This window comes from Trematomus bernacchii, unplaced genomic scaffold (genome assembly GCF_902827165.1).
Source record: "Trematomus bernacchii unplaced genomic scaffold, fTreBer1.1, whole genome shotgun sequence".
Lineage (NCBI taxonomy): Eukaryota > Metazoa > Chordata > Actinopteri > Perciformes > Nototheniidae > Trematomus > Trematomus bernacchii.
The window spans coordinates 12,816,645-12,926,033 of record NW_022987564.1 but is presented as its reverse complement, the minus strand read 5'-3'; the positions used below and the strand labels follow the sequence as shown (position 1 = coordinate 12,926,033).

At 42.5% G+C, this 109,389-nt stretch overlaps 1 protein-coding gene across 1 annotated transcript; it reads left to right on the top strand.

Annotated features, from left to right (window-relative positions):
• The first annotated feature begins 50,584 nt into the window (after window positions 1-50,584).
• Window positions 50,585-109,051, top strand: efna3a (ephrin-A3a). The gene is made up of 5 exons (XM_034124392.1): window positions 50,585-51,091; window positions 98,780-99,081; window positions 99,337-99,402; window positions 100,905-100,982; window positions 107,086-109,051. Exons 1-5 carry the CDS (start codon window positions 50,982-50,984, stop codon window positions 107,202-107,204), a joined length of 675 nt encoding a protein of 224 aa, XP_033980283.1. The 5' UTR covers window positions 50,585-50,981; the 3' UTR covers window positions 107,205-109,051.
• Window positions 109,052-109,389: the final 338 nt, after the last annotated feature.

Below are 109,389 nucleotides of genomic sequence, written 5' to 3'. Positions count from 1 at the left end.
ACAAAAACACAGTGAGACTATCAATTTTAAACAGAATTCAACTCTTTTTAATTAAAGTGTTGGGTGTTATATAACTGATAGAGTTGCAACCAGCATTTCCCCCCCAGTATTACTTATTGTGCTGCTTATTTCCTCTATCAATCAATTGATCTATAAAAAGGATGAAGTTAAAGGGGCCCTATTCTGCTCATTTTCAGGTTTTATAATTGTATGTTGTGCCTCTACTGTGACATGTTTACATGCTTTAATGTTCAAAAAAGTATGTATTGTTCTCATACTGCCTGTGCTGCAGCACCTCTTTTCACCCTCTGTCTGAAACCAGAGCCCAGTCTGCTCTGATTGGTTAGCTGGACGGCTCTGTTGTGAATGATCAACCGCTGGTAGATGGCCCAGCCCTTAGCAAATCACGTATGTGAGTGTTACATAGTGATGTCATTGTGTTAAGCAAGTAAACAAAGGAGGCGTTTCAGACAAGGGGGGAGTGTGTGGCAGAGAAACTCCCTCTGGAGGGAACTTAGGGATTGTAGCCTTTGCAGACCCTTCATGCACAAAAACCTAGAACACACTACAGGAAAAGGAAAACCCCAACAAGAATAGGGCCCTAAATAGAGATAACAATCTCTCAAACAAAACCCACTATTTTCAGTTTACTAGCAATACAAACAACATAGCAAAGATTTACAATTGAGAAGAAAAAATTAGAAAGCACCCATGGATTCTTTGACACATCTTTTGAAAATGTCCATCCCAGTTTCTCAAAGTCCAAGATGATGTCTTTAAATATCTTGTTTTGTTAGTCCAAAACTCAAAGATAATCAGTTTAATATGATATGCTATGATGAATTGGAAATGGGGGACCCTGATGTAAACAAGACAAAAGTCTTTCTCTGGTCTGCATCCCCTTAACAATTGTATGTTTTGAGCTGTACTGTACTGTACCCAATATACAAGCTGTTAATAAACTTTTCAATCAATCAATGATACAAATCAGAGAAAAATAGGACTGAAAATGGCATTTTTTGAAATGCCATTAAATCAATTATCAGAATAGTTTGCAATTTGTAATTCAATCGACTAATAGATGCACTTCTAACATGCACTCACAACAGCTAATCTGGGGTGTTTGAGAATGTTTAAAAAGTATGATTATCGTCATGTATTAAATGCATTACTGTAATACTCTTGTTCCTTGTGGTAATTTCAAAGGAAAAATACCCAGTTGGAATATATCGGGGTACAAACAGGTAGTCCTACAATGTATTGGGAAGTAAACAACCGTTAGAATATGATGCTCCTCATCTTCCAAGCAGTATCAAAGTCAAGTAGTGTTATACATCTGAACACTTCATGGTACACGAGGGGAGAGCAATTTAAATGTGTTTCTAATAAGGCAGTCCAAACCTTAAGGGGTGTGGTTGCTAAAGGGTTACTGTCTTATTCAATGATTTGTCTTTGAAAATGGTTTGCGTTTGTGGAGAGAGGATGTGGTTATCAAAGAAAACATATGACTTGTTATCCAGTATGTCCGATTGCCTTAGGCTGAATGCTTCTCGAGACTACAAATCAAAGCAAGACCAAATATAATAACGATCAAAGAAAACAGAAAATTCCCCATTTAAATACAGAAGGATATCCAAAACAGCACATGAAAATGCCTCTTCTGTGTGATTCCACTTTTCAAGTTTTACATTTTAGGCTTTAGAGGGCAGTATAACACAACCGTGTAAAAGGAGAGGACAATCTACATTCATTTAATTGGCTTTTTGTGTCTGTGCTGCATGGAACACAAATATGTATATGATCCAGGGTTACATCAATACTTTCTATTTGTCTACATTGCATTTGCCAAACCATTTCTATAATGTGAAACTGCTGTGATCTAACAAAAACAAATAATTATGTCTGTGTGTCCCAGATGCTCACAGCCCAACGGTGGGTGCAAACCGTGCCCATGGCGACAATCACACACCGTGGGTAGTAACTACACAACTTTGGAAGTCAGGGGTAATGGAGGAAGGAAAATGTTTTGTGAATCACAGTTTTCTGACAATTTCTGGAAGAATGTTGCCAAGGTAATGGACTGTGATGGTCAGCAATCTGAGCCTCCTGCTGAGATCCAGAGATGTGTGGTGGGCAGAATAAGATGTTTGACACCTTTGGGTGGAAAAAAGATTTAGCAACTGCAACATGAATCATGCTGAAAATGGTTTCCTGCTGGAATCTTAAAGGTAAAGGATAACCTACATCTGTAACTGTATTTGCAGAATAGCCTATAATAATGACCCAGTTTATCAAGTTGGTGACCTTTAATGAAAATCTATCAGTTATAGTATAATACGATTCACTTATAATGTTATTATTATGATTACTAATTGTTTGGGAAAAACACATGTTGATATTAGGGCTAACTAACCATTATTTCCTTATCGGTTAAGCATCAGATTCGTTTTTTGAACAAATAATTAATTGTTTGGCAATTTCACAATTTTCGGACATTTTAGAGACCATTTTCCCTCTTGTGTTTTGTCCACTCAAATAAAATAAATAAAACCAGCAAATGATTGCCTCTGAGGAAGCTGGAACTATTGGATATTTGGCATTTTTGCTTGATTAATTACTTAAATGAATGAAACATAAATTGAATTAACTAAATAAAAATGGTACACAGCATTTCAAAAGCCAATCCTAATCATGTAAAATGTCTCCTTTATTGTTTTCTTTCTTAACCAGATTCCGTTGTGCAAATGAGAAATGCAAAGTAGATTTTGTTTAATGTTTTACCAAACAAAGAACCCACATTTTCAGAGGGATATCTTTCTCTGGTGGGTGGTTGTTGCAACATTTGCTAAATGACGTGTCATTTTTCTTCCCTGTCAGAAATCTGTCCTCGATGTACCTTGGCCTACTTGTTGTTCTGTTTTCTGAATAAACAACTGGAATTTCGCCATTGAAGCATCGGAGCACTCTGGTTATATCTCACACAGGCTCCGCCCTCTACTGGACTCTATGGGTACTACCTCTCAACCATACTATGCAAGCATTCACCTACTGAGATATCTATAAACGTAGCCGCCCCGGGGCGGGCCTACCTGAATGTGCGTGCAAGCACACCATATATAAATAAAGGCGGCCTCGCCTCCTGACTGTCATCCTTTTTTCTTCAGCGAGCAAGCAACAACTGAAGCAGAGAAAGTGAAACGTTTGAAAGAAGATCATGGTCGCCACTTCTAGAGACCCGGGCCTGTCCTTCGTGCCCTGGCTTAAATAGCTGGCGCCGATCCCCACCACCTCTGCTTCGAGTGTTTGGCGGACCAGGATATGGCCGAGGCGGTGCCATTCACGTTCGCCATTCCAGCGGGACGGATGGCTCCGTTTGCCGTTGTCGGGCACTTCCGGGTCCGGCGTCCATGGAAGTCCACCGCCCAGGGTGGACTTCCCCCTCCTGGGAGCCCCCGTGTTACGGAAGGGCTCTTTGGATCGATTTCCTTGGTCACGTGGGTTAGGAGTGGTCGCAGCTTGGGGTATGCTGCTTCTTGCTCATCCTCACCCCTCGATTCCACCGGGTCCGTCTGCGTCGCGGCCCGTCCACACGGTGGCGTGCGTTGAAGCTTCAACGCTTCTGCCCATTCACTTTGAATGGGGTGACGTCACGTTTCGCCGAACTGCATTGTGGGAGCAAAGCGTAGATTTGCTCGCGTTGCTCGCGACGAAAGTTGAGCAATGTTCAACTTTTGAAGCTTCGGCGGAAGCGTCAGCCAATCGAATCATATGCCAGTACAAGCTCTAGCCAATCAAACCGCGTGCTTGTGTGTCCGGGGCGGGAGATTCATGTGATTGGTTGTTGGTCAAGTTTCAGCCCCCCCCCCCCGCCGGCAAGCGACAACGCACGCCGCCGTGTGGCGTCATACCCTACCGGGCGCGTTTCAGAAGCATTTCAGAAGCGGAGCGTCTTGCCTGCCTTGTTTTTGTTGATTTGGGCATATTTCCTGGACAGGCTACTTTGTACAGACAAAGTTAATAATAATTGTAATATTCCAGTTATAAACGACATGAATCAAAGATGTGTTGCTGTATTTTAGTGGTAAAAAAAATGCATTCATCATCATAATTATTCTATATATATAATTTACACAGTGCCTGTAAACCGGAGGAGAACGCTGGCATTTCTCCTCCTACTTGAAAGACTACGGAGGGATAGGGTCTGCAAAATTAGTTTATTTTGGGGATGGGCCGGATGCTCTGACCGGTCCACTTCCTGCCCGGCGTCTCTGCAACGCCTCGCGTGGTGTCGAAAAATAGACTTGAATCCTATTTTGAGCGGAGCCCAGCGCCGAGACGCTTCTGGGACGCTTCTGAGCCGTAACACGGCGCGTCTGGTGGAATAGCACCCATTGACTAGAGTGGCCGCGATCTTTGCGAACGCCGCAGCACAGCAGTAACACGGCCGTAACGCGACGCAGACGGACCCGGTGGAATCTAGGGGTCGCGGCCCATCCACACGGCGGCGTGCGTTGAAGCTTCAACGCTTCTGCCCATTCACTTTGAATGGGGTGACTCACGCTTTGCCGAACTGCATTGTGGGAGCGTTGCTTCGCTTTGCTCTTGCTTCAAAAGTTGAGCAATGCTCAACTTTTGAAGCTTCGACGGAAGCGTCAGCCAATCAAATCATATGCCAGTACAAGCTCTAGCCAATCAACCGCCGTGTGGACGCTGCGTCAGAGGAAAGAACACTGTCCCACACTCCCAGCCCCCGCTGTAAACTCCAGTAAGCCAGCAGGTGGGTGCGTGCACGTGAGAGGAATAAACCGCAGAAAGTGCAGTCAAAACACTGTGTGGGTTCAAGAGACGCTATTGCCGGCGGGCTGTTGTCAGAAGACACACCTTGCCTGGTATAATAGCTCCGATTAATGCGTTTTCACCGTTGAATGTGAAACACAGCCTTAATACGAGGGCGCGCGGCCCCCGCGTTCAGGGACCTCCGCAGAAGAACGGTGGGTTACGTATTGTAACACTAGTTCTAGAGTGATGTGTGTGTGGAAAATGCATTCAGTAACCCTAAAACGATTGCATGTATCCCAGGGTAAGAGTCATCTCTCTCCACAATTCCACATGTCCGTTTCAAGGAGACGGCATTATGACAGCCGCGGCCCCAAAAGAGCGTGCCGCGGTGCGTTCAAGGACCTCAGTAGAAAATCGGCCCTTTCTGTGTCAGCCCCCATGGACCAAACTTCCTTTTATGGAAAGTTTGGCAGCGGAGTAGGCCATCAGAGAGTACTACAGCTTCTTAGCTGTGGCTCTACAGCTGCTTGCATGTCCCCTGAACACAGTTTGGTGGGGAATGGAAGCCCAGCTGTGTACTGACAGAGTAGAGGGGCAGGACACTGAGACTGGGTTACTCACTCCAGCTTTGCAGCGTCCCTCCTCCATTCAGGGGCAGGAGAGAGGCAAATCTATCATCCTGGGAGGAGATAGGTTTCCTTTCAACAGAAATTCAGGCCCTGTTGCAAGAACGGTGGGTTACGTATTGTAACCCTAGTTCTAGAGTGATGTGTGTGTGAAAAATGCATTCGGTAAAAACGATTGCATTTATCCCAGAGTAAGAGTCATCTCTCTCCACAATTCCACATTTCCCCATAATGTCTCGTTGAAATCGGCAAGATCCGTTTCATACGATGTTAATTGGGCACCCATTATGAGACATAATCCCCCACTCGCCGCCCCAGTTGTAACTCCAGGAAAGGAGGCAGCCAGTGGGCGCGCGCATGTGAGTGTGGTTAACCGCAGGAAGTGCTGTCAAAGCGCTGTGCGGGTGCAGGGACATTATGGCCGGCGTGTTGCAGAAAACACACCTCGCCTAGTGTAATAGCTCCGATTGATGCATTTTCACCGTCCGTGTGAAGACAGCGTTATGACGTGGCGCGTGCCTGCCTATGGGCGGGCGGGCAGAGCCTTCCTCACTATTTTCCATGCACACTCTTCACGAGGTAAGCGTATCTGAGTGTGCTCTACCAGCCAAGTAAACTGCGGCCCCGTCTTCTCCACGGTCACAACTGGAGGAGAAGGAGTTGTGGTGCAGTGGCTGTTAACCAAAAGCCGGTCAGGGGCAGTGTGATGGGCCGATGTTGTTGGACAACAGCGCGTTTATGCATCAGGGCTCCGCCCACTGTACCCATAGAGTCCAGTAGAGGGCGGAGCCTGTGTGAGATATAACGAGGGGTTACGAATTGTAACCCTAGTTATTTAAGCACAGGCGGAGCCCTCTACTTGGGGCACTGTCTGTCTTATACCGTTCGCTGAAGAGGGTGTAGGATGACAGTCAGGAGGCGAGGCCGCCTTTTATACGGTGTGCTTGCGCACGCATTCAGGTAGGCCCGCCCCGGGGGCCGGCTACGTTTATAGATATCTCAGTAGGTGAATGCTTGCATAGTATGGTTGAGAGGTAGTACCCATAGAGTCCAGTAGAGGGCTCCGCCTGTGCTTATATAACTAGGGTTACAATACGTAACCCCTCGTTATGCTCATGAATCTGATTATTTTCATTAGAAAACGACCAACATCGTCTGGTCATGTTGGTTTGTCAGGGGCCGCAGAGGGACGGAGCTCCATGTCAATGCATGTTGAAGATGTGGGCGTAGGTTCATTAGCCAATTGTGTGGGTGGGCGTGGTTGCATTATAAGAACAAAGTTTGTATCTACCTTAACGATTTTAATATGCACTACCTAGCCGGCACATTATAGGACTCAAATCCAACACACCTGCGATATTTCGTGACAACAGGTGTAAGGCCAGTCATGCTAACATGCTAATCGCTAACATGCTAAATGTGGGCCTTCCAGCAGCATGACTTCTTGATTTGTTTGGAAGCTTTTACCAGCAGTAACATGTGGGAGGGATTGTTGGCTGTTTGGCTCAGTTATACCTGTTATTTGGACATGAAAGGCTAATTAATTAGTTTGGGAATGACCATGGAGTGTTCTTGCAGAGAAGTTGAAGCTGGAGCACATTGGAGGACGTCGCGTGCACTAAAGGTTCAGACAGGTGAGTTGGCAACAATAGCACACTTATTAATATAGATTGTCTGATAACATAGCATGTGTTGTAGGCCGCTACATTGTGTAACTGTTCAAGTCCTTTTTGCTTTACATGTGTGTTTGTGGCTGCACCTGTGGAGTTATTGTTTATTTACCTCTGTGTGGTCTGCCTTTGTGATGCCTTTGTGATGTTTCATTCTGTTGTTGACACTAAAGCTATTTTGTTTATTTGGCTTCATAATGCATGTTGCACCCTCATTGGTGTCCATAGACTTTTCATTTCTAGTTGGCCCTTTTTGTGCACTTGTCTTCGTTTTGTCCTCTTTTCTTGTTTAATTTGTGTGATGTTTGATGAAGTTGATTGTACATTTATAATTCATTCAGAGGGATGATTCAGTTGTATGCAGAGGTCTCAAAGTGCCCTCTGAGGACATTTAATTTATTCTTGGAATGAACATAAGGGCTCAGTGGCCTGATGTTGGGCCATTACTGGAGTTAACATTAAATGGACATTTATTTAAGCTTGACTACTTTTTTAAATTTTATTTGAGTACATTTATAAGAACATACAACTATAACAGGTTAAACAATATGTGGGTAAAGTACACGTAATAGTGTGTAGGTGCTACAAAACAGTACATTTTTTCATTTGTGTGTGTGCTGACCTCCAGCTTTTCACCATGCTGCAGTGAAATAGAAATGTACTGCATGGCTCTTTGACATCATTGGTGGTTCCAACCAAGCAAACCTCTGACCGTACCCAACAATGTTGCTGGGAATGGCTAGAGGTGAAATGTACTATTCAATGAAAGTGAAGTTAACAGTTGTTCACTTTTTAGATTTATATTCACTTAAACTTGTTTTAGTATAGGCTTGTAAATAGTTCTGGGTTCAGATCCCAGGAGTTACATTTTGGAAATGTTTACTGACAAAGATTCTTGGTTTGGTGCTGTGTCGCTGTTAACTTTTAGTATTGGGAATTAACATTGTACCGCAATTCAATAAATAAAACCCTGAAAGACCTCTGAAGTGTTATCTAGTTGAGCCAGGTATATGAATAATTTAAAGTCAAATGAAAAGCGTTGATAGGAAAGTGTGATTGAGGATAACGGGGTGTGAAGAAGGGCACAGTTAAGGAGCAGATAGAAACGACAGAGGGACATTTCACACTGAAACAAGGATGTGAGACATAACGAGACGGAGACAAACCAGGCAAAAGGTAACACTTAACAGGAGCAGGAGAGGGATGTGAATAGAAAATAAATACAAAAACGGGGAGTCTGAGAGGGTAAGATTGGGGGAGAGAGAGGAGAGAAAGAAGGTCAGACGAGGAGATGGAAAGTGCTCTGGCGAGAAGGGGTATTTATGTCTGGGTAGTCGGCGCAGCGGGACACCTTCTAAAAGGAAGCCAAGTTTAATACAAAGTGCGAGAGCAGAGAAAGCTGCTGTTTGAAAGACGGCTGATGGAACAAAGAGCCCAAAATTGCTCCATTAGACTGTCCAGAGAATCGGCTTCTAAAAATGAATTTTGGAACGGCATGAAATTATTCATAAGACTAATCTATCAAAGTATACAAAAAAATGGAAATTCATTCTAAGGTTAATATTCTGTGAAACAACAAACTGTCTATGATAAATTAATCTTTGAATAATACATTTCACAAATGTATAATTTAGTTAATGTAATTTACAGATTTGCCTCAGACTGATAGTGTCAGGCAAAATGGAAAATATGAAATGATCTCCCACAGCCTAACACAAAAGGCATGAGACCTTGAGGCCAGAAGGGCAATTCTGGTGAAAATGTCATATATTACATTTAAGCTCCTGGTGGGATCTGTCCAGAGGCAAAGCCACCCTGCTGAGTACATTATAGAAGACAAAACATAAATGGAAAGTAACTCCAAGTCTTAATACTATGTTATATGGAAAATGCCTGCTGGGATTTTCTTACATGGTATGCTTTAAAAAAGAAGAAAAGACTATCTATCTTTGATACACTAATGTTGTAAGGCACAAACTGATTATAATGTCCTTGCACTGTATTAGAAAACCCCTGTCCAAATGTCACATGATAAAACGAGTTTCAATAAATCCAATGACAAAGTATTGTTTCTTACTATCTAACATGAACGCTATAAATCAATGTAAGTCTTGGAATCTATTGAATCTAATTCAACTAGATATTGCTAAAATGTCAACCTTACTCATTGGCTAAAAAGCCATTTAAGATAAATAAATAACTCTGAAAAAATACAGTCTTAACGTTCCAATTTGACAGATAATTAGTGCTTTAAAACTAAATGAGGACATACTTTAAATTAAACTGTCAAAGAGCAGTTATTAATACCACCATAATGTTGTTGAACCATGGCAATATAAAAAAAAGAAGAGTGAAAATAATAAGGGACAAAAATACCCTTTGAGCCAACTCAATGGCATTTAGTACATTATAACACATTCTACACTTTTCCTGAATTCTTAATTAGTTCTACTTTTATCTGAAGCTACTGTATATTGACTCCTACTATCGCAGCATTTACTTCACAGTTTGCAGGAATTTTCTTTTACCAATTTCACAGCCAGATATGTCATACTTATTGTCTTTAAAATGTAAAGGTTCATGCCAAATATGTGGTTCCCATTGAATTGAATGTGATTAAGAATGGGTTGTTCAATTAGCCAAAAGACCAGTGTTGGCCTGAAGTATTAACACCTATCAAGGTGATTTAGTATTGTGTCCACCACAAATTGAGAGAAAGGAAAGTTACTGTAATTGTCCAAAATGTGGAGAGCCAGATCGTTGGTTTTTCACACAATCGAGCAAAGTGACTTCCCTCAATTGCTTTTCAACAACAGTTTCCGGTTGGTTTAATGTAGCTTAACGTAAGATGGCTTTGTAGTCAGTCAACACGCAGGAGTTTCACCAAGATCTCAAACGGAGTTCATCCACTTAAGTTCAATTGGAACCTTCTGCGAGAGGTTAAAGTCTGAGTCAGCGCCTGCACCAGCTCTAACTCACCCACCTCCACCAATCACTCCTGTTGATAAAAAGGTCCTCTAATGGAGTCGGCCGGTCAGGCATTGATCTGTTCTGAGGAGCAACTCTGGCACCTCTGGTGATACCGATTTTTAAGATGTTTAGTCCGGGGCATGTTGCCGGTTAGCTGTATTGAGCTAACCTTGTAGAGTCATTGGACTTTTCGGCGTGTTTGTGTAAGAGCTGTTATATGAGTTGGCTCTATTGAAAAGGATATTAAGATTGGCAGTGAGAGTTCTTTTATGAGCTGGCCTTAGGATTTCTGCGGCCCACCGAGTCATACAGCAGAAAAATCGGTAATGTATGTCGATATGAGCAGCAGGGGTCAAGCTGCCTCTCCTTACAGTATTATGCTGCACTATAAACACACGGCACAGCATTTCAGGGTCTCTTAGATCCCTCTCCATCATTCCCCTGTAGGTAGCTTTGCACCTGACAGAAATATCCAACCATATTTTTGGATTACATCCTGACACTCTATTCAAATGGAGTGAGGCTCAAAATTAAATCAACCTTAAATGCTGTGGCAGCCGCTCATGTATTTTCCAGAGCTCTTTGTGGGAAGCAGGTTATAAATCAATTTTAGGATCGACCGAGCGCTTTATCTTGATTTTCAACCTTGGCACATGCTTTAGGGGTCTTTTAAACATTAGTATATTTCTTGCACTGGCACTGGCGGTCCAACGTCTGACTGCTCTCTTTATGTAAAACAACAACTCAATCTGGGCCGATTCAACCACTCACCATAAACGAGGCATATTAAACTGCACCTGTTGATTGGATGTTGTGAGCAAATGGATTGTGTGTGATTGTGCGTATGCATGGCGTATTGATCCAGCCAGAGAAGAGGACTTCCACATGGCCCTTGATGTGTGAGATGCCGTCTGGACCTGGAGACTGAACTATTGATCATGTCGAGTCTTAAGTATAGCCTTCCATTCAGGCCCCTTTGACGGCAACACCCTTTCAAAATGACAGTAATGAATGGAAATGGTTAAATGACCCCACACAACTCAAACATTATGAATAGCCTGGGCAACATGGATTTATCTTTGTGGATTATGGAGCACTGTCTGGCATATTGACCACTCGTGAGGCTACTTATCCTCCCTCAGGATAGGCACTGTGTCAAACTGGAGCTTTGTGTTTATGAACTATACTCCCAGTGAGTCAGTGAATGTTTACTTCCCTTCTCTTTGTGCTCCTCTTCCCATGATAGATAGGCAATATATGAGCCATTTCCCCCCTTTCACTCCTTACTGCTTGTGATCCAAACACATTTGAGTGTGATGGTTGTCAAATGGTAGCGGGTAATCAGACACAGACAAAAATGAATAATGCATCGCAATATGTCTGGCTATCATTGCGTTGATTATTGTCTGAACGAGCCAGAGGACTGTTTTCAAAATGAAAAGATATTCAGCCCAGCTCTATCTCTTCATTCAGCACCATATTATGTATAACCATATAAACATTGTTATTATATTATTTTTGTGTCAGAGTATACTGCAGCACAATACCAGAAGGTTATTCTAAGCCAAAACTGCAATTGTCAGTTCCTTCACCATATATTGTTTCCTCAAGAGACGTTGGCTAGTCATCCATCACTTCACTTTGAACCAGTAGTGTAGACACATTGACAAACAGTATAAAGCAGACAATTGAGATTGATACAACGGTAGAGACACACTGAAATCTCTGGACAAAATAAAGCAGACCACCGCAGCAACACTGTCTCCTCACAAGACCTCACACACCATCTTTATGGACAACTGGGCTCAAGTGATCAATAAGCAGTGCAAACACCAGAATATGCAGGCTGAAAAAGTGAAAAGTGGATCTGGAGGTGCAAATGATTATGATGATCATTGGACACAGCCGTAATGGCAGATGGGTATTAAAGAATTTGCACATTTTCAATAATTCCTCCTTTTTTGATTTATACAGCGTATCATCGTGAAAGCGCCGTTGTGATTTGTGAGGATCATTAGTGCGAAAGGACAGTGTTTTAGGAGGAGGGCTTCTCACATCAGCGATAGTGGCAAAGACAGAGAGTGAAAGGAGCGAAAGTGTGAGAAACTAATTGTAAAAATGACAGCAGCATTTAGCCACTGTTTAACAGCCAAACTAAAAGGTGTCATGCAGCAGAAAGGGTGCTTTATTGAGTTGTTAGCCATTGGGGAGCAAAGAAAGTTCATCCTTTGTCCAATGCTGTACTATTAGAGGCATATCTTGGAGTTCAAGCGAATTGAACTCCAGGAGTAAGAGCTGCGGTGTCATTAAATCAAAAAAGAAGAATGGACATGTATGATGAAGCGGCATCCATTTCCACTGCACGCATATAAAACTATAATCTTTTATGACAAGAGTCTGGGATTTCGGTGGTGCTATTGCAATTTTTCCGAGCGGTACATGATGACAAGCCCTCTCAATTCTTTTTATCTAAGCCTTAATGCTTTTAGCCCGACTTTCTGAATGAACTGTCAGCCACTATGGTCGCCTTCTCAATGCGTCTTTGGAGCTCAAAGGACTGAATTATGCCCTACCTTTAAAGATAATTGCTTAATTGGGTCTTTTCATATGCTGTCGGTAGCTGAGGACCTGAGAAAGGCTCTGATAACTCTGTAATTATGCAGCTACGGCAGATACACGCATTTGAGCTGTGAAGAATGAGCTGACAGCCTTATGTTCTCTCTGCGTCCACTCTCCTTCCATGGACTTTGAGATACTGTGAAAATTGCAGGGCCTCTTTCGACACAATACTTAAGTGTGTGTGTGGCAGCCTGACCGTGTGTCTGAGTGTTAGTCTGTATTGTCAGGACTCATGACTGTATCTCGGTACACGAATGAGACGTCAGAGAAAGTCTGAATCAGGCGAGGCTGCAGGTATGAAATCTTTGCCTCTGCTTTTATTCCCGCCGCACTGCCACTGTCTTCTTTTTGAAAGGTGGAAGAACGCTATTACACGGTACATCTTCTTCCTTCTAGTACAGCTCTTGGATACAAAGTGTCAGATGAAGTCTATTTGTGTAAGATGTTTTCAGGAGGAACATCACATACATGGCGGCTGCTTTCATCGGAGCCTTTTCTTCCGAAGGCTTTGCTGTCAATATAACTCTGTCCGTAGAGAGTAGGAGAGATGTACCGAGGGGGGGGGGAGAGAGGTAAATACAGTTATGGTCTGAGGTGAATAACAGGAGGGTGTCAGATGAAGAAGTGGGAGCCAGAGCGGTATGAAGGGAGGGAAGAAAAGTGGCGACGAGGAGGGGGGCAAGGAGGGCTCGAGCCACCGCGGGGAAGAGAGGGGAGGGGGGAAGATTAGTTTTGCTCTGGTAACGACAGATCATAAAAACACGGAGGGGAGGAAAGAGGAGAAGAAAAAGAGAGAAGGGGGGAGGATTAGTGCCACTTCAGGAATGACAGAACATGGGGGAGTGAGAGAACGGGGAGTGGGACGGGAGATGGGAGGAATCCTGGGAGTTTAGTTAGGATTAGTTTGGCTTCAGGGACTGGGGATTGAATGAGGGAGAGGAAGTCGGGTGATCTGGGTGGCGTCAGGAAAACAAAACCTCTTATCAATCAATTGTTGACAATTTGAGCCCCCGAACAATCTCTCTCTCTGCCTCTCACCCTGCACCCCCAGCCCTCTGGGATGTGTTTATTTACTGGACGTCACTGGCAGCACACTTTTATAACTAATGCAGTGCTAAAGAATAGTGTTGAACTGCAGTCTGCCACCATATAAGATCATATCTCTAAGAAATAGTACTTGCGGTTTCTTAAATATGATGTTTTAATGTGTCCTATATCAATAGTACCTAATATTTTAGCCATGCAAGTATTATACTGACATTAGCATCTACTTTAAAGACATACCTTCCTGAGTGCAGTCTCACATGGCTGTAGTCCAAAAAAAGATGATATCTTTCTTTACCTAATCAATTTTTCTTGACCTCGTTTTCAAAACATAATGAGTAAAAAGGTTGTAGAGGATAATTTATAAACTCTTAGGAAAATACAACCGTCATGCTAAATAATCTGATTACACTATAAAATGGCAGATCCTATTGGTTTGCATTTTTTTTTAACTTTGTAACCCAGAAGAGTATAACATATCTTAAACTCAATACTTTACAATTCATGTTTTCCTGTCCAAAATGTATCACATCTCCTCAGAAAGAAAGTCCTCAATTAATCCATATAAAAAATGAAACGGCAACAGCAGATTATTGATGGCCAAATGGTGCATTGCTTAAGCCATTTATCTTCTGTCCTTTGGTAAAGGATGGTCCAGTGTACCTATTGCTAGAGGAGATAAGAAATAAAGCAATCAAACACCTTTCCTTAGCATTTAGAGAATTCTAACTGCTCTTATCATGATTGCCATTTAAATACTTTGGGTTCATTTCACTTACCTTCCTTAGCAAAAAAATACTTTCAATCAAAGCCTGGGTTTTGGTGGCTTGTAAACCTTAAAAACAAAGCAACTGTAACTTGCAACCATTTCTCAAATGTCACCTATTTGTAAGAGCTATGAGAAAAAAATGTATTTTCGGATTGTTATTTTACACAAGTAAACTTGCCAAACTATCCAGTATTTCATAAAAAAAATAGCAAAACATCTTTTATAACATCCCCACTTTTTATTCAGCAGATAAATCCTAATTTCTTTCACCGCTGGTGTACAATAATCTAGTTTCTGCTAAACGGTGTGAATGACCAGAAATGGAACACGTCACCTCATCAGCGTAATCAAATATCTCCTGTTTTCTGGAGGTAGTCCATCCATGAAAATCACGACTAATTACCTCCATCAGTCCAAAACAAGAAACTAGTTTGCCTCACATGAATCAGCATGAGCATCTGCAGCTGTTCCCCTTTCTGCTGGCAGGAATCTCTTGTTGCTCCTATTTTGCTTTGGAAATGAAAGATTTTCTTGCGAGATATGTTTTCCTTTTATTGAGTCCATCGAGGGAACATTCAACACAGAAATAGTGCTCAACAGGGTGTTCTTTCCTGTGATAGAGGGTATGAAAATGATGCAATAACAACCCATTTGTGGCGTCTGAAGTTTTCTTCAAAGTTGAATGGATACAAGAGGGGAAAACTGAGATGACAAGAAAGATTGTTAACTACCTCCCTGGTTTTAGAGACTTTGCATAGCAGCCATTAAAAGAACAAATAGCCATGCTGGAAATAAACACTGCGGCTGGATCACATCTTTGACTAATCAAGGTTCTTTGATAAACCCCATTATATGAAAATAACAGATGTCTCCTGTTTTTCTATGCCCAAACGTACGTGAGAACTGACTAAGCTGTTGCCAAGCCAGGTGAGCGTGTCTATGAAGCTGCACACTGTATATTTTCTTCATGCTGTGCCCTGACAGGAAGCGATGGGGGAGAAAAGACAAAGAGAGAAAGCGGTACAGCAGTAACGATGACTGGCCCATTAACAGGACTGGTTGTCAGTGTTGGGGGGCTCAGCTGCGGACAGTGGGCACCAGTAGCTGCGGAGGAACGTTGTTAAAAAGGAGCAGCACTGTCAGATCTGGACATCCTCCTAAAGTGTACATGGCTGAGGTCACAGGGCGCATGGTTAACACTCGCAGAAGAGAATAACAAGTCCGGTGCTTTGTACAGATTGACTCTGAAGACTGTCCCCAATGTGAATATCAAACCTCCACCATGACAAATAGGCAAAGAGGGCGAGGGATGAGGAGCCTGGCGAGAGTTGTGAGAAAGGAGGGAGCACGAGTGGAATGATGGAAAGAGGTTGCTGGGAGGAAGGGAGGGTGAGAGAGTGAGAGCAAGAGGAAGTGAGGCAAATGGAGAGAGGTGACAGTGCAGGGAGAGAGAGGGGGAGAAAGAGACAGAAAGGGGGAAGGTTTGTGTTTAATTAGCGGCCCTAGAGAGTGTCTTGGTTGAGCCAAGAAGGAACATGGGATGTTCTCTAATTGGCCCTGCTCTGTGGAGAGGGAGGGAGGGAGGGAGGGAGAGAGAGGGAAGACATACACAAGAAGGAGGAGAGGAGGAGGAATGACTGGACTTGTGTCTGCTTGGCTGCACATGTACATGAGCAGGCTGTTGTGTGTTTGTCCAAAGAGATTTGAAACCTAAATTACTAAATTACATCTTTCTTTAGTACAATTTAATCTGGTAAATTATGTGTTGGATTAATTCAAGTAATAATGATTGAGTCATTTGAGTTCCTACCTGTAATAGTTGTAAAACATTGATGCCAACAGTAGCTTACATCAGCACGGGAAGTCTAAAACCTCTTTGTTGCTTGCCTGCACACAGTGCACTAGTAGAGGAAGAGACTGTGTGCTTTTGGCAGAACAGCCATTGACTAAGATTAAGCAGCATTGGGTATGAATGCCAATATAATATATTTGAGCATACTTCTTTCTTTTTCCTAGTCTCGTGTATAAGACATTAAATATGACTGCAGTCTTTAAGAAATAAAGTTGCGTACGGTATCAAAAGTCGCTCAATCTAGCAGGAAAGTTGCCAAGTTGGCTACAAGTGTGTAACGGTATGTGAGAATCATATGTGAACTCAGAGTGAAGTTGGGTGTCACTGACATACCTCATTGGCGTTGACGCTACCAATCAAAAATGTAGGGTTGCAAATGATGATTTGGACGTTAAATAGTTTATGTTTATGTTTATTAAGGATCCCCATTAGCTTTTGCTCTTGACAAAAGCTACTCTTCCTGGGGTCCGACACTTAAAACAATACAACAACATTCAAGACATAATTCCTGACATCATTAACAACATCACCAATATCATCAACAATTTCCAACATCATCAACAATCTAATCCACTTTCAATATCAATCTCAGCCAAGGATGAGTGCACAAGACACCCACCAGTACAAAGCATGAGATCAATGCTAAATTAAATTAGGGTTCACAGCTCACAAGGGTACATGGTCATTAGTAGATGGCAAATAAGTAAATAGTAATAGCAGAATGCAATGAGCAATATTCTGAAGAGCAGGAAAAGTACATCACTTAACATTTTGACGTATTTCACAATAAAGTGTGCTTTTGCTGCACAGGGTCAAGGAGAAACTTGGCTGCCGTGTCACACAACAAAGAGGAGAGCAGTGAAAGCTCAGAGGATATGAATAAGGGAGCAGGAGAGATGGATGAGGGGAGTGGGGTGAGGCAGGAGAGAGACAGAGATGGATGGAGTGAAGAGAGTGGATGTACAGGCGCACCGCTACGGAGAGAGACAATTCACAGATGCACAGAGGAGATCTGGGAGAGGCTTTGGAAAAATGACAAGTCAAGAAGTTGGGGAAGAAGGGATAATGAGCAAAGACGGAGAGGAAGGAATGTGTTTGTGTGGGAAGGGAGGGACAGAGGCCAGGAGGGAGACGTGGAGAGGAAAAAGGAGAGTTTATTGGAGAGAATTTGGAGTGGAAAGGAAGAGATGTGCCCAGAGAGATCGAAAGAGAGAGCGAAAATGAGGAGATTTAAGAAATGTTTGTGACAGAAAAGGAAAAATAAACCAACTCCAGTGGGAGAAGGGACCGTCCAAGAAACAAATCAGACTAGCTCAGCACCTTCTTCTTCATCCACCCCATTTAACATGGAGGCATTATTCTAACCGTAGCCCTAATCCATACTTGTGACAGCATATTGGTGATCAATCAAAGTGCCAGGTCCGAATTGACCATGCTCAGTCAGATGTGACATAAACAAGGCCTTAGGATCGATATGATGTAAGTGTATTCAGTCCAAGGCAAACACTGTGTATCTCAATTAAGTTCTCATTTTGCCACTATGTACTTTGATAAAAAGAGTAATTTATGCTCACCTAAATAGCAGCAGAGTGAAAGATGATGTGTCAAAGCAATCAATGGTAGTATTCTTAACATCATTAAATTATGTATATCTTAGCGCCTTTTTATTCAGACAAGGAAAAGATCCACATTAAGCTATCACTTTTAAACGCTTTTCTTGATATGTGCACAGGGGGAAAAAAACTCAAGGAAACAAGTATAATAAATAATTACAAAACATAGACACCAGAAGCATTTAAGTGAGCGTCTTACTTAAGAGACAATCATCAAAGAAACAGGAGCCGGGGAGTTTTTTTTCTTCCTCCTGCAAAGTTAATAACACAGCACACCACAGCAAAACAATCAGATAGTGAAGAGCCACAAGAGGTGCCTTAATTATAGCTAGCAGCTAATTAGCCTAGATTGAAGTAATGCTTGCCGCACCAATGTCACTATATAATGAGACGGGGCAGAGCAAGGGTCACGACTGAGATGCGAAAGGCAACGGACCACACATCTTTGTGCCGATGTCACACCAGATCCAGATTCAAAATCTTCATTAAAGCCCTGATAATTGTGCAGCCTATGGGATGTAAATGAGGCTCGAAGATCGATGCAACAACGCTCGGTTCAGGCTAATGGAGGAACGAGTGACGGTGATACATGGTTATAACCACGCTGCCTTGCATTACGGATAACCCCTGCTGACCCGGAGTACCTGCTGCACCTGCAATTAAACGATAATGCCTCTGGGAGAGAGGCAGACACAGATGCTTCTATCAAAGCTAAATGATACTTTCTCTAACCTCGGGAGTAGCTAGCCGCAGCGCATGGGGAGCTTTCGGAGCTGTAATGCACCATTATGATATCGAACGGCCGATAGCTCTCCCCCTTCTCCTACCTCCACCCCCGACAACTCCCACGCAAACCCCCCCCTGCTTCCTTACCATCGGATTTTGAGGCATCCAATGGAAGAGCGTCAGCGAGATTTCCAGCAGTTGAAAACCCTGAGGAGAAATAGCTAAATTGACCAGATTACTGAGACTAATTGGTCCAATGCTGAAAAAAACCAGCTCATTAATGTGTGTTAGGAGATAACAATGCATGCAGGAGAAATATGTGAGTCACACACATGCAAATACCATGCAATGTATACAGGTGGAGTAAACATACACACACAGTCACTGCCTGCTTTCAGATAATTGAGATCATTATTCATAGTGTGGCACAGCTGCATTAATGAGATCTTCGTAAAAAGGGTCAGTTCACCCAAATTACAAAAACATATTTTCTCACTTACCCCTCGTAGTATCCGGCCATGCAGGCAATTTTGGTTTTATTTGTCCTGGATCTGATGAGGAAATGTCTCATCAGGTTTCAGCCTCTGCCTGGATTTCTGATAATGTGTTTTCTATCAAGGCAATTGTCCTTTCCATAACCCGGCCTCCCAGAAAATATGTTTATTTACTACTAAATTGCAGTAGCAGAAATGTTTTTGTACCTGCATAATCCTGCTTTGTTCTACGACATAATTAGGTTAACTGTCCTTTTTGACAAATTGCTAAATGTTGATACACACACAATCTATACTGTGTATATATAATAGAGACAGTTTCTTCCCGCGGGCAGTGAGACTGTTAAAAAATTGAACTGTTGAAACAACTTCAAACATTCATCTGCTACTCAGTATTATGTATCTAATACCTAATATATATATATCATTCCAATAACTTGTATATAGACTCGTACTGCACTATTCCACATCATCACTTTATTTTATTTTATAACTATTATTCTTTTTGTATTGCTCTTGCTCTTATTGTTGTTATTATGTTATTATTATGTTGCATTGTTGGAGAAGCCTGTGACATAAGATTTTCAACTACATAATTACTCTGTAGCTATGTCAGATTGACAATAAAGAACCTTGAACCTTGAACCTTCACTGTGGTCCTTCAATTTTCCTTACACAATACCGACAATTGGAATAGAACATGTTCTCCTAGCAACAGAGACATAATATAGACTTGATAAGGAGACATGTATATACATATATATATATATATATATATATACATGTCTCCTTATCAAGATTCCACTCAACAACATTATATTCCAAACCCTAGCCAAAGAGCTTTTGTTGTCTAATATTGTTGTTGTAGTGCGCTTTGTATACGAACCACCTTCACCCTAGCCTACTCACTGTGCCTCTGTATGGTAAAATAATAAAATAAAGTTCCCATCGTGACATTGTGTGTCTCTCAATAGTGGTAGAAGTGGATTATAGAAGACAGGCTCACCATATGATAACTTTAATAATAAACAAACATTAGCAGCAATTCATGCATGGCAACTATTATTTTCATTATGGATAGCTGCTGATCATTTTCTAGATTAGCTGATTGATTGTTTGGTCTGTGAACTGTCAGACAATAGTGAAACATGTCCATACAAGTTTACTCAAAGTTCAAGGTAATGTCTTTTTAAATATATTTCTTTGTTTGAACCTAAAAATATTCAGTTTAATATGACACAAAAAAGAAAAAAGCAGGAAATAAATTAGCTGACTTGTCCATAGTACTAATCCATCTTTGTCATGAAGGCAGACATCTCAGGATTTGATATCTAAAAAAACATGGAGCACATAAAACCAAAGTTATCTCCATGGAAATAAAGGGGGAGTTAAGGGAGCACATGTGTGTTACTAGTTTGGTTGAACTGACCCTTTCATGTAACAGCTGATGTTCTCAAGTTGACATGCAGATGATAAACAACTAATCAGAAATGATGTTCAGGAAATAGAATAATGGGTGGAAGGGAGTGTGGATTTCCCCGTGCTGAAGGTCCCCACCGCTTCATCGCCTCCTTCACTCCACAAGCCATCCCTCCATCACAGAGTGAGAGAGGGGAACGGACAGCACCGCCCGAAGCCGACAGAGCAGCAGAGCGGGCAGCAGAGAGAAAGTGAGAGAGTGAGAAACACAAAACAAAGGCACTGGGGTAGAGAAAGGCAGAGCCAGGTGTGAAGGTGAGGGGAGAAAGACAGAAAGGCAGAGCAGGAGAGCATGAGAGACACAAATGCTACCCTGAGAAGTTGTCCTCTCCTCTGGTTATCCTCCATCACCCTGCCTGTGTTTTCTCCATCCCTGTGACTCTCTTCATGCCCCTTTGGCTTTGTGACCCCTGTGTCGGCTGCCATTTTTCAGCCCTGCCCTGTCACTCTCCTCCCGGCCCACATGCAGCACACACCGGAGGGTCGAGTGTCGTCAGCGGAGCTTGAACCTCACACCATTGTTGTACGAGAGCAGATCCTGTGACCGACTAAATGTGACAGTTGAGCTGCCGACCTTTGATCCCGGGGAAGACAGACAGGAACCGGCAACTGGAGCAGCAACGCCCCTGCACACATGGGTACTCCATACAAACAAAACAAAACCAAAGAAACGCACACACTCACAGATGTAGCTTTGTCTATACACCTTTAATTAAAATGTGGCAGTACGTTGTTCTTTTGTAAAACATGGGTTTGGCCTAGATACAACAATAGTTCAACAAAATGGTGTGTTTTGAACGCATTGTGTACTTAAAAAGCATTTTGAATTAAGATGACGATAAATGTTGTGATTCTAACTAGTGTTTTATGCACGCATATCTTTCTCTAACTGAGTTTTACTTGTGCCGTGTTTCAACGCAAAAAAGACAAGTCCCTCATTAATAGATGTGAGAATAATAACAATGAAGTTCTGCACAAGAAAATCAATTTGAACAAAACAAGTGACAACAAAAGTCAGTACTTTTCTTTATTCCATCATTGTTGTTCCACTATTATCTTTTTTATTACTTTTTTGTTTAATGAGCTTTACTGAGCATTAAAGTTAATAGTTTGGTTATTCAAAAAAAAGTCCATCTAGTCTTAATTGTTTCTATATGAGCAGTATAGACAAGAGAGAAACCAATGACCTATGCACTGAAAGCTATATAGCATAAAGGGACTCCCAACATTAAAAAGAGGTGTACCAGAACTGCTGCATGTAGAAATCCCCACTTTAAGTACAGTCCTCTGTTAAACTACCATTTGTTTTGGTAAATGTCAATTGGTTTTAATAGGTTGTGTAATCCCTGTAGAGTCCTGACTCTGGCTCCTAGCAGACCGTGGCTAAATTGAAGATGGAATTTACCGGGATTGGAGGTAAAAGGTTTTCCTGTCACACCGGCGTGATGTGAGTTAGGGATGAAGCCCTCAGGCATTCATTGTTTGTATTTCCATTCTCTTCTACACTTAATATTCCCCTCTTTGTCTTACCACCTTCTATACCAGCCACATTTTTAAAGCTCTTAGTTCTAGTTTACGGTCTGGTTCATAATCAGACTTTTTTTTGGTGACAAACACCATCCAACTGTATCTCCGTCTGCTATGTTCTTCTTCTATCTTTTTAAAAATATCCTGCTTCCACTTTCTTCCCTTTCTTTTCTTGTTTTGCTTTGTTTCTCCCTCACAGGGGCCCGATCGCTCACTTTCTCCCCTCCCTTCCCCCCCCCTGCTCTCTAGCAGTGTTTATTTAAGCACTTTCACAGTCACTGCACCCTGCTCTGACTGTGTCCAACGACCAGCCCTCCCTCTCCCCTCCATCTCTCATGGACACACTTTGTTTTGGTATCTCTGTACTCTTCCCTCAATCCCTTTTTATTCTTCTAGCCTCCTCTTTCCTTTCCTTCTTCCTCCTGGTGCTCCTGCTTCTTTAGACAATCTCAGTTGCTTTACAGACTTCACAGTCTGTTGTTGGAGCCTTTAAGATCTGAGAGGAGCAGACAGCTGAAATCTGGGCCAGACCGAACCAGGCATCGGGCAGGAGAAAATATATCTTTGCACTTAGACTATCTCGGTGACATGTAATTGTGAAATAAAAGGAATATCTTTCCAGGCAGCTCGTAATTATCAGAAGAGATTGATGCCCTCAATGGGCAATTTAATAACCTGGAGAGGGCAGGGACTGTCGGATCTAGCTAATGTTTGAAAAGAGCAGCGTTAAGACACTAATCCCATTCATCTCAAGTTCTATATTCATTTTTCTTGTGTTAATAATAGCTCCACAAGGACATGCGAGCACTTCAGTATTACCGTCTCTTTCATCTTTTCCGTTTTAAAATGAGTTTGTAATGAAATTATATATATCATATCTCAAATACCTGCAGAGAATAATACTGATAAACCCAGCTCTTTCATCAGTAGGGTGACATGAAACTGGCAGTTTAACAATATACTGTAGAAACCCTGCACCTCCAATTAATCTACTCCCATACTGTATTACCACTAATGTTTCACTCATAGTGTCGGCTTAAAGGGGAACGCAACCCATTTTAAGGACAATTCTTACTTTCCGTGTCCACAAGGGTTGTTTATTGTTCTTGTGACACAAATTATGTTATTTACCTTTTGTATAACAAGGGTACTGACTCTACATGCTCCTGTTTTGTTTCACACTAAAGTCTATTTGGTAGTGTGTGGAGCTTTAGCTTGTTTGCCAAAAAGAAAAAGAAAAATGTACGAACTGAATGGTTGTTTGGAAGACAAGTTGTTTGAGAAATATTGCCAGTAATAAATAAGTATATTCTACTTTAATTAATTTTAATGACAGCCACATTGCGTTTATCTCTTGGCATATATAACGGTTGACAATAATGTGGGTTGGCAAATGCGGATGCGTAGAACGCCAGACACATTTAGGACCATCACATTATCTGTTTACAGGTCTTGAGTAGGACTCTGTAAAAAGCGGTTTATCACATATTTTGTGGCTCGATGATAAATTACCCCAATTGATATCACTTACGCATTAGTTTGGGATAAACACTATGTTTTGAAAAGGAACAAAAAACTGGGGTTGTGTAGTGGGAAACCTCCAAACTTATCAGATCTCTGTAGCACTTTCCTAATCTCTGCTTGCAGCTAGCAGTACGATTAGCCGCTAATAGCATTACACATACAAATCTCCAACTGACTGCTATAGGTGGATGCAGTTTTTAATTACTTAGAAAACACCTTTTGCTTAACACATACACATTTCTTAGTTGATTTATATTTTGTAGTAATAATTTGAATCTGAAAAGTAACTAAAGCTGTCAGACACTATTCACCAGATGTAGTGCAGTACTGCAAACCTAGCTACAGTATTGAGTAAGAACTAGAAACAGAGGGAAACAGATAGCTTGGCTCAGTGAAAGGGTAACACATTATGCCTACAAGGACCTTAAATGCCCACTAATTAAATTCCAATCTTAAAATGTCCAACTATTGCTTTAAACTTTAGAAAAGCACCACTGGAGCTTTGAACAGATTATAATGTGTGCTCAAGGACCTGTTCTTCAGGACTGAGGTTCCTAAGTTCAACTCCTCTGTCTCTACGTCACCCTGTAGCTCGATTTGGAATCAGTATTTCTGGACATGCATTCATGCTTTAGCAATGAGGCAGACACTCTGAAATGGAAGCTATTCAAATATTCAACCATTTATTCATAAGTGCGATCACATTTATTATTGTTATTCATTACCAGGATTGTACAACTGCATCACCACCCACACACACACATATGCATACACCTCCAAAGCCCATCCCCTACATCATTCATGGGCCCATTGACAGCCAGAACACTTTGTAGTTGCGTAGAATCGGTTGTGTTTGCGCTCCCCTCGCTCTCAAGACTACTTTCTAGGCCTGTGAGTGTGAGGAGCTGTGCCGTGGATGACAGTAATGTATTCTGGCCCTCCCTGCAGGCCTCCATGGACCTGGCTCCCTTCCTCTTCTTCTCCTCCTGGGACTTCCTTGATGTTGTGGGAGCTGAGGCCTGTTGAATGCCTCCCCACCCATCCTTTTATAATGTGTTGATTCCCGTCTTCCTGCCTTTTATTATGGGTTAATGCCTTCTCTCCTAGACCCAGCAAACTGGGGTCGGATAAACTGTAAGAGAGAAACCACCAGGCAGAGAGAGAAAGAGGATATAGAGCAATTCAGTCTCATCAAACTGAAATGCGGTTTACAGTATGTGCCGTGTACCCGAATAATGCCAAGATTACATTTCTATGCCAAAAATGTGATTATGTGACAATAGCATGATTTGGATTATAAAAAAGTGGCACAAATTGGATGAGCCTTTCATCAATTTTGCTCCATATAAAGCTGTACAAATGTTTAGGAAAAAAAAACATTGATCAAGGTCAGTGATTAGTTTAGTTATCTAAAACATGGTTAGGCATAGAAAACTATAGTTAGAGTTCTGCTATTTTCTACCACAGTCTGCTGTGGCAAATGATGGCATGTAAGAGCAGAGTAAAGTTTGTATAAGATTCATGATATGAAAATGTACATTGAGGCAAACCAAAGTCAACAGGTGATATTTATTCATTCTTTGTGCTAAATTCACAATAAATCGCACCTTGGAAATAGTGCCACTTTATTATAACTTCAGGCAGTTACTTACAGATATGAGTGGACACTTGGTTGTTATTTACAATGCTTATTATATAAGTAATAGACAGCTAGAAGTTTCACAGTGCTGGTGAAAGAAATGTGACTTTCTCACATTTTATGAAAATCCACTGTCCTGTTGTGTGGGCTCTCAAGTGGAAATGATGAATTCATTGTAAGACAAAGCAAACAACTGTGTTTTTTGTTGTCAGGTTGTCACATAACAACCACCTAAGTGGCCACACAGGTGAGGCGTCAGTACTCTCTCAGGCTGCCTGAAGTCACCATCTTTTGTCTGTAACAAAGGTTGCTATGGTTACAGACTTTAATCACAGCTAAGGCTTTATTTATTGGGAGATAAGTGCATAACCTGTCCACACGCGCAGTGCTCATTTCATTCCGCTCCGCTGTGCACCACAAATTGAAATTCCTTCTCATTAGAGGGTAGCTTGTCAATCTCAGAACACCGACGGTCTGAATGTAGCCACAGATGCACAGCAGGGTGAGCCTGGGAGGAAAAACAAAACCGACAACAAACATTGTTGCATGGTAGCGACTCTGAAGCAAATCCATTTCATCTTTTTGTCAGCCAGCCATCATGTGAAGCATGTATGCTGCGACATGATGGGCTGCCACTGCCAACAATTTGTAATACTAGCGTGCACAAAGACAGACCAGTGGTGTTTCTAGCTGCGCAAGCACCCAGATGGCCAGTTTGTGTCTATGGTAAACAAAGAACAAATGTTAGCAGAGAAGAAGAGGTACCACGAGAGTAATGGTGGTGTCTTTTCCTCTGCTTTTTATTTTCCTCATATCTCTGCTTGTGTTCTCTTGCTGTCTGCCGTGCCCCTGTGTTTGTCCTCTAAATTGAATGATCACATCGACGCACAAATAACTGTATATACTCACACACAGCACAGACACACTCATACTGTAATGACATGCAAGGAAGAATATACACACACACACACACACACACACACACACACACACACACACACACACACACACACACACACACACACACACACACACACAACGTCACACACCCGTCACACACACATATATCACACACACACCTTCAGTGAAACTTTACTCCTCTCTGGGTATCTTGGGTAAATCTGTCTGGCAGAAGTTGAAATTTGGCAGAGCAGTTCCTCCACAGCGAATAACACTGAAACTAATGAGTTCATCTCTTCCACTCCTCTTTTCTCCCGACTACTTCTTGCTCCACATTTACACTCTTGTTCTCTCTCTCTACCCCTCCTTAGGCTTGCCCTCTGTCTCGATCTGCCTCTCTCGTACACACTCTCCCTCTTCTCCTCTCTGCTAGTTGCATCGTTCATCTTTCTCTCCACTTCCCTATCGACCCTCTCGGACATCCTCTCTTTACCTGCACAGATGGTTGCAGCTACTCCTCTGAGTCTTAATTATTCAGTCAATTACTGTGGGAAAATGTGCAATTAAAGTGGACAGTTATTCTGCGCCGTGCGGCTCCATATTTATTAGGGTTACACCTGATTTCAGGGGCTCTGGAGTTTTTTGCGATGCTCCATGCCATCTTTTCTGTCGCCTCAAGGTGTGACGGACATCTTGTGGGAATTAGCTCATCTTATTTCCCTAATCTTTTTCTCTGTAGGGATCCCACTAATGGAGGAAATAGTATTGTGAGCATATGGACTATGACCAATTAGATGACACAGCATATCATATATCTGCCTGGATTGCTCTACAGTCTGTTTAAGTGTTGAAATAAGAAACCACATCAACATGTACACATTTGGTTCCTCGTAATGGCATTGATCTGTTTTTCTTGATGTGCCAATCTCACTTAGGCTCACTGTGCTCATTGCCGGCTTCGCAGTTACCCACAGAGTATTTCCCTGGGAATGATTTTGTCAAATCACGCACTGTGGTGCAACTGAACACTTATGTGCTGCGTTAATCCATTGGAGTACTGTTCTGCCCCAACCTTTGGGTCCCCGGCTCTCCCTCTGCTCTTCATTACGAGGCCTTAATCCTGACAGCGACACTCCACACACAGGGCAGGGCGGAGACGACCAACAACAGGAGACCTGCTTATTCGCCCCAAAGCCCAAAGCAAACACTGCAGCTGCTATGGGTGGGTGATGCTGACAGCTAGAGCGGTGTGTGTGGGGGCTAGGAGGGAACTAGGGAGAGTGATACATGTGGAGCTGTACACAAATAAGATAAGCAGTAGAGCAATCTACATTAGTATCTAGTGTAATGACACCCACAGAAAGATGGATAGAGAGGGAAAATGTGAAGGAGATGCTTGGCTGAGGAGAGCGAGGAGTGGTTTTGTGAGGAGAAAAGCCTCAATAGCTGAAAAGAACAGCAACAAAAATTTTAGAAAGTGGGAGGAAGGGGAAGAAAGAGAAGGAATACGAGTGAAAGATTAATAGGAAGAAGATGGAGATGGAGGATGGTGATGGAGTTGAATGAAGGGCCCATGGCGCCACTCTAAGTCTTCCTAACCAATGAGGACCTGGATGCTGAGAGGGCTTGTTCACAGCAGGCAGCTGCTAGCACATCATTTTGAAACCTCTCTTCCCCCCCCCCACGTCTTTCCTACTCCCCCGCTTCCTTTTGCTTAGATTGCACATCACTTATTATAAATTGTTTATTTCATTTATTTGTATTGTTGCTTTGTTAGTGGCTCAATATGAAGCTGCTGTCTTGGCTTGTATATGAGATCCTGGATCATAGTGGGAGTAACTTGGATTTATGAAAAATCTTAATTAAACTAAGAAAATGTTTTCCTCTTCCTCCTCTTCTTTTCTCTGTAGACTGGCAGTACAAAGATGTGAAATAAGCTGGAAAACACGATTCCTGAATATATTTCTCTCATTTGAAGGTTTCAAACCTTCACAAGTAAATGTTAAGGAACATTAAGCTGATAGAAAGCAATGTGCACAATGTGGCCGGCTAGCATGTATTTACCAGCTACCACACGTGTTCTCGAGTCTTTGGTGCCCAACTTCAGTCCCATCACATTGAGTGACAGATTGACAGGGGCCACATTGTGTCAGTTCACTCTGGTGTGGAACAATAAGTCCATATACTATCACTCCATTGAAGTTCAATAGTGGAGTACAGAGGGAAAATGCATCGCACACTGATAACTCACAGTGAATGGGAAGCATGAAGAACAGCGGGGGAAACTTATCAGCCGTGTGATGTAATGTTTACGGGCTTTTTAATTAATTATGAAAATTAGCCGAAGTGGTAGGCACGCTGAGAAGTGAAATCAGATCTTTACGCTTATCACTGCCTCGCAGCACTCACACTGCGCTATTTGAATGACATCTCGCACAGAACACACACACACAGCCCCTCACAAGCCCACACACACGCACATTCAAAGGCATCTGCCACATACTCACACTTGTACGTGGAAGCTTATCAAGTTCAGCTTGACATTAATGTAAGAAAAAACACACAATCCAACATGGAAACAAAATATTATTGATTGGAATTTCAGTTTTTCAAGGATTGAATACAATTACATTTCGCCCTTTGGATCCTTGAATGATGACGGAGTATTCCTCGTTATATTCATCTGTCAAAATGGACTGCAAATATGAGCTCGCCAGATCTATATTTGTAAGCATTGATCTTGGAGGAAGAAAAAAAAAGTGAACCAAATATGCAAAGAGAAACACAAAGAATTACTCCAGTAGCTGGCATGATATTTCTGTGGTGGTTTATTCAGAAAAGGGTTAGATGAGGTATTTTCCTTTGTTTCAGTAATCAGTTGCCTGAGCGTTTGGTTTGACTTTATTTTAGCTGAGGATAAAAAACGTCCAAGGCTGTTAGTAATATGTGGGCTGTGTGGGAAAGTAAAGTATTATCACTAGCGTAGTGTCATTGATTCAGTTTGTAGAGTTTATCCTTGACTCTGTTGTGCAGAAGCAGAGCATCTCCTCTCTGTTAGGTCTTCATTACTCATCACACAAAGTTGGTCCCCGTAGGAGGGGAATGGGAAACAGGCTGAATCCAATATTCCACCTTTGGAGGAAAACCTGCATTTTCCTGCATCTTCGGGAGCCAAGAGACACGAGGTGTCAGCGGGGGGGGGGGGGGGGGGAGGCGGGATTAGCTGGATTAGCTGAGACGCACCAGTGATAGGACCGGGCCCTCCTTGCAGTCCCTGGCAGCCGGGCCTGTTTGCAGGGGCCAGATGAACGGGAGCCCATCATTGTCTCAGTGAACCATTGCTCAGAACTGGGTTCAAGACAGAGAAGCCTGTATCTGTTACCTCCTGTGTTCCTTTATCCGTGATGAAATGGACAAGCTTTTGCTGTCGGGTTCAATTCATTCGGTCCATGAGTACGTCTTTCACCTCCTGTAGACACTTCCCTGTTTTTCAGCTTCACTGCTTTGCACCAAAAAAGTCTTTTGAATTTGCATTGAATAATCTGATTCTCAACTGGCGGTCCAGATATTGAGAAGAAGCACTGCTATTAATCACAGAATCTTTAGAAATGAAGGCAAGGATAAATGTGTATATACAAACTATGTAGCATAAACATAAACCAGTAATTCATTTGTTTGATCGGCCTTGAGACGGCATTAATGATACAACACACTCCTATAATGTAATACAATGTTTCCCTCTTATGACAGAAGGTTTATTTTGTCCCTTCTGTGTACATTATGTATATTTGTTACACTGGCATGTACAGTGCAGATGCTTTGTTGCAGGCATAATCCCCATAAGTCCTCCATGGCAGGCAGCACATGCTGCACACTGCTCAACATAAGTACTGTATATGTACATGCATCTTGTGTAATATGGTCCGGGCATTCATTTCTCTGCATGTAGCCTCAAGGGCTCTCCACAGAATAGATTTCCTGTATCTGTAACAGAAATCACAGAATAGAGAGAAAAAGAAGAGCAGAAAAGAGGAAGCGAGAGGGAAAGAGAAGCGAGCGGTGAAAAGATGGGAGGGGAGCAATTAAATGAGTGCGGGAGAGAGAGAGAAAAAGTGATAAAAAGAAGAAGAGAGAAGTGGAACTGTGAAGAAGGAGGAGAATTGCATGTTATTAGCGATGCTGGTGTCACATTACAGCACAGCAGAGTTTGTAAAGTGGCGAGATAACTCTCACCTGAGGCCGTGCGCTGCTGCCATCACTCAGAAGGACAATCATGCGGCAAGACTAATGCTCCTGCGCCTGCTGTCTCCACTGTGCATGCATGTGTGTGTGTAGCTGTGCACCAGTTTGTATTCATGTGCGCATCCATCTCTGTCTGTATGTAGATAAATGTAGTGCATGTTGAGAACCAGAACTACAAACATCTCCTGTAAGCAGGCCTCAGCTGCTCTGCAGGACCTCGAGGAGCTTCTGGCCCCCCCCCCCCCCCACCATGATTAATTCTCCAGTCCACACGCATGGCACCCAAGGAGTCAAGCGTGCACTGTTATTCATCTGCTCCCTGGTTGGACCCTGGGAGGCCTCCCCCCCCCCCCCCCCCCCCCGCCCTGGTCTCTCTGGACACAGTGGGCTCCATGAGGCAGTCGTATTGTTGTTCACCGCCGTCTTATCTGCAGTCTTGTCGGGAAAGACAGAGGGAGCATGGGAAGAGGGGGGAGGATGGAGGGAGGGAGGGAGGCAAGGGGCAGCGAGGGGCAGAGCTTTACATGGATTTTCTTTACTCCAACTTTGTAGGGAAAATTGTAAGTTAATGCATACTACCCGATCCCTGGGCTCAAAAACTCGCCGTTCATGGAAGCTGTCGTAAATCCGAGTGTAGATTACATTCGTAGTGTCTTGGATGACAACGAGACAGAACAGCACATCAGACACTCCAGATGTAACACCCTGCTGTATGCATGTCAGGGGTGGCATATGTAGATTTCATACGGGCGTATTATTGAGATTTAATAGTGGAAGTGGGTGTGAAGGCTCATCTTGCATACAACCCCACCCGTGCCTTCATGGTGTATAATGCGATATGTGTCTCGTGTGCGGTATTTGTTCGTGTCTGTGTGTGTGTTTGTGTGTGTGTGATTGAAGGAGACAAAGACAGAGCCACAGGGGAGGAGAAAAGAGACTTACAGTAATAGAGAATGGCTGTTTGTTACAGTACATTATGGCTTGGGTAGCAGAGCCTCAATGACGGAAGAACAACAATGGCAAAAGACACGCACACTTGCCAATTTGCACACACACACACACACACACACACACACACACACACACACACACACACACACCTAGTAATCACTATGTGCAATCACACAGCTAAAGGGTAATCGCACATTGTAGGGAAGTGCTGCAGCCCTGTGCAGTATGTGCAGCACGTACTGATACAGGGAAAATGACCTCTACGTTCCATGTTCACTCTCACCTTTTTTGTCTTTTACTCTGCCGACATTATCACCTACCTACTGTAGTAAAGGTGGGCTGTAACTGCTGGTGATTTTACACAGCAAGGCTCAGAGCGCCCTGAAAGCTGCTCACAGTTAAAAGCAAAAGGATGGAATCACTCCCCCAGCAGGTAGCACTACAGACCAATCACAGACTTATAGAGCCCAAGGGAGCACGACCTGTTTTCTGCTTGTGTTTAAAGGAAAAGCGACGAGTGTGAGCATCCTTTGCTTTGCTTTTTTGCCCCCCCTCTTTCTTATTTTCTTTCTCTTTTATTCCAAACAACCTTTGTGTCTTTTTAAAAAAAAAATGTTTTAATCTCCAATGCCCAGCCTTTCCCAGTGTTCTCCCTTCTTGGTCTCTCTCTACTGTAACAACCTGACTCTATTGATGCTGGTAAATGGTGGCCCAGTTTGTCCCCCCTCCTCCTCCCGCTTGTGAAATTACCAGTTGGTTACTATAGAGACGTGTTTATAAATGCAGTTTATGACTCCCTTTGTGCCCTCGCTGTGTGCACCTCCTCATTTTCCAAACCTATCTCCCATTCCCCTCTAAAATGGCATCTTACTATTTGATTTCTTCCCTTTTCCTGTCTTACTGTCTTTCTGTCTTCCTGTCCGTCTCACTGCTTGCTCCTTCGTGTGTCCCCTCCATCGGGTTCCTTTTGCCCTTTTCTCTCCTTTTTCATTGTCGAAACCTCATTATTTTGTTAATTTCGTCTCCAGCCGCCGTCAACGTGACTTGCTATGTGAGTCTCATTCCAGAGAAATAATACCTCATTTACCTCGATATACGCAAATGGGCTCCAGTCCAGCAGATTCCCAATCTCGGTGTTTACGATACCTAAGCTCCTCTCCTCCCATGATGAGTAAATGTAGAACTCTTCTTTATGATAATGCATTTGTGTAGGGGGTATGTGCCATACATCCTTGTCTGCAAAGCACCCTACTACCTTTGTGACCAGAGAGGTAATGTAAAGGAAATAAAAGCTGTGGGTTGTCTTTCTGCTCCCTCATGAAAGTCTAATGGAGAGCTGATTCATGCTCCTATCTACCCAAGAAGACAATGGATGTATAGGCGTATTTAGACCACTCAAAGCAAAGTGCTGCTGAGGCTACAGTTTTACTCCCACCGGGTTCAGGTGTGGAGGGAAGCTAATGCACAACAAAGGGTTACGCTTATACAATTATGTAATAACCAACCTACCTCCACTGGCTCCAAGCGCAACACTTAGCTCCGGTTTGATTTTTTTTCTTCTAAGTGCTTGTTCAATTGACTAGTCTTATAGTGATGCATCCTTCACTATAATGTGTGTGATTGACAGACACTCTTCAGTGATAATGATGGGCTATGCTTTGGTCATTTCAGTAAAATGTCACTCTTCTCTGCAGCTTTTTGAGTTTGCAACAGATTATATTTGTTGCTTCCTTCTGATGCCTGTCTGTTCAGCTGTTACTTTTATTCTGGAGATACAGTGAATTCATCTGGGTTTATTGTTTGTGGATGGTAAAGCAAAGTATTATATCATCAAAAGGGAAACAATGTGTGAAATTAGTTTCAAGAAAAAAAAAGCATCCATTAAAATGTATTTTTTACGGCAATGTAGGCTTTGATTTGTATTATATTTCATGAATTGTTTTTTGATAAAACACGGTAAATGACCTTTCCTGCTATATATTCCAAGCCTGTTTCAGTGCTGCTCTCCTAAAAAGGAGAACATATTTGCTTTCCTACGAGCCTCTCTTCATTCCTTATTATAGATTGGATTTTTCTGTTTCTCAGTGAACTTGCTACACATTCACCTTTAATCTTCTCCTCATTTGTTTTTGTTTTAGAGGAACAGTTTGGTTGCGGAAACAGGTAAATGTAAATTTGCCCTCTGTGGGACGAATAAAGGTATTCTGATTCTGAAACATAATTACTGGAAAAATGGGAATTCTTTCTCTTTGTCTAGATCAAACACAAGATATATTGTTTGCCTTCTGTTCTATTCGTTGAAAAAGTGTAGTGAAGCTGTTCTACATTGTATCAAGCATCAAAAGGGTGAATGTGTAAAAAAGAAAAGAAAACCGGCTGTCATTAAACTTAATGAGTTTTGCCAAGTGTAAACATTAAAACATAGCAAACACTATTGTAGCAGCACTGCAAACAATCTTAATCTGATTTTAAACCAATTATGATTGGCCATTGTCATTATGTCCCCGTTTTTTTTACGTCTTGTCATTTAAACTCCATTCCTGCTCCACCCATCCAAGAAGCCATGGCAGAAAAAGCTTGTCTCAACACCCCGGCTGGTTGTATTATACCGTACAAGACAGCGGGACGCGCTGCCATGACATCGATGACACGACACGTGTCACCCCTCCGCTGTCTCTCTGCCATTTAGCGGTGTGGCTCTCTGTGTGGGGCCCTCACTGTATGTCTTGCCTTCTCTCCTTCTGGGGATTTGATGAGGTGCCGTAATATATAAGAAATGACTTGGTGGCAACTCATCTAATATGATTTGTGTAGGAGCTCATAAAACCCCGCCAAGCGTAACTTTAAAAGAATGAAATGGAAGGACTGTGTTGATTCGGCTCCCTCTGTCGCATTGCAGGGATCATAAATGCGTTTAGAATCGGGCTGTGGGACCAGCATTTTCTGTGGATTTCTATCCGTGCTAATGACAACCACATTATTTTGTCATAAAGTGTGTGAGTCCATGTGTGTCATCTAGCAGCCACTTTGATTACAAAGACCCCTACCTGGGTGACTCTCCTTCAGTGTGTGTCATCCTGTAAGGAAGCAGCGAGGCGTCTGATTCCTCCTGCCTGCCTCCTTGCAACGACTCTGGAAATAAATAATAAACACATTTAATTAAAATGAAAATGCGCTGCATTTCTACGTTAATCCTAATTTATTCGCCTTAATTGAGCTTCCATTTGCTTTGCCAGTGGTTGGCAGGAGTGTTAATAAATAAGCCATTGTCTAGGTGCCATGAAGCATTTAGCCGAGCAAATCCTAATATACTGTAGCACTTCACCTGCACCTAATCAGCAGGAGGAAAACTCCTCAATGTCATCAACGTCTACATGCACGCACATACACATGCACACACACATGTCTAAGCTACACGCATGCAAACACACACACCCTGGCAATTTTTCTGCAATAATTACATCCTTTTCATATTGGAGACCCTCCCCAAAATTAATTATAAAAGTATAATGCAATCAGAGCAAGCTGTGTGTTGTATAATATGCTGTGATAACACTTCCTCACTCGTTTATCTCTCTTCTCTTCCAACACTTGGTCTGTGGTCTGAAAATCGATCTATCTGTCCCTGTGTTCCTCAGCTCTCCGTTGCTTATTAGTGTCATTTGGTAAGAGGATATCTCTCTGATGGCTGCCGTACCTCCCCACACATCATGTCCCCCACGTCGTCTCCACACTTTCCTCTAAATGATGAAAAGCTAGCTTTCTTTCTCTCAGGGCTAGAATAATAATTTTTCCAAAGAGGGGATTTAATTGCATGTTAAATGTCCTCTTCGGAGTCTTTCACTGTTCTTGAACTATGCTCCTTTGTCACTAAACCGGAACAGAAGTAAACTCTCCTCTCTGTCGCTTCTTCGATGTCTCTCTTTCTCATTAGCAAAGTTTTTCCTTCATTACCCTAATGTCACAATTTTGTCTCTTTCTTCTTTTACAGAAATGTAATTGGGCTTTTGCGTGTTGTTGAGTCACTCTGTGTCTGCGGCATGGAAAATCACCCAGACAGAAATGTAACCTAGGGCGTATTTTCACCGTCTCTTAACCTCCCTCTTGGCTGACTTGGACTCCTGTAGGGAGGCGATGAATAATTTTTAGGAGAGTGGTACATTCGGAGGGCATGAAAGAAAAGGCTGAATATTTGCAAATATATCACTCTGTTTCTCTGCCCAGTTCATGGCCCCTCCAAATAATTCTCGATCTAAAACAGGCGGGCAGACAACATATTACACCTCATGCATTCAAAGCATTGTTTATTCGGAGGATCTGATGAAAGTCCTTGTGTTTTCCTAGGAGCGTCGCAGATATCTGGTGTGTATATATATCAAGTTGCATGGTCCTCTTCCATGTGGCTCCAGGCGAAGCATCTGCACACATCTGCAGAGTGCACAGAATCCCCCTTTGCCTCGTTATCTCCTCCAGAGCTGCTTAGTGATTTATTTACCCGCTCACAACATGTCGCTCAGGTAGAAAGGACGAGGGGAATAAAGGGGAGAAAATGGAGAGGACGAGGAAGGGAGAGGGACTGGTCGAGGACAGGTGATGAGAGACAGAGGAGAAGGGAGAGAAAGGGGGCAATGAGCGAGAAAGAGTGTTCAGGCGATGATAACATGCTGCTGATGAGGGGAGCAGGTGGAGAGACACATTCAGATGTCGTTTACAGACCCATAGAGCCAATGAAGGGCCGGGTGAGAGGAGGGAGGGAAAAAAGAAAAAACAAGAAGACTGAGATTCAGACTCTTAATTCTGATCAGGAGATTTGGGTTTGAAAGAGAGTCCATGCTAACCCCAAGGGTGTCACTTCACATTAGAGTAGAGCCTGTCATCCACAGGAAGACATCACCAGCCTCTGAGACCCCAGGTGGTGGGAGACAAAAGGTATTAGTCAATGAAAAGTGACTGGTTTATTTCAAGACGCAAAATAAATGTCTTCGAAATGTAATTATGTGTGCATTACGTCGGCGTAAGTTTACATAACCAAACAGAGACACTTTTCAGTGTGAATGGATATTTAGAAATCTGCTATCCAAATGTAAACATCAGCCCAAGAGAGATCCAAAGCTCTGTCAGTTTGATTGACAGGTATTTTAATACAGGCCACAACAATATAACATATGAGTATTTCTGTTAAAGGTCCCTCTTTTGTTTGTGCAAAGTTGTCCTATATTTTCGTGAAGAACCGTTGACATACACACTGAGTGTAGTTTTTATCATTTAGATAGAAACCTCCTTAGTTATTGTCTAAATGTATCTCAAATGCTCATAATAAAAATATAATTTGGGCATTTATTCTTTGGTTGCTGTACATATATAGTTGGTACTGAGAATCCTTGAAAACTTGGAATCAAATCTGCTGAATAACGCCATGGCAGGAAATATTCTCGGCTTGATAATCAGAAACAAATCTTTCATATTTATGAAAAATTAAACGGCAAATCTGCAAGATCAAGACTGTGGTAATAGGTGTATCAGATGTGTTTACAACTACAAAGAAAGTCACCAACTATCATCAGTTTCAGTTTCAAATGTTGCTGAATTGTCATTGGTGGACATCATCCTTTTTTAACAGAGCCCTATCAACTTCAAAGCAGTGACAAAAACCAGACACAATGTGAATTTGTTATATATCACATTCTTTTGTTGTTGGTTATATTTTACACTGTACATACTATACAGTACAGTATCATATTTATATACATTCATGTTGTACTCTCTGTTGGTTTATTGTTGAAAGTTGAATCTAATTTAATCAAATCTAATATAAAGTCGCTCTGAGCTTGCACACAGTAGGCTACATTTGTTTAGAGAATGGAGAAATGGGTGGATGCAAATGTCAAAATATCAGCATATATATTATATTTTCTAGTTTCCCTGTATGCTCTGAAAACATATGTGTCAGTTTAGTGCATGCAATAATAATAACTGGTGTTAAGGTAACTTCTCACTGCCTTTACCATTACGTCTCTATAGAAGGCAGATGGGTTGGCAGTGAGTGCGGGCTGCCAAGGTCAACCCCAGGGTGCGCGGAGATATCGGCGGCACTTTCATCCACAGCCAAGACTCACGCTGCTCCCTGGAGCTCTGCCTCTCTTCCCCATGCCGCCCGCCCCCCCCCCGTCCCCCCCCGTCCCCCCCCGTCCCCCCCCGTCCCCTCTGGATCTGCAGGCTTAGCGAACTCAACCGTGTAAGCACATCTCCCCCACCGCTGGAACCAGCCTCCGTAGGGTCCCTTGCTTGCTTTGCCACACAGCACGCACCAGGCACGCACCGCCAGGTTCACTGGAAGCCAGAAAGAAGTTCATGGAGAATTCCCACACATCCACCACTCCTCCGTTGCTCTTAGCCCTTTTCCTACCCAGCATGCCGCTTTATCCCCAGAGGTTCAGTGCCAGTCATGTCACAGCCAGGCCCCGAAACGTCCGGGGGTCTGAGGTCTTTTGCTACCACCTTACTGTCTGCAACAGTTTTTTTTGGGGGAAAGGCCTTGTTCTTCCCAATCATGATTTTCAGAGCCGGAGTGCTAAATGACCCTCTTAATGTCACCAGGGAGAAAAGTGGGCAATCTCTCAATTTGGCATGAGCCGGTCCATGGCAGCAAGGCAAGAACTTGATAGAGTGTGGAGGTTTTAAGCGGCAGGAAACCTGGTGACCTTTCGATGTTTTCTGACACTCTGACTCGATTGCCCTTTTGAAAATGCTAATACCGAATGGTTCTCTACAAAACGGGTCCTCCGAGAAGGCCCTCGGCGTGTCGAATAAAAGGGTGGGAGACGACCACAAGCAGTGTGTGTACGGAGGGCACTGTGTCAGGTTCTGGGGTTAAAGCTCTGTGTAATATGAAACTGCATCCATTTATTATAGTCTGTTTTTTTTATGGCTGAAAAAACTTCTAGGCAGCATCTTAATAACTTAAAACACTCAATTAAGTTCCTGAACCAAACAAAACAGTAATGGTCTTTTAAAATTGAACCCCTGAAAGGTTTTAAACTTTAACGGAACTCTTATTAAATGTCAATAGCCTGCAGTTTATGATAGTCAGTCATATTTCTCCTTTTAGAAAAATATGTTTCTCTCCTTGCAGCACCTGTGAACCTTGCACATGGCACGGAGCGGCTTAGTTTGTTGAGCTCTGCAAAAAAAAACACATAAAGAGCATCTTAATTATTTGCGATTTTATTCATTCCGCGGGCCATGGAGGTGTGCAAAAGACGATTGAAAGCATAATTATCTTAATGGAAGACTGAGATGCATGCCCTTTGTAACACAAGCACCTCTTAACAGCCAAATCAATAGCACACAGCGGCTGTGCCCTCAGCCCAGGAGTGGAACACCTCCATCTCCACTATCGAGCACTGATGATCATAATAAGCAGCTTCGATGCGATTCACATCATCACAAATAATGAGGCACCCTCAAATCGAGAGAGCACTATTACCTTTTCCATCTTTCTTTCTCTCATTAAGCACATTTCAACATTAAGGTAACTAAACGGGTTTCTTTTTCGAACCTCTGGGTTTTTAAATCCTTCTAATTTACTTCCTCTCTTTATCTTTCTTTTTTTTTGCAGCTTAAGTGCAAGTTTTTCAGAAGTTTAATTAACATTTGGAAAGCCATCATGCCGTTATGAAAAACTCGACCTGGCAGCGTGTCAGCGACGAAAATAGAACACCTGAAGTTGATGAACAAGTATTGCTTTAAAAAAAAAATACTGGCTCATAAGAGAGCACAGAAAAAGAAACAAGGATGAATAAGTCCACCGATATGGCCATCAGTATTTCAGAGTATCTTAAACACAGATGGAGCTCCACACAAAGTCCCTGGTCAGGCTTGTGTAACTTTCACTGAGCTATGAGTGAGTAACACTGATTGCTTGGTTCATTACCTCCTCCTCACAGGACTACTGACTAACTATACTCCTCTAAAGGCATTGAACTTGGCCTTTGTACAAGTGCTTACAGCAGAGCGGACTGTGTGGCTTGCTCAAATAGCTCTCTGAGCATCAGCTGATCCCCCTGTGGCTCATAGTGACGTTCACTATCAACAAGGCAGGAGCATCCTGTTGCAGTTGCTCCTGCTAGACTAACCTAATTTCCCCCTGGGATTAATAATTGATTGATTGATCGATTGGTCGATGCTGTTTTAGTTTCCAAGCACTGCTAAACTTCTAAATTGGTAATGATAAAGGCCCAGACACACCAGGCCGATATCGGCCGTCTTCGGTTGTCTGGCGACAAAGCGTGCCCTGTCGCCCAAAGTCAATTTGGTGTGTCCCGAACCCTCGGCCGTGACACACCTTATTTGGTCTTTCACGGTCGACACACGGCCGATTCAACATGTTGAATCGGCCGTGTGTCGGACACAAGCTATCGGGCCAAGAAACCACTCTGATCAGCTGTTCAGCTAGCAAATGAGAAGCGAAACGGAAGTGAGGGACGTAAACAAACGATTTAAGAAGGCACAGGACAGCAGCTAAACCCCAGCAGGTGATACTTAAAGACATCAAACATAGCCCTTAAATGTCCTCTCTTACCTCCCACACATAGCAGGGACATCTCTGTTATCGGCGGGAGCGTCGGCTGTCCTCTGCTGAGAGCTCCGTGATTTGTTTGGTCAAGTCCGGTTTTTCATCTCATCGGTTTATTTGTCAGTATAAAGTTGCAGGATTAGTCTCAAATACCTCAACATTGTCCTTAAGTACAGTGTCTAAGTAAATGAGATACTGTCTACTGCTGTTCATTTACCTATTGTGAGTCGCCTCGGATAAAAGCATCACATGGAAATGTAAATTTAGCAAGAAGTGGCCATTATTACATTACATACATTACTACATTGCTGACTCAATAAACTACACACCTGCCAGAACACTGCGATCATCAGATGCAGGTCTATTAACTGTGATTTTATAGTATGTCTGCACTTTATGTGCACATTTCATCATTCAAGTATTTTTATATTCTAAAACATGTTTTCGATGGACGAGAGTGAAAATGGAACGCACACGCTATTTGTTTGTTTATATCAGTCTGTTATTCTTCTCTGTCTTCCGGTTGTTGCCTATTTTGAATGACGAATACACACTACCGCCGCCTGCTGGTGAGGAGAGTTATTGCCACTCACGCATGCGCAGTTCGTACGTGCTCGGCTGAAGTCTTTGCGGTGTGTTCCAGTGCGACACATGGCCAAGACGCAGGAGAACTCGCCGATGCAACTGTCGGTGTCGGCAGGTTCTCTGGTGACGGCCTGGTGTGTCTGGGCCTTAAAGGCCGCTACACACCCACCTGAGACCAAAGAACGCGTACCGAAGGCGTCCCGACTTTTACGTCAGCTTCGTCGCCTGCGTCGGCTATGCCGCCCGCCTACGAACACACCGCAAATACTTCAGTCGACGAGTGGCAATAACTGTCCTTACCAGCAGGCAGCGGTAGTGTGAACAGCCAATCAGAGTGATTGCTTGGGCCGATTTTCTCTGACCTCCCGCGGCCGATTCAACATGTTGAATCGGCCGCGGGAGGCATCGGGAGGTGTGAAAAGGTGCCGTAAAGAGACGACGGTGCGGGACACACCAACCTGAGTAGGGCGCCGCGAATGCCCGACTGCCTCTGACGGCCTCTGACTCCCAAAATCGGGTTGGTGTGTAGCCAGCTTGATGTGGCTATAACAGTGGTGATGTGAAAGTGTGGTGTACAACAGCTGGCTAATTAAACTTAGAAAAACTTGCTAGCTAATGATTTAAATCATTATTCAAAATGGTAATGTATGATAGTGTCAAATATAATAAAACATACCAAGCCAGGAAAAGCTGCCTTGCTGGGTGTTGGGTCAGCCCTGTGTCGGTAGTTTGCTTGATATTTAGCAGTCCCAATATGTGAGCAAAACACAAGGATTTATGGTTGGGTTATAAAAGTTTAAATAGATTTCACAAAGCAGAGACTTGTGGCTTTTACTTTCCATTTTGTTCCCCATAAAGTTGAAGTATAGTACAGCAGCTGATTGCAGCAGAAAAGAGAAAAGATGAATAGCCGTCTAATAAAACTGGGCTACATTTTGTTATAAAATGAAGAAATCCTTTACAAGCGCATGCATTGCTGTAATTAAGGCTAAGTAGGTTAAGTAAGGTATGAATTCATGGCTTGTCTACTGTTGCCTACATCCCTGATATGTCTAAGGCAATGAATGACAGCAACTATATGTTTTATTTGAGCCACAGCCATTCACTGTGTCCTCACTATCACTCAGTTTGAGTGTGTGTGTGTGTGTGTGTGTGTGTGTGTGTGTGTGTGTGTGTGTGTGTGTGTGTGTGTGTGTGTGTGTGTGTGTGTGTGTGTGTGTGTGTGTGTGTGTGTGTGTGTGTGTGTGTGTGTGTGTGTGTGTGTGTGTGTGTGTGTGTGTGTGTGTGTGTGTGTGTGTTAAAGTAGATACTACTTCAGCCACATGCCAGACAGTCCTGCAATTATTCAAACAGCTAATTAGGTCAGTTCTCTCCTTCAGCCCGGTAGGCGGAGGGTTGAGCAAGATGGTTGGGCCTGACATAGTGACCTCGTCACGGCTTTCCTGGGCATCAGTATCTGGGATTGGTCCAAAGCCAAAGGGATGACCGACCTGAGCGTGCGTTGGACTCATGATTGAAATCCTGAGCATCAAGTACAGGCCTGCTGGGCATTCTGCCACGTGTCGCTGTGATTCTGATATAAGACGACCGGGAGTAACGTCCGTTTGAACAGTTGGACAGGGTTTCATTTTTCACACAGTGGACCAACACTTGAATCATTGATTGATCTGATTTCAGGAGAGAAACACACACCATTCACAGACTTATCAGAATGATTTTTACATAGACCTGGGTTGAAATTAAATGTAATATCCTTTTGGACTCTTTGTAGTTGAGATTAATTTGTCAAAGAATATGAATGTTTTAATGTTTTTATTACTGCTTTTTTCTTCATTTCTGGGAAGGAGATCTCTATGTGCAGTTGGCTACAGAAGCCAATATATTGGGATACTTTCGGTGCTTATTGGACTCAGAGGCCAGTGTAAGATTTCCATAAAGATATAAGTTTAATAATGTTACTTTCCCAGCATTCCGTGGTTTTGCAAGAGAAGCATTTTCCGCATTTCTTAACAGATGTGACAAGTAACAAGTTGGATTTTCCCTTTAATCTTGGTATACAACTGAGATTTATGTGCAGGTTAAATTTAAAAGTAGGGCAGTGCAGTATTACAGGATGCTGTTATAATAATTGTGTGAAATAGGGCAGAGCTACTGTCACTTGTTGCATGCAGACGTTCATCACTGCTTTCTGTGCTCCACCTGACAATATATAAGAATATATAGATTAATATTGAACCAATGTGTCATCATCCTCCATAATCAGTTTGTCTTCCTTCTCATCTGTGAGCCCAGTCCCCAATATATAAATCCATAATCCAGCCACAGTGCTTTGTTCCCCACTGCAATAAGCACACGCATTGAAAGGTTGATGTCCACACCATGGCCTTGCTCCAGTAGTGATTGTGACATTTCTCCTTCTCCCTCAGGGCTTTTTCTGCCCCCCCCCCTCGTCCTGAACACCCTCTCATCCAAAATGCTCCAATTCCTTAGGAGCAATATCTTCTGCTTGCGGAGAAAAAGGTCACATGCTCCATTATTTCAAAGTGAACTTTCGACCTAACATTTACAGAGGAGGCAAAAAATAGCCGTCGATGTGAAGACGCCGCAGGTTTTGTTTGGATGTGTATTTTTGGATGAAGGATAGATGGATACATGAGGGCAGGCAGTGTGAAAGGATTAGCATTGTTTGACAACACAGAGCGAAGTTTCTAAATAGAGACAAGCGATCACAAGGCTGAGTGGTCCAACATTGATCTGAGTTCAGACGCATGTACTGTACAAGCTATTACGACATATTGCGAGTCGGTTTCATGCTAATAATAACTGTTCTCCTTGAGCAGTATAGAGTACATGCAGGCCAGCCCCTGAGGCTGTGATGGCAGTGGCTAACTCTGCCATTTGACTGTGATTCTCTCTGCCAGTCAGTTGTGTCTGCAGCTCCAGCTCCAAAGCTTCTCATTAGGGCGGTGGGAAAGCAAAGGGACGAGATGCAAAGTGATTTGTTTTTGCCATTGAGGATGAGACACAATGGGCCTCACTAAAAAACTGTATACCATACACACAAAGATGTGCTTAAACTATACAAATATTTTCTGAACTGAAGTTTTTGTAGTATAAGCACCAAATAAGAACTGTGTTAAACCATTGATACGCACAAATGATGAGGCACAACCGTCTTAGAAAATGTAAACACAGCTTTTGACCAAATGACTACCATTGAAAATGTATGAAGGTTTTATTAGACAATATTATTTAAAAGTGTAGAAATGTATTGGGAAAAGTGTTAAACTATACAATTAATTCTCTTTCATCCTCATTAATAATTGTGGTAATTTAAATATTCAACTCTGTCCATGTCCTAGCTTACAATGGGTTGTATGAGTATTTCCACTTGGAAAAGTAACGGTTTTGTTTTTACTGTTTTTATTGACTTGGCATGTTAGGATCAGCTGCTCCCAAATTATTTGGCGTTTTTGCTTCTCCTACGACAAATCTTTTTACCCGATACACATTCAGACACACCTATTTATATATATATATATATCCAGTATATAAATGGGGGTGGGGAAGCATGCTGATTCCTAACAGTTTGCACTCGCCTATCAATTTTTGTATGATTCCGATCCACTAAAAGAGAAAAGAACAACATTGTGTAATTGTGTAATGTACAGTATGTGTAATACAAATTTGTTTGCACATGTTTGTGAATCAGGCCCAGTGACAGGGAAACTCTTTACTAATGATACTCTCTTCTCAGCCAATTTGGGGTTATTAAAGGAACTCAGGGATACAACTATTACTTACCTACAGACAGGAGGATAAAGGGATTGGAAGAGAAAGAATACATCATGAATACATTCCTCAATTGCTTCCTCAATCGATGCTCGTCCTGTGGTCAGGTCTGCTGATTGGAGTCTAGTTATTGACTCATCTGTGGTTTGCTTTGTCGCACCAAACCAATCCTCTGAGCTTCAGAGGTCTTTTTATCCGATAACATATATTGTTAAGAGATATTCTCAGTGCTCTTTCATAACTTGTTGCTCTCGGCTTGTTATCAAGTTTGTCAATACTTGTACTTGCATCACCCATTTTTTTACAGATAAAGTGAACAAGACACAAACATATCTTCCATTGCTCCTATTGATCTGAAGTCAATCATTAGAAGTAGAGGGATTTTATCTTAATTTCGATCCATCAATGTATTGATCTATTACAAGCTTTCACAGCAACAATATCAGTCAGATCAATACACAGTAAGCATATTCTTTAGCCTTTAATTGATGAACCCATATTGATTAGGCAGGCTGTAGTGTATCTTGATAGAAGATGGCAGGCATATTCTCTACTACAGATCAAATAAGATTATCACTGATTTGTGTGAATGAAAAGATCAAATGTTTCATTGTCCTTTACGTTTCGGTGTCTTTCACTCAAGTCTGCAAATCTTTGTTTGCTTAATATTAATGTTAATCGTACCAGATGTTTTAATATAGTAAATAAAATCAAAACATTGCTCGGCTTGAGCTCTGTTAGTAAAGCCTTATCCCATTTTGAAAGTGTCAATGCTTCCATTGCTACTACATCTTTTATAGTAAAATATCTATTCTGAGCCTTTTTTGGATGAGTTGCATTAAAACACGAGTGCACTGTTCAGCTTCCTGAAGGTGCAGTGGAACATATGCCTCTTCCAGTCGTGCTAATAATGTTCTCCTCTTTGTGTTTGCTTATCAAACACATGCTGCTCTGCTCTTGTTTTCTCTCTACTCTCCTCAATATTTCATGCCATTCAAAGTGCATCTATTCTTGGCGTTTCTCGTGCCCTATACCACCTCCTGACTATCACAACATAATATTCAATCATTCGACAACTCTGCACCTATCTTATCCCTCTCTCTGCCTCTCATCTTTTCAGTTAAGACCATCATGCGCATTAGGGTGACCTTAAGGGTACTGCATCTGCTTTCATTGAATTTCTTTCTTTTATTGGATTTTTAGGTAACCTACAAAAATAAAATGGCTTTAATTTACTATTATTAAAGCTTTGTTTAGGTTTAGTTCAGACTTGAGGCTTGAAGTGAACTTGCAACCCAACTAACAATACATATCATGGTATATTTGCTACATGAGTGGGCCTACAACACTCGCTAAGCATAGCAAAGACAAACTGTATTATCTAGTCTTGCAAATTATATTAAATGAGATAGGATTGCACATGCTGAGCACGTAACTAAAAGCATGAGGTCTATAAAGAAAGAACCATCTAACGGTTAGTAAATTCAGCTTCTGTTTTAAAATCTGGCTTTGGCTGTACTGTCTGAGAAAAACATTTTTAATGTGCCTCCTGTTTTGATTTAGACCATGCAATGTGATTATCATTGTAAAGGATAGGATCTTCAAACACCGAATAATTAAACAGATAGGCAGGCATGGTTTTCAACCATCATGTTGATGTTTCAAAGCAGAAGCTAATGTTCTCAAAGTGTATATACACATTGCGAATCGCAGCTTATATATATTACAAAGGTTTCAGACGTGGCTTAAAGGTGGGGTAGGTAATTTCGGAGAAACCAGCTCGAGTGTGCTAGAATTTGAAAATACACAACCGGAGAAAATCTGCCACTTCCTTACAGAGCCCCTCCTCCAACACACACGAACGCGCACATGACCAATGAGGGCACGAGATAAGTCTGTGCACAGATGGAAGGCTGACAGGCAGGTAGGCCATCCAGTTATTTTAGCCGGGCCGGCTAAAATGATTGGTCGTGCTTTTTACAGTACTACGGCTTCCACAGATGAATTTTTTTATGTATTTTTTGTCAAAGCACTTAAGATATTCATTGCTATCGGGATGTTAAGAGCATTCCATGGAATATAACAAAAAGTGTATCTCGAGCCGGTTTCTCAAACTTACCTACCCCACCTTTAAGTGTGAAGTCAGTTTTTTGGGCTAGCAGCCGGCACTTATTCCACAAATGTATGTTTAAGGCAATTACTTGAATTTCTGTAACTTTCCATTACTCATATATACTGACAAATACAAGACCGCAATTGGCCAGTTGTTTGGAGGTTAGAAAGAAAGAAATTGTCTCTTAAACTTCTTCATCACTTGTATCATCCTGTATCAACAGGGTATGTGTATGATGGCAGATGTTCAATACAGCTATGTTTTGTCTCCAAAAAAAGTATTTTGATCAAGTAAAGTGAATTGTTTATACTTTATTATTATATAGTATGGCTTAGCAGGCCACACACACTGCATTGTTTTTATATTATTGGCTTGTTTTCCAAGCCCTCATATGATGACCATATTTATTTTGCTGAGAATTTGTCAATTTCCTCCTAATTCCAGTCCTTACTGTTCCTCTAAACAGATTGTCCTCAGTTTATCTCTTCGCTCTTGCCGCCTTCCGTCCTTTACGACCATTTACCAACACATCACTTGCTTCCCCAAAGGCTCAGCCCTCATCCTAGCATCCATTTCCCAGCGCTCCCTTTCCATCACAGCCCGATGCTGAGGAACATTGTTCTTGATTGCTTGGCAGATGCCATTATCCTGGGCTTATATCTTCACAATCACATTAGCCATTTGCACAGCTGGGTGCTTACTGAAGCAAGGCGGGTTAAGCATCACACTTGAGGCTGCAGAATGATGGAGACCCACCTGGAGCTCATAGGCCAGGACTCTCCTCAGCACCATGCATTACCAAAAACACTGATGGCCTTCCTTCAATTTAGCCACTGCCTCCATGCCTCCTCCCCCATCTTTCCTTCCTGCACTTCTCAGTTTCTCAGTTTATACTTCAGTCTTCTTTAACCTTCTTTACCCCTCCCTTGATTCCTGCGCTGTGATTTCTTCCTTCCTCCATCCTCCATCTATCCGTGCCCCCAGGCTCTGTCTATTTTGTCTTTTCTTTCCTCCACTTTCTAACTTTTTTGTCCCTAATGCTTTTTGTTCATTCCCTACTTAATCACCTGTATGGGCATAGTGGAGTAAAGGGACTGCAAAATGCTAAAATGATTCACACCCAATGAAAAAAGTAGAGAAAGGAGGATTAGGGAAGTTGGTTAGGTCACAGTGTCGTAACAGTATATAAAATACATTTGATATACTCTTTCTCTTTACAGTGGTGTTTATTTGTGTGTGTCTTGAAGTTATAAATGCTGTTTTTATTTTTGTCACATTTACTTTTCAGTAGATCACCTGATTAATCAAATAAATCGCTGTTTACTGACACCCTAACCGGACATTAAACTCAGTCAAGACAACCTCGTTTTAATCCATTAACATTACAGATGAGATCACACTTAAATGAAACATCAGGAAAAGGAGGAACAGATGGGTATAGGAAATTAGAGATTGCACAGATAGGGGCCAGGGGGAAGAATAAAGAAATCCCAGTGAGATAGAGACCAGCACATTTTCCCCTGGAATATTGCTCACGCCAGGAGTAAAGCCAGTTAGGAAATCAATATGAAGTCGACACGAATATATGAAAGTGTTGAGGCTGATTGATGATAACAAATTATCTAAATAATCAATAACGCTATACAGTAGCTGCTGTTCATGAATTAATCAGAGAGTCAGAGTCAAGGTAACAAGCCATGGTTACCTGTACTGCAAAATGCAAGCCGTGCTGCTGCAGAAGCTGCAGGAGGGAAATAAGCATACATAAACAGTGCATCACATGGTACAAAGTCGAAAGAACAACTGCACTCAATAACTTATGACACTGGGAAGCCTCTATTCAGGATACACACTTGTACACACAAAGCAGCTCATAAATATGCATCTGTGCCTCTGCTGCTTGAGACGGGTCCAGGAAACATATTAAATGTCACTCTCCAGATTTTCATCTCACTTTCATTGGCACTGTGTTGATGGTGAATGCAACAGGAAAAGAGAGATCATCAGTTTATGAAGAAATGGAAGAATCTGCTTCTTCTATGCAGCACTTTTCCGCTCTGAGTGCGAGGCGACAAATAGATGACAAATGTTTGAGTGGATGGAGGCGAGTGAGCCACCGGAGCTGCACAGAGAGGTGGTGGGACAGAGAGGGGGGAGAGTTGGTTGGAGAAAAAAAAAGTGATGGTACCTGCTCTTTCATCCGCCCCTTTACTCCAGTCGCCACGGCAACATGCCTGGCGGGCACTCAAGAGAGGCGTCATCACTGACAAAAACAACAGAGAGGCAGCGAGTGAGTGAGAGGAAACGAAAGCAAAATAGACAGACTGTGTGTATGAATGAGAGAAGAGAGGAGAAAGTAGGCAGCAGATCTACAACTGACTTTGAATACCTCACTCAAAGTCTGAATATGACCTTCAGGAACTCAGCTGAGAAGTGTAATGAACATTCATTCATCATTGGAGGTCAGGCAGATTAATGTTCGGACCCCTCAGCTAAAGTTTCACCAACAGCGTCTACGAACACGTTTATGGGTGTGAATATCCCTGATATCCCCTCAAAAAGGGACACTATTATGAGATATGAAATTGGCAGAGTTAATCAAACCGAGGCTAATGCTTAATATTTGGAATTAACTGAGCCATTAATACTGCAGGCTGACGTTAGGCTAGATAGAGTGGTTAAACCACCACAGGCGAAATTAAACAGGTTAATTAAAGTCTCCAAATGTTCATGCACTCTCCCTCAGTCTCTATTTCCCTGTGAAACACACACACGTACACACACATAATTACTCCCACACGTGTGTTATTACCATGCTTGTGATGGCCTTCCGCTGACTATTAATTGTCTTATATTAATCTGAATTCTAGCGCTTGCTTTAACCCTTAACTTATGCTGAATAGGGAATCTGAAATAACCAAATTTTTCAAAAATGTTTCTCTCCAGCAACATCAATAATAAATGCTCCTTAAAAAAAGAGCCAGCAGACAAAAGATACCACACTTACTTTTGTATAGCCTCATAGGGCTTTGCCCAGATAATAGCTGCTGCAAATGTACATGTTTTGTGTGTGAATGTGCAACCATATGTGAAACATAAACACTATGATGGAAAGCAAGTCCTTGACAGTAAAAGGCTGAGCAAGTTCATATTGGAGAATATTATAAAGTCCTGTTGCTGTGATTTGGCCAAGAGACAGGGTAAACTACACGATTTATCCTGACAAATTATAGCTTGCCGTTTCACAATCTCAAATTATGCCATTATTGGGTTATTGGTTCTTAGAATAAGACAGCACCATTACCACTCTGTTGTTTTTTTTCCCTTTTTAATTGTCATAGATTTGTACATAATCCTTTCAGTCCTTTTCTCTCGGTTTTTGGCAGACATTTGGGGGGGGGGGGGGTGGCATGTCTCTTCTGCCTGGGCAATTATGGGCCCCCATAGTGTCTTGCTGCGCCACTGAGCGTACCTATAGCCTACTTTTAGATAAAAAATACTTTATTAGATGTTACATGGGGGGGGGGTTGTGATTCTTAGCAGAATCTGAAGGTCAGTGCATAGTTTGATCCGAGGCCCCTTCAGTCTACATATTGAAGTGTCCTTTGGCAAGACACTGAACCTGAAATTGGTCTTGATGGCAGCTAGTGGAATGTGTGTGTGTGAATGTTGACTTGTGTTGTAAAGTTCAATGTGAGTGAATGGATAGACTGAAAAAAGCTCTATATCAAACCAGTTGATTTACAGTATTTGATCTTCTATGGTTGTAAAGGTTAGTGTAAAACTCACCTTTTATTGCGAAATCGTATACAAACAATAAAAACCTTGTATTAATGAATAAGTTTAACCTAAACCCTTACATTTAACACATGGAACCTTTAAGAAGTGTCCATGCAGTCAAAAACATATTTTCCGGATTATTTCTACTCTTACATTTTTTGAGAAAATATGTTCTGGATACGCAGATAAACACACACGGTGCATGTTTTGAGGGGGCGTGACAGCGGCAGCTCGCGGCCGTCAGAGGGCGGGGCAGCAGCGGGTTTGGAGCGGGTCTGTGGCGGTGTGTGTTGCGGTGTGTGCGCAGCGTGTGGCTGCTGCTGCTGGTGAGAGGAGCGCTTGGCACACAAAGCTTTCTCCGGAGATTCCAGCGGCTTTAAAGCTGTGCAAAGCGCAGTAAACACCGACCTCATCTCTCAGCTGTCACAATTGCCTTATCTGTAGCATGCCTGTGTTCTCCTCTAATGAAAGCAGAGCTGCCCAACCTAACAAGGAGTGACTTGAAAGTGCGCAGAGAGACAACTCCAAGTGAAGATGTGTAAATGGGTCTCGTCGCAATGGGATTCGAGTTGAAGTCACCCTGATTCACCCCGTTGTTAAGGTAACCGGGAACTTGAAAAGGCGTTTTCTGACCGCCGGGATGTTGTGAACGACACGCCGCCTGGGACAGAAGGAAGAGGGGAACCAGGGCTGGACGAGCACCGGAGGGATTATGGCTCTCGCAACGTTTTCTCTCAGCCTCTTCACGCTGGTGCTTACTAACTTGCACCTGTCGAGAGCCAACGACCGGCATGCGGTGTACTGGAACAGCTCAAACCTCCTGTAAGTGGCTTTCTGCAGCATTGTGTTAAACAGCAGATTAACTTGTATTGCTCTTTGTTGTTGCGCACATGATAACTTGTTTACAAAGAGAGTGGTCATCCTCTGCAGCCTTTCTTTTGTGTCCAGCATTAAGACCTTCAACCACTCAGACACCAACACTAAGCCAATTATTCCCCTAGGTTTAACTGTTCTGTTTTACGAGTAATTTATTAAATAAGATTGATGCATCTACAATCTTCTTTCTGTGCGCCCTGCTATAGAGGGTTTACATGAATATTTAATTGCCATCTTACATCTAGTCCCTCTTCTGCTTCACAATAATGACTCATTTAGGGAGTCATCTTTTCATTTCACCTGCTTTCAATTTGTGTTGTGTAAGTGTCACCTTACCTGCCTCACATCATTTTGCCCCTTGTATGTGAAATCTAATGGCCAATCAAAAGATTACCATTGTTTTCCTTTGGCTGTTGAATAATAAAATTCTATAGCCAGCATTCGGTTGGTAAAAGGTACCTTTTTGCATCCTGCATACCCAGCTCTAACTTCCATACATTTGCTTGAGTATGTACACTTGCTTGACACACACACACACACACACACACACACACACACACACACACACACACACACACACACACACACACACACACACACACACACACACACACACACACACACACACACACCCTCCCTCCTCCAACAGTAAGGTTGCTTACCTCAGGTAAGCTTCCCCTTGCTCTCCTGTCTCTCTCTACCTGTGAGCTATAAAGCCAACTCGCTGTGGGGCAGAGATCGATGTGGATTCTACTGCCTTTGTCTTCTCGTTAGCCAACAGTGAATCCATCTTTCTCACATTCTTTTATCTCCTTTCCTCACACAACCTCCCTCTTTGCACACCCATCCCCCCCCTCCTCTATCTGTGTTCCTCCCCTGTCCATTTGTATGCACCTCAGACACAGGTCTCTCCTATCGCCTATCTCTGTGTCTCATACTTGGTTATTTTTTCTTCCCTCTCTTATTTTTCTGCTGTGTCTCACCAGCCGGCCTGTCACGCTCAATTCCCTTTTTTCTGCATCTCATTACCGCCCCCCCATCTGCTCCTGGTCCCTTATTCACCTCCCAGGCTCTCAGTTGAGAGTATGTGTATATATACAGTAGATGATTTTAAATAAGAAATTGTATGAAAGCCATTTCAATGTATGTGGGGTAATTGAAATATTTGAAGGTTTCCTCAAGTCAAACAGTGAGGAAAAACCGCTATCAAACCTGATGGAAAAGTTCAAGGTGCTGCTGCAGCTCAGTCACTTCCTCATTAATGTTAATGTACGAAAAGCAGAGTCACATTCAGAAATATTTTAGATTTATGACTGCGGCTTATACCATAAGTGTGACATGAATAGAGAAGCGGTTTATTAACTGATGCATTTATGCTCTGTTAAAGTGCACAGGTTTTTTTGAGTGTCAAAATCTGAATTAGTCCTATATATCAATTTTAATTAGTCTTTCGCTGTCTGCTCAGTCTAAAATGATTTTCACAGCGTAGAAACGGTTGCTTAGTGTAGTCATTTATTACAATGTTAGCACATTTTGTGGGTTTAAATTGACATTCATGTGAAGAATAGGGTTTCATATTAATGAATAGTGTGTGTGTAGTGTGCATTGTGAGTGCAGTGTGCGAAAGAGAGGCAGGGAGGTCGGGAAGTGCAGGTGTGGGTCTACATGCCTGTATGTGCAAAACCTTTCCTTTCTCCACAGTGGGATACAAATCTCTAAAATAATGCAACAATTGACCCAGTTTGCAGGTAGCAGACAAATCCTCAGAGGCTATGGCAAGAATACTGATGGCCTTCAAGATTTAAAAGGCCTTAGGCTCGGGGCCACTTTTCCACCACACTATCGACATAGAGAACCAGCTGAAGGCCTCACTTCTGCAACGATGCAGCTCCCTCATCCAGCTCTGGTTATGGAGACAAATTCTGGAGGGACTGTAAGAAATGAAGGCAGCGACAGAGAGCCAGACACCAAAGGCCTTAAGGGCCACACTCTGGTTGGGCCCAGAATGTTTTACCCTTGAGCGCAGCATTCAGCACAGATGGTTATGGCACAGCTGCAAGAAATGGGATCATGGAAGCCAAGCTGTTTGTGCCAAAGCCATGGAAATGGCTTTTTATGATAATGCGCAGCGAGAAATGTCTTGCTCTGGTGTATTGAAAGTCAATAGGGGATTGTCACACAGTTGATACCCAGCAGTACCTTGTTGTTTGATTCGTTGAAGCTTTTCCTGGTAAACAACATCAGACGATGTTTTAAAAGCTTTTTTCCTTTGCCTTGGCCAATTTGAAGCAAGATGTGTCGATTAGCATAACCCAAAGAAATAGCTCAGAGTGCTTTGATTACCACCAAATCCGTCACGATCGCAGTACCCCCCATTAGAGTGTTGCTCTCAGCTTCCGCTCTCAGCAGTGCGCCTGGCCAACTCGTTACAGATGTCCCTGCTAATGGCTGACTGAGGCAGGAAAAAACACACACGCAGGCCATTGAATCATCTCGCATCTGAGGCCATCTGCCAATTAGAGGGGGGAGATGTGGAACATCTTGAGAGCATGGGGAGCAGCGGTGCACTGCGGTAGCCTCGCCTGCCCACCAGCAGCGGCCCATGCTCCCGTCACCTCCTCCCATCAGGTGTTTGGCCTCGCTGGTTAGACAGGCCACATGTCCATAATTGGGAACCACATTTCAGCATGATCAAAACATCAGTGCAGCTCTCATTTACTCTCCCACATCTTCCATAAGTCACACAGGGTGTCCACGGATGCTTACATCCTAGCAAGACACCAGAGTAAAGAGCCTTTGCACTGACGTGGGAGAAATCGCAATTTATTTATCTGTTAGGCATGAAATGATCCGCGGTGACATACACCTCTCTGTGTTTCATGCTTCACATTATGACCCTGATTTAGACGTGATATTGTGTCTGTCGTGCTCCTAGACCACATGAAGAAAAAAAAAACACAATCATCGTCACACCATATGTGGTGCTACAAAATAAATTATCACCTTGGCAAATAGACTCACTGAGAGTTCAAGCTACAGAATAATCTTGAGTCAAGGTGCCGTCTTACTCAACACGCATTACCCGCCAGGTCGCTCTGTGTGGGTGACTGCAGACCCAGAAAGAGTCGGAGCTGGTTCCCATTGGTGCAGAGGAGAACCCTGACACCCTTCAGGGAACGTTTTGTAGATATTTAGTTTAGCAGCATAGGGAATCAAACTGAAGAGAGGAGAGTGAATGATGAAGGAGGTGATGGCAAAAATAAATCAGAAAACAGTTGGAGGGAAAGAGAAGGATGCAAAGTGTGAAGAACATTACTGCAGGGAAGAGGTGGGCGTAATAGAGAGATTTGAGGAGAAAAAGCTGTAAAGGTTGAAACCAGAGCAGTCTTTCAGAGTAGGAAAGCAAGGGAAACATTGATAGAGGCAGCCTAAAGAGAGAAAGGGTGAAAAGGGGCGCGGGTTTCACCGGATATGGAAGTGAGGTTATTTGGCCGAATGCGTTGCAGCTGCTGTTTCCTGATGAGATGATACCCACAGGAGTTGATCCGTGCTAATGTGGACACAGGCCAGGTCATTCATGTGGACCGATGCTCAGAGACAATAGCTCCCCCATTCAGCCGCCCCTCTGACCCTCGCAACACGCCGCATGCCGCGCATACAGGAGAAGAACTGATCTGCTACCCGATTACATTCACGTCTGTCTGCTCGCAGCGCCGTCTCAGGGATGTCTTGGCAATTTTGCATACAAATGCGCCTTTTTCACTGCCATTCAATCTATTCTATCGCATTCCTTTTACCACATAAACAGCATTAGATAGTGTGTCGCTTTTCCCCTGGTTGCAGTTGTTTTTAATGAGAATGTGTGAATACCACTGATTGAAAATGCAAATTTACCTTTTATACGTTTTTGAATTAAACATGTCTCTCCATCTGTGATGAAGTATTTCTCTCTCGAACTATTCAAGTTGTTTGTGAGCATTTCAATTCTTTATATTCTTTATCAGGTTCAGACATCCAGAAGATTAGTTTGATGAAGAGGGCTCTTAAATGGATAGTTAACTTGACATTATCACCTGGCTTCATTATGCTGTAGATCTGCAGTGGTGTCTGGAAGCTTATTGGTCTGCTAATCGTTGTGCTGACCATTTTTAGCTGTGAGGAATCTGCTATGAGTCACATTAATGGAAGAAGAAATGCTGAAAGGATGTTTAATGGTTCGTATGGATCCAAGAGTGGGTGAGCGGATCAATACATTTATATGGTATGGCGAGGTGAATGGACCCTGGCTGCACAAAAACACTACAAGGTTGCTTTTTGAGCATCAATCAATCTGGGAGCATCAGGTGATCAATGTCCAAATGCATTTTTAATTGGATTTCATGGTGTCAGTACATTTCCATGAAGTATTCGGAGCTCAGCTCGGGAAGCTCAGATGAAGTACTGCCTTGGAACCGCATGCTAGAGAATTGATTATTACGGGGTTGTCAGTCATTGCTCCGGGGTTCATGCTCCATGGCGGCATTGACTACACTGAACAAGGTCTTGGTTAAGCAGCAGTGGCCGTTTCAGAGAAGGTTAAAAAACATAACGCTGAGGTAGGGCTGCTCAATTAATCGTATTTTAATCGCAATTACGATTTTGGCTTGCAACGATTATGAAAACAACATAATCGAAATAAAACGATTTTTTTTTTAAATTATTATTTTATTTTTTTTATTTTTTTTATTGGTTTTTCAGTTGAATTATAATTAAAGTTCAGGGTAATCAACTGTTAAAAACATACTGTTCAAATTTCTTTTTTCAATAAATGGATGTTTTCAAAGTAAATGGATAATCGTTTTTAATAATCGTGATATCAATTATTGACCCAAATAATCGAGATAATGATTTTTGCCATAATCGAGCAGCCCTACGCTGAGGATGGATTAAAGAAAAAGTTATTACTCCTCAACAACATAAAAATTAAAGGTTTACGTCATAGTATACATTTGAATTCTGCCTGCTTCACAGATTCAAAGGTTAGGTGAGAGCATCGGTATACAGTGTATATTTGAGCAAAATGTCTCAGTGCTCACCTGCTTAACACTTTAAAGCAAGCTAAGTATAAAATAAAAATAGTTCACACCACTGCTGTTGTTTATATTGAAGGTGCATTGTTAGGGATTCTCTACATTTACAGTGAAACAAAAGAAACAAGCACAAAGGAATTCATTCAAAGGGCTGTTGCATTTGATTGGAATCTAAAGCGCACACACACTAGTACAATTAAAGTACAATTAAAAAGACGGATGAGGATACAAATAAAAGCTCAGAAGGAGGCACTTAACCTGAAATGTAATAGATGTGAACCGAAGGGAAATGATAGAAAACATTGATATTTTGTCACAATAAAGTCTCCCCTCTTGGTGTTTCCAATGCGTTATCCTATCTAGTCCCTCAAGTGGTTTGGGGCACCTAAGCCTGCTAGCTTTCATTATTATGAGAAATTGGCAGGTTTGGTGGGCCATAATAGCCCGTTCATGGGCTATGATGGGAAAGTGCCATGGGACTCATCTGAGCTACCCCAGATGAGGGGTACTTTCCTAGGAGGAGTCCAAAGGAAAACATAGTTAGGCACTTCAAACGCCATCAAAAGCGATTAGCATTCCTTGTGCTCCAAGGTTATATAAAACTGCACTTAACTGGCAGTGGGAACCCACAGGAGATAGACCTGATCCCAGCCAGGTAGAACCAATTTCAGACTCAATGATTTGAATGCAAATGCTTTCTACAAAGAAGGCTTTCCAACTTCCGAATGGTGGCTCCACAGTACATTACACTGGGAGTCTGCACCGCAGTGCCCGTTACCCACTGGGAAATTACATTGCTGCTATGATGGAAATGGCTGCCATGTAGGAAAAATATCAAAGCTGTTGATAGGTGGATGGACACTGGCTGGTGTTTGATTATTTGGGAAATGGGCCTTGTTACACTACGTGGGCTGGAAAATGATTTGCAAGCCACAGCAGTGGGTCAAAACAATTTGTTTTGTTATTGAGGCAGGAGGCCTCTGAGGTGGTATTTTGCACCGACCAATACCCTCAGAGTTATCAGTGTCCCCTTCATGAAAAAGGCAGCAAGAGAGGACACAGGTTTGTGCTCTGTCATATCTTGTTCTCTGTTCATTCCCTTCAGGTCTTGAGCCACGACAGGTCTTCCCTCTAATGCTCTTGGGTGCTTAACAACAGCGGTTTTACGAGGAGTGCAAACTGTCCGCACAGCTTAGTGGATGATACGGCTCCAGTTTTCCTTTCATGCGAGGGCAATTTGGAATATGGGCAGCGTAATAATTAGGTATTCTGTTATAATTGAGATTTTTCCTTTTGAGGATGTAATTATATGAAGGCCTGAGACCCTTTGGCACGCGTTGTCTCTGTAATGAGAATATTTGAAGAAAATTGAAATCTCTCTCTAGTGCTCTGTGCATCTGGAATGACAAAAGGTAATTTGACCCTTCAGTAGCAGCCGCCACCTCCAGCGGCTTAATATATCCCTCTTATATTGTTGGAGGGAACATTTAAAATCAGTACATCTTCAAGCGAAACTGCTCTATTACAAATATGATGGCAAAGTCTTTAGAGCTTGAAAGTGTGATGTAAGTGGATCGGACGGGAAGCTACCTACTGGCAAAACATGAAAGTTATGTTCTTGTGAGGAAGCTGGAGGGCTGTGTTGCTTAAAATATTTCCAGGTATTTAAATACTCTTGCCTCGTGGGCTAGCCGGAAAAGTCATTACATAAAACATTTATTTGGAGAGAGCATGTATCTCTTGTTGTAAACTATACAGAATGACCTGTACACACAAGCCATTATGCAGTCATTGAGCCAGGATTGTCTGGAGAGGGGTCAAATGGGTCCATTAGTACTATTCCAGGGCGGCACTGTTTTGTTTAAGAGGGAAAATAAACAATACTGAGAACAGAAAGCCAAATCTGTGCTGTAAAATGATTTGGAATAGATAAGAGAATATATATGACATACTGTATATAGAAAGGGCAGGGGATTGTATTTGAACCACGTTTGGTCCAGTCTATGAACCCTAACTTGCGTAACAGATAATTGCCATCACGACACGTTCTGGAAATCACAAAGACTCAACCTGTCAAAGTCCAACTTGTATCAGTATTTAGCAATATGACAAAGTTATCAAAATAATATTGTGTTGTGCCACTACTGTCTGACAAGCTCATTGTAATTTACTGCGGAGCCTTGGCGGCATCATGATGGAGAAACATTTCAGTAAACTTGGGAAGATGCCCACGACTGCACACGTTGTTTGTTTGCTAGAAAGTCCCTGTGCTTTTTGTGGAGACAAGAGGCAAGAGTCAACCAAAGACATGGCAGAGTTACTCTCAAAGAGAACTAAAACTGCACCAAAACGGAAACATTTTGGGTTTGCTACAGAGTGCTGACCAATTCGTCCAGCTTGCCGCCATCTCCGATTGTCACTTAAAAAGATTTTCCACTGGCCCAACATTAGCACCTGCTCTAACAGATGAGCTCCCAGGGCATTCCATGTGATTTATTTAATGAAGTAGCTGATTTATTTTTAATATAAGCTAGCTGCTGCTCGACCGATGTGTGATACAACGTTTTGAGCTTTAGGTTTGTTTAACAGATAACAATCAAGAAGTTCATTGGGTAGTTTGGCTAATTCATAAAATACATTTGAATACAGCATTTTAACATCTACAAATTAGAAGCCTGGAAATTGCTTTGTTCCTTTGAGTCAACTTGGCACAGTAAAGCTGTAGCGATAGGACATTTAAAATGTTTTAAAAGGGGTCATTTTTGCTCTTGCACGCTCAAACTCTTAATATTTAATACAAAGTCAGCGGATCTGAGCACAGTTCTGTCATTGGCACCACACTCCTTTCTTTCCGTCCATGTTTCCATATCTTCAAGCTCATCATTTAATCAGGTCTCGTGTTGGTCTGCATCAAAAATCTATTTGGAATTCATTTGCCGCCTTGATGTGTAAATTCAGTTATGGTTAATACATGAGCTACGGCACATGCATAATCATGTTTCTACTCACACACGTGCTTTTTTTTTGCTTCCTGGTGTTCTCTCCCATTGATTTATATGGACAATACGTGACTCATCTCACACTACTGGCATCCTCCATCAATGGGGGGTGTTCCTTTCTCCTCCTCTCCCCTGCCTCCTCTCTCTGGATCTGTGTGTAGTGTTAGTAAGAGAAACAGCGCTACAGTGCAGTCGTTTATTTGCATGTATTACAGCTGACGGGGGTGGTTTGAGGAGGGACGAGAAAGGGTGGCACCATGCTTCTTATCATTACCTTTTCAATACATTGATAACAATTCGATTTTATTCTTGCAATTTTTACATTCATTCAATAACAACATATTTATTATAATGGACAGCATGTTTTGGTTTGCGTTTAAAAATACATTGCAAACAACATTCATCTGTGTATAAGTCGGCAGGAGTAGCGCTAGTTGATGTTAGCTGTTAGCAGCCAGTAACTGAGTTGCAATTATGGTGTGTTTAAGCATGGGCGTCGCAGCCATTATATGAGGGTGGGACAAGTCCCCCCCACTTTTTCAAATGATTAGTTTAGACCCCCCCACTTTTACTATGCGGAAAGTCTGTGAATCGGTCTATCCACTCGCCGCACTTTGTAGAGCGCTGTGTCAGTGCTTCACTATCAAATGAAATCCATTCCACTTGCTTATTGAGAGAATGCCCAAATCAATGAAACTCCGTACCATGTTTTCACTGCTACTTTGTACCAAGGCAGATTCTCACATAGCGCGCGCATGTTCAAGGAGTGTTGTCATAGTTGGACAGCTCAGATCTGTTGTATGAAGCGATGCCGGTAGCGGAGGTAAGGCACACACACCAAATGTTCAGGAAATGGTTAATACAGCGAAAATCAAAGCTGACGATCTCTTGGTTTGATATGTTTTCTCCCCCAGACAACATGGACATAAGAACATTTTTTTCAAAGAAGAGGAAAGTAAGTCATCAGCTGGTAGCAGTTAATCAGTTAACAGTGATGGCGGCGTCTCACTTCTGGAGAGGAGTTTCGTCTTTATGTCATGATAGAGAGATACAAATACTGAATAGTTTAGATGAGAAAAGGCATCGAAATGCCAGGTTACTAGTATTTATCATGTAAACAGGGAACATGAATAACCCGATCTCTCTGTGCTCATGTAAACACCATATCCCCAATATGATCATAACCTGGATAATACTCATAAACGGCTTACTGATGTCCATGTAGAGACGCAGTCAGTGTGTTTTACTGGAGCCTCAGTTCGATAAGAGATTATTTTCTGAGTTCTTTAACTTAGGTACTCTCTCTCAAAATGGTAATGTGCATTATGTTTTAATTATACTTCTTATCATTCAGAAGCTTTTTGTGTGTGTTTATGTTTTACTGAGTGCTTATAGGCTATTTCCATCCCAGTATTCAGTTAACTATTTATTTTCTGTGCACATTACATAGACTAGCTAATATGCTACCTACTGCTTGGGACTTTGAGTCTTCAAAATGTCCAATGTCACAGACTGGGACTTACTTTAGAGTCAGTTGTATTTACATTCAGTATGACTTGTTATGATTCAATGTGAAAGAGTATACTGCTCAATAAATAATTATCACTTCACCACCTCTCTTGACATCTAGGCACTTGAGAGTGAGTCAGAGGCAGAATACAGGGACAGTGGAGAGAGGTCCATTGCTGAGGTGAGTGATGAAAGGGAAACGACAGTTGAGAGTAAATTGTGATGTGGACTCTCATCCCAGGATTTTAAGGAAATCAGTGGGGATATTGAACAGGAAACATTTCAGTCAAGGGGCATCATATGACCAATATAGACAGAAGAGCAACATTTATTTGAACATTTAAGTCAATGATACCATTCCTAGGTGAACTTAACATCCGTATGGAGTCAGATCAGTCTCAATATTAATAAATGCTCACAGAAGGATTCACAAATGTATTTTGCGATTTATATATAAATGACTCTCCACAACAATTATCTCTCAATGCACTGACAAATATTTATTGTTGTATATAAATGTTCAAAAAATGGGCATTTAAACTGCTTTTTATTAATTCAAAGACAGCTCTGAATTAATAATCAAATATGTTTCCTTTCTTTACTACTGGATGAAATTACAAAATGTACCCATCATTTCCCTCATGCTAGTATAGCCACATAAAAGTATCAAACCACCTGTTAAAATGCACCAGAATACAGGAAATCTATTTTTTTTTTCGCCCCCACACCCCCCGTTAAAAATGTCCGTCCCACATTCAGGATGCTTCCTACGCCCATGTGTTTAAGGTCTATTTAGTAAAAACTAAAAAACTAAACAAACCCCCAATTAAATGTTTTTATGTCCACATGGAGGTGTCAGAAAATTGCTTGACATTTTAGGTTTTGTATGTGATGGTTGCAACCTATATAATGCTGCATGGGACTGTGTCTAGTCCAGAGTATAGTGTGTGTAAGAGGGAGACACACGGAGAGGAGTCCAGATCCTCACCATGCTGTGTGTGGGTGTATCGAATATCAATGTCCTGCTGAGCTCTCTCACTGTGTGTGTGTGTGTGTGTGTGTGTGTGTGTGTGTGTGTGTGTGTGTGTGTGTGTGTGTGTGTGTGTGTGTGTGTGTGTGTGTGTGTGTGTGTGTGTGTGTGTGTGTGTGTGTGTGTGTGTGTGTGTGTGTGTGTGTGTGTGTGTGTGTGTGTGTGTGTGTGTGTGTGTGTGTGTGTGTGTGTGTGTGTGTGTGTGTGTGTGTGTGTGTGTGTGTGTGTGTGTGTGTGTGTGTGTTAAGGTGTTTTCATGTCTCATTGTGTGTCTGGGTTATCTGAGTGTGCATGCATACTCCACATGTTTGATTGATTGTATGTGAACGCAGAGTAATGATTGTGTCTCGCTGTCTAGGCCCACTCTGTGTCTTTTAGGCCCTCCGATGCACCTGTGTTTTCTCCCCGTTGCATTTGCCTCGCAGAGCAGCAGTCCTTTCGGTCTTCCTGCCGTGTCGTTTGAAGTGTTTTTGCTCAGCCTTCTGTTCCTGCTCCACACTCACCTTGTGTGGAGTCAATGGGAAGTCCCCGAAGACCGCTTCGCTCAACCGCATTGCCGTGCGTGGGAGGAGAGTGGGCCCTCCCACCCATTTTACCTCCCTTTTAATGTATTGCTTTACTGAAAGATGGAATCACATATGCTCTATCATTATTTAGAAGCCCTTTTGCTCATTGCTCATGCACTTGTCTTTCTAGTGCAGTGTAGGTTCACACGAGAGGATCTGTGTTTCCCCTTTTCTCTGCAGTCTGTGTGTGTAGGTGTGTCTTTTAGTGTAGCATAAAGTATAGGTACAGTAAGAGATAGATGGTTATGATAAATAGATTTGCTTTTGCAGCACTTAAAGGGATTCTGTGCCGCTTCCCTGGAGAGAAAAAGTTACGACAAAAAAATAACCAAGAGGAAGAAAGTCAGTTGGGGGAGGGAAGCGCAACAAAAAAAAGGGAGATGTAAGAAGGAGATATAAGGGATGTAAAGGCAGAGACGTGGAGTGGAAGTGGGGATAAGGATGGAGGAGGGGGAAGAAGGTATTCGTGTAGAGGAGAGGAAGAGTGTGTATAGAGAATATTAATGGTGTGCCGGGACGAGGAGTATCTTTAAAGACCTCTACCTTTCCTCTGGTGCCCATGCGTATATTATATGGGAACAAGCAGCTTGGAGGCACTGCTGTAAAACTAAGGAAAGGTGAGGAATTAGGAACTGCTTCAGTGGCAGAATTGTACTTGCATACATTCATTACCAAGAGTTGTGTTTGCAGGAAACAAATAGTAACAGCCAAAGACAATTTTACTGAGATAGTTGAACACCTACAAATATATTATTTTTGCCTATTTCAGGGTTCATTAAAAACCTGGAAAAGTCATGGAAATTCAAAAAGCAAATTCCAGGCCCTGGAAAAGTTATGGAAAACAATATTCTTCCCCAAGCTTTGGAAAAGTCATGGAAATGTAACTAAAGTTGCATCAAATATAATTTATATTTGATCTAATCGCCAAAATAGTAATACTATAATGATAATAAATACTGTATGGTATAGTAGTGAAACGTAAAATGGCATTTAACTGTCGAGGTGTTTTGCTGGTGAGAGATTTGAGTTGCTTTAGCGTGTAGAAGCTACTAAGCCTACTATTTGATTTGTTTTAGATAGGCACAACATGTTTCATATGCAGACCTTATTTTCCTGTTCCATTTTAAAATAAACCATTTCTTTGGTCATGGAAAATTAGGTAAAGGTCATGGAAAAGTCATTGAAAATCATTTGTGAAAAAGTGTATGAACCCTGCTATTTAGTACAGCATTTAGCAACAGCATGCGTTTGGCTCGATAACACGTGTTTATTAGAGGTGACTTGTTTGTTTTTATGTTATTCTAGAAATCAGTTTGCCTGGAGGAAGAGATCTGGCCTGCAGCACCTGCTCCACTTGCCGATTTAGATACAAACATTTACTCTATTCCTCACTCACTCACTAACTATCTCTCCATCTATCACTATCTTTACTCTGTTCTCAGTTTCTCAATCATTCTCTCTATATCTCTTCCTTTCTGTAGTATACTGTACACACATACTCAAAGTCACTCAGGTTTTCCAGTTGCAGCTCTGATGGGACTCTGAAATCCCCCCTAGTGCCTGTCAATGGCAGGATCCACACACAACAAGGAGAAGAGAGGGCTGCAGGTGTGTGTGCAGAGTGTTCAAAGAGTGTGTGAGGGGGAGGCGACAAAGAAGAAGAAGTGGTGCTCATTTACCACATGATGCAAGGGGAGAAACGAGTCTTCATGCATAGAAGCCCGTGTCACAGGTGACAGTCAATGACAGGGCCAGGAACAGGACTGTCAGGGAGGCAGGAAGCATGGGAAATGAATTTTGTATTCCTCATATAGCAAAGGAGAGATGCAAGGGAAGTATAGGGAAGCAGTATGGCGGCAGGGCGGATAACAGCTGAGCACATCGCAAAGAGTTAAATGATGTAGTGAAGAGAATAACATATATCGCCCAAGGTCTTTCTGTATGATGTGAGAAGCAAGTGTGCCATGAAAGATGGATTCCTCATGTGGAAATTGGTCTAATACCAGGAAGTGTATTCCCTGTTAGCCCTGACTGCTGTTAAAAACATTCTGGGTTATGATTGAAGAAACCAGAGACACTGTAGATAATCAAATTCAAATCTCTAGTGGTTTTCTTTTTGTATTTGATCAGGAGTAATGTAAATTAGAACATCAAGCTTTGTACTTCTCGTATCCGTCGACTTTAATCCTGTCTAATGAAAGAAAGTTTACTTGTAGCATTGTCACAACTTCCCTATATATCTAACAGCTTCTGACTTGGCATTTGCAATTCATAACGCAGGTTGTAATCCCTAATTAGCAGCTTTTAATTTCCCTGACGGGAATGAACTTTTGGTCAAATTAGAGGTTCCATTAAGTTTTGATTCTAACCTCCAGCGCCTGCCTTATAGGGGCAAATTAGCGCCAGGGAAACCATATCTCTAGCTAATGTGCAGTGCCAGGAAGATAACAGCAGTTTAAAAAATGCCAGGGACATTAGCATTCCTGCATCGTGCTGTGTGTGCGAGGTCTCCGTTTTTAAATCTATGAGAAAAATAATTTGCTGATAGTCAGCAAAACACGCTGCTCCCCCTCCCCCCCCCCCGCCTCCTCTCATTAGACAGTTCATCAGCAATCTATCATCATATGTATTATTTATTCCTCCTTTCAACTCAGTTCAAACAGACAGCACATGTTAGTTTAGTTATTTAGGTTTTAGTTATATTTCCAACTAGTGTCATCTGTATTGTGTGTGTGTGTGTGTGTAAGTAGAGAGAGGGAGAGGGTACTCTTAAGCTTCAGAAAATGATGCTTTTCTGCCTAATGAGGACTCATCCTTCCCAGCGTTGGCACCTCCATCGAGCAGAGAGCCAGGGTGTGCTGCTCTTCCAGCCCCCTGCTCACTGCCTTGTATGCAAATACACATTTTTCAATCAACCTTGTGGTTCATTCTGAGACGTTCGATATAGGGCTGGCCTTCTGCAAGGTAATTTACCCAGAATTATTTTGACCTCCGAGGTCACCCGGTGAAATGACACCTTTAATCACTAACCTCCACTCAGTGTTCGCGGCCTCCGAAGAGACAGACGAGGTCGCCCAATGTAAACTGGCTGTGAGTTTGTATTTAATGAAGCTACTGATGGTGTAATAGCACTGACTGAGTAATCTTAGCACCACTGAATGCTGGGTAATACTGAAACAAAGATGTTTGGTGCTTACTGAATAGGTAATCTTTCATTATCAAAACAGGCCCTTACCTAAAATTGTTTTTGATTGAATCTCCAGGTAGCTTCTCTCCATAGGAAATGTTTTACTGAAAATAATGAAATAATCAATCAATTCAATAATTGCCTGTGTACCTTCTACAACAAACATTGTTATATTTGCGCAGCTTGGCAGCAGCTCAATTGAGACAATTAAAAGTTTTCAGAACTTGAAGTTAACATTGTGACAAGACATGCTATTGCTTTGACGCTAACATTGTCAAACTTTTTGGAAGAAATATGATAAATGAAGACCTTCTTAAGATATCTCCCATCTTTATCATTCAAAACTTTGGTTTCAAACAATACAAACATTTTTGGCAATTACAAATGTGCTGCCCTCACACCTGCTGTGTGACCTTAACAACTCAATTATCTTTTCACAGCATTGAGTCTGATGTGAGATAAGGTTGGGAATAACCCACTAAAGTAAAAACAAATCTCTAAAACTCTTCCTGTTTTTCAGTACAAAGACACTTTTCTAGTCTGCACAGTAACACATGGGCTTCTTAAGTTTTTATTGTAAAAAGCTAAACTAAACTACGGTAGCGCTGCAAATGTCCTTTTTAAAGCCCAGTGTTTACCTGGATGTTTGTATCACCATCAAGTTTGACCCCTTAAAATATATGTTTAGTTGAATAAAATAAATGGATAACACAAAGTAATGAATTTAACATAATAAGATTGGTACAGGTGCAAGAAAACTACACCTAACACTAGCAGGACATACTTGCTGGTGTCGTCTGAATCTTAATATTTACCAATACTAGTTCTCAGTTCCAAATCAAGAAGTAGTGTTTTGTTTATGTGAAAGTGGTGACATATCCTATCATTCACATTGCATGCGCAGATATTGCAATAGCAATGTGTTTGGAATATTAGTTGTTGGATATTGAAAGAACGACACTCCACCCTCTTTCACGTCAAGGTGCCTTTAAGCAAGGCAATACACTTTTAATGTCTAAAGTAAAGCTGTTTAACGGCCAGTGGTAAATGACTTCCAGATCTTCTGCTATCCCTATGATTTATAACCTGATACACTGTGAAGATGCCTAAAGCTTTTTGACATCTCCTGTTGACCAGACATTTAGTATTCAATTCCAATACCAGTGAACTTTCAGATTCTCAGACAAGAAATATCGTGTACTTTAAATAACATTTATTATCGTTTCAATACATTTTGTAGGTCCTAATTTCCTCTCTAATATATATTTTATAATGCTGTGAAAACATCTCCATCTGCTTTCTTTTTTAGGATTGTGATTGGTACCAAAGTAGCGGTTCGTGCATAGCAGTCTGGTGTTTAGCTAAATATCCAAACAGTTTTTTCAAAATGTACAACGTGCGCAAAAGATCCTTAATTGAGGACAAATTGTAAAATTGTATTGACTATTGAGAAATTATGCAAATGTGCTTGTTCCAGCTTTTTCCCTAGATCCATGTAGAGTAATCACGACATACTGATTAAAGTTTTGATTGTGGGAAGATTTTGAATACAGTTGAATTATCAGTGATGTGCTTTTATAAAACAGCTAATCAACTGGAAAAGTCTGTGTACGAACTGAATAAAATAATGTCTAACTAATCAAGGAAGAAGGGGCTACACACACACATGTGGATATTTGCACATATAGAAAAGCCGGTAACTCTGATTCCTCTCGGTAAAGCCCTGCAGGTGTGGTCCACTCCTCCTGCGCTGGTTATTAGCACAGCCTATCATTGGTATTCATTTCCCGCTCCTAATTCCCCCACAGTATTTTTTTTCCCCTCTCACTTGACAGAGGACCGCGGGTTAAACGCCGGGGGGAGCGCTCCATCACGACTAGATCTGATCCAATTAAATACAGATTTAATCAGCCCCGCAGTCGGCGGGTGAATACGCAATGTGATCAGGCCGCTGGTAACTGGAGGCCCGGCCACATGGGCGCTGGTTTCCATCCGCAATTTGCTTGGCGGATAAGGAGACACCTTGATCCTGTCTGACCTATCAAATCAGCACTTTCATATCTGCAGACAGGCATGTTGAAGCTGTCTTTTACTTCTCTGCCGTGTCCAAAAACCTTTACTCTGATCACCTCACTGATTTAGAGATGCTGCAGAGGCTCCTGTGGAGGTTCTGCAAGATTTACTGCTGATGCAAACACACAATGAACTAATGATTTACAGACTAGATTATATATGTGGCAGGCAGGAACAACCTGGAGGAAGTTAATCTTTCTTTTCACTGGCAGAGAAGAGCAGCCTGTCTACCGGTGGCCGTGTAGAAAGTGGGGAGAAGACACCTCCCCCTGCCAGCGGAGGAAGATTTTCCGTCCTTCCTCCCAAATGGCTGCAGCTGCTGATTGTTGAAACCTTTTACTCTGCAGAGGAAGCAGTCCTGTGATATGAAGTACAGCTCCCCAGTGCCCCATCAAAGTCCACTGTAACTGCTGTGTCACCTTCAGAGTTTCAAGGGAGGATTGTACATGGGAAGCTGCTGCAGCGCCTACTAATGAGAAGTCATTGGGAAATGGGTTGCTTTTTAACATAGCCTCATGTCCAGGGTCATTCCAGTTACGACCCCAGACTTAATTACAAATCCTGCTGTTTAGTGTGTCTGGTGTGTGCCAGTCTGGGACTAGATATTAATGTGAAAAATAGCAGTTCTGGCTGTCACTCAAATATATTGCTGTAAATAAGAGATGCATTCCTCCATTTGCCACATCCCACACAATGCAAACATAGCGCACGTGGCATTAGGTGCACTGTTTAGTGTCAAAACCGAATCCAACCTGGCAGCAGATCCCGTGGCGGGCCAATTTAACAAGCTGGGAGGTTTGTTCCTCATCCTGCATGCCAGTCATTTATGTTAATGCAAACCGGTCCTATCATTCTCTGTCTCTTTAATGTTTACAGTGATAAATTACGTGCTATCAGATCGTAGCCTCATTTCCTGAGTGTCATTGGCATTCAAAGCATTCCTGCAACCTTTATTGAAACACCCCAGAGGACAGATGCCTTGAATTTGCATTACTCAGAAAATCTTATCTCAGTCTATTGTATGTAAAAACCTGCAATTAATACAAAAATACTTCTCGTAGAACTCGTAGTGGTGCCAATGAAAGGTCTAAAGAGGTATAATTGGTTAATTACACTTTTTCCTGTAAGCATTTGGGCCACACTCTGCCCCTGGGATGGACAGCTTTCTCTTCCCGGCCGCCTCAGATCAGTAGTCTTTAATTGCCTCTAGTGTTTGGAGGAAGACCCACCTCACTTGTCATTTCCAGGTGTAAATGAGATGAGGAGAGAAAGGTTACTCGGAGCCCCACAAGAGTGTGCAGTCCTTCAGGGTGGTCTCTGCTCACCCCTGCCATAGCCTGATATCTCAAACAGAGCACTGTTTGAAGTGCTTGGTTGGGTGCCTCCGCTTTCTGCACTCGGCCGAGAGTCGCGGTGCTCGTTCAACTCTGGCAGCCCCTCTATAAGTTCCTTCTTTTGTATTTGCATACCCAACAAACAGGAAATTGTGTTCATTTGTATGCAAATGTCTTTGTCCCCAAGGCTGGGATTTTGAATTAAAAGTTTTACCGTCCCATTAATTCCAAATTACACACGGGCACTGACATGGGCTCCTCTGCCCGGCAGGGGGGTATCCTACTTGCCATCCAAACGCATCTCTGTCAGTGTAGGCTGTTTAGTTTGCCATCTGCGAAACAGAGTCGGAATTTGGATTTAATCTGGTCCACTGATTTGCAGATTGATCGTGTGCACCACGTTGCAATCTCCTCTTAATTATCTCACGAAAATATGCAGGGATTTGGGTGTGATTGATATTCGAGGATACTGCGAGAGACAGACGTGCGGAGGCCTTGGAGTGGTTGACTGACAGGTTGTGAGAAACATGGTGAATGAGAGGGTGTGGTGAAGGCCGTCCAGCGTGCCGATTGTAGCACACCTCATCAGCCCTGCTCATTAAAATATATGTACAACCTTATGAAAAATGCATGACCCCATCAATGACGTGTGGCATGTATGGGCTGATGCTGACAGTCAAGGTAATATGAAAAATTAACACCTACACACTGACTGCTCAAAAAGGACTTTGCATAAAGGGCCTTGTCATATTGTTGCAGATTAAGCACTGTTTTAATTCAGCTGTGTATTGATTACATTGAGTGAATACACAGTTGTTATATTAAGTATTAGATGGATAGATGGAATTCTGCCTGTGTGTGTTTATTTAACAAGCAACACAACAAACAGTTTACCCTGTGCAGTTTACTCTGTGTTTTTGCAATTTAAAACTACTCAAGGGTAACTGTAGCGGCTAGTGGCACTCAGAATAATGAATGAGAAAGTGCGTGCAAGAAAATATTAATTAATCATAGAAAGGGATGGATCGATAGATGTTCTCATCTAAATTACGCCCTCTCCAGAGCCAAGTTTGAGAGAAATAAAAAATGTTTTTACATCCAGCTTTTTATCAGGTTGTTTATTGTTCAGTCTGGATCCATGGAAATACCACAACAAAGAAGTGATAAAGGCATTTGATTGGGCTATTGCGCTTTATACTGTTTACAGTATAAAGCGATAAGCCCGCAGTGGTGGTGTTGTTTTCTTCTTTAGTTCTACTAGGTTGGTAATTAATTATTTAACGTTATTTCGTCCACATACAGTTCAAGTCGATGCTTCTCAGCTTGTGCGTCATTAGTGGTACTTTGAAAACATATTTGCAAGAGACATTCAGAAGAATACAAATCTTACCTGGATTTTAATAAAAGTGTTGCAGCTGCTGGATTCACCTATGAATGTGTAAAACATATTAAATGTTGCACACACACACACACACACACACACACACACACACACACACACACACACACACACACACAGTGCTGTTCACAGATTAATAATGCATGGAGCACATCTTGTACACATGCAGAGTTTTGGCAGACATCTAATGTCTCTGTGTGATGAGCCAAGGGGGACTCATCATTTCTGACTCTTCAGTCGGAGAGTGATGGTGGCAGTGTGTGGATGCCAGATTTGCTAATGAAAGGGGACATTTGGAAAAGTGTCCTTTCAAAGACCTTAAGACGGCTTATGTTCGTTGTTGCAACATTCAGGACTGGCCGATATATTGATATTATGTTGAAATCGTGACTTAAACTTTTTTTGTAATTTTACAATTGGCATAATTCTTGTCTTGGTTTAAAGGCTGCTATACAGTAAAGTGACATACTTTTCCGTTAGCTGTTAGTCATTATATGAAAACGAATTATTATTTATCAATTATTCTTATGTTATGATTTATCAATGCTACAAAAGTGATAATGCCCCTTTACAAGAGTTTTCATAAAAAAAAATTGTAATATTTGATTTTCTACAAATTGCCTAGTACTAAATAATGTAGCCAATATAATATTGTTGGCTTAAACAAAGAAGTATAAAGGAAAAAGAAGAGTCTTAAAAAAAGAGAGAAATATATTGAATATATTAAATAAAACACAATAGACATTCAACTTACGTACTGTTTATAACAATCTCCCTGTATTGATCTTTAGTGCCTCTTATAGAAAAGCAATACTTTATTTCATTAATGAAACAATTTTCAGAACATCTTTTCAAAGATATTGGCTTGCTCATTCCAGTTGTTTGTTACCGGAAAAATCAATCTGAATGTATCGAGAACAGATGGAAACAGGGTCATTTTGCACCTGAACAAAACCATTCTCCAACACCCGGAGAAAACAGGTTTCTGTTTTCATTAACACAACTGGCAACCACACTCCCTGCTCCGCTCCGCTCACATCACTCTGATTGCAAACAGGATTGTAAAATCCCTCAGCGTTGTTTGTTGTCATGTCACACACCGTCCTGGAAGCTTTAAAAGATGGCACACGTATCATTTAAATATAACTTAATTGAAATGCTGCTTTTTCTATATACACACAAACCTTTAACTCATTATTTTATGTTACAGACAATACAGAATTGTTTTTCCTTGTAGATACAACTGCTTAGTCATGTTTCGTGCGGCACTCTCCTTTCTGTCTATTTCCTAGTGTCTCTGTACCATGTGTGGCAGATTGAACTGCTTTGTAATGAGAACTGTTGATACGTTTCTGCACCAGTGCCACTGAGACAAATTACAGTGTGTATTGTACTTAGTGGACAAGGTGAATCTGAGCGAGAGGGAAGAGTTCAGGAAATGGTGTTTCAGGATGAGCTTACAGGCCTTACAGGAGCTGCTGATTATTAAGTTGTAACACATAACATATTTGATTACATTTAGAATACAGGGTCACTATCAGGTATCCTTGGCTTTGGCAGGGAGACACATTTAAGCAAAAACATGCAAAGCGGCTTTAATCAATCACAAAACGGAGCTAGTGACAGCTGATTAATATTCCTGAGAAAAAAAGCCTCAACTGTGCTTCAATGCAGAATCGCAAACCCTTTAGTAACTATAACATCCGTTGAGTGCATGTGAGCCTCCCTGCTGTTTCAATTCCCTCACCATTGTTTTCCGCTTAAAATGAGCTGTCACACTGCACAATACAGTCAGTCGTGTACATTTCCAGAGACTGAGAAGGTTGTCACAAGTCATTTCAAGGCATTCACTTTTGATTGGCAGAAAACACCTGCAGTCTGCGTGTGGCCCCGTGAAAACATTGGCTAAAAGACGACCTAAGGTTAAAGAAGGTGTAAGAGGAACGTGGCACAAAATGTACCAGCGCCAATATCGCAGCCCCCCACCTGGACACACCATCCACCTGGTATTAGCGCTGAATTGGGAGGATTGAATTAGACTGACTTTTCTTAGAAGGCTTGTAGAATCAAGCTGCCAGAGCCTTTCTGCCTTTTTGCCCGAGAGCCAGCGAGGGTCAGTGGGGGCGCGTGAGTATAGGCGACGACCGGCAGTCACAGCCACTCAGAGACGCCCTGGAGGGGGGAAAGGAGAGAGCCGACCACAGCTTGGCTGCTCCACTGGAGTCTGATAAGCTTTAATGGCACCGCCACAATGATTCACACCATGTGAGACACACACACACACACACACACACACACACACACACACACACACACACACACACACACCCCTCTAGCAGGCTTGTGAGGAATGATTTCTGGACCCTGGATACATTTGCAGTAGCAGGGAGTCTCTATTTACCAGTAATTGCATTTCTCTGCCCTCTTTCAGCCCTGCCTTCAAAAATGTTCTGTGCCTGAGGAAGTTGAAGGTGGCTGGGGAAAAAGCAACAGAACATGTTGTCGGCTCACACGGCTCTCTGCCACAAGTTGACAGCTTATAGGCCAATCTGTACCATACATGAACACAAGCTGTGTACGGTACACAACCTGCCAGACAGACATGTTGCATCATCTGCATTGCCCGTTCAACCGTAACTGAATGTATTTAACCGCAGTGCATGTGTGTGTGTGCTCACTATACAATGACTTAATTGATCCGTTTACTCTCCATCAGCTGAACTACATTACAGCAAATGAAGATGTTCAAACACAACATCTGCATTCACTGCAGCTGTCTGTTGGTGTAAATTATGATTAATGGTCTCGCTTTTTGGTAATTTGTCACGGTGGAAGGAGCTCAGGCCTGCCTGTTGGCATTGATGCAAACAGTCAAGGGAATATAATAAAATCTCAGGAGATTATGCTATAATTCTGATATACAACGGATATCCAATGGCAACGTCAGGGTGTGTGTAGATTGGTTCCATTCACAGACTAACACTTGATGTCCACAATCTTTCTCTACCTTTGAAACATCCAGTGATATAGAAGTTGAGTGAAATGTTGAAAGAAAAAGTCATAATTAAACCTGCTGAAGCCAAAACATTGTCCTCCCACCATAATATGTTTTTTAAGCTCTTTTGGAAAGATAGGCAATTAAAATGTACATACAAGAATATAGTGTAATTTAGAGGGCATCCATCCACTGTGATATGCTGCTAATTTGTATTCCTATACTTTCCTAAAAAAGGGCTTCAATTTACTTCATGATTACAGCTGTAGAGTTATCTGTAAGAACAAATAAATCCAATGTACAGAAGTGTTGTAACTCCAAAACCACTGGAAGCTACATTTCCCATAAATCACTTGATAACCTGTTTCAGTAGACCAACCTGACAAACCCAGGTTCCTGTTATAAATTGTAGTCCAATCAGATGTTACCACATTATAATGAAATTAGGGTTACTAGACAAATGACACCCTGGAGCTGCTTATGAAATTATACCAAGTATTTTACAAGCTTACAAAACAGAATACCAACCGTGACAGGCAAACTGAGCTTAACATGTCAAACTGTTCCTTTAACCCTGCTTTGGTTGCCACGCACACACCTCATCAGATCGGAGGGGCCATTAATAATAAAGGTTTGCTGCTTGATCCCCAGCTCTTCTGGTCTATATCTTGAAGTGTCCTTGAGCAGTAACCTACATCTCAACATTGCCACTATTGTGTTCAAGAGGAAAGAGTCATTTTGATAAAAGCATCTGAATCAAATGTAAGAAAAATCAATGATTTCATTATTTCACAGGGAATGCAATCCGGCATTTGACAGGGTCGTCTTATTATTAATATTCTTTCAGCCAATAAGGTTAAATAAAACCACAACAGAGGGAGAAATGCACCAGCTGAAACACTCATTCTTTCTGAGTGTCTCAGACCATAGACTGTTTATATAATACATAAGGCCTGCTGAAATATATATCTAAACTCTTGGTTGTGTGAATGGTTGGATATGAAGATACGCTTATGCTGCAAAGAAATAAGGGTTTCAACATGAGTGATGGAGTGGACTACCAGCACAAAGTAGTGCCTCCACTTAATCCACACACAGTAAATTGGAGACACACAGGGAAACACCACATGGACGAAGGAACAAAAATCAATACTGTGAAACAGTTACTTGAATAAAATACCCAACTCTGCCCAGCTTGCTGTGGTCAAGCTAACCCTCCTTCCCCTATGAAGAGATCTGCTCCTAGTTAGCAGGAAGTCACTACAATGCATTCATGTACTTAGCAGCTTTGTGTGTAGAGAATGAGTGCCGGTCAGGCTGCTAGAAAGTGGAACAGATTGCAGTATTGCATATGACTCAAAATGTCCATCTGCCCCCATTATGTGCATGTGCATGTCTTTTTTCTAAAAGAAATTGCTGCTTACAGCATTATGCGGAAATTGTGCTCACACATGTCTCTCTGCTTCTAGGAGTTCTTTTTTTTCTTTTTTCTTTTACTCAGGGGGAGGTACTTAAACACACGCAAATGCAGACAGCCTGGGTACAACAGGTAATTATTTGCAAAGAATAGAGCAAGTGCGTGGGGTGCAAATTGCATTGCGGGACGGCTCTGCGGGACTGAACGATGTCAATTGAAGCGGCTGCCGTTTTTATGCACACCTGCTGCATTGTTCTCCGTGGTGAATTGCAGGGGGCAGGGTCACTGTATTTACATGTACCTCTTAGAAACGTGGGCGTATTTGTTTGTCTCTGTCAGAGAGGGTGATTTGCCCCTCGCTGGAGAACACTAGCTGTGCACAAACAGCCGGTAAATGGGAACATGAGTTTAGCAATAATTTTGAACCCCTCTTGAGAGCAACACCGAGGTGTGCAGAAGGCCCGTCGCCACCTGTCATAACCCTCAAAACAGCAGGTATAGGGCATGAGAAAACCACCTGCCTGTCAAAGCGTTTTCGCTCTAATTGTTCGCCGCACATTCACAGGATAACTGGTTTAATTCCGCTTTATAATCACTGCTCATTCTTCCCACTTATTGTTTCCTTGCTCAATTTGTTTGTTTGTGTTCACACTTTGGCAACACAAATGTTCTTTTGTCATGCCAACGAAGCGATTTGTGTGCAAGGCAATAGAGTTTAATTAAATTTAAGGAGAGAATAGAGCAAGAGTAAGGGTTTTAGTAATTCGTTCAGGCAACATGGACACTTTGAAACCGTGATACCTGACAGAAAATCATGGATTATTTATTTATAAGGAGAAAATTACCATATGAAGTAGGTTGGTTTTTAATTCATCAATCTGTATTTGATGCCTATGGGTCTGGAGATAGAATACTGTAGGAACAAAGCAGCTCTATCACTGTTAGCTGCCCTGCATTAAGAGATGTGTTAGATAATCACAGGTCGATGCTATACTCTTTTATCTATTGAGATTAAGCTTCAGGATCCAGTAATCCTCGATAGGATCTCCTATCCAGTACAGCTCTTACGCGCAAGATTATGTAGCACTATTTTCCAGTTTCAAACAGAAGATTTATGACGTTCTTCGTCAGCCAAAAGATTTAATTAATTGATAGATTATAGTGGGAATTTTTCTTTTTGAAACTTCAGGATTATTTAAAACAACTACTAAAGATATTGCTGCTAAAAGTATGATATACTTTACTGTATGATAAAGTCTAGGTGATTACAGTCTTCAACACACAGGTTGTGGCCCGCTGTTCGTCCGGTTTAGTATCTGCACCTGTTCTGTGAAGTGTGACGTTCTACAGAGGGGAACGTGTCCAGCTCGCTCTCAGCTGCAGAGTGAGGTGGTTCAAAGCCTTTGCCCAGCACGTATTTGGGCCCAGGGGCCGCGAGACAGGAGACTGATCGAACTGGTTTTACTCTTGGGTTGTCAGAGGTCTCCTAACTTCCTCACAAATCAATATGGGTCTCAAACTGCAGCCAACCGGCTGAAACCGGCCGCAATTTCCTCCCAACGCAGGCTCTGTCCACGTTCCTCATCAGTAATGACTGAACAGTTTGAATTGGGCCTAACGCCCCTGAGGGCCAGAGAACACTGACTCATGTTGTTCGCACACATTAATAATGCATTATAGCATGTAACACAGGATAATTAACTCTGCTGCTAAATAAAGCTCAGACCAAAGTGCCATTCTGGCAGGATGCAGTTTGCCCAGAGTGAGAACGCGTAGGGTGATGACTGAGCTTCCATCTTTGTTGTGAATGATTATAGGCTTTACACTTTTTTTGTTTGGTTTGCAATTTGTTTCACCATTCTGTCAACATGAAGTGCTACAATTAGATGGATATTAATCAGCTGCTCAGTTCTGAACCAGACAAACGTTTCTGTGTTTCTTGAATCCAAACAACATTCAATCAATGTGCTAAATCACATTCTGTGAGGACTATTACAACTCCTCTAGCATTAGGTATAGCAACAGTATTCAGGGTTTCCCACACATAGACTTTACTTGGGCGGGCCGCCCAGGTATATTAACGGCCGCCCAAGTATATTTCGTGACCCATTTATTTATTTTATTTTTTATTTTATTTTTAATGTATTGTGAACGCAACGCTGCGCAAATGTGGGTCTGCCTCACACAGGGTGACTGGCTGTCTACATGATGTGGCCTGCCGACATGGCCACTGTCATACAGATCCTAAATCAAAGCCCTCGATTGGTCTCTGTGTGTCATTCAAGCTCGGGATAACCTCAGCTCAGGTGAGGTAAAGGACTCTCTGAGTGTTTAGATAGTTCACTTACAGTAGTCTAAGTTCTCAGTGGGTCTCAAACGGTTTGGTCACCATTTATGTAAACACATATTTCCATTTGAGGGGGGAGTGATTAGTCAAATATGCATGAATTAAAAAAAAAAGTTAACTAGGTGAAAAAAGGTAAGATACACTTTTAAAACTTGCTGAGAGCTAAAAGTAGTCTTTGCTTCTGCCTCAAAGAGGAGCAGGAGGGAGAGGAGGGAGAGGCTGATTCAGGAGCACAGACACACTCACAACTATAAATGAACCAAAAATAAATAAATAAACAAGTTTCAGTGTTTTTTCATATTGGATATGGTATGTTATTGGTTATGGCCATGATTTTATGATTATTGAAATGTATACAGTTCTGTTTCGTATGGGTGTTCTGTTCCCATAGATCTAGTCTCTTTATTTCCCCCTCAAAGTGCACCAGATTGATGCATTTAACTCCAAAATTAAAAAATAAATCTTACAAGTAGCTTTCCAATAACTTTGGATGAATGAAATGTAAAAAAGGTCACAGTAAAACATGTAAAGCTTCCAGTGTTCCTGTGATCATCAGGACATAGTCAAACTGAAAATAAGACTTCAAATACTGCTAACCTTTTGCAGCTAACTTTTATTACTTGACAGTTTTTGGATGCTACAAACCCACTTAGTACTTTAAAAGGTTTGGGTTGATAGGCAGGGCTACTTGTGTACCACAGCGTGGCCTTTTCCCATTACACAGAATGACTCAGTTGTGTAAGGATTTGTACTTCACAGCTCTTTTAGTGTTGTTACCTTCAACTGAATGTGAAGTTCTGTCTCTCCTGCTGCTTTTAAGTTGAGACAATCCACGTTACATTGGCTGCTCTTCACAAAAAGAATGATTCTGGTTTGCATTCTGCCAACCCTGATCCAACTGAATGTAACAGTGTAATTGATCACTTAAATGTAATTGGAATCATTTAAAGCTTTATGCTCCAATCCATGTAAGCCATGCTTCAGTCCCCCCCAACATTGCTTTTTTTTCTACGCTCCTTCCTCTCTCCTTCCTCTCCCTCTGTGTCTCTATCCCCAGTGGTTCTGGTTCAATGCTTCCCCTCCGTCTCCCCTGCTCTTTATTGACTGCTGAGTGTAAGGCGGTGTTAAACCAGCATCGATGGAATAGTGGGCATTACCCCTTTGAACTGCCCTTAATCTAACTGTAATAAACTCACATTTATTTTGCTTGCAGAGGCCTATTTCTTTGCCTTGGACACGTAAATATGTGTGGACAGATATCAAGTGTGTGAGGTAGAGAGCTGCATAAAAGGTCTTTGGTACGGGGACAGCATAGCCAGTGCAAAGCCTGTCAGAATCCATGCTGGTGCGCTAGAGCCTCGCCTTTAATTGGAATGTAATTGGAGAAGCACCATTGATCACATTCGCCTCCATCCTCCCTGACTGCCTCCGACTCTTTCTCCCTCTTTCTCCCCCTCCTCTTCCTCCCGTAAGAAGAGCGTCAGTCATGTGCAGTGGAGCATCGCAGAGGAACAAGGCCCCCTACTGGGCCCGGTGTGTGTGGGTCAATGTGTGTCTGGGGCACAAACCAGAAGAAACAGGAAAAAGCAGGGAGGGGATAGAGGAGCGCGAGGAGATTAAGAGAAACAGAGGGGGGGAGCGGTGAGATGGAGCGAAGGAGTAGAATCATTTGTAATAGCCTGCGCGCTCTATTGCGCCATTTCATCCAGCATTTAGTTAAGCGAGATTTGTTTTGTTTTGCCTTTGTTGTTTGGAATGCTCGGAGAAGTCAATTTGTTGGCTCATTTGTCAAACGCTGGACTGCGTCAGTGGCATCTCAGCGGTGTCATGGAGCGGAGAAAAGCTCTCTCACTCAGTAGATGGGAATCAGGATGGTGGAGATTGCCTGTGTACCATTTTAAATGTGGACTGGAAAACAATGAAAACTAGGGGCCACTGGCAGAGCAGCCTCTGTCCCAAATGGATTCTTAAGTGGAATAGGGCAGCATGAGCGAAGAGGTGTGAAGGAGGTAGAGGGAGAACAAGGGGGTGAAGATTGCAAGATAATGTAGTTAGTGAGCAGAGCTGATCCATTAATACTTTGCAAGGGCAATTAGAGAGAGCGTTTTAAATGTAAAATCACTGTCTTTACAAGCTGCTGAAAGTTTTACTTAACAACCATTAATTCCCCAACTATAATGACTATAACTGTTTATGGCAAATTCACTCGAATTGAATTGCTGTATGTGGGTTGAATAAGACTTCCTTGACTGTTAAGTTATTCTGCTTCCTACATGCTGGTGTCTGGTGTCCAAGGTTGGAAGAAGCACCACTATAAAGAGCTTGCTGCAACTTCCTCTGGATAAACAATCCCACCTATCGCCCCATGTCAGCGTGAAGCTAGCAGTGAGCTTGTTAGTCATCCAGTGTGAATGATGGACAGCTGGCGGTCAGGGTTGTGGAGTTTCCCATTTTAACCATTTCATGCTTTTCAGTTATTCATAGGTCTTTTATTTGCTTAATACTTTTGATTTTTTAATTTTGACAACGTCAAAGTAGAAATAATACGTGAAAATATTAAAATGGCTGAACACCATTTGGCTTTGTGCATGCTGGCTTACTGGCTTGTTTGGACCCTTGAATACAACAGATACCTTAATGTTATTAGTTACACCTGTGCTTTCCTAACTATTACATTTAAAATCTGTCATTGGTCTTGGTCGAATGCACTTATTGTAAGTCGCTTTGGATAAAAGCGTCAGCTAAATGAAATGTTTTGGAAGAGAAGATAGTTATAGTACTGTCAGTTCAAGGATAATACATAATGCCCTGCACATGCTGGAATGTAGGCTACATTTTATATGAATATCTGGAATCTAATAGGTTTTTGTAAGTTCTAATGTGCTTTAAAAGGTTTTTGCTTGATCCGAAAGGTTATTCCAGTCTAGCAACAGTTTAGATCCAGGTGATGAAAGGTTTTTCTTAAAAGCGGCAAAACTGTTTTTCTTAAAAGCAGTTTTGGTCAGTGATTCAGTAAAAGCATATCATAGCATAGTTATAGACCGACCTCCAGGATGCAGGACTGTGAAGCAGCTCGTGCTCTCAGTCTCTGAAGCTAACGTTAACTCCAGCAGCGACAGTGCCGAGCTGGCAAAGCACCATTTAAGGTGGTTGGTAAGATACGGTATATAAACATTACCATAACTGGCCAACTGCATGCTGTGTTAGATATAACACCAGTTGTTAATTTCATGGTTCGTATTGGAACATTTTTCATTGATATCAGTTATATCAATGATGCCATATCTTAATCAATGTGGGCCAAATTGGTCATTTTCTATAGAGAACCTGTCAAGTTTATAGTTAATACTCAACCAGTATATGTGACAAAATAAAAAGGTCAATGGTCCACTTAATTTAACTAGTCAATAATGACTTAGCTTGAAAAAACCGGTCATGTTTAATACTGTAGAGACATTATTTCAGTGATGATTGATTTTGTCATAATTGATACAAATGTATCTTGTTAATTCTACGTGTTCTTCATAAATACAGGCTTGGTTTGTTCAATTATCTTATATTGTTTGTGCATGCTGAGCAATTAGATATTGTATCCAGCTGTTGTAAGGAGCGTACAAGAAGATAAAAGAGATTTTGCTCGTAACTAGAGCAGGGTCAGGGATCCTTCTTTGGTATTTATGAGACATGAAGAGTGACATGAAAATGTGATCAAATGGAGGAGACGGAGCGAGAGACGAATGTTTGATAGAGCAACGATTACTGATGAGGGGCTGGGAACTGATGTCGGGTTGCAGCACTTGAGAGAACAAGAGTAAACAACGAACCAACGCCGAGCAATCAAACAGACAAACAAAAAAACGTAGATGAATAAGGAGCTGCAAATGGAAGTGAATAGAAAAGGAGGGAAATGAAGTGGGGGTCGTGAGATGTGAGGAGACTAGGAGACTAGGAGAGAGGCCACAGGGAGGTTAAGAGTAAGGGTGAAAAGAGAGGGAGGGAAGGGTGGAGAGGAAGATGAGAGCAAGCGAAGGAGGGAGGTTGTTGTTTTAAGATCAGTACGGATGAGTGCGTTTTCCCTCTCTGGGGAGGGGGGGGCCATCGGCTCTCTATGTCTGTCACTCCACTCGTTTATGCGGCCGCTCCGAGGGAGAGGAAAAGGGCGCTTAGTCGTTGGTGTGTGTTTGAAGTGCCTCGTGTGAGAATGGGGGCAATTTTGGGAAAAGGACTGTAATGCTCTTTTCATCACTGAATGAGTCACCCTTCCTTTCATGAGGTTGTTTTTCTTCCCTCCACCTCCACCCTTTTTTCTCTTCACCGTCTCTTTTCTCCTGCCCTGGTTGTCCTTTCTAAACACAGGTCGTTCTGTTCTTCCAGTACTCTATTGTCTTTAGAACACACTGTAACAGGTTTGATGGTCACAGGCTTGCATTAGTTTAATCTTCTGATGTTTTTATTTAATATCTCTAAAAGGTGAAAAAGAAAGAAGTGAATAATGCCTGTCCCACGGTTCTTTTAGGCCAGCAGCAATCCAAAACCTAAAATATTGAATTTGCTGAGAGCGAAACTCAGCAGATCCTCATGTTTGAGAAGCTGGAACAACTCAAATTGTAATTGATTCTAGATTTTCATGGATTTAGCTCGATACATTTCTTTGATTGTGACATTTTTAGTAGTTAAACTGACTTATTGTATTTGAAACTATTGAAAGTCGACATTCTATGCAGATAATTTGCCATTTTATTCATTTATGAATCATTAATTTAATTCATTCATTTAAAATCATAATATGCGTATTTAACTCCCTGTCGAAAATGTGCTAAAAGCTTTTAATTAAGTGAATGTAAAAAGAAATACAAGTGTGAGAACAGTGAATGTGTTGCAGTGATGATGATAATTGCAATTAGCTGCTTTCCACCCCTGCTGCTCACTTAAAATCATAGACTAATGAAATTAATTTAGTATTAGCGGGACTCCGGACGCTCGTGCAAAAGCGTGTCAGGGATACATTACAACTCTTAAATAAATCATTCATTAAAATATATCAAACAACCGAACGAAAGAATATTAAAATAAATGTCATTGCTGGTTTTACGGTCTGCTTTTTACTGTCCGTGGAGGGACCACGCTCCATTATTTAATTTGACAACTCGGACTGGCTGACAGCTGATATTTAATGAAAGGCCAGGATCAGTCAAATATATTAGCTAGCTGATTTATCCGTCTCTAACCCAAGCAATAAGTCATTTCTGCCTCGTCATAAAGTCAAATACGGCTCTGTTCTATGTGATAACGTTAATTTAGCTTAAATTACAACGTGTCAAATGTTCCATTTTGGTTTCTAATAATGATATCGGTATTAGCTGGCAGCAGCCTCTAAAGCCCCTTGGACAAAGTTACCATTGTGTTTGCAGGTAGGCGGGCCTGTCACCCTGATGTGTGTTTTGCCCAGTTGCCATGAAGGTTATCAGGCCGGCGCACAAACTACACTAGAGGTGGGGCGGGGGGCGGGGGGCGGCTCCCCACAGGTTAGGAGGCATAAGTATGCAGCGCCAGTCAGGTGCTTATTGTGTGTGTGTGTGTGTGTGTGTGTGTGTGTGTGTGTGTGTGTGTGTGTGTGTGTGTGTGTGTGTGTGTGTGTGTGTGTGTGTGTGTGTGTGTGTGTGTGTGTGTGTTGTGTGTGTGTGTGTGTGTGTGTGTGTGTGTGTGTGTGTGTGTGTGTGTGTGTGTGTGTGTGTGTGTGTGTGTGTGTGTGTGTGTGTGTGTGTGTGTGTGTGTGTGTGTGTGTGTGTGTGTGTGTGAACCCTCCCAGCAGGGGCGGCCAAAGTGCGCTCCTCTAACGTCACCCTGTGGCCGTCCTCCAGCTAAAAGCCAGCGGCTTGCTCTCCTCCCCCAATGTCACCTTTCCTCCCTCCACTTTTTACTTTCTCCTCCTCCGATGCCTCCTCCTTCTCTCTCTCTCTCTCTCTCTCTCTCTCTCTCTCTCTCTCTCTCTGTTTGTCATTTTTCATCATCGGTCCGTGTTTGCTAATCTCCGTCCTTTCTCTGCTCTCCGTCTCAATTCATCATCTCTACTTGAGTCTTGTGCTGAAGGTTACCGAGTCGCTGATGGAGAGAAGACGAGGAATAGACGATCATAAAGACTGACAGGGAGGGAGGGAGGGGGGGGGGGGGTTATCCTCTTATCTCTCTCTCTCTTTTTCCCTCTGTCTTTCTTTCTGTGTTTTCTTTTCCATCTCTGCATCCCTCTTTCTTTCCCTCTGTTCCTCCTCTCCTGATCTATTCCCCTCTCCATCTGCTTCTCCCTGTCCTTTCTGCCTTGACACCGCTCACCTCTCCCCCCTCCTCCCCCCTCCTCCCCCCTCCTCCCCCTGTTGATCCCCGCATACTGACAGCCGTCAATCTCACCCTGATGAACACACTTTGTGGAAACGGCATGTGAAGTGTATCTTTTCCCCTTAACACATTGTGAAGCCTGTTTTAGTGGCCCATGCCCCGGGTCAGCAGTTAACCCTTTGATGCTCTGAGCCACGTGTATGCATGTTAAAGGCAGTCACCTTCCTCTGTCATGCTCCAGCACACATATGAATGCAACATACACACTCAGCTCAGTACATTAGAGCGTATTTAAACACATAAGATCACATTCAGAGCTGCTGTGTGCCTCGCTTCATGGGCCGGCTGCATTAGGCCCGTGTCTATCTGAAATTCTAATCGGCGCTCGCAGACATTACTATTCAGCCTGTGCTCCCGCCGGCTGCCTGCACAGCGGCTTAGCTCTGCATTAAAGTTCTGCTTTAACCGTGAAGGCCAAAGTCCATTTCATAACCCCCACATTTGTATAACATGTTGATAAACACAATCTGTGTGTTACTTTCTGCCCTCAATCTCTGGTCTCCTCCCTCCCCGCCGCTCTCGCCTCACCTTGGCCTCCGCCGGTCCAACTTCAATGTTTTTTTTTGCCTCTGCACATTCAGCGGATCCATTCCTTTTGTCACAACTTATTTATGCATTACACATCTTTTCTTAATAATCTCTCCTCTCATCTTTCAATTTTCCCTCCTTTGCCGCCCTCCGTCTCTGCATCCCTTTCTTCTGCCGGGCTTAAAGCGTTTCACCTCTCCTCTATCTCCCTGCCTGGGCTCACTTTCCCCCGTTCGCCTCAATTCTTATCTTCCCCTCTATATTCCTTCATCTCTTCTTTTTCCTATCCTCCTTCTCTATCTTTCTGCCCAGTAACCTCTCGCATCCTCCCTCCCTGTGCCCTCTATCCCCTCCCTCTCCTGCCCACCCCCAGCTGAAATGAAACCCCCGTCGGGCCCGACCACGTCTCCCGCCGAGGCCCAGCCACACGGACCCAAGAAACAGACCTTGAAAAACAAGATAAAGTATATCAAAACTACCATGGCTTCAGCGCTCCATGGGCAGTGTATATTTTTGGATACCATTTCACATTCTTACACACACTCCCCGCCCTGCTCCACCCAGTCTGTCTGTGTTTCTCTGCCTCCGTCTGTTTTGCCTCCGTCTCCCTTTCCCTTCCTCCTCAAACAGGCATTGTCCCGGTCTTGACAGTGAAGCGGGTCTGCAGTGATTAACATTGATTAAAGTGGCTAACGAGTCTCGTTTTTATTCAGTTGGAGAGAGGGTGTGTGTGTGTGTGTGTGAGAGTGTGCTTTTTATGTGTGTGTCTCTGAACATGTCCACAAAGCTGTCACTCATCGGGGCTGGGTGTGTGAGGAAAGAAAAGCCCAGCTGTGAGTGCTTAGCAGTCGAGGTGTCTGTGTGTTTGATGGCATTGTACACAGGAAACCGTGTGGTTGTGTGTGTGTGTGTGTGTGTGTGTGTGTGTGGGATTGTGTGTATATAGTACACGGCCTACATGAATCACCCTCACTAATTCCGCTGCCTGTTTAGCAGAGACTCTCATCCTTTGTTTTTCTGCCACATTTGGACCATTTTACACACAGAAAAACTGAACACCCTGCAGCTTGATTCAGCTTCCAATCATGTGACCACTCCAACTTTTACCTCATTTGACCTGAAAAACACATGGAGTATGTCATGTTGTTTTATCATTTGAAAATACACATGGATTTGTGGAAATGTCTGTTCATATTTGGTTTCTGGTGTCATTTTGGTGCAGAGCAAAGACGGGTATTGTTTGATAAGCTTTTGGCCACGACTGGACAATATGGTTGGAGTCTATAATAAAATACCTAGTGAGTCAATAATAAAATACCTAGTAAAATGTCAAATGGATAAAGAGTTATTTTGTAGTGAAACTCTGCAGTCCCCCTCAGCTGTACAAAGCATTTTAACATCTTTGGTTTGTTTTAAAATCCTTCAAGAATCTTGTTTTTCCTCTCACTGGTCATTGTTTTAAGCAAAAGGTCTCCAACAACTCTCTGAACACGGCCTTCCCAGGAACACGGCCTTCCAAGCTATCAATATTGACCACCAGCTCTTGAACATAGGTGAGCATTTAGCTGCCCTTTTTTCCACTCAAAAGTTGGTTTACACCAAAACAGAGCATACAAGAGGGTGTTAAATTCACCAGGTGGCCAGAAACACACCATAAAATGGTTTGCTCACACATTGGTAAGAACAATTTATTATGTGGTGGCAATACAATTCATTAGTCTGGTTTTTATTAATGTTTAGCAAGCAAATACAATCCTGTTATCCTGATCCTGATTACTGATGATGGGCTGATATCTGATGTCAGGTTGCACAACGACAAAAGTAAACAACAAACCAACACCAAGCCAAACAGACAAACAAGAAATTGCGATAAATAAGGAATGAGGAAATGAAGTGGGGGTAGTGAGATGTGAAGACACTAGGAGATAAAACCAGTGGGAGGTTGAACGTCAGGTTGAAGGCGGTTTGAGGCAACGATTTAGAAGGTGATAATAGGTGTTTACAGCCTGCGCTGCCCTCAGGTAGGAAAACAATTGTTTATGGATATTTAGCAATCATATAAAATACTGTGGTTCAAGTATACTGTGGTTAAAATGTCCCCCCAACTCATATTAGTGCTCAGAGTTGTGACAAAACAAAAAGATGGAACAAAAGATGATACCGTGCATGATAATCTTTTCTTTTCACTATATCTGTAAAGTGTCTTTGAGCACCTGTAACAAAATAAATCTATTGTTATTATTATTATAATATTTCATTTGTACCCAGCTCTATTGTTGGCTGCATAAAAGCACACCAAGTCTGTGGTGGTTCAAACCAAAGCAGAGAATTTGCATGTGCTCCGTGCTATAGGAGCCATGTGTGATTGAGCGTGTTGATCCAGTGTTGTACCTGAGCAGCGGTAACCCTCCTGGCTGAGGCGCTGGAGCTGAGTGAGCCTTTGAGGCGCACAGATTCACATCCGACATGGCTGCCTGAGCCATAAGAACAACTCCATGAATTATGAAAGGGCACAAGCCCATCGCAGGGCTGCTCTGAGAGGAAGAGATGGAGGTAGAGATAACTACAGATTGTAGATGGGGAGAAAGATAGTGTAGAGTGAAGCAAAGTGGAAGAAAATGAAGGAGCGAACGATGCACTGGCACAAAAGAGAGAGGGATAAAGGCTGCATGTGTAGTGGAGTGAGAGGGTGTTTGTTTTGGAGTGAGGGAGAAAGTGTGTGTGGCTGTCTTTGTGTGACTTTTTTGCCTGTATGTCAGAATGATCGACGTTGCATTGTTCCCAAATCTAACCAGCTGCGTATCTATGCCATTGGATTTAGGCTCGTCACTGGGTCCACAAAGGCAACATTTTCACTCAGACATAACATACACCACACAGGCTTTGTTCCAGCCTCTTCAAACAGTTTTCACTGAGGAGGTGTGACAGCACGCCAGGCGGGGAACTGCTGCCCACCATTTCCAAGCCTCGGCAGAAAACAGAGGAGAGACGGAGACTGGGGGATTTTTTACACCAATTATCTAATGTGTGATCTGGGGGCCTGGCTGGCTGTCATGCAGCCTCTGGTTTATTCTGTCTTTTAATCTTTCTAGTAATCTTTTTGCCACTGCTGAGCCGGTGTCACAGCAGTGGACTCCAAGACAAGGCAATTCCATTAGGAGATGGCACGAGGCGGCATTCATTAATGGCCCCGGCCAGATGCTGCGCCGCATATCGAACTGATTCCTCAGGATAATGTATTGTGCCTCATCACAAAGTTGTTCCAGAAAGGGGGTCTCCATATATTCAGGAGGAAGCATTGAGAGAGCAGGTGGATTTGGAGTATCATTGTGCCTCCCTCCCATCCCTCATTCTGTGCCAGGTCTATCTCAGCCTGCTCAGTATTCAACTCTCTCAACTGTCCACTCAAATCTTCTCTCAATCAATCGGAAGTGTTTAAGCAGAAAGCAGTGCAGACATGAAGCGCTTCATCCTCCTGCACCCAGTCCTCCCAGTGTCTCTCACCCCTCACCGTCTGCATCGCCAAACAGCAACTGTGGTATTAGAAAATGTCGTGAAGAAGCGCTGAGAGATGCCTCGCCTCTGCAACGATGTTTCACATCCTCTGCTTTTATAACACTCCCCTCTTTAACTCCACTGTTACATAAGTGCCTATATGTACGGGCAACCTTCACAATTCATAGCCTTGGGAGACAGGTGACTGATGTAAAGGGAGGGGGGATATAGCAGGAGCCGAAGAAAGTATGAAAGAAAACACAAAAGATGTAGAGGTGGTGGAAAAAAAGAACATTTGGAGGAGAGGAGAGAGAGAGGAGAGAGAGCCGTGGTCGGTCAATTATTCAAGAGGGGCTCGTCGTACCCTGGGAGCTGCTTTGAACACGCCTGCCGAGCGTCACCTGCTAATGGGCCACAGATTGACATGCTACCTGAGCAGACCCCGTCCCCCCCGTCCCCCGCCCCCCGTCCCCTCTCCTCCAATGTGGGCTCTTATCAGTGCTCTCTGGTGGAACGTGTACATAATGACTCCATGACCAGTCTGCTGTGGGAGCTGGAGGGTTGTTTGCACAAAGAAAAAAGAGGATATCTTTTTTAAAAAGGGCGATGGGTTATTTTAAGAAAATAGGTGAATTATTTATGTCAGCCTGCTCGGAAGTGTTGTGTGCATTTGCACTACCGCTTGCTAGGTGTATTCGGGGATACACAAGCTGAAAATGACGAGAGGGTGTTTATTCGGTAACACTGTACGTTTTTAGCCCCTGTCACCGGGGAGTGTATTATTTTTGCTTGATGTTTTGTGTGTGCCCGTGTGTTTGGTGGTCTTTAGGGGGCTGGCGTGCGTTCATGAAGCCCTGAAGTTGCCATGGCTTGGAGATAAAAGGCCTGATTATTCTACTTGGCATCCATTAGTTTTGGCGCTGCCTGAATATCGTCCAGTATAAATCTGACCCAGAACTACTTTCCTTCATCTTCCTTTCTTCTTCTCCACCTCTCCCCCTCTCTCTCTCCTGTCTTTGACCAGCCCAGATTCGGGGCTTAAAGACTGAGTTATTTTTTTATTTCTTTTTAAAGTGAATATCCTACTGTGGTTGACTTCCTGTGAGAGCAGCCGAGCCCACACTATAACTTCAAAGCTTGTATACTACACCTTTTTTTTTTTTTTAAGGATAATGGAAATGGCATTGATTTTACAGGGCGAGGAAGCATCTGTGGATTTACATTAGTGTTACATTTTACTCGAGTTGTGTTTTTTTCACATTCACTTTTCCACACACGGTTGTTGAATGACTTTGTTTATCTTTTGGATCCATGAATACTATACTGATTTATCTCTTGAACTGTTCTTCTCTCGTGTGTCCTCTGCTCTGTCAGTGTCTGGACAGTTGGAAATGGGTGAGATAAGCACTCTGTTTTTGGACATGGCCACTGCGGCCTAGCGGGAGCTGCCTGGCACCCTCGCTGAGGGCGTGTGGAGAATTCATCTTGATGAAAGCTTCTTTTGTGTGTCACCTCCCCTCCGCTATCTCGCTTTCTGTCTCTCTACCTGTCTGCCTCACGCTCTCTCTCTCTAAGGACAGCACCCTTTATATTTAAGCAGCAGAACTACAATTGAAATTGGTGATGTCTTCTCTAAAGAAACAGGTCTGGTCTGTGACAAGAAGAAGCAGCATTTGGCTTCGACTGCCACAATGTACCCACACCCAGGGGCGCCGTTTGCCGACAGGCAAGGCAGGCAACTGCTTGGGGCCCCGGACCAGAAGGGGGCCCCCAAAGAAGGTCGATGAAATTGGTCCACAGCAACGACAACATTAAACCCCCTTGAATTTACTGCAATGACACATCGGCAACCTCCCTAAGGGGGCCCTATGCATAGCGCGCCGTCAAAAGCTGCTTCAAAATGTCCGTTTAGCAATCTCTGCTCCACCGGGGGAGGGGAGACATGCCCCCCAACGCTGGATGCGTTGGGGGGCATGTCTCTTCTGCCTGGGGCCCCGGAGTGCCCACACCTTTTGGTCAGACTCAATACCAAGTGAAAAGATATTGATCGTTCATGTCGAGCTTCTGTGTCATTTCAGCTAATCCAACAATGTTTCACATCAGATTTCAAAGAAAATGTTTAAGGCTGTGTCCTTGATAGAGGTTGTGAAGGTTTTTTTAAAGACACTTTGAATTTTGATCTATTTTTTTATTGCCAGTTTTACAAAATGTTATGGTCTAATTTGCACTTCATTAATTGTTTTCTGAAAGTACTCAAACTGTTTTATTTTCATAATGCAGCAGCCACCATATGGGCATTAGGTGCATAGACTCAACAGATGTTTAGCCGACTCTACATAAAAACATTGATACCTGCCCTCGATAGCTGTTTTCAGTTTGTCTTTGTACGGTATATTGTATCTGTTCCTGTTCAGCTGCTGCTGGTAGTGCCCAAGACCAGGCTCAAAACCCGAGGGCACCGAGCCTTCACAGCAGCTGGCCCTAGGCTCTGGAACACTCTGCCCCTCCATGTGAGGTCGGCCCAAACCCTAGGGGTTTTTAAATCGACACTAAAGACTCACTTCTTCTCCCTGGCCTTCTAGTCAGAGCGGAGCACGACTCCTGACATTTCCCTGTGTTCGATTTTTATATTTATTGTTGTAATTTATTGTCTTCTGTTTGCTATCGCAAAGTGTTTTTATTCCATGTGCAGCACTTTGGCTCGACCAAAAATCGTTTTTAAAATGTGCTATATAAATAAAACTTGATTTGATTTGATTAGAAAACAAACTATGAAGAAATCAATAAATTGCCCGTCACAAAGTAACGTACATTCTCCTTTGACAAAGCTCAAATTCAAACACATTAAAAACATTGCTTGGATTGTCCTGCGTCCTTACCTGAACCCACACAGAGTTGGTGGGGGTCCATTATCAGTATATGAATGTAGGACCTTTGCAGGAGAAGGGCTCTGTGGATAAAGGGGAGTGGAGAATGAGTTGTGAGTTTCATTATCTGACGACATCATTCTGCAGAGCCAGATAAATAGTGAATGAGAGGCAGGAGGGGGATGTATGTGAGACAGTAAATGAGAAGTGGGCTCGCGCAGAGAGCAGATGTGGGCGCTGGAGCCTTTATAGTGAGGGACAATTAGAGCCTCACCTTGGGAGACGTGGACCCTTGTTATCACGGCTTGTCGCAGGATATAATCGCACCACCAACTCAGGCGGATGGATGACTATTGGAGGCTAGTCGTGACCGGGGTCTAACTTCACCCCCTCATACCGCTGAAGATTTTCATTCTTCATTAGGACAAGAGGGATTCCCATTATCTTTTCCCATTCTCCATTTTATTCTCTTTTGTGCGTGTGTGTCATCTATCCCGTTTTAATGATTACAATTTCTGCATGAGCAGATTTTTGGACATTACAGAGACTCTAGCCCAGATAGTTTAGCCACTCAAAATCCCAGTTGCATTAAACTAAAGCATAGTCATTAAAATATGGAGTTTGATTGCTGAATTTGAGTGCTGCTAAAGTGCATGCTGTATTGCTGCCAGTCTGAGCTGCCACACCGATGCGAAGCCTCGAGCACAGGGGCCAGCTTCAGCCAGAAAAGCATTCCCAAGTGGTCGTTGGAAACATTTCAGTGTAATAAAAGGGGGAAAAAACATGCCTAGTGGCCTCAATTACATTTATTTTATGCAAAGAGTCTAGTTGGAGGAGAGCCACGGTTTAATATTCAACTGTGTCATCTATATTTCTGTTTGATATTTAAACTTCCTCTGTGGATGTCTAGAAAGTAAAGAGCAGCTTAAGCCACACAGATTAATCAATGGAATTTATGCCGTTCATATTTCTTCTGAGCAAGCTGCCAGCGACCCATAATGCTTTGCAAGTGATTTAATCAGAGTTTGGCGCTGTGGCTGTGGCGTTATTATGTTGATCATCATCAGTTTTGTTTCCCTCACTGCAACAATTCAAATACAGACGCCCATCGAGGCAACTTCCAAGCACCCTTTGAGTGGGCCAGCCTTTGCCTTTATAAAATGTTAGGAGCATTTAAATCACACTTCTTCTGTTGTTTTTATTTAATACGTTATTGAAGTTTGAACAGGTAAAACTATCTAGGGTGTTACAAGAGGAATGACACATTACAGTAAAACAAATCTGTGTGTATCACATAGTAGTAAAACAATTAGTGGATAGAAATTAGCCAAGTGTTAGCATTTGAGTTTTTCTCTGTTTTGTGTCGATGTTTATTGAATTTATTTGTTTTTTAGACCAGCTGGTCTGACAACGGAAGCCATTTGAAGCTGTTCCTCTTAGGCTGCGAGAAATTCTGATGTTTTATAGACTAAAGGATGCATTATTTAATAAAACAAAAAAACAACTGACAGATGAAGCTCTTTTATCAGACATTTTGAGTGGGTTTTGCCACTGAATTGCTATCATTGTTATCATCTGGTGATCCCGTTGGAGGGTCCCAAACCCCCAGATTGGGAACTTGTGTGTATTTGTTGTTTATTTAGTCGAAGCTAGCAGCTGAGGCTCGAGTCCTGACTCATCGTCTCCTCCATCAGCCTGGCAGATAATTCCTCGGGTCCTGCAAGAAATTCTTTGTACTTTTATTATGAAGCGCCACTGCATGCCGCTCTCATACAGTATGTGCATACAGTTAAAATGGCTAATACTTTACATTTCTGAACGGGTCCCTGAAGCTCCATTACACCCACTTTCCTGCAGGAGCGGCCCGAAGCGAGGCTGAGGGAGACACCGAGCAACTGAGCTGCAGGGAGGAATCAGCAGAAAGTCCGTCCTTTCAACTGAAAGATCCATTTCTTAGCATCTGTGTCGGCAAGATTCTGCCCCGCAAGCTGCTGGATGCTGTTCTTTAGCTGAGGCTGCACTGTGACCTCCTGCTGAGAGGGGGAAGCAAAAAGATTTCGCTTATAGGGGATCAATAAAATATCACTTTAAAGCTGAAATCCATAACTTTCTGCATGTTCAAACTACAGCCGCAATTGAGCGTTTAATTCTGCCGTTATGAAATTGTTTCACATCATTGTTGTTGGCCTGCTGTGTAAATGTCATGACCTACCAACATCATCACAGATGTAATAATTACCGCAGTGATTTATTTGGTTTGAAAGCGTTGGCCTTTTTGAGGCTGAGAGTGGAGCACACTCTATGGAGACAATCTTTCTCTTTCGTAAATCACATGTGTTTAGCTTAAAGATTTGTTAAGACTCAGCATCGGATGAAAAGGGAATTCCTGTCAAGGTGTCCTTGAGCAAGATTTCAGCAGAATATGCTGTGGGTAGGTGATGCAGCAGTACAGAATAGCTCCCGGGTGCGAGGGATCTGTAAATGTTAAAAACGTTATTGCGAAGCTTCCCTGAATTAGATAAAGGGCAGGAGAGAAGTGTGGCAGAGCTCCTGGAATGAGTGAAGCAAAGGTAGAGGGCGTGGGAATGAGCCGTGGGGAGGTGATACTGAAATGGGTAAATATGAAAAGGTAATGTTCCTCAATTTCTTTGAGGCCGGAGTGGACAGAGGTTGTGGAGGAAACTGGGGGATGGCTCCCAGTGGTCTGATAGTAATAGAAGAGAGTTGCAGCGTCTGCCTCTTCCTGCAGTCTGGCTCAGCACTTGTTTCTCCCTCAGTCCTCCATTTTGGATCGAAACATTGTAAACCGGGCCGTTAATTGCGGCGTTAACTCAATCAGTGACGACTCACAGGAGATATTGCGTGTGTGCGCTTGCATGCATGTCTAATGGTTGTCTGTGTCCTTTGTGCGCATGTGTGCGTGCACAACTAATGAGTTTTGGTGCTGAGGTACAGAGAAAAACAGCAGAGCCCAGCTTGTCCCTGCCATGGGACTGGATTGGAGGAGTCTTGTCGGCGGTAAACAGGCGATCGGTGGATGGCTTTAAAGTCACGCCATTTTGCACATCAGTAGCTTATCCTCCTGATGAGGCTGATGTAGATTACCCCTGAGAGTGTGTGTTTTAAGGTCATCAATGAAGAGGCCATGCTGACCTCATCTTTACTCTGAGCGGCTTCGATAACTCAGACAGTGTCCCTGAAGAAGAACAAGATAGTTGTAAAAGTCTAATGAACTCATTTTTCATGGCAGCCATCTTGGAAAGCTTTAATGACAAACAACGCAGACACCAAGAAACATCTTTACAGTTAATTAGACATAGATGACTTACTGTTGCTGCACTGGGTGTGATAGTCTGTGCACCGACGAGCAATTATGCAAAAGTCCATTCTTTAAATTGAATCGTACCGCCACGGTGCTACTTTTGACACGGAAATAATCGGTTCACGGTAAATTGTAGACGTGCAAACACATAGAGCAAATTGGAGGTCAAATTGTTGAAATATTTGCCAGAAAAAGGGAATCCTGGCACAAGAAATATGTTAGCATTGAAATTAAAAGAATGGGAAATATTAAAACCACTTTGCTTTCATGAGTCAATTTCATTTTCCAGTGTGCACTCATGATATTATTTCACAAACGTCAACCCCCTGCTGCTTTGTGAATTTAGAAAGAACAGTACTGGTGTCATTGTACTCTTTACAGCATTAATAGCTTCAGAGTGAAAACCCAAGTGTTCTTTTCTTTTGTTCCCCCACAGTCAGAAGCTATTGCAGCCTTTTCTACTGCAAGGTTGGACTTTGTTTGTCAAAAGCAACAACTTGTCTCTTCAAGCTGTTTTAATGGATTTCGAAAAACAGTTTGCGCCTCTGGTATGAACCTGCAGCAGAAAGAAACGCCACTGACTTCAGACTGTGGAGAATACCTAGATGAATTTTGACTTTTCATATCCATTTATGTCAGTAGGGGGGAAAAAACAAATAGAATTGCGCTGGTATCATTTTCCTTGAAAGTCAGCAGCGCGTATATTTCTTCTTTGATGATATCTGGCAAAACTATTATGGAGAAAAATGACATGGATTTGTTTCAGTTTTACGCTCAGAGGAGCAAAACAATAGTGATTGACACCGCTCGTGTGGAAAGTGAGGGAAGTATCCCCTGATAATTCCTCATCTCTGCTTACAAATGATTATTTCTGGTGTTTTATTTGTTCCTACAAAAATTAAATGTGTTCTGTGTCTATAGAAGATGTTCTGTTTTTGTCCACTGTATGCTTTTAAGTATATTTAGCTGTAGCGCTACCTTTCCATTGTTATTTATTGATACCGGCAGTATCCTCCAAAGACTCTTTTTAGCGCAGAAGTGAAAGGTGCAGTGGTGCTATCTTTGTCTTCCTCTCTCCCCCCCTCCTCTTTACCTCTCGTTCTCTCCCCGCTATCTGCCTCCCTTGGCAGTCTTCACCACGAGTGCAGCCTTTACTAACTAGCTGCACACTCCCACTCATAGGAAAATGATGATGAGACAGAAAAAGCAGCACAGAGACAATGCACAGCAGGAAGAGGGGGAGAGATGTGAGCTGCGGGAGAAGAGAGACAACGAGAGAATGAGAGCCATCAGTCTTTTTGATGCACTTTTACCACATATATGTTCATCCCCGGGGAGCACTATGTCTCTGTCGGCCTCTGCCTCTCGTTCTGTGCTTTTCTCTTTGTTGTCATCATTCAGTGCGTTTTCCTTCCTCCCCCCCCCCCCCTCACCACTGTAACTTATTAAATCTCCTCTCACCCCCTTCTTCTGTTTCTCCTCTCCTGTCCTCTCTGCCCTGCAACCTCTCTGTCTTGTGCCGCTAAGTGGACTGCTTATATAACAGTGTACACCTAGAGGGACTCCTCTCACCCAGCCAGCCCCTTCTTCTCACCCCACCCTTATAGTCTCCTCTTTCTTTTCCCTTCTCTTCTGCACCACCTTGCCTTCTCTTCTTCCTCCAGAGTCGTTTTTTCCTCCTCCTGCTTCTTATATCGCTGGCTTTATGATTGGTGCAAATGGTCCTCCTGCTGTGTAGCTATGTCTACTGAAGCTGAAGTGATAACCAAAACAGTAAACAGTAAAGTAACAGAACCGCATGTTCATCTGGGGATGAAACATGGATGGATAATTGGCCACACTTGAAATAATTGCTTACAGGTAATTATTTAAGAGTTTACCTATAGCTGAAATAATTGCCAAATGTCCTGCTCAAATATATGGAATTGCTTATTTTTTAGATCTCACATACTTGGGTTTTTGAATGCGGATTGGACAAAACAAGCATTTTAGTCACTTACTGACATTTTTTAGGCTAGAGAATCAATACATTCATCAGAAATAGTGATTCCTTTAGAAATTCATCCACAGCTTGTACACTGAAGTCCCATGGATGCATCAAAATACGTTGTTATTGTTCGTTAAGTGGCCTCTCCTGCAAATATGTTATATGTTCTCAAGCCAGTAAATCTTAAAGCATAAAGAAAAAAGATATCCCTTGTGAGTTAGCAGCATTTGCTGTACTCTCTCAGTAGAATCGCAGGATGAAACAAACCCTCTTTATTTGTCACACATACATGCACACAGCACACAAAGTGAAATGTGGTCTCTGCTTTTAACCCATAGTACTAGGAGCAGTAGCATTGAGTGTTATCCATACATACTATTTCACACACACACACACACACACGCACACACACACACACACACACACACACACGCACACACACACACACGCACACACACACACACACACACACACACACACACACACACACACACACTAGGGCTGCTCGATTATGGCACAAATCATAATCTCGATTATTTGGGTCAATAATTGATATCACGATTATTAAAAACGATTATCCATTTACTTTGAAAACATCAATTTATTGGAACAGTATGTTTTTAACAGTTGATTACCCTGAACTTTAAGTATAATTCAACTGAAAAACCAACAAAAAAAATATTTCATTTGAAAAAAAAAAAAAAAAAAGTAATAATAATAATTAAAAGAAAATCGTTTTATTTCGATTACGTTGTTTTCGTAATCGTTGCAAGCCATAATCGTAATTGCGATTAAAATACGATTAATTGAGCAGCCCTAACACACACACACACACACACACACACACACACACACACACACACACACACACACACACACACACACACACACACACACACACACACACACACACTTGCGTTCGGCCCCTCTCACCTATCTCTCAATGACTCCATCACTCAGACTTTTTACACGCACATCCAGGATTCTCCTCGTGGCATGTTTTCATATTCAACCCTAGCTCTTTCTCCCACTTTCATCTTTGGTCTATCTGCCTACCATTCTTTCTACCGCACCCCCCCCCCCCCCCATTGTACTGCTTTATCTATCTATGCCCTTCTCTCCCCCATCCCAAACTTCCTCCCCTCCTCCACCACCAAGCCCCCCTCTCTAAATATAGTCCCTTTGAAGCATAGCTGTGTTGTCTCTCCCTGCAACACTGCAAGACAAAAGTCTGTCATCTCACATCTGAGCAGCGAGGACAGGAAGCACAGATAAGATTGATGGGCCTAAAAAGGAACACTGGTTAAGAGAATTGATATTCATCTGCCTCAGCGTGTGTGTGTGTAAATGAAGAGGAGGGGAGGAGATAAGAACGATGGGGCAGGTGAGGATCCAGTAAAGAGTTGTAAGAGAACAGTGAGGAAGATGGCAAGACAGAAAGAGAGGGAGAAGGAGAGGTGTTATGACATTTCTGATCCACATTTTGTAATTGAATAATAATCTCTCAGGGGGCCTGACCCAGTAACATATGCACGGATACGCACGCAGCTTTGTGCGCGTGTGTGCAGGCACAATGCATACACAGTGAGGGGTGATGTGTGTGCTACTTTGTATGTGTGTAACAGACAATATGTAGGAAAGAAGAGAGAAGCAGGGGAGAGAAAGAATGAGTGAAAGAGGGGAGGTTAGCTCTTTAACAACAGACAGCACAATACCTCCACCTGGTGGTGAAAAGGGGTCATTACTGCTATAGTTGGTGCACGTTACACATCACTGCAGCCAAGTGAATTCCCTTCTCATCAGCTCACCTGCAGGAGCCCTTTTAATGAATTCTACTTTGTCTAATTACAGATTGTGTAATTTACATAATAGGTATACTTAGCATTATAAACAGTGAAGATCACAGTGTGGTGGTGGAATGCAAAATCATGCCACATCATCGCCTCAGTGAGGACACTTGAATCACGGATACTGTACTGCCATGTACGTCACGCACACTTTACCTTAGAGTGGCCTTCCTTACCTGCATGCAGCACACTCCTCCATCAGAGGCCGGGGGAGAGTGTGTCGTCATAGGAACCGTGTGCAGGCCGACTGACAGGATCTCCTTCCGCCTCGATGACCTGGCTGGCTCAGGGGGAAAGACAAGAGGGCAGATTATCATTCTCAGCACTGTCCTAAGACTTGCTACGAGAAATTTAGTGAGGGAATGTGTGTTTTTATAGGTAGAGGGGGGAGAAAGGTGTAATAGTATCTCGCTCAAAGAGAAGAGGGCGTTAATGTGCGCTTAGGGGAAATGTTTATAGCTCTCTTGCCTCTTTGTGTGGCTTTTACATTCACTATGTGCTCAGTTTTATGTCATTGTAAATTAATTTTCTTGGGTTTGCATTGAAGGGGCCTTGGGACTTTCGGGTCTTGAAAACATGTTTCATTTTTTTACAGACTGAAGGATCAAATGATTGACTATCAAGAGAACTGCGAGGTTATGGGGACAGTTCAAGCATTTGGAAATTCTCTTATTTGCTTACCTCCCAAGAGTGACATGAGAAAAACACATCTGTTTAAAATCTTTCTGTTCAATATGAAGCTATAGGAGCTTAGCTTAGCATAAAGACTGAGAACAGGGGAAACTGCTAGCCTGGCTTTGTCCACTAGTATCTGCTTACCAACACCTTTAAAACTAACCTGTTTACATGATATATCTTGTTTCTTTGTAGAGTCTAAAAACAGTTGCAGTTTTATTAGGTGTTATGTGCTGGGCTATTTCTTGACTGGGAAAAACTTATTTTTCAGGTGTCTGGTTGCCTGGCAACCTAACGCTGGCAACAGGCCTCCAAATGACAAACTCCTCCTTTAATGAAAACAATTGAAGCCCTAGTTACTAATCCACAGTTCTTTCAGGCTTTTCTTCCTATTGTATTTCTCATTCCATATTGTTATGCTCATATTGTGTTCTCTGACAAATTGTGGCATTATTGAGGTGGAGGCTTTGAATAAGCCTGTTGGTTTTCTGCCATTTATTGTACTCTATATCATTTGTTATCTTAGGTATTTTAAATTGAGTAAATAAACCCTAACTTCCCTCTCCTCTTCTATATGTCTGTCTTTTTCATTCAGGCTGCGAAAGGAGGGATTCACGGTGCAGGTGAGCGTCAACGACTACCTGGACATCTACTGCCCGCACTACAACACCAGCCAGCGCGGCACGTTGGAGCGCAGCGTGGCAGAGCAGTACATCCTCTACATGGTCAATTACCGTGGCTACCGCACCTGCGACCCCCAGCTGGGCTTCAAGCGCTGGGAGTGCAACCGGCCTCACGCGCCCCACGCTCCCATCAAGTTCTCCGAGAAGTTCCAGCGCTACAGCGCCTTCTCGCTGGGCTACGAGTTCAATGTGGGCCAGGAGTACTACTACATCTGTGAGTCAGGCCTGCAGACGCTGGGTTATTGTGATGCATAGAAAAAACCCACAGAGTGCTGAACATCCAATATTGTAATATCTTCCCTGCAGCTGCTGTCACGTATTGATGGCATGTGGGTGTTGCTAATAGATTCTGGAAGTTGAGCTGGGGACAAAAGCTGCAGCGCTTCAGTTTGCACAGCTGATGTTGAGGGTGGCCTGCAGAGGGCACAATGTTGACATGATGTGTGTGTGTGTTTGCTCTGTGTTTTAGCCACGCCCACCCACCACCACGGCCACAGCTGCCTGAGAATGAGGGTCTACGTCTGCTGCTCCACCGGTGAGACCCAACAACCCCGTCTTAAATCCATTTCTTCCCCTCATGTGTCACTACCCTTCCACTTTCCTCTCCCCCTATCTATTTGTATCTTCTAAACACACGGAGGCAGAATGAAACACACAAAGAGACACAAAACTAAGATCTCACAATAGTTTTTTTTGTTGCCGCCTGCTCACTTGGCGAAGTTTTGATGATGGTGTCTTTTCCCTCGAAGCATACTTTGAGAGTGACGGCTTAATGTTATTCTCTGTCTCAGTGCTATTACAGTAATGCTCTATCGCTCTCTCTGTGAATGACATGCTCTCGTGAAGCCGTTCGAAAGATGTAAAGAAAAAAATTCAGCTCTCTCTGTCACTCCCCATCTCTCTCTCTGCCGAAGCTCTCTTGACCACCCCCCCACCTCATCCCTCTCCCCGACTGTCTGTTTCTTCTTCTCTCTCTGGCTCTGTGATGCCTGCTGCCCTGTGTAGTGTGTGTTATTTTTACCCTGGTAGCCTGCTTTCTCCCCTGCAGGCCTTTGATCAGAGAGCCCGGTGCTGAGAGCCCCCCCCCCTCTCCTCTAACCTTGTCAGCACTAATACATCCCACACTCAGGCCAGTGTCAGCCCCTGTGTACACATCACCTAGACTCACCCCCCCCCCCCCCTCCATCCCAGTGTCACGGCTAATCTATTGATGTGTCTTCCACGCCTCCATTTGCTTCTGTGTGTGTTTGTGTGCATCGCCGCGTGTGTCCGTGCTGTAGGAGTTTGAGTGTGTGTGTGTGTTTGTCTACACACGCTAGTTTTGCCGGCCGTAAATCTTTTTAATGTGTCCGTGTGTGCATGAATGGCCGTGTGTGCATTGGTGCATTTAGTCAGTTTACAATCCACAACCTTTGCTCAGCAAGGTCATTTTAACAGCTTGCTATCAGAAAGCTGTTGATTTGAGCTGCCTGCAGGCCGTTTTCATTTTCCCTGCGTGTCTCCCACCTCAACCCTCACTCGGCTTTAAGATAAGACAGAGATGTGAATATTCATGACATATGCTTTACATTAGTGGAGAGCTGCAACTTGATTGCTACCAGCTTCGATGTAGATTCACTCTAAATGCTATTTCATCCTCCTAACTGGGCACAATCAAAGGCTCACAAAGAAGCAGAAAACACACAAAAGACACACCAACACATCATTCATTCATGGATATTTTGGCAATGCAGACACAAGGTAATTCTATGTCTAGACGGACAGCTAATGTTAAAATGATTTCTGTCAACCGGTTCCAAATGCATTTAATCTTCAGATGGAAGTATGATTCTCAGTGCAGGATTTCTTCCGTGGCACGGGCGCACCAACTGCTCCACACTCTGCTATATCTGTATACAATTTAGTGGTGCCTGAAATGCACATTTTACCCAGTCTTGTCATTTTAATGAGGTGTTCTTTTCTGCCTGTCTCTCTACATCGTTATTTCTCCGTCCTCTCTTCTCTCTGTGTGTGTGTTTGTGTGTGCTGTGCGCTCAGTTTCCCAGGCAGATGATGACTCCAGTCAAACCTCTCCCGACTACACAGTCAGGCCAAACATCAAAATACACAACATTGGTGAGTGACTGAGCTGCTGAAAATGAACAGCAGCCAATTGCCAGATGCTGGTCAATATTTGGCTGAGCCTGCAAAGCTCAATTTGTGCCTCAATCAATATGGAAAGGAACCAGTCATGTGTTAGGTTTTTTATATTCTATGTTTGGCAAAAGAAAATCCACAGACCACGGATGGTTGATGAGTAAACCCTTTATTTTTATGCTCTAGAGACTGATTCAGTAAGACTACAGTATGAGCAGTGCACCTGGAGTGATTCAGCAGTAGTTACACACAATTCATTTCTCATACACATACTGTATTTTGTTTATACAACCCTCATTTACTCAACTACTGTACTTAATTAAAAAATGTTGAAGTACTTTTAGTTTAAGACTCCTCCTTAACAAGCTGCAACATTAAAGTGATGATTAATATTTATAATGCAAAAAAATGTATTATTAAATGGTCCATTGGACAGAATGAATAAGCTACTTTAGGGACATGTTGATGCTTATACTATTTTCTTTTACTTTTTTTGTAAAGTTTTAAATGCAAGACTCTTTTAACAGGGTATTTCTACACTGTTGCCTTACATAAGGTTATTTAAATGAGTTTCACACAGTGATATACACATTTGGGAAACACTGGGAAAGAGTATGACTATTGGATCAATTTGAAACTCGACGTAGCTGATACACCACGTTAAGATATCCTACAATTCATACACTCACTATCACACTCCCACTCACTCACAGGTAAAACCTCCACAAGGTCAGTACAGCTCTTGTAGGGAATGAAAGGCCCATGTTTACTTAAAGAGAAAACATGTCAGCGAGCGAGTCAATTGGGCAACTGAGTGGTTACATAAACCCTCTATTTTTCTTTTTCGTAAAAGCCTCTTGCCGGGAATCATTTAGTATGCTTGTTTCTGGGAGCTGTGGGCAGTCTGTGACGAGGGCTAAGAGAGTGTGACCTGCCTGAGATGGAAACTGAGACCGGCAGAGACGCAGCCTAGAGAGCTCTCCAGCCATCAGCACCGAGCAACTTCAGAGAGAGAGAGAGAGAGAGAGAGTGAGAGGGCAGGAAGGGAAGGAGGCTGAAAGACGGGAGAGACACAGTGAGGCAGAGAGATAAAAGACAGGAAGGAGGCAGGAGAAAGTCTGACAGAAAGAGGGACAGATAAGCCAGAGAGACAGAAACGGGCAGAAAACTAGATGAAACCAGAGTGGGGGCAGATAAAGGGGGGGGGCAGAGGAAGAGAGACGAGCTCAGTGGTGGGCGAATTGCTCAGCAGTAACTCGGGCTCGAGCTTACGTAGAATTTAATATAAAAAAACACACTGGCAGGGAATCAGACAAAATCATAGCCTCCAGCATTGTGATGCATTTTGCTGAATACATTTGGAGGAATAACAAAATGGAGACACACAGATTTATGCACATACTAACACACATACTTAAAAACAACTGTGATGGCCCCGCTGACCGCTGGACTCCCACTCTCTGACTCACCCTCAGGACCAGACTCAGCATCAACACTTCCCTCCTTCTCTCCACATAGGCTTTGGACTTTCCGACGTCCTCGTTGCTTTAATATTAGCTCTGCTTCTACGTCACATTGTTCTTATTTAACAGGGTGTTTTCAGGATCATTCCGGCCTCTTATGACTTCTTGTTTTTGTAATGTCTAAAGGTCATATTAGGACTGATAAGTTAGTAGCTGAAATGTTGAAACATAGGTCAGATATGGTAAGAAACATTAGCATTGAGAAAACATACTTTAAAGAGAAAGTCGAAGCCAACAATACAAATATTACTCAAGCTGTCGGCTGTAATCATTGCAGTTCATCATTTGTGAAATGAGACGCTGCCACCATTTGCAATCTGTGTGCAAGCGGTGCATGTGAATCCCTTTTGGTAAATGGGACGCTGTTGGCTTGTTTACAACCTGCCTGATCATCTTTGTTGCGCCATTAGACAGTCTTCCAATATCATTATTTTGATGATTCCACTCTTTAACCCAAATGAGAAAAACAACATCCATGTTGTAATTAAGCAGAATTAATCATCCTTTAAGTGTGAATCGACTTCATTTATCTTCTTTTATGATTTACATTCTCTAAATCCCTTGACACACACATTTGCTCTATATAGCAGAAAGCAGATATTCATTATGCTAGAGCATCTGAAAACAAACGGCTTGTTGCCACAAATGTGCCACAAGTGTTCAACATCAGTCTTGCTGCTCAAATTAAGCATAACTTTATAGTTTCCGGCAGCAAAGCTTAGTATACTCTGTCCTATCTGCCATCTGTGACTTGCCCTTAAACAACTTCCTCCTATATTGAGTGCCTGCAGCAGTACAGGGCTGATGGCTGCACTATAAATAAGGTGCTGGACCGGAAAATGCAACAGATCATTTTGAGACGCATCAATAGGCTCTGGCACATTTGATTAATCTGTTCTGAGTGGCTTGTTATGTGCAGTTTCTTTCTGAAAATCATTCATGAGGTATAGCTGTGATGCACCGAGCAAACTGAGACCAGGGCTTCATGGACATGAAGAGTTTAAACCCTGATTCAGAAACATGGTGGACTTCCTCTGGTGCAGATACCCCCTGTCAAGCTACTGTAGCCTCTTAACCTTTTTGCCTTATCAAAGCAACAATAGATTTGAACTGGTCAAAGACAAGCACAGATCATAGTAGATTTGTGTAGGTATATAGAGCCTATATTGAATATTGCCTTTTCATAAGAGATATTGTGAATGGGGGAAATAGAGTGATTTAAGGGCTTATTCTGTTTTGTTGTCATAGTATTTATCAGTATTAAGTGATTCATCCATCACACCATTTACAATTTACATGAAGATCAGCAATTAAGTTCAGGTCATTTGGACCATCTAAGAGGTATTCGTATTAGATTAGTTTATTCTGTTGTAATCCTACAAGAAGCTGCATCTCTTTTATATAAGCTTGTTTCAATTGTTTTGATGCTCTTTTCCTTAGAGGTAGCTCCAGTATGAAGAAAGATGTGCCGTAAGCCAGTTCATTGCCCTCCATACTATAACTCAGCCCCCCCCCTCCCCCCGACCTTTAGAGCTCTTCCCATACATGATGGGTGCATCGGTTCCTGTTGTTTACGCCTCACTGTGAGCTTACCATGGCTGTGGCGCGAGACTTTATCAGACCAGACAACTCATCAACAGTCTGGAGCTGATGTTTCTTATCTCACTGTAAATGCCCCCGGTACTTTCCCGTGGACAGGAGAGCTCCTTCACCAGCGTGCTCCACACTCAGGCGAGACTGCAACACATTGTAGGCTTGGAAATTGATTTCTGTATCCCACAATTGTACTATGATGTTAGGTGTCATACTGTGGACCTTTGATAACTTGTTATGGCCCGAGGCGCCCGCCGCCCCCCACACTCACCTTCCAACAGCGGCATCTCAAAATAGCAAGGGTTTCAGAAGAGTGCAGCTTTGTGTTTGTCAAAGCTTCTTGCATCCACAAAACAATCTGTAACACCACACAAAAGTAACCACTATAGTGGAGTGGAGCTGTGGCTGCATATTTGTGTTTATGTAAAGATAAGGGAGAGCTCACTTCAGCAGACATGGCTGAAGACTCTTCCATTGGTCACTCAGTGAAATAAACTATAATCTGTGGAGTGGTGGTTCACTGAACATCCCAGGCAGGGGCGCCGCCAGGGATTTTGGGCCCCATGAAAAGATAATCACATTGGTTACTTAAACATTTTTTTCTTAATGTTCTAAAATTGTTTGGGCCCCTGTCAGTCACGGGCCCTTAGAATCGTCCTAACTTTTCACCCCCTTACGGCGCCCCTGATCCCAGCCGGTGTGCACATTAAAACACTGGATCCAGCAGGCCGTTTAACATTTTATTTTATAATCCGGTGGTTTGGTGGCGGTTACAGCACGAGTGAAGAATATGGATGTTTTTATATCATGTAATGCATCCACAGGATTAACTGCTCACTTTCCTTCAACATATTCCTTCCTTAATCAAAAGGAAAAGTGCTTTGTTCTGCAGTCTCTGGATGGAAGTAAGGGAGTGACAGGCCTGAAGGGCGGAGTTTATAGACTTTGGTAGGGAGTGGTCTACATGTGATTGACACTAGTGACTCAGGTAGAGAGGAGAGTTTGGATTTTTAACACTCAGTGTATATTGACATTTTTGGAGACGAACCGGACAGACACTGCGACCTGAGGCCCCGCCCCGAGGTAGTGCTGGTTTATATTCTCCCTAACAGACTGTTTTCAGTTTGCGTTCATGCCGGTGCACTGTGGTGTGTATGTCAGTGTCGTGTGTCATCGCCACTGACAGATGCCTCGTGTTCCTTAAGAACAAGGACGTGGGCAAGAGCCAGTCACAACCAGGACAAACCAGAGCGGTCGGATGGTTTCCTCTCAGACAGACGTGGCGCCAACAGAATTCCGTACATTCATCAGACATCAGCTGTCATGTTTTGTTGTTGCTATCTCTTATCACATGCCTTGTTTTAACTTGCAGACATTTACTGTCTGTGTCATATTTCACAAACACCAGGCAAGGATTTAGCCTAACAGTGAAACAGCATTTTGAAAATGTGTTGCCAGCTTAGTTTGTTGTATCCTCGGTTGAAAGCCAGTTTGATTTGTTAGATGAAGATACGCCAACTGGAACTCTTACACACTGGGACATGATGTAAAGTAAATGTAATGAGTTTTGGATAGACAAACGCAAGATTTGTCTTGGTTTTTAGAGACAATTTATCAAATAGATATCTCCTTTCTTGAGTCAAAACAAGTATTTGTCCTCTTTCCAGTGTCAATTTGATGTTTTAACCCAAATCATTTTCTAATAATACAACATAACATCAGTATGACAGCTCCTCTATTATCCCCACTTCACTTACACATGTTTATATCTCTTATTTGCATTAATGTGAGTTATTTCAAGAAGAAATTGTAGCTTTTTTCTGCATTTAGTTTAATTACTTTATAGAAAGAAAAAATGTTTTCTCAGTGGAGCCAGTCCAGGCTTTTCTTACGGTTGTGTAAGCAACACAGCCCTGTCTGGTTCCTTTTGTTTTATTTTGGCATATAGTAACCCTCTAGATCACATGTGTCAAACTCAAGGCCCGGGGGCCAAATCAGGCCCTTGGTAGATTTAATTTCGGCCCGCAGGATAATTTTTAATTACTATTAGATCTGGCCCTCCGGTATATTGCACGCACACCTTCACTCAATCCTGAGGGTTTCCTCAGCTCAGAGCCTGAGCCCAAACATTGATGACCTTGCACCCAAGATGAGATGCCAAGTATCTGAACTAGCGTCACAGAGCAGCAAACTGAGTTTCAATGGATGTTTCCTTCTGCACTTTTTTTCTTGCGACAACAGCGCATGTTTGGGTTTTTCTTTGAGGGAAAGTGTTTTTTTGAAGCTGTTGTTGGCCTGTGGGAAAATGTAATCATAAGAAATGACTCTGGAAAAGCTGCAGATAGAGCCATAAGAAATTAATGCTACCGATTATTTAATGTTTAATGTTGTTTTTATAGGCAATAATTTAAGCTTTGTTAGTTCCAGGTTTAATATGTGCAATAAGTTCATTTCAATACGTTTTGCAATAAACATTGAACCAGTCCGGCCCTCGACTAGTACCCATTTTTTTATTTTGGCCCACTGTGTATTTTAGTTTGACACCCCTGCTCTAGATACTGTATAATGGGAAACATGATGTTCAGACAGAGCATAATGACTCAGTGTAATCCACCTTTTACTGAATATTAAAAAGTGTGTTCTCGCAGCTCTTTCTCTGTCTTTCCCCTCCAGCTAATGTTCTGTTGTGTCTAATCAATGGCAAGGCCATAGTCATTTGGTTTGATTGAGATCCCTCTAGGATAAATCATCATTAGTGTGAAAAGAGGAATATATGAAAAAAACAGATCAGAAACAAAAGTGTTTTTAATTCTCCATCCCACATTGCCTTTAGATTGATGAATTAATAATGTAGTAATGGTTTGTTTCCTTCTGTCTGACACACAAACGCACACACCATCCATTTATCTTGTTCTTTCACACTCACGTTCTTCTCACTTGTTCTCTTTCTGTGACTTTCTCTCCAGATGAATTTAACCCTGAAGTTCCCAAACTGGAGAAAAGCATCAGTGGCAGCAGCCCATCACGTGACCGCCTTATTCTCACCGTGGCGATGCTGCTCCTGTCTGCCATCCTGATGTCCTAGCGACGTGTCACCGTGAGTGACACTTGATGCATAGCTGGGACCGCCTTGTCCGAAGGGCTTTGTATCCACCCAGTTGTGAACGTTGGCAGAAACACAGAGGAGGACAAAGTAGAGGAGCAACAGAACCACAAACAAAAGGACGAAGGAAAAATTCTTGAATAAACTTCACTAGACTTTAAAAAAAAAAAGGAGAGGCCTTTTTGCTGTCATATGTACATCAGTGTAGTTTGACCCTCCATGTGTCGTTGAACATCATCGTCATATGAATACCACAGCATTTTTTCATGTAGGTGTGTTTGCTACAACATGGAGACCACAACCAATATTCAGCCAGCAGGCAAGTGAGTAAGAGGAATACTAATGAGTTGGATGTAGACTACGTACTCTTTTTGTAGCATGGATATTAAAAAAAATCACCTGTGGAATCGTAAGCAGATCTGTCTTCAGCTTTTTTGTGACTGTAGGCTTTGAAGAATTTGGTGAACTTGGACTTTGCAGTGGAAGTTTAGGCCTTGGACCATGGACAAAGTGTACTGATGGATGAAACTCAACTAAGATGCAGTAAAAAAGCAAGCTGGACTTTGGATGTGTACTGATATCTATACAGGATATGTATATTCAGTCGTTGATGAGAACTGCTGCCATTATCCTGGAAATAGAAGAATGTTTTTGAGCTGGTATGAGGGAGCTGCTGGTTATAAATGCTCAAAATGTCTCTTTAGAAAAGGGGAAGACTTTGTGAGGATATCCACGGGCCTTTCAAGAATCCATTTTCACCAGACATCAGAAGTACCCCTGGCTTTGTGATAGGTACAGATGCAAAGCCTGTTTGTTAGGAGATAGCGAGTGCCCTCTTACAACAAGTCCTTTGTCTGCATTTCCTGCCTTCACACTGTAACAACCCTAGAAAAATACAGACCCTGGACTAGTAATTTGATGGCATTTAAATGTGGTAGATGTGTGTTTTGTTCCGAGGCATTGACCTTCAGCACTTGGCGTAGTTTTCCCCGGATGTCAACCCTTTCTCCTCGCAGCAATCAGCATGACTCATTCAGAATAACACTAATTTACAATTCTTAAAAACCTCTCTCCGCAGCGAGTTCCCTTTTAATCCCAGACAACCCCATCTATTTCCTTTCCACTTCACATGTTCCCAGCCAATCAGTGCTGATGGCCATTACAGCAGTCACCATGGAAACGACCCCATACAGTTGCCAGAGTGCGACAGGTGCCTGAGGAGAAACGGTGCTTTGAGTCTCAAAGTAACGCTGCCGCCATTTTGTTAGGAAAAAAAAATAAAAACATGTGTGAATGTGCAAATAAAGTTCACTTTTTTATATTGTTATACAGGACAACGTAGGCTGGCGTTAATCAGATTACAATGTTGTGCTTTTTTTAATTTATTTACTTTTCAAATGTATTTATTTTAACATTAAAGTATATTATTTATCTACCTAATTTATTAATGTGCATTTGAAGGCCTTCAAATGCTCGATAAGCTACTGTGCCATTTTTGTATTCTTCTTTTTAAACAGTGACATTTTTACTGCAGCATTTTGCTTGTGTAGATAACTAGGCAGATGTTATTATGCCTGACAAAGAGAGGGTTATTGGTTATGACTAATCAGTAGGGATATACACTCAGTGACCCTGCTCTCATGTAACAGGTACTGCTAAACAGATTATGTTGAAGCGCATGTCATAAACCAACTAATGAATGCAAAGACGCAGTTGACGGAAGGGCAGCGCTCCTCCAGTGCTGCACTTGCGAAAACGAAGGAGTCTGCATTGTAATGTATATTTATAATACATGCCAGTAATGGTGTGTGTGTGTGTGTGTGTGTGTGTGTGTGTGTGTGTGTGTGTGTGTGTGTGTGTGTGTGTGTGTGTGTGTGTGTGTGTGTGTGTGTGTGTGTGTGTGTGTGTGTGTGTGTGTGTGTGTGTGTGTGTGTGGTGTGTGTGGGTGTGTGTTGTGTGTGTGTGTGTGATGTGTGTGTGTGTGTGTGTGTGTGTGTGTGTGTGTGTGTGTGTGTGTGTGTGTGTGTGTGGAGCGAGCAAGAGAAAAAAACATGTGTGCACATTTGTGTGCGTATGTATGTAGAATGTGTTTGTCTGCGCTTTTTCGAGTATGTTGCATTTAGGAATTTCGTACCCGTCAAGGAGTCGTTTGTAGGATCTGAATATG

Coding starts and splice junctions, on each gene's coding strand:
- efna3a (XM_034124392.1), top strand. CDS start 50,982: ATGGCTCTCGCAACGTTTTCTCTCAGCCTCTTCACGCTGGTGCTTACT. Junction 99,082..99,336: donor CCAGGAGTACTACTACATCT/GTGAGTCAGGCC, acceptor TCTGTGTTTTAG/CCACGCCCACCCACCACCAC. Junction 99,403..100,904: donor CTACGTCTGCTGCTCCACCG/GTGAGACCCAAC, acceptor CTGTGCGCTCAG/TTTCCCAGGCAGATGATGAC.